The 108,160-nt window shown below is 37.8% G+C and overlaps 3 protein-coding genes across 6 annotated transcripts; 2 read left to right on the top strand and 1 right to left on the bottom strand.

Moving 5' to 3' along the window:
- The first annotated feature begins 3,803 nt into the window (after positions 1-3,803).
- lama4 (laminin, alpha 4) lies at positions 3,804-55,747 on the top strand. Its single transcript, XM_058756630.1, has 40 exons — positions 3,804-4,049; positions 15,843-15,944; positions 16,671-16,798; positions 19,152-19,232; positions 19,330-19,544; positions 21,569-21,669; positions 21,822-22,002; positions 26,110-26,193; positions 26,855-27,006; positions 27,102-27,212; positions 28,858-28,969; positions 29,813-29,977; positions 30,068-30,261; positions 30,706-30,822; positions 31,325-31,473; positions 31,612-31,753; positions 31,997-32,090; positions 32,318-32,434; positions 33,433-33,618; positions 34,135-34,274; positions 35,092-35,256; positions 35,782-35,927; positions 37,429-37,591; positions 38,532-38,665; positions 39,275-39,446; positions 39,883-40,014; positions 40,126-40,268; positions 40,371-40,500; positions 40,983-41,120; positions 41,468-41,601; positions 43,184-43,342; positions 44,452-44,605; positions 44,689-44,873; positions 46,871-47,060; positions 47,996-48,151; positions 49,799-49,958; positions 52,254-52,384; positions 53,364-53,457; positions 53,942-54,061; positions 55,310-55,747. Exons 1-40 carry the CDS (start codon positions 3,954-3,956, stop codon positions 55,453-55,455), a joined length of 5,619 nt encoding a protein of 1,872 aa, XP_058612613.1. The 5' UTR covers positions 3,804-3,953; the 3' UTR covers positions 55,456-55,747.
- A 3,910-nt stretch (positions 55,748-59,657) lies between these two features.
- Positions 59,658-80,391, top strand: tube1 (tubulin, epsilon 1). Of its 4 annotated transcripts, XM_058756654.1 has the most exons (12): positions 59,658-59,829; positions 60,808-60,881; positions 64,508-64,560; positions 64,702-64,747; positions 67,514-67,629; positions 74,567-74,688; positions 74,771-74,958; positions 75,403-75,575; positions 75,826-75,966; positions 77,316-77,456; positions 79,412-79,586; positions 79,765-80,391. In XM_058756654.1, the coding sequence occupies exons 1-12, from the start codon at positions 59,805-59,807 to the stop codon at positions 79,912-79,914; spliced, it is 1,404 nt and encodes a 467-aa protein (XP_058612637.1). In that variant the 5' UTR covers positions 59,658-59,804; the 3' UTR covers positions 79,915-80,391. The 4 variants fall into 4 exon arrangements, with proteins under 4 accessions (XP_058612637.1, XP_058612638.1, XP_058612639.1 ...); XM_058756655.1 differs by lacking the exons at positions 64,508-64,560; positions 64,702-64,747; XM_058756656.1 differs by lacking the exons at positions 60,808-60,881; positions 64,508-64,560; positions 64,702-64,747 and having other exon boundaries at positions 59,678-59,829.
- A 143-nt stretch (positions 80,392-80,534) lies between these two features.
- ccn6 (cellular communication network factor 6) lies at positions 80,535-97,054 on the bottom strand. Its single transcript, XM_058755944.1, has 5 exons — positions 97,007-97,054; positions 96,661-96,952; positions 94,262-94,501; positions 88,252-88,445; positions 80,535-82,842 (listed from the first exon to the last, which is right to left on the bottom strand). Exons 1-5 carry the CDS (start codon positions 97,052-97,054, stop codon positions 82,561-82,563), a joined length of 1,056 nt encoding a protein of 351 aa, XP_058611927.1. The 3' UTR covers positions 80,535-82,560.
- Positions 97,055-108,160: the final 11,106 nt, after the last annotated feature.

Below are 108,160 nucleotides of genomic sequence, written 5' to 3' on the forward strand. Positions count from 1 at the left end.
GACTGGTTAGAGAGACTGAACATACTGAAGTTTCAACTTTCCCAGTCGGCATGTGACTTACCTTAAGTGCCGAAATGTGCTTGAAATAATGTTAATGCTAAATAGTTGTAAAAAGGTACTTACAAACTTATATACTTTCATGTTTTACTGTTGTCACCCAAGCATTTATGACTCTGAGTAAAACATACACTATATGGACAAAATAATTGGAACATACCTCTTAATTCAGGTGTTTGTGCAGGTAAAATACTGCTGTGCCCCACCCCCTAAAGCCCCCCGCCCAGTAAAATATTACTGATAATTACTCTTTGATTAGTTTTTATGTCAATTGGAATGACGTATACTGACCTGAGAATCATTTTCTCTGTTCCAGCAATCAATTTGTATTTGTTTTCTGTCCGCTGTTTAGAATCAGAACTAGTGGTGCAAATTAATCACTCTTTTTAACTAATCGGTCAAACGTGTTTGCAAAAAGATCAAATATCTGGCTGCAGACACCTACACTTCCACAAGTGACTTGCAATCTTTTTTTTTTTAATTGAATCTCTCAAAATTTTACAACAGTAGCCAGGTGGTGTAGACAAGACAACAAAATTACAGTGTCACTTGCAATCGCCACCTGCACTCTCCGCTACCTGCGACCTCACTTGCAATCAACACAAATTGTATGCGTTGCCAATAGAGACAAGAGGCTGAGGTGGATACATGATTAAAGGTAATTTAGTACTATAATGTGCAGAGTCCTGCAAGTCAGGATAAAAAGACAAGACCTGCAAATCCGTGGCGGTATGGGAAGAAACACTTAAAGGAGACCTATGCCACTTTTTACACCAGGTGTCCCCAGAATGTGTCTGTGAAGCTTCAGCTCAAAATACCCCACAGATCATTTATTATATAATTTTGAAAATGCCTATTTTGAGTAGTAACAGAAACTCAATGTTTTTGTTCATGTATTTTTAAATGCAAATGAGTTGCCGCTCCCCACAACCATTTTCCAGAATAGTGATGAGCTTATACAGCTCTTACCTCAGATACTATGCTAAAAAAACATATGTTTGGTTTTGATTATCATGTCTATTGCGCTGAAATAAATTGAAACCACATTAGGTTAAACTTCTGATTTATGTTTTTGCGCAATTCTGTCACACGACATGTGAGTACTAAACTTCTCTTTCATGTCTTATTGCGCTTAAAATGTCGAATACACAGAAATGTATGTTAAAAACACAAGAGTTACAAACTAGTCAATAATGTCTGTGAAGGTAAACAGCTGGGAAAGAAATTGCAAGAAATCGAGAGACTTTGCACATTGCGTTCATATTCTGCTGTTCTGTGGCCAAAGATTTGTAGGTCTTGTCTTTTTTTTCCTACAGGTGACTTGTGACTTTTAATAGTTTAACCACCACAGAATCTTTTCTCCATTGGCTACACAAACTATTTGTGTTGATTGCAAGTGGCATTGTAATTTTGTATCTTTTTTCTTGTCTTCACAACCTGGCAACTGTTGTAAAATGTTGATAGATTCAATTTAAGAAAAAAAAATAAAATAAAAATAATAAATGCAAGTGATGTCACTTGCGGAAGCACAGGTGTCTGAAAGTGGACATTTGAGAGTGGTCTGAAATAGTTCGCTATTCAGTTTGATTCATTTGCTGGATGAGATATATATTTACCTACAACCCACTGTTGGAAACAAAGCTTGCAAATGTTTTCTTTGATTTGCCATCGATGAAGCAGCTTTTTATTGTGCGTGCAGCTTTTCTTGAAAGACTCTATGCCGAAGGTAAAGACCATAGACAGAGTGTGTTTAAAAGGCTGGCTAAGGTTAGCCTTCCTTTGGCCAGAAATTGAGTCAGAAATTAACAGGGGCTTGGGACAAACAATGCCCCTGAACAATTAAATTAAATCTATTCAGCTATTCAGCTGTCACAAATAAAATAAAAATAAATTGAGAAGTGCCGATTGCGGCATTAAATTTAGATCTGCTAATGTTGAATCACATTTCTTTTTACATGTCGTGCATTATAACCAAACACATGCAGTCTGGTGATCTTATAAATGCAATGGCCAATCAAAAGCATTCAGATTAGCCATTGCTGAAACGCCAGTTTTGTTCAGTGCACAGGCTCGCTGACTGAATTCTGCACTCTCGTGAATTCTCTCATCATTAACAACAAATTGCAAATGTACGTACGATGTAAGTGATTCATTCATCATACAGTGTAGACAGCTTCACTGATTATAATGGGAGTTTTTTGAGATTGTTTAAACTCGCACTAGACTGAAGTCAGTAATGTTCTCTGTTCTTTGCTTGCAAGTTAAATACAAATTCAGTCAAATTAAAAATATCTTATGGCATGACAAACATATCTGGTACTTGCCTAAAAAGATGGGTTTATGATGTGCGTAGTTACTAGATTGCACTAACATTAGGCGACTTTTACCCTAACCCTGGACTTGGTTCAGCTATATCCATTTATATCCAAAGCAGGATTAAAAAGGAGTATAAAAATATGGGCACACTTTTTTGATGGGGGGCCTGTGCCCCAGTACATGAGGAAAGGCTAGAAACACCCCTAGTTCTGACGAGCTCAGTGAATTGAATTGTGGTACTGTGATAAGATGTCAAATTTGCAATAAGTCAGTTCTTGAAATTTCATCCCTGCTAGATATTCTATGGTCAATTGTAAGTAGTAATTTTGGAAAGTAAATGCATTTAGGAACAGCAACAACTCAGCGGAAGCGGAAGACCTTGTAATGTCACAGAGTGGGTGATGATTCCAGAGCTGAAGAGATCCAAACTTCAACTGGCATTTATATCAGCACAAAAAGTACAATTCCAAGCATCGGTTGGAGCTGAGTAAAGCACACTGTCACTGGACTCTGGAGCAGTGGAAACCTGTTCTGTGGAGTGATGAATCACACTTCTCTGTTTGGCAGTCTGATGGGTAAGTCTGGGTTCAGTGAATGCCAGGAGAATAACTGCATTCTGCCACCTGTAAAGTTTAGTGAAGGAGGGATGATGTTATGGGGCTGTTTTTCAGGGATTGGGCTTGGCCCCTTATTTCCAGTGAAGGAAAATTTTAATCATTTTGGACAATGCTATGCTTCCAGCTTTGTGGGAACACTTTGGGGAAGCTCCTTTTTTATTTTAGCATGACTGCCTTAGCGCATAAAGCAAGGTCCACTTTCCATGAGTGACTACATCAATTCCAGTCATGGTGACCCACCGCTTTCCATTTTTGTATGTCTCTCTCTTATATAACTTACTTGATTCAGAACATCAGCTCACTAGGAGAGTGTCAGATAAGAGAGACATACAAAATATGCAGACAATTGAGTTGATAGGAATTGAGAACCACTGGACTACACAAAGTACAACCAACACATACAAGAGCATATGTGTATCTGAGCATATGGATATGTTGTCACGCTTTCACCTAAATGTGTGTGTGTTGTAGGAGATGGTGTTTCCAGTGGGTTAGAAAGGTTAAGAGACATTCACAGGGAGGGGGAGGGCCACAGCCAAGGTTAAAGGGTAGTGAAATGAGCAAAGAGCTGTCAGTTGCTCACTCTCTGCCAATCCGCCATTATACTCACATTTAGGGTAACAACGGCAGAAGTTACACAAGAAAGCACAAAGAGCTTTGATATTTCTTCCTTGGTTTGGATTTTTTAAATTTATGTTTTCTTAGCTGCATGTGATTTCTATTCAAGATCTTGTGAGGGAAATCTGTGAGCGAGGAAGAGGGGGGCCGGGGGTGATCGAGGGAGGAAGTCCAGCTTGGCAGGGCAGGGCGTAAGCGAGAGAAGAAGAGAACAGCACTGCAGACTACATAGGCTTGAGTAAGGACAAAAAATAGCAAAGGGAGAAGTAGATGTGAGAGAGACTACAGCAGGGAACACAACAACACACACTGCCTGGGCATTTAGAGTTGTTTGCGAGGGGAATCATGGCCTCTCTGCTGTTTGGATCTATCTGTGTTCTCTGCATCTTGTCAGCACTCACGCACACAGCTTCCTCGCAACATTTAAACACAGTCTACAGGGTAAGTCCTCTCTTTATGACTGAGAAAAGAGGAATATTTGAGTTAACATCATATGCCAAAGATTTTACAATAAACACAAATAATATGTTGATTTTAGTTCCTTTATTACTTGTTATACTTGTTTGCAGATGCTGCAGATATACTTATATCCAGAGCAGTTTCTTTTAAAGTGTTGCTTTCTTTTTAGAGCTGAAAGTGTTCATAATATTCATTATTATAAATAGAGATTTCAATATGCTCAAATTTAGCATTCTGATTATTTGAGCTAGGCTATGCTAGTACTTACTGAATGTCAGTGAGTGCCTCATTTGAGTTTTTATTTCTCCTGAGGAATTATAGGAAAAATGTCAGAAAAGAGTCACTTTAAAACAATGTGTATTATGAAAAGTACTAAACAGTATGTAAACAAATTTGACTTGAAGTTAAACATTTCAGAACTTCATGAGCAACTTTAAAGCAATAGCACTTATCTTTGGCCCGTTGTTACTGGAGACACTGAGATTTGTAAATAGTTGTTGATCAGAATGAAATGTTTTACATGGCTGTTTGGGTGTGGACGTCTTGTATGGAATCTAGTGTTCCAATAAACACAAGGTTTAGTGTTGAATATGCTATGAAAAAAAGCTGTTTATAAAGTTTTTTTTTTTACAAAGAGAGAGGCTTATGCGTCTCATTCTCTGTAAAAAACTGCCCACCCCAAAACTCTGTGCCCTCCCCACCCCCACCTACCCAACTAGCAGCTGTTGAGAGTCTAGAGGGTCTAATAATCACTCCTCACCGGAAATGCAACAGAGGCGAATGGAGGCCATCTGTTGGGGGGGACATACTGATCCAATGGGCAAAGTGGGAACACTTCTGTACTGATACATTCCCTGAGGATCAGAAGAGATACAAGTTGTGTTCCAAAGCCTGTAATAAGCTCTCTAACTTTTTTTTCTTTTTAGACATTCATAGACATGTTCCTCCTAATGCAAAGTCTGTTTCACAAATAACAAAATAATGCTGCCATCTGAGAATTTGGCAGAACAAGGTTTCTTACTTTATAATATATATTTCATAGTAATATATGAAATATATGAAAGCTGTCTTTTATTCGAAATTATCTTTAACGTCACCTTAATATTGTATGTAATTTAAACTCAAATTTATGTGTTAACTGACTTAAAGAAAAACAAAGTTGTAGTAACTTGAAATTATCTTGATATCTTTGAACATTGCATGGGCAGTGGGTTTCTAGTTCCCAGCATGCTTTGCATAGAACAGGAGAAGGAGAGCAGATGTTGAAATTAAGTGTTATTTTGTGTGTCTGTTTTAGTAAAGGCAAAGGCCTGTTAGTGTGATGCACATGCCATTCATTCCTCTGTGCATAATAGCACCAAAGAAAAAGATATGTGGTCCATTCTACAGAATTGGTGCAAACTGCTGTCCCACAACCAAAAAACACATTTAAAAAGCATTTAAGTATTCAAATCTTAGATGTTTATTAAGAACATTTTATTATCTATTGAAATCCACAATAATATTTAAAACATTAGTAAGCCTAATATATATATAAAGTCACCATTTATTGGGTACTTTCAACTGGGTACTTTTAAAATTTTATTATTTGTTGTTTTTAAAAGTATCTTTTTGATTATTTTAAAAAGTGAAGTTCAAAAAAAATATTTTTTAAATGTCCCGCATTTTTCATGTCACTACTGAAACTAAACCCATAAACCCATAAATTTATGATCAGGAAATATACCTGTGTCCCCCTCTCTCATAGCTACAAAGTGTGAATTGATAGGTCTCATCATTTTGAGGTAAATGTGTTCAAAAGTCTGAAAAATCTGTGTGTAACTTTAAGCAACATCACTACCGAGCACCTTTTTCTGCAATTAAGCACACTTTTTTGGGAGTTATTCCAGAACATTTAGTTTTTATATGTATATCACTGTTCAGAACTGTGCTAGCTAATCATATGCTGATTAGCATCTTTGAGCTAGGTTTTAAAAGCATCTAAAATTGTCACTATACCGAAACATTTAGTGGAGTTTCGGTAGTGACATCTTTGTTTTTGTTTTTTTTGGGGTGTTATCCCATAGAATTGTCACTACCGAAACAGTCACTACTGAAACATGTCATCATTGTTGTAGTGACAAAAGTGAACACATAATCCTCATATTTGGGGAAATAAACTAAATTTTAGTACAGTTATGCAATTTAGTATGTTTTAGTAGTGTTTTAGTTTGTGAGTTAAAATTCTGTAATGTGATGTGGTTGCTACCAAAACGTTCTACCGAGACATGGGATGTTTTGTCAAAAATAAAGTATACTGAATTATGAACTAAGATGTTATAATATTTTTTGGTTCAATATATATTCAAACTAATGAATCCAACTTTGAAATAAGTATGATCAACTTTTTGCCTTTTACAAAGAAAAATTGGATTCAAAATACAACACATCTCATACATTACACTTGAAATAGTGTTAAAATATAATTGTAATTGATTTACCTCTGAAAATATTTAAGAATAATAATAATAATAAAAAAAACTTAATACAACCCGAATTCTGGAAATGTTGGGACATTAAATTTGTATAAAATGAAAACATGAGCCAATATTTTATTCACAATAGAAAATAGAGAACATAACAAATATTACAACAGCATGGTTTTGTAGTAGAAGAGTCCGGGAGCTGAATTGGCCTGCCTGCAGTCCAGATCTTTCACCTATAGAGAACATTTGGCGCATCATTAAACGAAAAATACATCAAAGACAACAATGAACTCTTCAGCAGCTGGAAACCTACATCAGGCAAGAATGGGACCAAATTCCAACACCAAAACTCCAGAAACTCATAACCTCGATGCCCAGACGTCTTCAAACTGTTTTGAAAAGAAGAGGAGATGCTACACCATGGTAAACATGCCCCCGTCCCAACTATTTTGAGACCTGTAGCAGGTATCAAATTTGAAATGAGCTCATTTTGTGCACAAAATTGTAAAACTTCTCAGGTTAAACATTTGTCATGTTATCTATGTTCTATTGTGAATAAAATATTGGCTCATGTGATTTGAAAATATTTTAGTTTTCATTTTATTCTAATTTAAAAAACGTCCCAAAATGTTCGGAATTCAGGTTGTAGGTCAATATAACCCTTCTAATTAAATAATTATTACTGTGTTTCAGTAGTGACAAATTTGGGGAGAGGACAAATATTCCAAAACTTTCTAAAAATACAATATGAGAATTAACGTCTCAAGGTTATGTATGTAACCCTAGTTCCCCGAGGGAACAAGACCCTGCGTCGAACGCTTTGGGAATGCCTTCAGCGAGACCATGCTCTGAAACGTGTGTAATCAAACCAATGAATGGGCGTGATGTCACAGATGGGGTGACCAGGAAGCTATAAAAGCACGTGAGGTGGATATACCGGCAGCTTCTGGAGAATGAGGGAAGCGCTAGCAGGGATGCTGTCAACCCTGCAGATAATCTAGCCTGCAAGAACTCCAGCACTGAACCGACAGGGCAGTTAACTGGGTTAAGCTGGCGATCTCTACACCATGAAGTGAAAAGGTCTCAACAGCCTCAGTTGAGAGACCAGAAGCTACGAGTTGTGCCCCCTTAGGGTCCACACCCACAGCTTCCACAACTCCGGGTGGGGTGAAAGATGATGCCCCCCACCTGCGAGAGGAGATCCCTCCTGATGGGAATCTCCCATGGAGAGCCGTCAAGAAGGGAAATCAGGTCCGAGAACCATACTCAGCCCGGCCAGAACGGGGCTACTAGTAGCAAATGGACCCCGTCCTGGCGCACTCTCTCCAGAACTCCTGGGAGCAGAGCAATCGGGGGAAAAACGTACAGACGAAGCCTCGGCCAAGTCGGTACCATGGCATCCAGCCCCAGCAGAGCTGGATGAGTCAGAGAGTACCAGAGGGGACATTGCGATGTCTCTTGAGTCGCAAAGAGGTCCACTTGAACCTGGCCAAAAACTCTCCAAATCTGCTCCACTACCTCGGGGTGAAGCATCCATTCCCCAGGCCTCGGCCCCTGTCTCACGTTGGACGCAGCTGCCATCAGACTCTGAAACTGCTTTACAGTGAGTGACCGGCCTTCTTTGATTCTCACGACTGCAGTGAGGATCGACTCGATCTGAGCAGGAGACAACTGTGCCTGCATCGTGGTCGAATCCCACACCACGCTCAGATTAGTGGTCCTCTTTAATGGAGAAAGCACACTTTTCTTTGCGTTTAGTCTTAACCCCAACTCTTTCATATGGGCGAGAACAACATCTCGATGTCGAACCACCGTCTGCTCTGACTGAGCTAGAATCAACCAATCGTCTATATAATTTAGTATGCAGATGCCCTGGAGTCACAGTGGAGCCAGAGAAGCATCCACACACTTCGTGAAAGTTCAGGGTGAGAGTGCAAGGCCGAACGGAAGAACCCGATATTGGTAAGCCTTGCCCCCAAAAGCAAACCTCAGGAACTTCCTGTGCTGAGGAAGGATGGAGACATGGAAATATGCATCTTTTAGATCTATCGTGACAAACCAGTCCTTGGACCTGATCTGAGAAACGACCTGTTTGATCGTTAGCATCTTGAACTTCAGTCGCATGACTGAGCGGTTCAGCTGACGCAGATCTAAAATCGGATGCAACCCCCCATCCTTCTTCAGAACAATGAAGTACTGGCTGTAGAACCCGGATTCTCTTTCGAGAGGAGGGACCACCTCGATGGCCTCCTTCCTAGCAGAGTATTTACTTCTTGTTCTAACCCCAGAGCCTGCTCGGGACCCACCACAGTGGAAACGATCCCGTTGAAACGAGGCGGAGGAGAACCAAACTGAATTCTGTCACCTCTTTCTACAGTCTGCAGGACCCATTTTGAGATATTTGGCAGAAGCTTCCACGCTGCCAGAAAATCTACAAAGGGAATCAGTCTCTCGAGACTAACCTCCAGTGTAATAGGAGACCTCCTCAGAGGTAATGAGCCCCCTAGAGCCACTACGTTTCCGGGCGGACACTGGGTGCACTCGCTGGAGACCGCTGTGCCCTGAAGCACCGGCGGTGGCAGGGTTAACAGCTCGGTCTCCTGAGGGCACTGGGGAGAGACGGGCACCATATAATGAAGTGTACACCGCTCTTCGCCAGTGGGGGTTACCCTCAGAAGCCCTGGGACACAAACATCAGGGCTTCTTTGTCGAAGACTTCTTAGCCAGAAGGACGGTCCTCAGATCGACCTTCGGCTTCAAAGTCTTTGATCGTGAGTGTCGCTCCTTTGGCGTAGGGGCGTGCGAGTCGCAACGCTCACTTTCTGCGCCGGAAAGGAAAGAACCGCTGAAACGCCGCCACTTGTTGACGAGCCTCCTGAAACCTGTCGACAAAGGAGTCGACAAAGGAGTTGACGGTGTCGCCGAACAGGCCAGAAGGGGCAAGCAGGGCGTCGAGGAGGAAGACCCTGTCTTTCTCTTTTATATCTGACAGGGTCAACCAGAGATGCCTCTCCGCGGCCACTAGAGCTGCCATAGACCTCCCGATTGCTTTGGCAGTCTCCTTTGTGGCGCGGAGAGACAAATCAGCGGTTCTTCTGAGTTCTTGAATATCATCAGATTTTACTTCCTTGCCCTCATCCAGCTCTTTCAGCAGGTCTGCTTGGTAAGCTTGCAACACTGCCATTGTATGTAAGCAAGCACCAGCCTGACCTGCTGCCGTGTACACTTTGCCCACCAGCGCTGATGTAGTACGCAACGGCTTGGTGGGCAGCGCCGGGGCTTTAAGAGACAATGCCACACCGGGAGACAGATCTGTTCAACCTGGGGTATCACTCTATAACCATGCTCATTTAGTCCCGAGATATATATAATATTTTCTATCATACACACTGATGATACAAGATGAATGTAAATGCACCAGGGTTGGATAGAATTAAGTCTGAAATCAGAACAATACTGTGGGGGCGCTGGGAACAAGCTTGGATTCAGAGTTCGGCAAACATGCCCATTGTGAAAGCTCCCTAAATGTATTCCAAATGTAACATGTAAATCATGTTTTATTATAGGATTTTTAACTGACAACTCATTTTAGTTCTTAGTTTCTTTATTTTTACAACAGGAGATTTACATTTTGAATGATCCATGATCAGTACTGCATTTTTTGTAGCTACAAGTTTTGACCTTCAAACTTCTATGACCTTCCATCAAATATTGTTTGTTTGTTTGTTTGTTTATTTGTTTATGCCTATGTTGAGGGTTTGGGTGCTTCTTATGTAGGCAGCAGACAGCATATGGAGTAGTAGACTGATTTATTTCTTCTTTTCATCATGCAACACACAGAAAGGCAGTTTAGAATAGCATATATGAAAAAGCAGAGTGACAGATATTCCCCCTCCCCTGCGCACAGTTTTCCAGTTTTCTCAGAAAAACATGCTCTGAGCAATCATAGATATGATAAATTTGCTTCCATTCAGCACTGCATGCATAGTTTGGAATGCTTTGAACACTGAAATGTCTCAGTGTGCTATTATATTCTATACCAGAACTCTTGGAACACTGCTTGGCCAAGCAAATTTGAGGACCAAAACTTACTGTTACACTCCTAAACTATAGATTGTCCAATAGCATTTGAAGACAGTGTGTTGTTATGAACTGGTATGTGTTTCTTAGTTGGTGTGATTGTTCATTAAAACAATGTAAACAGTGTGAGAAACAAGGAGAGAGAGATGGGTTACAGGCATGTTGCCATTGCACAAAGTGGGAGCCCCTGAAATGGGACTTTTGTTTATTAACATTTACCCATAAGCAGACATTTTAACCAAAGCAACTATACATTTTATGAGCTCATGCATTCCTTGAGAATCAAACTGACCAGACTTCTGACTGTTTATTCTGGCCAAGAACTGGCCACTTAAGCCAAAAGAATACTTCCCTTGCTGGCATAACTTTTATACTTGCATCCCAATTTTTGTGTCCACATGGACAGCAGCGCATATATGAGTGATTTATGCACTCAAAAAACAAAGGTTCACTAAGTAGTATACACACACTGAATACATTCATGTGTGCATGCAGCCCATAGAATATACTTTGAAAGGCTTGTACGGTCAACTGCACACAAAATGTAAGAGCAAAGAAAATGAAGTATACCAAAGCTTTTAGCCAGAAAGAGTCCACAGACTGGCATTCCAAACCACTGCAGTAGACAAATGCATTGAGAAACAAAACACTCATACATATAAATGATAAAAAAAAAAAAAAAAAAAAATTAATTAAATTAAACCGACCATTCAGACAGATAAGTACCATTATTAGTGGAGTCACTCTTGGTTAAGGGTCCAGTCCATTTCGATAAGTCCAGTTGCTGTTCAAACAATAAAGATTCCCTTTGTATTATATTAAATTTTTTGGGTAAATTGTATTTTAGACATTTTGGATTTATAAATAATGATTGCCACCAACCTGTTATACTTTGGAATATATGGTCGTTGAGGTCTGTGTAGAAAACAGATTCATAATATAAAACAGCTTTGTCGTTCTAATATCTGATTTTCTGTCTTATAATTTGTAATTATAAAATTATGAATGTATGATCTAGTCAATCTGTTTTTCTGCAGAGCAGGAAACAGTTAAATTAGAAAAGAGATTGTTGTAATTATTTACTCCACTTTTAGTCGTACAATTCAGACAGTTCAGAAGTAAAAAAGTGAAAGAGTGTGATGCATGAAGCTCAGCTTTGTTCTGCCTTGCAGTGGGAGCTGATTGAATTAAACAATTCTCACTACACTACAGCATACTACTAACAACAAAGCTCCTTTCATGCCACTCAGTTGCATTTAAGGGATGCCTTCCTGTGGGCATTTGGATTGTTGGGTGGACAACTGATCTGACCATCATCCAGTCTGTCTGGAATGACAAGAAGAAACAGAACAAACTGAGACAGACTAAATCTTGCCGTTCATTCTTTTTCTATTTTGCTAACGGTTGCTATTCTCTGTTTTTATTTGAGCTTCATAAGATAAGGCATGCACCTAGAAACATTCTTTTGCTGTTGTTGTCAGGAAATGTGTATTGTGTGGTAACCGTTTTATAAAAGCAATAAGGTTTGTGAATAAGTCATGGCTGAAGAGGTTGCAAGAACACTAATTCAGGCCAGTAAAATTAAAACATCTTATAGTACAATAAATAAACAACGTAACAACAACATGGATCATAAACATCATGAATCATGACTATCAAATCTCATATATACAAGTACACATTCAAAGAGGATGTTTGGTTTCTCAGGCTACTCCTTTCAAGCAATAATGATGACTCACACAGGATGTTTCAACTTCCCACGGTCCTTTGCTCCAAGAGTCCACTGGGTGTCTATTTGCAAGATTTTATGTCATATCAAATTAGACACACAACAGTCTTGTATAGCTAACCCTAAAGGACTTTCACAGTACTGCAGAGCTTGCTGTGCAACTCAGTGACTCTTGTAGATAACCTTTACATAGAAGTGCCATGTGGTCATGTTCTAACATAAGGAGGCAAAATTATAACGCTGCTGGAGTTGTTTAATCCAATGTAAAATCATGGTCCAGATTCATTAGATGTTTAATCAGTTTCTGGGTGGGTAAGTAAACAATCAACAACCACCCTATACTATACTATTTTTGGTCACATATTATTTTAAGGTCCAATTTTCACAATTAACAAACCATTAACTATGACTTTTGCTTCAACTCCTAATTTGGGTGAGCGTGATTAATGTGACCCTGGACCACAAAACCAGTCTTAAGTCGCTGGGGTATATTTGTAGCAATAGCCCAATATACACTGTATGGGTCAAAATGATAGATTTTTCTTTTATGCCAAAAATCATTAGTATATTAAGTAAAGATCATTCCATGAAGATATTTTGTAAATTTACTACTGTAAATATATCAAAAGGTCGTTTTTGATTAGTAATATGCATTGCTAAGAATTAATTTGGACAACTTTAAAGGCAATTTTCTCAATATTTAGATTTTTTTTCACCCTCAGATTCCAGATTTTCAAATAATTGTATCTCGGCCAAATATTGTCCGATCCTAACAAACAGTTTAGTTATTCAGCTTTGAAAAATTTACACTTAACAATAGGCATCCTGGGCATCCTCTATCAATGGATAGAGAGTTGGACTTGTAACTCAAAGGTTGCGGGTTCGAGTCTCAGATCCAGCAGGAACTGTAGGTGGGAGGAGTGAATGTCCAGCGTTCTCTCCACCCTCAATACCACGACTGAGGTGAGACCCTTGAGCAAGGCACCGAACCCCCAACTGCTACCCGGGCGCTGCAGCATTGGCTGCCCACTGCTCTGGGTGTGTGTTTGTTCACTACTCACTGTGTGCACTTGGATGGGTTGAATGCAGAGCACAAATTCCAAGTATGGCTTACCATACTTGGCCACACATCACGTCCTTTCCTTTCCTAATAAGCAACTATTTTATAGTGAGAATTGGTCCCTATATTAAAGTGTTACCCTATTCTTTCACATTTCTTCAAAAATAGCTGCAATAATACAGTAACAGTCATATTCTGTGTGTATTTATTTTCAAGAACTGATGTTTGATGTTGATGTTGATGAGCTGTCAAATGCTTGCTAAACACTCTGTTTACGAAAATGCAACTCGGAGACCATCTTTTCAAGTAATTTCATATTTATTGGAGGCACTCTGACATTATCTTTTCTAGTCATTACTCTTCCAAGCTGACAACACTATTAGAAATCAATGGGCTGAAGGGAGGCGAGAGAGAGAGAGAGAGAGAGAGAGAGAGAGAGTAGCCCCAGAATGTAGTCTGGTTGACGGGATCCTTCATGCCTTGACATATGGAGATCTTTTTACTTTGACACATTAGTGGGCATTGTCAGACCTATAGGACTGTTTGTTGTGTTTTCTTCCCCCATGTGCTCTGTTTGACCTAGTTTCCCATTTTAGAGTGGCCTTTTATTGTGGCCAGCCTAAGGCACACCTGTGCAATAATCATGCTGTCTAATCAGCATCTTGATATGCCACACCTGTGAGGTGGATGGAGTATCTCGGCAAAGGAGAAGTGCTCACTAACACAGATTTAGACAGATTTGTGAACAATATTTGAGAGAAATAGGCCTTTTGTGTACATAGAAAAAGTCTTAGATCTTTGAGTTCAGCTCATGAAAAATGGGGGCAAAAACAAAAGTGTTGTATTTATAATTTTGTTCAGCGTATATAATATGACTCACCTAAGCAAAAGTTGTTAAAATATTTGTTTATTTTTTGGGTTTTGGATTGAAGGCTTTTTTGCTGATCTACCAATAAAGAATGTGTGCTAATGTAAAACAGCTATGTCTAGGAGAAGTCATAAGTGCTGTCACAAGCGTTGGTTTGAAAACAGTAACTTCGTCTATTCTGTGTCTTGAATTAGAACAAGTTCAATAAAACATTTGCCTAAAGATACTTACTGAAATCAGCCACAATTCAAGGGCTAGGACTTATATATATTTTTTTGTAATACAGCTCCAGGCGAATAGTCAAAGCACCGAAACAGTGCAAGTCATTCATATCATATACAAAGAACCGTTTATTCTCATATTTTGTACGAGATATGTTTTATTTTATTTTTGTTTTGGATAGGAAATTATTTGTTCTTGCACTTTCTTTTGAGGGAATTAAGCTAGTTCATCTGACTGAATCTGAAAAACTGTTTTTGTTTTTGCACTACATTTAGGGGTGAGTTTATCTGACAATAGTAATTCTGATTCTTTCACAGATATAAAGTATTATGAAGAAGTGTTTTCCTCCTTGTCTGAAATTTCTGCATATTTTCAGACTAACTTATCAGGACTTCAACTTAAACCTAAGAATTTGTTCCTTTTATGAACACTTTACGAACTTCTTTAGCTCATTAACATTTATAGGTTTTCAAGCATGAACTGTGCATTTTTTGGACTTGGACTATAAGCCATTCAGAAATGTAAATATTCTTATTTTTCAGCATTTGGGGTAAAGTTGGTATGTTTTGGATAATTGCCTTGACCTAACTGCACTTCAGTTTCAGCTTACAAACAGATGGCTAATTCTCCTGTACAATTCTTAGACACAAAGCCAGTTTGATCTTGATAGAGCCATGTAGACTGACCTTAGCCAAAGTGTGCAAAGAGATTGTTTAATCCTTGAAAATACTGTAAAAGTTCTTTAAAAATTTTGTAGAGTGTATAAAACCATTATAGTGTAAAAAGCCAAGTTGTGCAATTACTATCGAATACAACAGCATTTTCAAGGTTTTCAGTCAAGTAGCTCTCAAGAAGGATTTTAACACCTCCTCTACTTGTCCCATCCAGTCCTGTAGACTATCTGGTTCTGCCCAGCTCTGCGTCTCCTCCTCATACATATGAAAGCTAAAACTTCAAAATTGGTGATTGTGGTATAACAGCAATCACCAAATAAATAAATAAATAAAAATATTGAAATTATTTCAAAATGTAATATGATATAATATGATCATTTTTATGATGGATTTTTATATTTTAAGATTAAATGTCAATAAAAAAATATACATAAAATAAATTTTAAAAGTAGTAAAAATAAATTAAATGAACACACAGTAGAACAAAAAGTTTTTTTTTTAAATATTACTATTAAGCTATATAACAAAATAGAAAAAAGTTAAAATGTAATAGTTTTAATAAAAATCAACATCTGGGATATGAAGTGCCATAGTAAAAAAAAAAACTGATATGGTAGAGATATGGCAAATATCATGACTATGTTGATTGGTCATGCTTGGTTGTTTCTTTATTGCAGGTATGTGCACGAGGTTTCTTCCTGAGCGAGCAGGAAACATGTCTCCCCTGTAACTGTAAAGGCCATGCTGACAGCTGCGAGGACATTACTGGGATATGCATTGTAAGTTTCAAAACCCTTTAAACCATTTGTTTTTTTAAACATTATTCATTGACATCAATACCCATCTATTCTCAAAATGTAAACAATACCACGTGGAAGAAAGTTTTATGTACACCAAAGAGAAATAGAAGATGGTATTTGGATGAATAAGCTAATTAAACAATAAATGAAACACTTTACCACAAATTAATTTTCAGACAGTGTCTATTCACTAGTTTCTCACATTCTTTAATTACAAATTTCAAATAAAATTCTGATCCTGTATTGTGTGAGAAGGCAACATACAACCATAAAAATGTCCACAACAGATGCTATAATGCTAATTCTAGCATGCTTTACTTTGCCCCAAAAGGTCACAAATACTTAATTTAAAGGTTAGACAAGTTTACATTTTAAATGATAAATATTTGTAATAAATAAATGTAAACACCTCCACAAAAACACAAGCTTCAGAGGAGCTAAACAGAAATTCTTCTGTGTGGTTGTTGTATGCACATATGGAAGGGCTCTTCAACTCCAGTCCTGGACCTGCAGACTTTAGTTCCATCCATAACCAAACACCCTGGAACAAACTCACAGTGTTCAGTATTACTGGCAAATTAAAGGCAGATGTGTAGGACTGGAGTCGAAGAGCCCTGACATATGCTGTTGATAGAGATGAACATTTCTGTAACCTTGCCAGTTCGTTTAGAATGTTTTGCTGAAATGCACCTTTTTCTGTTTCAGGAATGTCAGCACCACACCATTGGAGATTTCTGTGAGCAATGTGAAGATAGATATTTACCTGTGTTTCTTCCTGATGGCACCTTAGTGTGTAGACCATGTGCCTGTCCGCTATCATTGGAATCTAACAAGTGAGTCCAGACTTGACCTCTGGCTAAGCAAAGCATGCTGACACAAACTATAACAGCAACATGAACAAAATAATAATAATAAAAAAACAAAACAACAAAACAAAGCTGATGACTTGGTTTCTGTTATTCAGGTTTAAATAGTACATGCATTAACAAAGGAAGTTATTTTCATTATTAGTGTTGTTACTTGTGCAACTGCATCTGGTTCACATTTTAAGCACGCATAACAACATGATTGGTTGCAGTCCAGAGACCTCCAAGTGGGAGGGCCTTATGCCACAAGCAGGTGGAGACCTTCCAGCAGTTAACTACATGGATGCAGTGATAGAAAGACACGAGAAGTAACAACTCTGAAGGGAAAAAACAGCTTTTAAACATAGTGTCAAGACTTTCCATTGAGGTTTAGATTTAATTTCTAACAGTCTCATTGTTTTTATTGCTTTTTTTGTCCAATGGCATGAAGTTCAGGCATTGAACTCATTTTTAAACACCATAAGGCATGCTGCCATAAGCCCTATTCAGACTGTAATTGTTTCTCAGGGAAACGTAAGTGATTTTCACCATTTACAGGGGGTAGTTGGTGATTTTAATTCCGTCCGAATCCAGGATGTCAGTGTTTTTCTCTCACCACCCCCGTAAAAATCCCCGGTTGAATTACCTACTGTTTTTTGACAAACACCAAGGTCGTGTGGTAATTTAATTGCCATCCGAATCCACATCTCTGAGTTTACCAGAAAAACACGATTAAAAATTCAGTGTTTAACCCCTTTTTGAGCACTCCCGAAAACCGTAATGTTGTACTTCAGTGTAATTTGCATACATATTTATTGCTGAAATGCTGGAAAGTATTTAAAAGAACAATACTTCATAACTGCTCCACCACAGCGATTGGAAAGAGAAGAAAAGCATGTAAACATTCGAAATGGGTCTTTTATTATGGCAGAAGCAGATATGCAATACAATTTTAAAATGTGTATTATAAACAGATATCGCATATAGTTATATACAACTATAGCGCGTCTATTTTCCTATTTCACCTAAACAGGAGATTTAAATAATCAAATAATAAATAGGATTATATATTATAAAATATGCCTGGAATAATAAGAATACATTTTACATAATAAGTAGGCCTATTTTACACAATAATAAGAATAAATTTGTAAATAAAATTCATTTTATTTACAGCAGACAATCATGCAACTGGCCACGTGAGCAAGGTTCGTAGGATCACAGAACTCGCTCCTCCACAGTGAATAAATCGCCATCCGAATCCATGTTTTATCACTGAGGTGATATGTAAATTTTATTTTTACAGACGTCCATATGACGTTTCATGAAAACAACAGCAATGACAGGTCAGATGGAAAATGTATATCGTGCAGAATAGTATAATTATCTTGGATTCCTTGCCATTAGAGTATGCTAGGAATACTGTCAGGGGCAATTTCCAACTCACAGGCGTCTTCCAGTAATAACAATATTGGTGGCTAATGCACAAAGTCACGCGTCTGGTTATAAGCAAAGGGCACAGGACCATGAATCTCGAAGCTGTCAGTTTGGACCTGGCATGTACAGTATGTGGCGGATGTCTGATACACAAAAAGTAAAGAGCTTGAAGAAAGTCTGCACACTCTCAAACATCAAAATAGTCACAAGCGAGATGAAAGCATATTGAGCAATTTACTGGATAAAACAGTTCTGTATTTACCTTTTTTATCTAGTAAATTGCTCAATATGCTTTCATCTCGCTTGTGACTTTTTTTTATGTTTGAGAGTGTGCAGACTTTCTTCAAGCTCTTTACTTTTTGGGAAACTTTTTTGGTCTACGCACCTCAGTTGGATTATTTTAAAGGCGCGGTGAGTCTCTGGCTGCTTGGATGTCTGATACAGACATTGATCTCTGGATGAAGTAGTAGGGTTCTTCGGCAGCTCCATCCGTGACTGATCAGTTCTTTTTAGGATCCATCCTACACTGTTAGACATTTCAAAGGGTTTTTACAGTAACTTACTGGCAACACTGTTGCCTATTATGTGAAGTGTAAGCAATTCAAGTTCAAGTAAATTGGAATTACTCTATATATAAATGCCCCTTTTTTCACATTTGGAACTCTCTGCACATCCCAAAAATTCATTCTTGAGGTCATCAATGCATGAACTGGCTTTTCTGCATCAGAAAGAGGTAACATGTTCTGCAGCTTGCCAATGTTTCAAATGTGGATGTTTACTAAAGTTTACCAAAATCATTAGATGATTGGAAAACTCAAGCAAAATGGTTGGTAATGATATGGAAATCCTGAAAGAGTATCCTGAAGGATGACTCTGATGTTTCTTTGTTTGTGTGTGTTCTCAGCTTTGCAACTCACTGTGAAAAGAGAGGTAATTTTCTGAGATGTGTGTGCCAGGAAGGGTATGCTGGACACTACTGCGAAAGGTTTGTTCTCCACCCACAAATAACATGTTATATATAGTTTTGAAGTTGGATTTTGTATTTTACCCCTTAATTGTATTTTCCTTCTCCCACCACCAAGATGTGCTCCAGGTTTCTATGGCAATCCAATGGAGTTGGGCAATTCCTGCAAAAAGTGTGACTGTAATGGCAACACTGACCCAAACCTTATCTTCAATGAGTGCAATAATGTGACGGGCCAGTGTCTGAACTGTTGGGGTAACACCACTGGTGACAACTGTGAAAGATGTGCACCAGGTTTCTATGGAGATGCCATCAGTGCCAAAGACTGTCGGGGTAGGTGCCAGCAACAGTACAATGCAATGCTGACCACGTGGAAAGTTATCTGGTAATATCTAGACAACAGGGACATCTACATACCACAATTTCTAAACCCTTTTATGCTTGCATACCCATGACTCTGACCAATTGTGGCTTAGTATTAACAGGACCCAGCAGTTACATTATATATTACATTATATTATTTATTTTGTTGAATAATATCGGTATTTAAATGCGAGATATTCAAGGTGTACCTAAAGTATACTTGCAATAGTTCCACTTTAGCACAATGAAACTTTTGTATATCTTAAGTTGGACTTCAGCACTACTTCCACACAATTAAAGTGCATTAAGCACAAAAAAAGTTTAATTAAGTATACCAGTTTAGTATGCTAAAAGTACAATTGCAGGGTATTTTTTATTAAGTACATAAACATGTAAAAGTATTTGTAGTATACTTAGCATGAAATAAATGTATTTCAAATGCATTGTAGTATAATTATATTTTTCACTACGGTAAAAGCAAAACATCTTGCTAACATTTTCATGTTTTTGTGTTAAAGGTCCCATGGCATGAAAATTTCACTTTATGAGGTTTTTAACATTAATATGAGTTCCCCTAGCCTGCCTATGGTCCCCCAGTGGCTAGAAATGGTGATAGGTGTAAACTGAGCCCTGGGTATCCTGCTTCGCCTTTGAGAAAATGAAAGCTCAGATGGCCCAATCTGGAATCTTCCATTTATGTCGTCATACGGGGAAAGGTTACCTCCCCTTTCTTTGCTTTGCCCGCCCATGAGAAAATTAGCTACTACCGTGCGAGGCGAGCGCAATATTTTTTTTTCCTCGAGAGACACCATGGCTTGCAAACGAGCGAAGCATGGCAGTTTGTCATTAAAAAAAATGATCCAGAGTACAGTCTTCTCTAAACTACAAAGATTACTGATATAGATGCTAATACAGCTTTAGAACGATAGCAAATCAGAGCAACATGAAAAGCCAACAACGTAGGCTAGCATTAGCTACATGATAATAACTGTAACAGCATACATAAACAAACCAACTAAAGTACCGTATCCAGGCACAATATTTTAAACTAACCATTTGATGTCCTGCTGTAGCCGCTGAGCTGCAACTTCTTCATCCGGTGCTTCTCCATCCGGATCAGATTCTGGGTCAAACTGAAAAGCTTGAGTGACTGCGTGTCTACGAGCCATTGCGATACATCCACTGTCAACATTAGCGCATGGTACCGTGGCCGCAAGCTGGTTAAGGCCACACACCCACCCTCCACCTTGCCCAGCCTTTTTCCTCCTCATTAGCATTTAAAGCTACAGACACAGAAATGGCACGTCCTAAGGAAAGCTCATTGTGGGACTGGCTCGTAGTGGCTGAAACTCTGCACCAAGGCTGAATTTCGGGAAAGAGACTTCAGATACAGTACTAGGGACCACTTTGGCCTATATAAAAGCATCCAAAAAGCAGCATGTCATGGGACCTTTAAGATATACAAATAAAGGTCTCTATCAGGTTGTTAAAAACTGTTTTGTCTGAGCATTTCTCATGATTTACAAGCTATCTGTTTTGTTCTCTTAGTTCAAGGAGTGCACTGAGTTCAAGTATGTGAGGCTTTTGACAGCCAGATGCATTGCAAGCTGATTTGCTAAAAGATTTGCTTGCTGATTTGCTTGTCAAACCAGGACTGGCCTATGTAAATATGGAGTATTATGGAGATTGTAGTTCTAGTGACATTTAATCCATAGTGGTAAGACTTAAAAAATGTGTGTAATTTTGATTCTGTAGCAGTATCAAACAGAACTGCAATATAATCATTTCAGACCGGTTTCTCCAAACTCTCCAGCATCAGCCATAGTCTCTTCCAAAACTAACATCAATGGTTTATTCAATGTTATTGTGTTCATTAGATTGTTCTAAATATGTTGCGTATATTTCATGAATGTATTATATTTATGGCTCAAGTGAATCAGTTTTATCTTGTATAGACTCGGTTGTTATAAAGTATCTCTCTCTTTCTTTTTCAGAGTGTCAGTGCGATAAGTGTGGTACTGCATCATGTGATGACAGGACAGGTGTTTGTCACTGTAAGCCTGGAGTCACAGGTCACCTATGTGACAGATGTGAGGTATGGACATTCGTGATACACTCAAGGAAATGTATGGCCAAGAAATTCTGTAATTGTTTCTTAGAATACATGTACTGTATGCTCAAATACATACATGTGCATACTGAGCACATTTAACCGGTTTTGAATTTTTTTTAATTTTGCATATATAGGAGGGTTATTCTGGATTTGGCAGCTGTACTGGTTGCCGTCGGTGTGAATGCGCCTCTGCTGCCCTCCGTGCCACCTGCCACCCTCTTACACACAGCTGCCAGTGCCGCCCGGGGGCTGGAGGCCGGTACTGCGAGCGCTGCCTGCCAGGATTCTGGGACTACAGCCCATTCGGCTGCAAGAGTGAGTCTGAGCGATCTCACTGCATATGGCATGATTCACTGCTGGAGCAGGTTCAGCCCATTTCAGTGTCTATTCTATTTTGCAAGAATTGCAATGTAGAGACTTTGTATTTATTATGAAATTGTATATATTAGGTTGTTTTTACACTGGATTTCAAACAAAACAAAACTAGACAATTCTAAAAGCTAAATTTTATTGTTTCAAAAGACTCAAACCAAACTCTTCAAGACTTCAAAAGAACCTATTTGTGACCCTGCAGCACAAAACCAGTCACAAGTAGCACGGGTATAAGTAAAGATTATGTTCCATGACGATATTTTGTAAATTTCCTACCATAAATATCTCAAAACTTTTTGATTACTAATATGCATTGCTAAGAAATTAATTTGGACAACTTTAAATGCTTTTTTCCTCAATATTTAGATTTTCAAATACAGTAGTTGTATCTCGGCCAAATATTGTCCTATCCTAACAAACCATACATCAATGGAAAGCTTATTTATTCAGCTTTTAGATTATGTATAAATTGACCCTTATACAGGTTTGTGGTCCAGGGTCACATATAATGAAATTGCCCAACAGATCAGCAATGAAAACTTCGCTTAGCAATGGTTAAGTAATTTAAACACTGTCGTGGCTGTTTTTCCGGTTCACTGCAATACCATTTACATCTGGCTTGTGAATTTGGTGGGAGAATGCAAAGGAGCACTATTCATTACCCTTGTCCCAAGCAGAACAATTCAACAGCTGTTCCCACAACCCATCATTCATAATTTCGTTAAGGGATCTACACACCCACACAGCCACCTGCACATAAGAACAGGGATTTACATTTATGATGCATTTCCCATGACATCATCATCTCCCTCTTAACATACCAGCCACATTTGTGGTCCAAGCTAGTTTTGAGTTTGGGGTGTTGAAAAAGGAAATAATAGAGAGATAACAATTGTAATAATTGTCTTCTCAGAAAATGCTTCAAATAGTTTAACCAGAGCTGCTTAGGGTGTTTTAGTGTCATGTCATTTCAGAAGGACTGGATGGTGAAATCAGATCTCTTTGTGGAGCACTGGCTGTTGTCAGACTCCTTGTGCATACAAAAATCTTACTACACTGAACTAAATTATAAACGCAACACGTTTGTTTTTGCCCCCATTTTTCATGAGCTGACCTCAAAGATCTAAGACTTTTTCTATGTACACAAAAGGCCTGTTTCTCAAATATTGTTCACAAATCTGTCTAAATCTCGGCAAAGGAGAAGTGCTCACTAACACCGATTTAGACAGATTTGTGAACAATATTTGAGAAACAGGCCTTTTGTGTACATAGAAAAAGTCTTAGATCTTTGAGGTCAGCTCATGAAAAATGGGGGCAAAAACAAGTGTTGCGTTTATAATTTTGTTCAGTGTAGATTACTACATTTAATGGCAAAAAGAAGGTTTTGAAATGTAAGGTGATATTTCCTACCGACACAACAGTAAAAGATAAAAATAACTGACTTTGTTGGTGAAAATGCTACTAGCGTAAGACTTTTGCACAGTAGTGTGAGTATCCTTATTTCATTCAAAACCTTCAAACAGTCAGTATTAAGTTAAGCTTCACATCGGTTTTCTAAATTCTCATTGTTAACAATTCATCCATGCATTGTTTTTTTTTTCCTGACCTCATAATGTCTAATCAAAGTGTCATAAGTGAATCTTTGTGTAAAAATGACAGTTCTCTCTGGTAATGTGCCTCCACTGTTAAGTGAAGTGCCTGCATCTTTTTTCTTTTTCAATAATCCACTACATCTTGAAAAGACCGGTCACTAGTTCTGTTTCAAAACAATTTTAACTGTCCTTTTGTTTGTCGTAAAGGTTGTGTATGTAACGGGGCTGATGAGACGTGAGATGTGCAGATCCATGTGCAAGCTTTTATTTAAAGGCATGGTCATGAATACAGGCAGGGTCGAGCAATGGCAAACAGGTCTATCATAAGTAAGGCAAAGAGTAATCCAAAACGGGCCTGGGTCGGTCGACAGCGAACAGTATCCAAAGGGGCTAGACGAGAGAGGTTATCTGAAAACGAAGCAATAGTCCAGGCAGGGGAAAACACAATCCAAAACAGGCAGGGCAAGACTAGGAAAACTATCAGGGGCTCTGTAGAGTAGCTACGGCTAGGGGAGCGGTAAACGCATACAATACTCGGCAGCGAGGGAAAGAAAGTCCAGGGTTTAAGTAGGGCATGTAATCAGTGTGTGCGTAGGATCAGGTGTGCTTGTGATAGTGCCATCAGCTGTGTGTGCGCAATCAGTTGTGTGTGCAATGGATGACGGGAAATTGAGTCCAGTGTGATGTGTGCTGTGAGAGTCAATGTGGTGAGTGAGTGACCTCTGGTGGAGGGTGAATGGAAGTTCACAGACCAGATTCGTGACAGACATGTACAGACACACGGACTGATGTAGGGAACATGGGAAGTCTCTCAACGTTTGCTCTGGTGGCAACTGAGCAGGCAGGCAGTTCACAATAAGCCACCATGGCTGGTTCAGAGCAGGGCAAATGTTCAAAGGCGGCCTCCGTGGCCGTGACAGAACATGACGAGGAATCACAGACAGCCTCCATAGCCATGACAGGGCAAAACGAGGATTCCCAGATGGCCTCCATAGCCGTGACAGGATGAGAGTTCATTGATGTATACCGCTGACACCTCTTGGGGTTCTGCAGCGGTTGCCGCCACCTCTGGAGAAGCTACAGCGGGCGCCACCACCTCGGGCAGTTCTGTGGTGGTGTACGCAACCCAAACGCAAAGCGATTCCCATCAGGGGAAGTGCCCCAAACAGGGGAATATGCATAAGAACTGGAGGGTTAGCGTGAGTTGGTTTGGGGATACCAGCCGTGCGTGCAGACACCAGCGGTACATCCCTTAAACTAGACATCAAACTGAGATAGTGGAAGACTGACCTTGATGATCTGGGTGTGTCAGCCCGGACGTGACGTGACTCTGGACGGACAGCTGTGACATGCTGCTGTGACTCTGGACGAACAGCCGTGATGTGACTCTTTAAGATCAACTGTGACTTGATTTAGCTCATGACTGACCGCAATGACAAGACGGGGTGTGGTTGTGGCCGCCATTTTGCGAACGGGCTCCGCTGTCGCCGCCACTTTGTGAGTCTGCTCCAGTGTGGCTGCGATCCAACGAGAGAGTGCGGTGTTGCGTTCCTCCACGACACCCACAGTGAAAGCTGAACCAACAGTCCACAGAACATAATCCAAAAACTTAGTGACGAACGCAGACCCTTATGAATCACTTTAGTTTTTAGAGGCTGATTAAGGTCGTCACAGAAAAAGTCTATCAACATATCGTTCGGTAATTCTGAGCCATTAGCCAAAGCCAAATATTCTGCAATGTAACCCTCGAGTGATCGTGTGCCCTGCTTGAGGGCTAGCAACAAGATCACCGTGTCCATACCTGGCAGATGTCCATTTGAAAAGCTGCTGGATCCTTGTGTGGCCGAGTATTCTGTAACGGGGCTGACGAGACGTGAGACGTGCAGATCCATGTGCAAGCTTTTATTTAAAGGCATGGTCATAAATACAGGCAGGGTCGAGCAATGGCAAACAGGTCTATCATAAGTAAGGCAAAGAGTAATCCAAAACTGGCCTGGGTCGGTCAACAGCGAACAGTATCCAAAGGGGCTTGACGAGAGAGGTTATCTGAAAACGAAGCAATAGTCCAGGCAGGGGAAGACTAAGAAAACTATCAGGGGCTCTGTAGAGTAGCTACAGCTAGGGGAGCGGTAAACACATACAATACTCAGCAGCAAGGGAAAGAAAGTCCAGGGTTTAAGTAGGGCATGTAATCAGTGTGTGCGTAGGATCAGGTGTGCTTGTGATAGTGCCATCAGCTGTGTCTGCAATCAGTTGTGTGTGCAATCAGTGCAATGGATGATGGGAAATTGAGTCCAGTGTGATGTGTGCTGTGAGAGTCAATGTGGTGAGCGAGTGATCTCTGGTGAAGGGTGAATGGAAGTTCACAGACCGGATTCATGACAGTGTAGTTGCCTGTGTTCTATTTTGTGTATATGTATAATAAACAAAATGTGTACTGTGTGTTTCTATTTCTCAGACTGTAATTGTCCAGAGGAGAATTGTGACATGCACACAGGAGAGTGTCTACCCGAGGCCTCGAAAGTCAGCGAGTGTAATATCGGTGAGTTCAATGACACAAGACAAAACTGCAAAATTAAGCAAATTTGTTAATATGTTCCTGACAGTTAGAAATGTTTTTGTAAAAACAAACAAATAAACAAACAAACAAACAAACAAATAAATAGAACATTGTAGAGAATTACCAGAACATTATAGAGTCATATTAACCTCTTAACTGTCACCCCCATTTTTGAACATAGACGTGAAAGTGCACTATCCAAACTTAAATTGTTATAATTTGTGAACGAATACATTTTGTAATATGATTTTGAAGTACCATTTTAAAATGTTTTTTACAGGATGAATTTTGAGGTTTTAAGCTTTCACTTGATATATAATTTATGATAATTACTGAAACATAATAGGGAAAAAGGCAACAAAAAATTATTTTATGTTATGAACTCCTGTTATGATGCAGATTTTTGAGGTGCATTCATGTCATTAATGAATCTATTACTGTTCCTACATAATTTATAACAAATTTCTATTTAGGGGTCTTAGACCTTTCCAACGATAGTTTGTCATGATTAGATTAGGATTTAATTGTAATGTAGTGAAGTCAATTTAGAAGTCCCTCTGAGGGAACGGTGAGAGTTAAGAGGTTAAAATATTTAAAAAAATATGATAACCCAATATGATTTATAAACCTCACCACTTCCCAGACTGTGATGCGTGTATCTGGAGTCTGATCGGAGATATTCGTCAGTCCAACAAAACTCTGGACCAAGTGAGAAACGGCGTGCTGAACATTTCTACAGGAGCTGCTGCCAACGACAGATTAAAGCACTACAACTACACTGCACACAGACTACAGGTAACACTCAAACCGCACACAGTTTACAGAAATGTACATCCAGAGGATGTTGTATTTAATAAATAGTGTATGTTGCTGTCACTGTGTTGTAACAGGACCAGTTTTTAGGCTGGAGAAATAAGTATGCAGTGATGAGAGCAGATACGGGGCGCCTGGAGAAAGAAACACAAAAACTGCTTATTGACATGGAACTGGTCGCAGAAGAGGTGCCTCTCATTCCAGCACTTCCTGATTTCATTTATTAACATATTCTGAAATTCCTTAAAGGTGAAGTGTGTAATTTCTGCACCACTTGCGTCACCAATCACTCCCACTTCAAACTCATGCCAACCTTGTCAATGATGAGGCCTGTATCACTAGTTGAACAAACTTAGGGTTACAGAATTGGTGTTGGTTTGACAAAAGCCAAGCAATTCCTAACCGTCTGGGTTTAAGCGGTACAATAACACGAACTTTCATGAACGTAGGGCATGAGCATGACATTTTTAAAAACAAGAAGTGTAAATACATAATTGTAGTATGGAAATAGGACCAAAAGCCACATCTTACAACTATTTATACTAATAAAACAACATATGGAACAATGGAAATGCAACAGCTATAAATACTCAAGGGCTAACAAGGGTAATAAGACATGGATGCAGACAATGAGGGACTAATTAGGGGAACAGGAAACTGTACAAGACAAAGGCACAAGGACATGGACTGCTTTACAGGTTGGTACCAAATCTATTTGTGATATGCAGATCTAGAAGATGGGTTAGCCATGCAGTCTATGTTACTGTAATGGGGGCTTTGAGGAAAAGATGGGAAGCCTCCAGACTCTTATGAGGAGAGTTAAAATAAAGCAAGCATACACAGGCAAAATGTTACTTTTTATTGTTGGATCCAACTTTCCTTTGACAAACACCAACATGAACTGCTGCGCTTCCCACTCTGCGCATGGGCCATAAAGCAAACATCACATTAAAATCAAAACTTAAGAATGAATTCAAACAAATTATCCAACATGAAATACCATAAAATAATCACACAAAAGTAATCGTACCACAAATCTAGGCTTGGCTCAACCTTGTGGTACAGGCCTCTAGACTTTGATAGTGCCTTTGATGGGTTTTTTAGGAAAATCACTCTTACTTAGTGTCTGCATATGAAGTTGGCATATTTCAACATGTAGAAAATTGTCTATCAATGGTTATGAGAACAGTGAAGTGGCATGTATATTATAACACATTTCAGTTGAACAGTATTCAGTATTTATTTCAGTATAACGATCAGGACAGTAGAACTGTGCTTTAGTAACAAGTTGAAGCCAGGTTTGATCACTTGTCAAACTAATCCTAATTTTGCAGCATCACTATAGAAAAAGAAACCATAATCATGTTAATCCATACAGAATATCATGATTTACCAACGTATCAGTACGGCCTAGTGGTGGAAAGTTGCTTAATGACACCCTTTACCTTTACATTGTGACCAAATTTCACATGAAAATAATATTTCTCTGGGTGTTTTACTGCTTTTTGTCTTTTTTCCTAACATTCATATTCTTCTCATTCTGTGTTCACGTCAGAATTATTGTATTTACAAAATGACAAGCTGAGCTGTTGTCTGTGTCTACGGCAATGCCATATAAAGCATGAGGAAAGACAACAAAAAATTCTACACATGGCATGAGTCTCTCAGTTTATGAATAATAAAAGCAATGGTATGGAAATGCTGATATGATTATATTCTCCTCGTACATCTATCCAGCTTCCCCTCTCTTTCATGCTGTTTTCATAAGGGTGAACAGGTGCGTTCTCACGTTCTTCCAGGTGAAATAAGGTGATGTTTGTTTTATTTTGTCAGGAGGAAACAGTGCAGTTATTGGGAGAACGGGTGGATCAAGACACACTTGATAGCTCCACGCTAGCAAATACGCTTATTGCTAACCTCTCATCACTCAATGATCTCATTGAAGGTAACATGAGACCTTCTGAACTCAGTATTTTTTGTTTTTGTTGTGCTGGGGAATATCTAGATGGTCAGTAGGCTACTACCTGGAGAAAGCTGTCCGTTATCTTTCTTAAGTAGTACTTGGAGCAGATTCCCCTCAGAGAGTTGCCAACCGTCCCACATTATTCTGGTCCAAATTGAGTCATCCTGACTGCAGTACAAATTAGATTATCAAAGTTGAATCCGGGTGCACTTTATAATGTGCTGGTAAATGTTTTGTTCAACCACTGTTTAACCACTACATATCTTGCACCAGTCAACCACTAAAGTATCTTATCAAACAAAATACTTTCTCTTATGCATGCACACTGACTGATGTAAAATGTTTGAATAGCATACTCAGCGCAAATTGCGATATGCAAGGGTCAGTCAAAAAAGACAGTATGTCTGTAACAAGCAATCGAAAGAGAATAATCTGTCATGCTTCCATCAACATGCACAAGAGAGCAATGCTGAATGTGCAAAGAATGTGACTAATCACTCAGGAACGACTGAGTAGCCACTGACTGGCTGATGGCATCACAACTACAGCACAATCCCAGGCCCTGACTATTCAGAGCTGTGTGAAGTGATAGGAAACAGGCAAGAATGAGGAAAAAAATGTAGATTTAGATAAACTTTATTAGTCCTCGAAGGGAAATTGAATTGTCATGGCAGCTCAGTACATTCAAAGAACATCCATAATACTGTGAATACAATACAATTAAGCTTTTTAAAAAGCTTCTTTTATTTTATTCTGTGTATAGTTATGTTCTTAGTCTAATCTTTATCTTGGCATAATAGATTTGTATGTGTGTGTGTATTTTAGATATGATCAGGGATTGGGAGTTATATGGCATCTATCAGGAGTTAGATCCTCAGGTAAAGCTGCAGAAAATAGCAGAAGCCGAGCGGATCTTGGGTTGGATGAGAAATCTGGACCTCTCTTCTAAAGAGCCACTTGCTACTGATGAGTCCTCCGAGGCCCATGAATGTGAGGTTTTTTAGTTTACTTCTAACCGAATTCTTGCTTGTGTGTGTTTGTGCTCTCATTCAACTTCTGCCCTTTTGTGTCTGATTGTAGTGTTCCGACGTGTGCGCCATTTTGAGAAAACTCTAATGACTACACAGGGGCGTCTGTCACCTATGCAGGAAGTGCTGGGTCGATTCAACTCCAGACTCTTTCAAGCTCAGGATCTCCTCAACAAAGCTGAAGACACACTGCAACAGGCACTCAACAAATACAAGACCAACCAGCTCAAACTACAGAGGAGAGAGGTATCTTCTTTTCAATTTCAGTTTCAACTGTGGTTGCCATCTCTAGTAGTTTTTGTTGTGATTTTGTTTTTGTGTAATTTTGAGTGGCAGGTTTGGTGTAATTGAGTGAGTACTGATCATCCTAAATATTCAAGATAAGAACAAGTGTGTACTGAATTGTAGCATTCAAAAGTTACCCAGATGGTCTACTATCTATTTCTGGTGGAAATAGAGATACTCTAATGACTAAAATTGCCCCCAACCCACTGCGCTTTGGAAGAGGATTTGGTTCAGAAGGATGAACACAAATAAAATGAGTTAAAAAAATGATAAATGTGCAAGATCAAAGGGGTTTGAGTAATTAATAATTAGTATCTCACTTGATGTTAGAATTAGTATCAACACTTTTTCATGTTGTTTTAATGTTTATATTGTGATCACAGAAACATTTCCTTCTTTTCTCAGGCACAGCAGCAGCGTCTGAAAGACACCTATGACAGTGTCAATCAAACTACTGTTACTGCTGGGGTAATCGTCTCTGAGGCAAACCAGACTGTCCTCGAGGTGGATGATATGATCACGGTAAATCTTCATTTGATCAACTTTCTGCACAGCATATACTGTAAACTCCTGTAGTCATGCAAATGAAAACTATCATAAGAGTTTATATTATACATTTGAACAGCTTTTTCCATATTTTCCATTAAATAATAAAAATACTGTTCACCAAAGATATTTAGATGATAGATATTAGAATATAGAAAGATATTGCTTTTTCTCTCTCTCTCTCTTTATTTTTTATTTTTTTGTCATTTTGGTAATCAAGTGCACCAATGATTGAGAAGCATGTATTAGTGGGAAAAAATGATCGTAAACTTAAACTTTTTCTAAATATTATGTTTTTTTTCATTTTTGATTTTTTTAAAGTAGATTTCTGTGTTGTAATAAAATTTATACAATGAAATGGCATACCAAAATTGAAATATATAAGCTGAAGAACATAAACGTACATTGCCAATAACCCCTTTAAACCTCTATGAATGTATTTATTGTTCCTTTTGTCTTATTCAATCTGTATGTATAGAATGTGAGAAAACAGCATGCAGAAATCGATGGGGCTCGTGTGTTACTGGAGAGAAAGACAGAGAAGTTGTCTCAGTCTGACAGAGATCTAGTTCTGAGAGCCGAGGATCATGCTGATGATCTGCAGAGACATGCTGAAGAACTTCAGTAGTGAGTTTCAAACCATAAATGACTAATGTTATTTCTCCACCTGTATGATAGACTCTCATCCATGAGTGTCACAAAATGGCTGTTGCATCATTCCAGCACTCAGATGACAATTGCTATGGTCTTATTTCATTTATTTAGTAATCTGAAAGGAAGTGATGCAAATGGACATGTACAGAAAGCCCTGAACGCCTTGAATGTGTATGACAATATTGTCAAAAACATAGATGATGCTAACATCACTGCCCTGACCGCTCTCAACATCTCCAGCAGTACTTATGACGTAAGCATATACTTTGATATTACTATTTCTGAATGTTTACCATTCATTTTTCATGGTATTTGCACAAGACTCCAAGGTACTTCAAAGAGGAGAGTGGAATTATTGTATATCTACAAAAATGGTGAAAAGAAGAATCAAAAATGTCTTAAATGTCTTACTGATTCCACACTTTTGAATGGCAATATATCTGTGTGCAAGGTGGTTAATGTGGTTACTTCAAATGTATTCTGATATTTCTCTCAGGCTACTGAAGTATTAAACTCTCAACTGAACCTCACACGCTCTCAGAGTAACGATATCTTCACAGAGGCCTCGTCCTTGAATTCTAAGCAGAGAGGTAAAGCAGAGAAAGTGCTTTTTTCATACTTTTTCTACTTGGATAAAACTTTCTCCACATTTCCATTTTTGACAATAGTACAGTATCTTGCAAATGAAGAACATCACAAACACTTAGTCATAACAGCCAATAATAGTACACATTGCCAAGTTTAAAATGTAAACAGTAGCTAGTTGTGGATAAGATGTTATTTTAATGCAGAATGTGTGTTGAATTTTGTTTTGCAGATGTTGAATCCACAGTCCTTGACAATAAGAAATACATTGAAGAGACCAATGAAATGATGGAAAGCTCCTCTAAAAAAATAGCTAGGATCATTAGTGACATCAGTGCAATTCATAAAGGCAAGAATAAATGGTTCCATGCCTGCTTATGTTGTATACCATCTCTGCCTGTCTTGACAGCTTTGCTTCTGAATTTGGCATTTCTGTTTTTATTTGATATTTCTGCTCTACTTTTATAAAGTCTTAGTATTCTAGTATTTTCACCAACAAAAACTGGTTTTAAGTCAGTTATTTCTATCTTTTGCTGTACTGTGTCACTATGAAATATCAGTTTATGTTTCCAAACATTCATTTAACCATTAATTGTAATAATCCAGTGATAATCCAGTACAAAATAATCCAGTTTTTTGTACTCCACACAGAGATCTGATCTGATCATCATCAGTCTGTCTGGAATGACATGAAGAAACAGAACAAACTGAGACAGACTAAATCCTTGAAGAACTGTGCCAACGTCCCCAAGATGCTTTAAGAAACCTACCTGCAAAGCTCCCTGAAAAACTATGTGCAAGTGCACCGAGGGCAAAAGCTGCTTTAAACACAAAGGATGGTCACACCAAATGTTGATTTAATTTAGTTAATAGAGGTTAATTGATTAAATAAAGTCTATTTATGACATTATTTTTGACAGCATCCTCATTTGACAGCATTTTTACACAAGTGCCTAAAACTTTTTACAGTACTGTAGCTTTGCAGGTAGGTTTTTTGAAGCATCTTGCCACAGTTCTTCTGGATTTAGTCGGTCTCAGTTTGTTCTGTTTCATCACGTCATTCCAGACAGACTGGAAATACTATTTGAACAAAATTGTTTCTTTTTAATTATTTTTTTTTTTCCATGGGGAGTGTTATTTGCCTTTAGTCTGAACAAAACAGGTTTAAAACATTCATGAAGAGTTCCAGTCAAGTTTAGATCTAGTACAGAGACTGCTCGCAATGACTTACTTGCCAACAGACCAGTTGTGTTTCTATGCTAGTACAGCATGTGCATTTTCAAATGTTTGCATTATAATACATATTTGTGAATAAATTTGTCTTTTTTGTTTGTGTTGTTACCTCAGATCGAACTCCGAAACGTCTGCAGTTCACTCAGGAAGTGGCCGAGGGCACTCTGAACCGCTCTGCTGAAGTGTTGCAGATGGTGACACCTATCTTAAAGAGAGTGGAGGAGTGGGATAGCAACATGAAAAAGGAGGCGTACTCCGCCGCCGCTTTTGATCGCACTGTTCTGTCTGCTGGTGAGGCAGGTATGGTAGCCCTGCTCACCTCCACTCAACTGAGTAGTAGTACCATTTAAATATCATTTAGGTAGCAACAGTAGCTTTTGAACGTTCTATATGTAGAAACTGTAGACACATTTACGGTGTTTGGACTACTACTCATTTTTAAAATACAAAATTCTATCACACTGATGAAACAAATGTTGATTATAAATGAGAAAAACAATTAATAAATAATGATAAAAATTGTTTAATTAAAAACGGACCATTTTACCCACAATTCGGGTTAGCCATGTACTGTATATTTATGCTCATTCCAGTATAATGTTCTCATTCTGATGTTCTAATTCATTTGGTATACTGAAGCATTTTGTGTGAGGAGTGCTATTTATATGCCACATAGATTTTCTTCCTATATCCACCTAATTTTAATGGACAAAGGGAGCAATTTGGCCTTTTTCACTGTTGAATTTGTGCAGGATTATGAAGAGTGTCGCAAATGTTTTCCTACTTAGTTTGCATGTTTTTTTTGTATGTGTTTAGTTGAAGACCTGTCAGAGATTGTGCCACAGCTACTCAGTAAGCTGCGTGTGGTTGAAGAGAAAAAACCTGTTAATAATATCTCCACAAACATCATGAAAATCAGAGAACTCATTGCACAGGCCCGCAGCGTCGCAAAGAAGGTACATCAGGCATTACAAATGAACATCATCTTGACTGATCCACATGTAAAACACAACACATTTAGTCAGTCACATTCGGAATCTCCATTGAGATTTCATTGTAATAATATGAACGCCTTTCAGCACAGACCTACCAAAAATTTAAATGAAGTGAAGAGTTGCACAAAATTCACAAAACGTGCATAGTCTTTGTGTCTTTGTCTTGTCTTGGAAAGGCTTAAAACATTGTATTGAATACATTTTTAAATGTTTTAAAGAGTAAGAAGTGTGAGCAGTCACTGTTGCATGCTACATATTTAGCAAGTCTGTAAAACCTGAGACCAAGAGGTATAATCATTGGGACATAAGTGAAAAGAGTAAGAGAAATATTTATTTTGTATTTCAGTTGTAAATAATAAAAAAAGAAGTAAAAAGTACTTTTTAAAGTATGCTAAAATGTACTTCTTTTTCACAAGTGTAAACTGCACACTATCCAGAACTTGATTTGAGCATAAGAACTTGACGATAACAGACTTGACGGACTTGACTTGAACATGAACATGAATAGGCTTGACAAAACTCACCAGCAATGGGTTACACAAGAAACTATGGAAATGTAAGGGCTATATTTACAGGACTATGGGGATCACAAAAAACAAACAAACATTGCACTAATATTGTTGAGTTTTATAGTTCCCTATGACTAAAGAAATTCCTTTTGAGTTGGAGCAATACAAGCTTGAAGAACATTGGCATTTTTGCCAGTTCCATATTATACTACAACAAGAGTTTGAATGCCTGTAAAGTGTAAAAATGAAACTCTTTTCTATAATTGCAGGTGCAAGTGTCCATGAAATTTAATGGCCAGTCTTCTGTAGAAGTTCATCCCCACTCCAACCTAGACGAGCTAAAGACAGTCACATCCATCAGTTTCTACATAAGAGTGGACCCAGACAAAGACCCCATAGAAGATCGCTTTCTACTCTACTTGGGAGACAAGCAAGTAAGCTCTAGTGAGAGAGAAAACACAGGTTTAGGAATGATTATTGTGTGTTGCTGGAGACATAAGACAATTGATCATATTTTCATTGGCAGAGCAAAAATAAACAAGAGTAACATGCAATACCATGTCTAGAAATATTACTTAATTTCTTGTTTATTTTACTGCTGTATAAAATAAATATGAATTATTGCAGGTGTCTGCATTGGTGATGTGATTCTGTACACTCCAGTAAAGTATTCCAGATTGTTGTAGTCTGCTGTATTTTCCACAGCCAAGCATTTAGAAACTGGCAGCAAATGAGAGTTATCTGATTTGCATAGTCCCTTTAGTGACTCTAGCTAAAGCAATGTAGACAAGCATGTGCAAATAAATGACACTAGCAGCTGGAATAAATGACATTTAGTGAACATCTGCATCATAAATGTGGTGAATTTATAAAGAAGGCTATAATTATTCAATATAGATTTATTTCATATGCAATGCGTTGTCCTGTTTAATGCCGATTCTACTTCTCTGTGTCTGTAGGGACATAAGGACTACATGGGACTGGCCATAAAGAACGATAATCTGGTGTATGTGTATAATCTGGGAGGAGAGGTTGTAGAGATTCCTCTCAGTTCAAAGCCAGTCAGCTCCTGGCCTCCTGTCTTCAATCTTGTTAAAGTGGAGAGGTAGAGCAACTGCTTTCATTATATGATCATGCATAATGTTTTTCTTAAGAAACTGTTCACAAAGTACAGCAGCCAAATATGGGGGTCAGTTTAAATACAATTACAGTACAAATTTTAGCACTGTTGCATCTGAAGTTTATAGAGCCTGTTGCTGTTTTTTTTTTTTTGAGATACATCCCTGTAATGGGGTCAACGAGACGCGAGGCTTGCGTATCCATTTGCAAGCTTTTATTTCTGAACATAGACATGGTCATAAGGTCATGTCAGGGTCAAACAACGGCAAACAGGTATATAGAGGGCAAGGCAAGAGAAGTATCCTAAACAGGCGTGTTCAATCGTGGGCTAACAATATCCAGAAGGATAAAACAAAAGAGGTAATCCGTAAACAAAGCAATGGTCCGGGCTGGGGCAAACAGTATCCACACGGCAAGGCAAGGGATAATCCAGGGAACACAGGCTAGAATAAGAACACGGAAAAAAACAGGCAAGGCAAGACTATGACAATAAACTGGGCTCCGTGAGTAGCTATCGCTGGGAGAGTGATAAACGCTATACAGTACTCGGCAGTGAGGGAGAGAAAGTCCATGGCTTAAGTAAGGCGTTCAGAAGGGAATCAGCTGTGTGTGTGTGGTCAGTGCAATGGATGATGGGAACTGTAGTCCAGAGGTGATTTGCAACAGTTTGGCTGTATCCCAAATCGCCCCCTATACCCTCAAATAGTACACTATTTGAGGGGACAGCCATTTTAAGTGGTGTTCGAAACCATAGTGAACGTTCTCGAGTGCACTGCAAAAACGAGTGTACAACCGATGTACACTCAACGGCTAGAGATAACCCATAATGCACTGTGAGAGTCGCGCGCTGAATGAATTCCCGCGTCTCGCCAGAAGATGGCGCCCGCAGCTGAATCATCCATTCATTTATTTTAGAAGCACTCGTCCACGGCGTAATACAACACAGGTACAAATTAATTGTAAATTGACTATTAGGGTTTATACATAATTTCCGTAAAAGAGTTCAAGATAAATCCTTCAATCTTACTACTGGAGCTGCCCGATTCAAATGATTATTAAACAGCAAGCAAACATGCAAAAGCGGCAGTCCTTCCGGTGCACTGAGTGTCCGCATTCACTCACTCATTTTCATTCACTCCTTCAAGTTAACTGTATGAGTGGACTAATGTAGGGAATAGTGAATGAGGGTGTAGGGGGCGATTTCGGATACAGCCTTAGTGTAGTGCAAGAGTCACTGTGGTGAGTGAGTGACCTCTGGTGGTGAGTGAATGGAAGTTCACAGACCGGATTCGTGACAATCCCATTTTGTTTCCCAAATTAAAACCACATTTAAAATTAAAACATGACCGTAATTCAAGATTTCACTAATGAACATGTTCCATAATTAAACCCGTTTATTAAATTATTTTGCGGCTGTTGTAATGAGACCATGCATGCAGATATTTGTATATAGTTCTAATCACTGGATTTACCCTTCTTTCTGGTAGGTTGGGTCGGCATGGTAAAGTGTTCCTGACGGTTCCAAGTCAAGACACCACCGCAGAGCAGAAGTTTATCCAGAAAGGAGAGGCAGATGGGACAGACTCCTTGTTTGATCTTGATCCTAAAGACAATGTTTTTATCGTGGGAGGAGTGCCTCCTGATGTAAAGGTGCAAAAATCAGTTTTTTCTAAGGATAATGTCTCAAATAGGGGTAAAGGCTCTGATATACTCACAGTGAAGTTCTTTTTCATGTTTTTGTTTAGGGGTAAAAAGTTGAATGAACAGATGAATATGTAAATATGTGCTGAGCTTCTTCTCTCAATAACAAATTGGTGAGAAAATAGCAGTTAAGAAAGCATCTGATCATAATGATGTGGATTTGTTGCACAAGGTCTGCAGTTCAGCACTTCAGTCAAGTAAAATAACGTTATATTTACTTATATAGCACTTTATGTGATAGTTTGCCAAGCGACTTTATAGTATTAAACACTTCAATTTCTACTATAAAGTAGCTCTCTAGTGTTTTTTAAAAAAAAATTCAAAAGACCGAACAAAAGAAATGAACCAGTAAAAAAAAAAAATCACATCAAAGAAGGTAGAGTACAATGGTAGTGTGAAGGTGTTTACCAGCCAAAATGAAATTTTCTAGAGATTTGCTTTGGCAAGCTGTTTCAAACTCCAAAACAAACTTTGTTTTGACCTGATTTTTTTTTTTCAAAATGAAGTCACACCAGTTCTTTTTAAGATTTCGCTTGAAGTATATCAGGGTCTTAACCCTTTATTTCGATAATCCACTTCAGACATTATACTAAACTTTAAGTAACTTTGCAACTACGTCAACTACAAGTCATTACAGTTTTAGTAGACTTAATATCTGCTAGCAATTTATTTTATGGTCTCCCAACAGACGTTCTGCTGACTATTAGCAGTAATTTAGCAAGTACAATTCAACTTTTTCAAATAACTCTAACCCTAACCCAACATAAAAGTCTATGAATACTCTAATGAGAGTGGATTATTGAAACAAAGTTTAACCCAGTTAAAGGGTAATTAAACATTTTTTTTGGTAACAAATTCATATGAATAAATGTCCATCATGTTGTTCCAGCTTCCTGCAGCTTTGACTTTGGCTCCTTTTGTTGGTTGCATTGAATTAGAGACTTTGAATAGTGATGTCGTCAGTTTGTACAACTTTAAGCAACTTCACAAAATGGATATTGTGGAATCGATGCCTTGTCCCAGGTAAAGAAACCCTTCCTTACATCCCTCCATGCTTTTAAACCGTAAACACTGTGTACTGTAGGTGAACACTGCCTAAAGCTGGGGCCAAACAGTTTCATATGGCCCTAAGTGTTAATAGTTTATCTAGCTCAATCAATATTCCCTTATTCCCTTTATGGGTTTTGGTTTGCCATTTAATGATTTATTGATATGTTTTAGTCTTTTTATGTTTAATTAATGTTACATCAAAACAAGATCGTGATGTTTGTGGTCTCTTAATACCTACTTGATTAGCAAGCAGAAAATTGCATGAATACAGTTTTAGGTCTCATTAGCCCAATAAGCATGCAAAACAATATTTTAGGTATGATGAGATGAGTTGCTCAACTATAAAAAGGTCTGTCCATGCATCAGTAGCTCTATGACTGTGCTTGATATCCTGAAAACATATAGTTATTATTGTATGGATTCATGCTTTCGCATTTTCTTATCTCTAAATGTTAAGATATTTTATTCAGATGTTTCTCACAAAAGGTGTCTTTTACGCTTGAATGACATCAAAGTTCATGCTGTAAGGCACTTTGTGCTGTATATGGTCTGTTTATACGTTGTGATCTGTGTGTTTTCCAGGCATAAGTTGGCTTTCTCTCAGAGTCGTGTGACAAGTTATTTGTTTGACGGCAGCGGCTTTGCTTTAGTCAACAACATTGAGAGAAGAGGCAAAATTGGCATTGTTACTCGGTTTGATATCGAAGTTCGAACTGTTGCCAACAATGGCATTCTATTCCTCATGGTTAATGAGGTAAATATGGTTCCATTTATAAATGTTCTTCTAAAATTGTTTTGCTCTGGGACAAAAATAGAAAGGTGGAAAAAACCCTTAATAGAAGGTTTTGCAAAAAATTAAAAAAACTAATCCTTTGTTGGACATAACAAGCAAAAGTATAACTATAATTCCATATTCCAAATTATTCATGAATAATCTTTAGAAATGTAAAACTAAAAAAACATTATCGATGCTGTTTATACCATGTCTTGCACTAATATTGGCACCCATTGTAAATATGGACTGTCAAAAATAGTTTTTGCTTTTCTCCTGTTCATTCACAATCTTCAGAAAATATATACAAAATTTTTGAGGCAATTCAGCTTACTCACTGAAACACCTTACCCCACTCTGCCACTACAGTATATAAAGTGAATGATTTTTATATTGCATTGTTGGATTTATGCCACAGGCAAATTTTTTCGTGCTGGAGCTGAAAAATGGGTTTCTCCGTCTGATGTACGACTTTGGTTTCACTAATGGTCCTGTCATCATGGAGAGTAACTTAGCCAAACTCCACATCAATGATGCTCGATATCATGAGGTAATGCTGTCTTGACACCACTTCCAGGGCATTCATCAAGTCATATCTTTAAACATAATATGGCCACACATTGTAGCTTTTAACACCCTATTATTGCTATTTTTTTCTCAGGTGTCTGTAATCTATCATCACTCTAAGAAGATAATTCTGTTAGTGGACAGAAGCCATGTTAAGTCCATGGAAAATGAGAAGAAACCCTTACCGTTCTCTGATATCTATATTGGAGGAGCTCCTTCTAGCATTCTGCTTTCTAGGTGAGAACCATTGTTGCATATTAATCCTCAGATCAGCAGTAGGCTACTCATTTCAAACACTCAACCTAGCAATATGAATGAGCCGTAGCCTATGTCTCACAGGCCAGAGCTGTCATCCCTGGTGGGACTGAAGGGTTGTGTAAAGGGCTTCCAGTTCCAGAAAAAGGACTTCAATCTCCTGGAGGAGCCGGGAACCATTGGCATCAGCAGTGGCTGTCCTGAGGAATCGTTTGTATGTAGCACACCTTCCTATAGTCATAGACTGTATCTGAAATTGTGTACTCGTACTTTGCGACCTCTAAAAAGGTATTCTCTGTATAGTATGTATGAGTGCAGTATGAATGTAATTAAGATGTTCTACCTTTGCCATGTTGTTATTGTCATGTTACCTACTAGCACCAGTTGCAATAACATTGCTGGATTTGTGCTGTTTTGCCTGATGCCGTGAATGAGACCACATCACTTTGATACTTGAATTTTGTTACTCCAACCATGGATAAAAAAGGAATTGGTTAAATGAACACAGTTAAATGATCACAGGCTCACGAATGTACACAAATGCCATTTCCGTCAATGCTGTATTTAACTTATTCAACAATTACCATTATGGATATCATTATGTCTGTGTAATGTAGTAATGTATGTTCTAAATTATATAATCACACAAATTTATTATGACGTTTTAAAAGTACTGTTGTGGTCTTTAACCTGCAGATGTCCCGTAAGGTGTATTTCACGGGTGATGGCTATCTGGGCTCTACAGCTAAAATCTCACCATTCCAGTCTTTTGAAGGAGGACTAAACTTCAGAACTCTGCAGTCCAATGGACTCCTGTTCTTCCACAGAGATGGGGTACAGGCTCTTTTATTATCCTCTTAGAGACAGAACAAGACTTGACTGGGTAAAACTGACCTAAAAGAAAGTGAAGCTAACCCTAAACCAACCAACAAATGAAGGAGACTCAAGGTTTTGTTACTTATGTCATTTGAAACATATGAAGTTACATACCTGTTTCAGTGGTTGCATCACATAGAGTACAACGCTTTTCTCCCATATGAACCTGCAGAGTCCTTGCTAGTGTAGAAACTGTTCTTGCTACTGTATATGATGAAAGGGGTTTGGGTGAATGTATGTTTGATGCAGAGGGTACATATTTTTTCCATGATGTTATAGATCAAGCCAGTCTTTCTCTGTTCTAGCTGGATGAGTTTTCTCTCTCACTGGAGAATGGTGCTGTGGTGCTCCAGTCCAAAGGAACCAGAGTCAGATCACATAAGAAGAATTATAATGATGGACGATCTCATTTCTTAGTTGCCTCAGTCACCAATCAGAAGTAAGTTGCTGACTTTCTTCAACATCTTTTCCAACTTGAAAACAACATTTGCGTTGAATTTAAAATTACAATTGTCTTGCATTTTAAATTTAACTCCTCCTATTCTATCTAGTCATGTTCACATACACGAGACACTGCACAGCATTTTTTCAGAGCACTCTTTGAGACTACACTGCACAAGCATTTTTATGGATTTGACTACTGCTATGTTTTTTTTTTTTTTTACCGTGTCCTTTTTGAAATGGCTTGGTTGTTCTGGAAATGAAATCCATTTCCCTGTTTTGACAATTTTTTATTTATTTTTTTTATCAGAGGTGCAACAGCATGTTCATATACTGTATATGTTTTCGATGCAGAGTGCAAATGGCTGTGCATTTATTTGTGTTTTTATCTCGATGGGAGCGAAATGAAACTGTCTGAACCCGAAGTTGTCTGTGTTGTCCGTCTCCCCTCTTCCCCCTCCGCTCCGCTGCGCACCACACCCACATTTTTAGCATTTTTTAAAACTGTGGTGAGAATTAACCAGTGCAGAAACAGGGGGGTTCATGACCCTTTAAGCTTTAATTCAAGGGGTTGAACAAACACATAACATAAAAAGCTTAGGAACCATTTTTATACACAGTCCCCCCAATTTCAGGGGCTCAAATATAATTGGACAAATAAATACAATCATAAATAAAATGTAAATTTTTTAATATTTTGTTGAGAATCCTTTGCAGGCAATGACTGCCTTAAGTCTGGAACTCATGGACATCACCAGAGACTGGGTTTCCTCCTTTGTGATGCTTTGCCAGGCCTTTACCTCAGCTGACTTCAGTTGTTGTTGTTTGTTTGTGGGTCTTTCTGCCTTTAGTTTTGTCTTCAGCGAGTGAAATGCTGCTTAACCGGGTTGAGATCAGGAGATTGACTTGGCCATTGCAAAATATTCCACTTTTTTACTCTCAGAAACTCATGGGTTACTTTTGCTCTATGTCTTTGCAAAGCACTCTTTGGGACTACACGGTCACAAGCATTTTTATGGTTTTGACTACTGCTATGTTTTTTTTTTACAGTGTCCTTTTTGAAATGGCTTGTTCTGGAAATGAAATCCATTTCCCTGCTCTGACACTTTTTTTTTTTTTAAACAAAGATTTGCAAAGTTATCACAATTCTACTTTCTTTTTTTTTGTTTTATTATGTTTTATGAAATATAAAGTTTTTATCATATCCATAAGTGGCAACAGCCGTTCAGATTACCAGTGTTCATCTATTTGTCAATGTTCAGCCTCAGCAGGGGAATCTCCAACATACTTTTATATAAATTATATTAATGGTCTTTCTATATTTATCTTCTTTAAAAAAAAATTTAGTACAGTTTGAATACAGTTATTTCTCATATTTTTGTGAACAGTAGTTTTAATTTAAATTATTTATTTTTATTATGCATCTCATCGTCACTGTTGTTGATGAGAAAACAATGGTAATTTTGTTGATCCTATATCAACATTCCACACTTCCCTAATGAATACAGTTCTGAATCTTTTGAATTGTCCTTATATGTGTACACTTGTTACATCAACCATTTGTTATTCGTGATCTCTAGGTATGAACTTGTCATTGATGACAAAGACAAGCAGGATAAGAAGAAGCCGTCTTCCTCATCTCAGTCAGATAATGTTCCAAAGACTTTCTACTATGGAGGCTCTCCTACGAGTTCCATACAGAATTTCACTGGGTGCATCAGTTACGCATACCTTAGCAGGTAACAAATACAACCTACACTCACCAAAGCCCTTTACGAACAAGACTATGTTGAACAGAGTTGACAAACACCTAATTGATCTAATCCCAGTTCTGATAGCAATGGCTGTGATTGTGTGATATTATGTTGTTGTAGTTTTTTTGACCTTCACTGAATACTAAATTTCTTGTAGAGCTCTCTGCACCGTCATCATGGATTTAGATCTTTTTTTCTCCTGTCTGGCTGGTTGTTCAAGTATTGATGGTCATAAAATACAGCCTTAATGTTGTCTAAGTCCACCCAAAAATGAAAATTTGCTGAAAATGTACTCACCCTCAGGCCATGTATAGATGTGTTTGTTACTTCATATGAATAGATTTGTAAACATTTAGCATTATTTCACTAGATCACCAATGGTTCCTCTGCAACGAATGGGTGCCGTCCAAACAGCTGATAAAAACATCACAATAATCCACAAGTAATCCACACCACTCCAGCCCATCCAAGTTTTGTGAAGCGAAAAACTGCATGTTTTTATGAAACAAATCCATCATTAAGGCATCTAATTTTAAACCATTGATTTTGGTCAAAATACGAGTTCATAATCCATAATAATGCTTTCTCCAGTGAAAAAGTCCATCCCTTGTTGTCCTCTCTTATCAAATTCCACATATGTATTTTCTGATTCAGATTTCACTGGTGAGAGCAATATTATGGATAGAGGACTCTGAAGCAACGGTTTGAATTTAAAAACATCTTGATGAATTTATTTATCAAAAAAACACAGCTTTTTGCTTCACAAGACTTGGATGGACTAGAGTGGTGTGGATTACTTGTGGATCATTGTGGTGTTTTTGTCAGCTGTTTGGACTCTCATTCTGACGGCACCCATTCACTGCAGAGAATCTACTGGGGAGCAAGTGATTCTGATGCAGAAACAAACTCATCTACTCATCTTGGATGGCCTGAGGGTGAGTACATTTTAGGCAAATTTCATTTTTGGGTGAACTGTTCATTTAAAACAGCTCTTAACACATATTAACAGTAACAAACCTTGGTCATGTGTGATTCCAAAATGTTATATTCTATAGTGACGTATTTATGCAACTGTGATGTGATGTGTGATGCAGGCAGGATAGAGATATAGAGCCAGAAGACTTCCAACGTTACAGTGAGAGCGTGCAGGTGTCGCTTCAGGACTGCCCACTAGAGAGACCCCCTGCTGCTTTGAACAATAAAGACCGCAGAGAATCATCTAGAAGAAGTCCAGGACCCTCCCGCAAGGTGCAACATAACAACACACACAGATGCACGAATACAGTGTGTAATTACACTGTTATACACTTAAACATACTGTTGTTTCTCAGGTGGGCAGAGATGAGTCTAGCACGCCACATGGCTTAAAGAACAATCCTTTGGATGTTCCGGAGACAGAGGCTGCTTCCTGTTACCTATCCTCTCGCCCCCGTGTTACCCGCCACGCCCATCACTATGGCGGTTTTGCCCACAGCCGACATGAGTACACAGGAATTGCCAGTGTTATCAGAGATGAGTGAGTATTGTTGGGTATAAAGAAGGATGACTGAAGTGGAATTAGTATTTAGTATTTCCAACATGGGCTCCTTGGTGACATTTCTTGTTTGATATTTCATGACACTTATAGTATAGCCACTGGATAGCTCAAAAAATGTTCAGTTTATCTGAAACAGATAAACAAGTAAGGGATAATCAACGGCTAGCTGTGCATTAAACAATTTGAATGCACGACGTGGAGGCAAAGAACCTCCGTGCCTCCATGAAGTGCATGCAAATCGTTTAATGCACAGCTAGCCGTTGATTATCCCGTTTATGCCATGGTCATTTGCCAGCATTCACATATTAAAGATGTTAATAATATTTGCGCTGCAATATTTGACCGGAACGATAAAAATTACGGTTATTTTCATCTGTATCACTATTTAACTGTAACTGTATGTTACTATGGTTACCAATGTTTATAGGAAGCGCATTAATATAGAACGTGATTAAACTGACCTGGAACTACCTGTGCAGTTCAACGAATTTAATCAACACCTGCCAGCCAATCAGAATCGAGTATTCAGACAGACCATGGCATAACATTTTATGTTAGCTGTTCAGTGAGTGGCACTACAAAGATAAAGGTAGAGTAGGTGATTTTGGAGAGGCTAGCAATAGCAAGCTAGCTTTGAAAGCATAAGATCCCACCCTTCCTGCAAATCACTCTCCAAAGCCACGCTTCCTCAAAAACAAATGACCGGGCTCAGGCAGACCAGAGAGTATCCAGCAACACAATGAGGCATCGCTGGTGGAGGGATGAATGCAACACTGTCATATTACCTCACGTCTCATTCACCAGTGAGAAAACAGTACAATGCACATACTATTACAATAATAATATGCATATGCTGTATAGTTACACAGGCTATATAGTTGACATAGTCCTGACAGTGAAGAGTGTGACTGTAATGATATGGGACTGCATGACTTCAGAAATGCTGAGGAAATTATATTTATACAGCGGGTATTGAACACGTCACCATTTTTCTCAGGAAATATATTTCTAAAGGTGCTGTTGACTTGAAATTTTCACCAGATGTCAGTAACAACTCAAGTATTCCATACATACAAAGACAACAAAATAAACAAGTTCAGAAATGAAGTTATGTGTAATAAATCAGAAATTAGAAAGCAATCCTGCCCCTAGTCAGTGGAAATTAATATTAGCTTCAGTCCCAACACCTGCAGTACTAGGATGATGAAGATGAAACGAGGGTGGACATTTCAGCAAAACAATGATCCCAAACACAGCCAAGGAAACTCTCAACTGGTTTCAGAAAAAGAAAATAAAGCTGCTAGAATGGCCAGCCAATCACCTGACCTGACAACCCGATCTCATGAAAGTGTGTATAAATAGTATGCCAAATAAAAATGAAAACTTGTGGTATTGATACGCAAAAATAGACTTTGGCGTGTATATGCTACTACGCGATGGGTAGGATTAGGGTTGTGGCGTAGATGTGTATCATATGTACGCGAAAACTGCATTTTATATGCACGCCAAACACGTTCGTATCATATATATACACCAAAGTCCATTTTTGCATATAAATACCACGTTTTCGTTTTTTATTTGGCGTACTATTTATACGCATTTTCATGAGACCGGGCTCGACCTGAATCCAACAGAAAATAAAAACTAAAGATCAGAGTTCATAGAAGAGGCTCACAGAACCTTCAAGATTTGAACACTGTGGAAGTATGGGCCAAAATCACTGAATCACGTTGTTACCGACATCTGGTGAAAATTTCATGTCCTTTAGAAATATATTTACTGGGAAAAATGGTGACGTGTTCAATATTTATTTTACCCGCTGTAAATGTCACCACCTGACTTGAATCCAACAGAATACCCTTTTTTATTTTTAAAGAGCAAAATGAATAAATAAATGATAGATAGATAGACAGATAGATAGATGGATGGACCTGGCGAAACCATAACAGTGTTCTCTGTTTTTCCATCTTTTTTAGATCTCACTTTTCTCTATCGTTGAAAACTCAATCAGCATTCGGACTCATCTTCTACCTGGCTGACGAGTCTGAGGAGAACTTCATGGCTCTGTTCCTCACTCATGGAAGGCTGGTATTCACATTCAGCTCGGGCCAGAACCAAGTCAGAATCAGAACCAAGGAGAAATACAGTGATGGACAGTGGCATGATGTAAGTTAAATCTGATTTCAGTTTGTCCTAGCAAATACGTAACACTCCCCATAGAGAGAGAGAGAAAAAAACAAAAAACTGCAGATCACATACTGGCTAGTTTTACTGACTGCATAAATTATTGTGGATTTTATTTTATTTTATTATGTATGTTAAAAAGATATCACAAATATATAAATAAATATAAAGTCTTTCAAAGTTCTCTTTAATTATAGTAGGAACACTAAATGAAACATCGAATAAAACAATTATGTTATAGCTAATTTAGCTTTATGGTGTAAATCCAAAAAATTATACTGACCTACATGAAGTAACAGTTTGGCTTATGTCTAAAGAAAATATATTGATTGAGTGTATGCTCTTTATAATAAATAATATATTTTTTATTTCATATGAATGTTTGTGTCTTTGAAAAAAATAAAAATTTAATCATAATAAAATAAAATAAAAAATGTGAAAAACTAATAATGTTGGCTGTAACAAATTGAGTATTTTCTTTCAAGTTGCTCCTAAGTGTATTTTTTTTCAGTGCAGATAATGATTGTTTCCAAACATATAGAGTTCTACAGAGGCCAAATTACTCACCTTTACATTGACATCCCACTGGAATTTTTAGTATAGTAAGCTTAATTTACATCACTTGCAGCATAAGACAGTTATTGTCAGTGTAAGCGTAAGCAAAAGAGGGTGAGATTTCATCAAAAGCAGTCAGTGTAAGATCCTTGACTAAAATAGAGTTGTTTAGAATTGAGAACACAGCCTTCGAATGCTGAGATGTTCAGTTCAGTTGTTTGATTTGTCAGTCTTGCAAGTAACAGAATCCTCTTCCCAAATAAGCATGTAATTATTGAATAGTTTGCCTATTACAGGAGTGGTTATTTTTGTGACACTTTATCTCTCTCTCTCTCTCTCTCTCTCTCTCTTTCCTTCTGTAGATAATCTTTATCAGAAGTGGAAATAATGGCAGACTGATGATTGACGGTCTTACGGTATTAGAGGACAGAGCTCCAGGCGGAAACATCTCACTGCTTGTCCAAGACCCTCTCTATGTAGGCGGGGTGCCACCTGATCAGGCCAAGAAAAACATTCAGGTATTGTGATCCCTCATTAACTGCCCTATTCCCTCAGGTGCTTCAAATCATTCAAATCTATCTGAGAATGAATAATCCAAGTAATTATCATCACAAAATTAACTGAAACTAGTAAGTAAACAAGTGCAGTAGCGCACTAAATATCTTGGCATTAACAGTCTGTCACTGTAAATATCCTGTGTTGTTACAGTTTAAAATAGTGTTAATTAGGCGCAATTTTTCACGAAAGCTTCAGAGCTTATATTAACTTATATAGAGCTGATATATTTTATTGTCTGTGGAGCGGCTGCCTGTCTGGAATGCAAGCAGCTGCATCAGAATACATTACTAGTGTTTCTATCCTCACTGTCAAGCACTGTAGCACACTCTTGACTGTTCATAGTAATAGAGTATGCATACTTACCTGCAAATTGAATATAATGGCATTTATGGTGAACTAAAATATACTTTAATGTCATTTGTTTCTGAGTTATGTGTGTTAAGAAACAAGATCATGAAAGTGTACTCTCTTTAAGTACATTTAAGTGGCCTTTTATTTCTTTCAAATGATATCATCTGCAGATACAGGACTTCTTTTTCACAAGGGTAGCTAAATCTTGCGCAAAAGTATAATGTTTTAAAATAGATGGTTTTAGTTGACAATCCCGAGATGAAGTCACATGTTTTACCAGCTGAGATAGCCAGGTTTCTGCGCTCCTCAGATTAGTGTTTTATTATACCATGTCACGTTTTAGTCACAAGATTAGTTTACTTAAAAGATCCAGTAGCACAGTTGTTAACATAACTTTCTTCAAATATTGTTGAACAATATTTGCAGCATTTATTAATCTTATAAATTTATCAATTTCACCTATGCATTTTATCATTAAAACTTATATGCGTTAACAATTCTGCATTATTATAAGAAATAATTGCTGATGAAGTTGTTGATGTTTATTGAAGTGTATCAGTAACATAGTACAGCTTCAGGATTTGATCACTCCAAATGGTGCAGAAATAGTGAAAGTGTTGTCTTTTTTTCTTCACCATGATAAATCAAGCTCAAGGGTTGATGCAGTTATCCCAATTAGATTAGAAGTCAAATTAACATAGAATTCATATATTATTGGAGGACATTGGAGGACATCATACACAATATTGTGAAATTAATTAATGCTGTAACAAAGATCTGTTCAACCACTGCAGAGCAACAGTTTAAGGAACAATTTGCTGAGAAATTATGATCTATGAAGGATAGTTGACAAGGAATTGTTTTGGGAGGTTGACATGTCATGTGGTGTGACATGCTATGCTAAATCCTAAATAGCATATTAACAGCATTATTATGTATCTTTTTACATGCCTGTCTGGAATACCTCATTTGGATTGCATTCTGCAGTCAAATATTTTTTGTATAATGACTGCTAAAATCAATATTTTTAGACAGTGTCTCCTACACTGTTATAGTTTTGTGTCATAGGACATAACACTTTCTTTTCTTCTCACATCATAAAAAAACTCAATATTTTAATAACGTGTCCTTTTATTTGTTTTAGTGTTATATGCTTAGTGTTGGGTCCTGATCACCATGTTTGAGTTTATTTTGTGATGATGTTAATGAAATGTATTTAAGTTTCTGAAGTTCTCATTCTTCTCTTACTTCTGTAGAAGACGTCTGTGTCTGGCTTCTCTGGCTGTGTGCGGAGTCTCCAGCTGAATGGCCGCTGGCTCACCTCTGCCTCCCACAGTTTTGGGGTCACACCCTGTTATGAGGGCCCCTCTGAACCAGGGACATACTTCACTGAGGAGGGAGGATATGTGCTGCTGGGTAACATACAATATATCACTACTATTCTCTTTCAAATTCACTTAATTAAATGTTTTAGTGTCGAGAAAGAGGAGACGGTATTCCCACCATGGCTGACTGACCCCCCTGGGTATTTATTTACATTCTTGATTTATTGTTCAGCAACATTAACGGAACAGAGTTTCATCATTTCAGTGAATAATTTACTCATTAAAAAAGGTATTACGCTATTATTAAAAGCTGTTATGTCTTGTGGACTAAGCGTAAGTTATGTGAAATAGCTTATTCATGCAGGGTTATTATCGGTAATTAAAACTAAAATGATAAAAAAGTTACTTGAAGTAAAATACGTTTAAATATAAAAAATAAACCCACATACATTTATATTTTAGCTAGGTGCCAACATTTCCAACATTTTTGCTCAGTTTAACTTAAAACACTAAAATAGCATCTGAACATAACTGCCATTCTATTTGTTATTTCAGTTTGAATGATTTTACTATTTTAACCTGTTAACTGTCAGCATCCTGCATCCAGCATAATTCGAAATATACTACAATATTTTACAGTTAAAATCTTTGATAATCTTGACAAAACACGTCGTTGGAAAGGTCTGAGTCTCAAGGTTCCATATTTGGTGGTTATTTTGTGATGGAAGTAATTTTGTGACAAATATCAAATTTGTAATAGGAAAATGCATCAAAAAAGTTCAATGAAGTTTGGGTGTCTCCCAGTGGCTATTATTGGTATAGCTCCTGAACAAAATCTCACAGGAACCACAATTTTTGTGATATAAATTTCAAATTTGACACATAACTTATTTAGACAAGGATTTAAGTTTATTTAAATTTAGATTACAAAATATTTTGTGAAATATTTATTTTATATAAAAATTTCACATTTTCTTTACAATAAATTTGAGGCAGCGGCTATTTGCACTTAGCGCACATAGCAATGGATTCTATTTACTCCAAGTGAAAATAGCAGTATTTTCTGCTATTTATACTACTTTTTGCAAATAGTGGCAAATATCTGCACCTCAGTATTGTGGTACATTATAAAACAGTATGCAATAACATTGAGTGTAAATGATCATTTTTGTTAGAATTATTAAATGGATGCCACCTTATTGTGACAATAAAGCCTCCCTACCCTACCCAATACTTTTTTTTAAACGTTTCGATTATTTCCTTCATTTTTATTGAAAATAAATGCCTTTCCGATGTGATAAGAGATGTGAAAATGGAGAAGAACGAGTTCGGCAAAAGGCGGATTTGAACTCGGGTCGCTCGCGTCATAAAGAATGCGTCAAGTGTTTATCATCTACGTCACTAAAGTTGCAAATTGATAGATGTCTTTTGTAATGTTGTCCAACCCAACCACATGTTGGTGGGCGGAGTTAGTGCAAATAGCCTCTGCCAACAAAGCAGGCTTTTTGCGCTTAGTGTAAATATATACACTCTGAGAACATAAACATATCTTAATAAACAAACTTAAACATGAACTTTTTTTAAGCTTTCATTTTTTAAAAATGCTTTCACTTCAGCAATAATCTGCTGATTGTCTTCTTTTTTCTTTTTTTTTTTTTTAAAGAGACAAACCTAAGGTCTGTATTCCAAAGTGTTTAAGAATTACAACCATTTGGTTGTAATTTGAGTTTGGATAGTGCATTTTCACATCTATAATCAAAGTGGAGGGGGTAACGGTTAAGAGGTTAAAATGTGGAAAATAGTACTGGCAAAGAACGAGTAGATAAACATTTGACTGTTTTACCCATTACACTAACCCTAATTGCTAATTTATCAAGACAAAGCATGTTTTGCTTGTGAGGGACATTATGGTGAGAGCCAAACTCACACTAACCAGCTTGAATTCTCATGGTGGTCTTGTGCAAGAATACCACTAAAAGAATAACCCAACAAGCAGCCCAACACATAAGTGAGAGCCACAGACAGACAGAGGCTCCTGTGAGAGAAGTGGAATGTGATCTGCCGCTTGTTCAGCCATCTGATTGGTTGGTGCAGAGGTTGGGGAAGATTTAAGCAGTCCTCAAGGTCTTGGGAAATGGAGTTGCAGCTGTTAAATGTGCATAGAGACATTTCACGCCCTAGTGTGGTGGTCACAGGGTTACACATGCACATAACTCTACTTGGCTCAAGAGAACACAATCCCAGCATGCACAGCTAAACAGCTGAATACACTGCAGTGATCAAGAATCAGATGTCTCCTTTGTCTAAATGCATTAGCTGTTTGCGGTTATAAGCTAATCCAAGGATAATATGCTGACATAAAGTATGTTCTTCTCCTGACATTCAGATGACTCCTTTAATTTTGGCTCAAGATTTAAGATGGTGATAGAGGTGCGCCCTCGTGTGACATCAGGAGTGCTACTGCATGTCTTCACCGGAGAGAAGGAATATCTCACCCTGTACATCTATCAAAACCAGGTCTGAAGATGCTATCAAAGATTTATTATAAATCCCATGATGTGTGATTCAGTTTGTGTTCATGAAAATATTACTGACTTATGTTTTAGTATACATTTAGTAGTCAACACATCAAATATTGTACTTCTTCAAAGCATAACAAAGATTATAAATCAATTATTTAAAATGTACTTTAAAGTAAAACATTCAATTCCACATTATTACAAAGTATTAAATGTAGAAGAAATATAGTCATGAAAGTGTACTATATTCGAAAAAAGTACAATTAAGAGCATTTTTTTCTTTCATTAATATTATAGTATCTGCAAGTACAGCTCTTTAAAAATATACTTTTAAAACTGTAAGTAACTGTGCACATTCAATACAATAAAGTGGACATCTTTTTGTCTTTTCCAACCCTCATTCCTAAAGGTCAGTCATAATAAGGAAGGACACCTATTGTACATTTGTTTTTTCCCCCCCAAAGTTAATTAATGTTATTCATTTCAATGTTAACAATACATTTTTATATAGATATCATAGCTATTAACTAACTACCATTTACAGTAACATAGTGATGTAACTTGCATGTTTGTGTTCATTCATCATTATCAGTTATAATTGTTTTGAAATGAGGCTTTTCTCTTTTCACTTGACTGCGATAATTTTTGCCTAAATCTGAAATCATTCACCACAGTCTGTTCTTATGTTACTGCACAACTGAACTATTTCTTCTTTTTTAAGCATAATATAAAAATTAATATAATTCATTAGCACATTTTACTAAATCTTGCAGTGTTCATAGAAATCTCAGAATGATTCCTGTGCTGTAATACTTGTTTGAGCAAGCAGCAGTAACCAAAAATACAGAGTTTAGGGAATGCAATGCAAAAGTTTCATAATGTTTTCCTGTGCATGTATTTTTCTTCTTGCTTATTTTCATGAGAGATATTTAATAGGAACAGTGAAGTCATGTGTTTGATTTGATGGGGTTTTGTAGGTGGTCGTTGTGGTGAATAATGGTATCCGTGAGTTCTCCACCTACGTGTCTCCCAGACAAGAAATCTGTGATGGAAACTGGCACAAGATCACAGGTAGAGACTTAAAACCTATACAAGTTTTTTATTGTTAAATCTAGTAATAACATATGACGTGCAGGATGCAGTGATAATTGACATAACATTTGTTGCAGTATATAAACTTTTCTGCTTTATTATGCGTTTGTACAAACCAATCATTAATTACCAATTGTTATTAGGAAAAAATATTATAGAATACAAATTATAGGTTATTGTTTAGCAGTGTATTTGATTTCTTAGCCAATTAAAAGATATACGAAAAAATAAAGCCTGTCAATTAGACAAAAGTCAGTAAAAAAAAAATTATTTATTGTTTACATTTCTGTCCCCCTCACTTCTGAAATGATGGCTACACACCTGTATAGGACTTGAATTTGTTATAGATAATTATTACACGATGTTATGGAATCCTGTTAGGTTAGGTGACTAACTGGGCAGTGAGGCAGCGAAGGCCCTTCATCAGTGCGGTGCTATCATTAAGCTTTGCTGTGTTTTGCAGTGATCAGAGATGGTAACGTGGTGCAGCTGGATGTGGATTCAGAGGTGAATCATGTTGTGGGGCCTGTTCGTGAAACCGCACAGAACAGCAGCTCTCCAGTGTTTATTGGAGGAGCCCCAGGTCAGTCACCACCTGTCTATGTCTGTCTGTTATCTATGTTATTAGAATTTACATGTGTATATACACAATAAGTGGAATGTATCAAATGATGCATTTAAATTTAAACGAATATAAAGTGGATCAATTTTGGCTCATCCAGTCAGACTTCAGAGTGTTAACTATCAAAATAAAAACTGCTGATTGTTCTTGGCCATTGTGCTGTGCTTTGCCTAATAGGTGCTCCTGATCTAAAATGACAGTAAATTTACAGTAAACCTGTATGTATTATTTTTACTATTACCATTTTTACTAGGAAGACCACATGTGTAACAAGGTCGGGGGAAATCCCAAAAAAGTACAAAAGTTATCAAAATGTTTTTGGAAAGTTGTTATACCAAAGTCAGCGAGTTTTAGTCCAATGCAAGAACATTCTAGCATTTTTTGGGGGGAAAATCTTTTCTGGTTTAAAGGGGTCATGAACTGCCTTTTTTAAAATAATTTTGTACTGTTCTCTGAGGTCCTCTTATAATGTTATCAAGATTTTTACATCAAAAACATCATAATTTAGAAGTAATAAGCTATTTTCTGTCCTGTTATAACCCCCCTCATCAGAACGCTCTGTTTAAATAGACCCTTTTTGCGCCGACGTCACGATTACGTCACCGCGCTAGCTGGAGGCAATACAAAGGGAGAACTGAGGTGGCTAATTCAAAGCAACGCAGATTCGGCTACATAAGGAGCTTAAAATATCATCTTGTTGTGATGTTGGATGCAAGAATCAATGTAGTACAGGCTCCAATTTTAAATTTTAACGCATACCTGCTGCCACTCCCAGACAAAAAACTGACGACAGCTGTGGTTAAACGAGATAAAACGAGCGGACTGGACAGAAACGATCGTCAAAAATGCTCGCATTTGCAGCACACACTTCTTATCAGAAAAGTATAAATAAAGTATTGTCTTTTGTTGCTATGGATTATGGTTTGTTACGTGTTACTGAAACTTACAGGACGTTTTTATAGTAAAATGACCTCTTATGTCTCAAAAGATCAAGGGAATTTTGATTTCTCAGTTCATGACCCCTTTAAAATGACTGGAATACAACATGAGGTTTGATCTAAGCACAATGCTGTTTCTTTCTGTTTCTTGTTGTCTTTGTGACTGTATGAGTGAATGTTGTATTTATTCCTACACTAAAGTCAATAATTGTAGCTCATAAATCTCAGAGAGAGCTTATTCCAATCTTTTTGATCCTTTACTCTCTTCCAGACTCCATGCTGCCTCACAGTCTCCACAGCAGGAGAGGCTACACGGGTTGCATGAGAAACCTGTCTGTGAACGAGTCTCCTGTGAGCCTCAGTAAAGCGGCTTTGGTCAGCGGTGCAGTCGGTGTGGGTGCCTGTCCTGCTGCTTGAGCGACGGCAACAGAAATCAACCTGTGTCATTGCTTGTGTTTCAGTAAAGAATGAAGCACCACTGTCACTGTCTATTCAGCATCATTTATAGCTACAGTATTCTATCACTATGAAATATTTAATTAATCACTAATGTATTGTAAACCAGAGCACTACAAGCATTGTGTTAAACTGATACAAAAAGATCTTAAACTGAGGTATGTAATTTCTAAAATACTGATACTTTAAACGAATATGCACAAAATATTAACAAAGCCATACAATCCACCTTAATAAAGCTGATGTTTTCTGATATTTGTTTTATATCTGTATTTCTATATGAATTCCTGTGAAATGTCAACTTCCTGCAGGAAGTACAGCCTGAATTCCAGAAATGTTGGGACATTTTTTAAATTTGAATAAAATGAAAACTAAAAGACTTTCAAATCACATGAGCCAATATTGTATTCACAATAGAACATAGAGAACATAAATGTTTAAACTGAGAAATTTTACAATTTTATGCACAACGTGAGCTCATTTAAAATTTGATGCCTGCTACAGGTCTCAAAATAGTTAGGATGGGGGCATGTTTACCATGGTGTAGCATCTCCTCTTCTTTTCAAAACAGTTTGAAGATGTCTGGGAATCAAGGTTATGAGTTTTGGTGTTGGAATTTGGTCCCATTCTTACTTGATATAGGTTTGTTGAAGAGTTTGTGGTCGTCTTTGACGTATTTTCCGTTTAATGATGCGCCAAATGTTCTCTATAGGTGAAAGATCTGGGCTGCAGGCAGGCCAATTCAGCACCCAGACTCTTCTACTACGAAGCCATGCTGTTGTAATAGCTGCAGTATGTGGTGTAAACCTTTATATAACTTTCAGCATTCATAGTGCCTTCCAAAACATGCAAGCTGCCCATACCGTATGCACTTATGCACCCCCATACCATCAGAGATGCTGGCTTTTAAACTGAACGCTGATAACACGCTGGAAGGTCTCCCTCCTCTTTAGCCCGGAGGACAAGGCGTCCGTGATTTCCAACAACAATGTCAAATTTGGACTCGTCTGACCACAGAACACTTTTCCACTTTGAAACAGTCCATTTTAAATGAGCCTTGGCCCACAGGACACGACGGCGCTTCTGGACCATGTTCACATATGGCTTCCTTTTTGCATGATAGAGTTTCATTTGGCATCTGCAGATGGCACGGCGGTTTGTGTTTATCAACAGTGGTTTCTGGAAGTATTCCTGGGCCCATTTAGTAATGTCAATGACAGAATCATGTCGATGAGTGATGCAGTGTCGTCTGAGGGCCCGAAGACCACGGGCATCCAACAAAGGTCTTCGACCTTGTCACTTACGCAGAGAGATTTCTCCAGTTTCTCTGAATCTTTTGATGATGTTATGCACTGTAGATGATGAGATTTGCAAAGCCTTTGCAATATGACATTGAGGAACGTCATTTTTAAAGTATTCCACAATCTTTTTACGCACTCTTTCACAGATTGGAGAGCCTCTGCCCATCTTTACTTCTGAGAGACTCTGCCTCTCTAAGACATCCCTTTTATAGCTAATTATCTTACAGACCTGATGTCAATTAACTTAATTAGTTGCTAGATGTTCTCCCAGCTGAATCTTTTCAAAATGTCATGCTTTTTCAGCGCTTTGTTGCCCCCATGCCAAATTTTTTTGAGACATGTAGCAGGCATCAAATTTGAAATGAGCTCATTTAGTGGATAAAAGTGTAAAATTTCTGTTTAAACATTTGTTATGTTCTCTATGTTCTATTGTGAATAAAATATTGGCTCATGTGATTTGAAAGTCTTTTAGGGGCTTTTTACACCTGGTCACTTCAGGCGTTTTGTCTGATCGGATAGGTATCTGATCGTGAAAATACCAGGTGTAAATACCCTCCAAAAAAGCATTCGAGACGGATATAAATAGTATGGGGCTGTCACATGATGATCGAACGACTCGGAAAATCCGAAAACTCGAAACAGGTGATTCAGTGCAGAACCTATGGGATATTGCGCATGCACGACTGAACGAATCACTCCCCGAGACGACTTGTTGTTCCAGAGTCACATTAAAGATTCGTTCAAAATGAACGAATCGTTCAAGAACGACCCATCACTACTTAACACACAATCATCTTCATTAAAAGTAGTAAGACAAACTTATTTTTCCAGTGCTGATGCTGCGCGCTATCCTATTGCGGTCTTTGAACTTGAAATGAGCTGATAATTAATAAAATGCAGCTTATATTTTGATTTCGTTGACGTGAACTCCGTTAAATTTAAATATAGCGCGGGAATTGAAGATCGGATTTATATCCTTTTTGCGACGACACATTTATGTGGCCAAATGTAAATGTAAATGTTTTAACAAATCAGATAGATATCCGATCAGCGAAAACGCATGAAATGACCAGGTTTAAACAGGCCCTAGTTTTCATCTTATTCCAATTTAAAACACACCCCAACATTTCCGGAATTCGGGTTGTAAGAATATAATAATAACAAAACTGAAGATAAACATAAATTTATATAAATTATATATTAATTTACATTATTGTAAATATTACATTAATATACTCACAACAATATACTTTTTATAAAACATTTCTATGGAAGTTGTAGTTCTACATGCAAATGAACACTTCCATATTTAATATGTAATACCTGCAAAAGACGAAAAAATAAGTTCAATAAAGCTACCTCTTCTCATTTAACCAATTCTGCAATGTATCCCAAAAGACAAGAATTTTCATATGAAAAAATGTGTTCTCTGTTGGTAGAGGAGTTACAAAGTCTACATACAGTAGTGCACTTTTGATATAGCCTAAATTTAACACTTAGGAACTTACTGGATAAAAATTTAAAGCGAGTCTCTTTAATTTTGGGATGAATATGAATTTTTAAATGAGGTTCTAATATATTTAGAATGTTAAAAGTTGGGTAAAAATGGGTAGGAGCTTGTCTGATTGAACTATTAGAACATTTCTCACTTAAGAACTCAGACATCCCCAGGTATGATGATGGTAAAATCTGAGTAGGAAAAAATACTTTCAATAATATTTTATTAAAATGGATGTCTGATACCATTAATAATGTTAGAAAATGTAAAAGCAGTGAAATCCAATAATTTAACAGGATGATCAAGTAAACAGGGGTTTCATACAAAAAAGCTGGAACTGTAAACCATTTGCGTAAGAAACATTTCATTCATCTGTTGAAAAATATATTTAAAATATATTTCTTATTCCAAGAAAAATTACATGTGTTAATTTAGGGCTAATGCAATCACCAGAGATAACAACAACAATAACAAAAAGATTAATTTGTAACCATTTATTTTTAATTATTTAGGTATTTTTTAAACTGATCTACAAAATTACCTTCAGTGTGTCTCTCTGCATTTCTCAGAATTGTAATACCTAAGTATTTAATTGTATCCTCAACAGGTATTCCATAGATTAATGTTGTCACATTGGTGAATGGACATGATCTTTCGATTTGACAAATTTAAGTGAAGAGAGTGTGCATGGATCTGCACTACGATAATCCATCAATATCAAGCCAGAAGTGCTGAATTTAAACCAGATTTAGCCCAGACTCTGTTCCCATCTGGGTAGTAGACCATCTGGACCGGGTATCTTTAGGATTTCAGCATACTATGACCTGGGACACACTAATTCTAATCTTGGATACTGTTTAGGGTGGATAGTATGTGGTTTGGGATGCAGGGATTTGTTCTCTGAAATAGTTATTTATAAAGGATGTGTAAAACTTTTATTTTCTTTTTTTTTTAAAGTAAATTAAAGTAAAATATCTTTCAACAGCACATGACTGAACATGACAAAATTAAAAAAAGCTACAAGCTTTAAAAAATAAATAAATAAAATCAAGAAGTAGGCTATTACAAAGAACAAGATGACATTCAAATAACAATCAAAGTGCTTAATTAGACACATAAATATAAAAGGGTAAATTAATCATTAAATCAGCTGCACCAGCTCAAAAAACAGGTAGCCTACAAAATATTAAAGTCAAATACAGTTAAATACAACAAAATACAAGCTTTTTTATTATTATTTATTAATTCTTGAAGAGTACAAACAGGTGGAGTCGTGAAAATCTACATTTGTGGATAAAATGCTTAGAGGAAAATACTAAAAGGAAAAACTACAAACAGAACTTCCTTGCGCACTGTGGTACGTCATCAACCAACGACGCTTTGACTTCAAATTGTCGCGCGAAACGCCCACTGTTTCTATAGCAAACAACAACCGCCAAATAACAAGCGATGAGTCCACAGATGGATGTTAGATGCATATAAAAGTAGATAAACAGGAATAAACTAAAAAGATGACACAGTCCATAGTAGTCCAAGGTAAGAGAGTTAATTTTTAATGGTCATAACTAGAGTTAACCGCGTTACTCCCTGTGCTACAGGGGCTCAAACATCCTAATGTAGAATTTAGAGTCATGTTTGTATAGTAACCATGGCAATTTCAGGAAATAGAACTAAATCTTATTTTAAGAAACATGATTTCAGGAAGTTTCTGTATTACTGTGCCAGTCTGTTCATGTCAGCTGCTAACGTTAGGTCTGTATTCAAACCGCAGTTTTCTTCTTGTTTAGCTTCTCTCAGCTAACTTATGTCGGTAATAAAGCAGACTTTCCGTCATCATAAACATTCTGTCATGCATAAGATCCATTCAACCCAACCGTGTGCCCTTCAGATTTTAAGCAACTGGATTTTGAGTTCTTCTACATACAGAAATACTAACAAACATGCATACATAAATGTGGGTGATCTTTTAGAAATGATTTATCAACACAAGAAGACCACTGATATGCAGGACTGCCATGTTAAAATAAAATGTAGAAATCAGTTAATTAAAAATGCAAATAAATACATCAGTTTTAAAATTGACAAATACATACTGGTATTTAAAAGTTTATTTAATTTATGTTCAAAAGCAGGGGTGCCCAGCCCTGTTCCTGGAGATCTACCTTCCTGCAGAGTTCAGTTCCAACCCTGATCAAACACACCTGTCTGTAATTATCAAGTGCTCCTTCAGATCCTAATTAGATCATGGTTGGAGCTGAACTCTGCAGGAAGGTATATCTCCAGGAACAGGGTTGGGCACCCCTGTTCAAAAGTATGCAAGATCCTCTTCCATACTAAACCAAAAATACTCCACCAGACAATAATGTCTCGCATGGGAAAAAAAAATAAAAAATTATTAAAGCACAAGCTGTCATTGGTTCCCAAATAAACAACAACAAAAAACGTGCATGACACCCCTGACCTCTTGTTGCCTCATGTCATTGTTGTGTGTGTGTGTGTGTGTGTGTGTTTTAGTTGGTCAGTGTGGGAATCAGGTGGGCTGCCGCTTCTGGGACCTCGCACTCAGAGAACACGCACACGTCAATCAAGTGAGAAATAATGACACCATAGAGATGTTTTTCAAATACTTGGTTATTTTTTCTAATAATTTAAGACTTGCATGAAACTATCTATTTTACAGGTAGACTGAGTATGTAATATTTGTATCCTTTTTATGTAAATTAGAAGTTTATTTATCATTTTTAGTGATATTCCATTCACAGTAAGATTTAGATTTAATATGTGAATCTCACTAAGCCTGTCAAGAACACATCTGTGTCACATTTCACCCTAAAATCAAAAGACAAAAAAGGAAATTATATTTGGCATTAAATATAAATACATATACAAATGTTTAAATGTTATATGATGATGATAAATTCAGTTTCATTACATTTTAAAATTGAAACCAGCATAAAGACAGTACAACAAGTGCCTCTATCATGTCTAAATTCTACTTTACAGTTATATGAATTGGGGGTTAGCATTATTTTCATGAGATTCACCTTAAAAGGTATTTTCTAACATTGTTACTGCTGTGCTGTGAGGGAATGTCTGGATCTGTTGACACTTCAGTCTGGTCACTGGCCCAAGTGAATAATTATTTTTTTTTTAATTATTTGTTTTATATCTATGAGCAAGAGATTATTTAAAGTGAAAATTGTTATCATTTACTCATCCATCCTCATGTCATCCATAAGACTTCAGTTAATCTTTGAAACACAGGCATCGAAAGTCCAGGTAACCAAAATGTAGAAGATACAAAAAGGTCATAAAGGATTATTCTGTTGTGCTGACCCCTGATGAAACGGAGAGAGAGACAGACAGGGACAAACCTGTTTTCCTATACTTTTGCCATATGATTATATGATCAACTCCTGAACCCAAGTCTTGTGAAGAGATATAGTCACTTTATATACGATGAAGAGAATTAATTTGGGCTTTTATTCACATTTAAACACACATAGTGAACATCACACTGGTTAACAAGCATCTTGTGGTAGGACAAACCTCACTGGTTCTTGCGCATCATGCACACATGAGCTTCTGTGTTTACCATATATGATGTGCTTTATGTATGTGTGTTAGTCATTGTTTAGATGTAATTAAAAGCTTAAATTAAAGCTGTTCATTTGTGTAATGCAGTCATATCTCTTCACAAGTCTTGGGTTAAACTGCTTGATTCATATGAATTCATTGTTATCTTTTTGGGTCTTAAGATTACAGAGTTTCATTTGTGTTTTGAAGATTAAATGAAGTCTTATGTGTTTGGAAGGGAATGAAGGTGAGTAAATGGTAACAGAATTTTTATTTTTGGTTGAACTAACTCTGGATGTCAGTTTGAAAAAAGGTAGCTTTTTTAATTTTTTTGCATCGTAAACAGGCAGGGACAAAAAGTTGAAAAGTGAAAAGATCGGATCTGTGCCTTTTAAGCCTTGCTTTGTAAACAGCCCAAAAATAAATACTATATATATATATATATATATATATATATATATATATATGGACACACAAACACAGTATCTCACAGAAGTGAGTACACCCCTCACATTTTTGTAAATATTTTATTATATTTTTTCATGTGACGACACTGAAGAAATGACACTTGTTACAATGCAAAGTAGTGAGTGTACAGCTTGTATAACAGTGCAAATTTGTTGTCCTCTCAAAATAACTCAACACACAGCCATTAATGTCTAAACCGCTGGCCGCAAAAGTGAAAATGTCCAAATTGGGCCCAAAGTGTCAATATTTTGTGTGGCCACCATTATTTTCTAGGACTGCCTTAACCCTCTTGGGTGTGGAGTTCACCAGAGCTTCACAGGTTGCCACTGGAGTCCTCTTCCACTCCTCCATGACGGCATCACGGAGCTGGTGGATGTTAGAGACCTTGCTCTCCTCCACCTTCCGTTTGAGGATGCCCCGCATATGCTCAATAGGGTTTAGGTCTGGAGACATGCTTGGCCAGTCCATCACCTTTACCCTCAGCTTCTTTAGCAAGGCAGTGGTCGTCTTGGAGGTGTGTTTGGGGTCGTTATCATGTTGGAATACTGCCCTGCGGCCCAGTCTCCGAAGGGAGGGGATCATGCTCTGCTTCAGTATGTCACAGTACATGTTGGCATTCATGGTTCCCTAAATGAACTGTAGCTCCCCAGTGCCGGCAGCACTCATGCAGCCCCAGACCATGACACTCCCACCACCATGCTTGACTGTAGGCAAGACACACTTGTCTTTGTACTCCTCACCTGGTTGCCGCCACACACGCTTGACACCATCTGAACCAAATAAGTTTATCTTGGTCTCATCAGACCACAGGACATGGTTCAAGTAATCCATGTCCTTAGTCTGCTTGTCTTTAGCAAACTGTTTGCGGGTTTTCTTGTGCATCATCTTTAGAAGAGGCTTCCTTCTGGGACGACAGCCATGCAGACCAATTTGATGCGGTGTATGGTCTGAGCACTGACAGGCTGACCCCCCACCCCTTCAACCTCTGCAGCAATGCTGGCAGCAGTCATACGTCAATTTCCCAAACACAACCTCTGGATATGACGCTGAGCACGTGCACTCAACTTCTTTGGTCGACCATGGCGAGGCCTGTTCTGAGTGGAACCTGTCCTGTTAAACCGCTGTATAGTCTTGGCCACCGTGCTGCAGCTCAGTTTCAGGGTCTTGGCAATCTTCTTATAGCCTACGCCATCTTTATGTAGAGCAACAATTCTTTTTTTCAGATCCTCAGAGAGTTCTTTGCCATGAGGTGCCATGTTGAACGACCAGTATGAGAGAGTGAGAGCAATAACACCAAATTTAACACACCCGCTCCCCATTCACACCTGAGACCTTGTAACACTAACAAGTCACATGACACTGGGGAGAGAAAATGGCTAATTGTGCCCAATTTGGACATTTTCACTTAGGGGTGTACTCGCTTTTGTGGCCAGCGGTTTAGACATTAATGGCTGTGTGTGGAGTTATTTTGAGGGGACAGCAAATTTACACTGTTATACAAGCTGTACACTCACTACTTTACATTGTAACAAGTGTTATTTCTTCAGTGTTGTCACATGAAAAGATATAATAAAATATTTACAAAAATGTGAGGTGAGTGTACTCACTTCTGTGAGATACTGTATATACAAGTGCATCTCAAAAAATTAGAATATCGTGATAAAGTTCATTTTTTTTCTTGTGAAACCTTTCAGTAATGAACCTCTGTGACTTACCCTCTTTGTGGAGGGTGTCAATGATTGTCTTCTGGACCATTACCAAGTCAGCAGTCTTCCCCATTATTGTGGTTTCAAAGAACAAGAGATACCCGGAATTTATACTGTAGGGATGGTCATTTATTGAAACTCAAATGTAAATATTCTAATATTTTGAGATACTGGATTTTTGACTTTCATGAGCTGTAAGCTCTAATCATCAAAATTAAAACAAAAAGACTTTTGAAAAGTTTTACTTTACATGTAATAAATCTAAAATATATGAAAGTTTCACTTTTTGAAACAAGTTAAGAAAAAATGAATTTTTTTAGATGCGTATGTAATGTATGTGTATATAGCTGACATTTGAAAAAAAAAAAATGTCATCCATGTTGGGGTAAATCTGGCAAAGTTTTATGCTGCTGTCAGTCTGATCTTAAAAAGCCATTAACTGAGTCTTGCTTTTGTCTCTGCAGATGGGAATTTATGATGAGGCGCTGAGCAGCTTCTTTAGAAATGTTGACCAAAGGTTGCCTCTCTTTCTTTTTCTTATACTCCCTTCTACTCCGTTCGTGTTACTTTGTTTGTCCACATGTCCTCAACTCCTTGCTGATCCGCTGATTTATTGTGGAATCTTATGTGTGTACTTGTGTGTGTGGTGTATTTGTAGAGGAGCAGACTCTACAGGGGGCAAGATCAACACTCTAAAGGCCAGGGTGAGCACCATGTTAGGTGATGTATTGAAGATGGGGCATGGAGACCCATTAGATTTTGGCTGCTAACGTGTGTGTGTGTGTGTGTGTGTGTGTGTGTGTGTGTGTGTCCTGGTAAACCCTAGGTTATGGGGACAAAATGTCCCCACAAAGATAGCAATATCCAAAATCCTTGTCCTTGTGGAGACATATTTTGGTCCCCACGAGGGAACAAGCTTATAAATCAAAATGGACTTTTTTTGAAAATCTAAAAATATAAGGGGTTCAGGTGTAGGGCCATAGAAAATCCAGTTTGGACAGTATAAAAACATTACGCATATGGAATGTCCCCACTAAACATGGAAACCCAACGTGTGTGTGTGTGAGAGAATGTAGATATATAGATAGATCTAGTGTTGTCAAAAGACCCGGTACTTCGGTACCAAGTCGGTACTAAAAAAGTGAAAACGTCACGGTACCAGGTTTTCTTAAGTACCGGTGGTACCGAGAACCCGGTCAACCCGGTTCTTGACGCGTACGGACCGATGATTTCCGCGATGCAGAAAACGCGGACGGAATCTCGGAATCCAGTTATAAAAACGGAATTTACAGTTTAGCACGGAATGCCACGGAATTTGTCAAAGTTTAATCAAAAGTAGGTCATTGCACTTAAATCAAATCGCGACGTGGACTAGTATCTGTAAATATTAAGCTGCAAAAGTCGATTCAGATTCAGATATGAATCCTGCATGTTCTGCTAGTCTCTGTGTGAGTGAATGAATGGCAGAGACGCGCGGTTTTTTCATTTTTTTTACTACATACACTGAAGCGCGCGTGACGCTCGCGGTGATTCATCATCTGCCGTCTCAATGAGGACATAAATACATAAACAATATCTACAGAACTGCTCTGAGAGTCCCCTCGCGAGCATTTTACCGTTTCATTGAGTAAAACCAGCGTCATATCATATAGCTACACAGAAATGTAAAGGTATTCACGGCAACCCGTCAAAATAAAAGTTCATCTTACAGACATTGTGCCAGAAATATAATTTTATATATATTTATAATTTTTTTTAAATTTTTTTTTTTAAAGAAGTCACAATATTTCTTCCATATTTAAATGTTAATAGTAAATCCCCTTTATTTACCAAAACAATACAATGTGTTTAAATTTAATTAATTAAAAGACAAATTAAATTTGGGTGAAACTTGTTTACTGTTTTTCATACTTTTATTACTTGCGGAAAAACTTGAAACACAATTTAAATAAAGTATAAAGAATGGCATTGATTTTTGTACATTTTTATTTTTGTTTGACTTTATTAAAAATAGTGTGTTTTTTTTAATTAGCATGTGGTACCGAAATTGGTACCGAGAACCGTGGATTTTGACTGGTATCGGTACCGAATACTGAAATTTTGGTACCGTGACAACACTAGATCGATCTATAGTGACCATAGAATGTAACTCTCATGGGGAAAAATACATTCACAGACCAACAATTAAAAAATAGTACAACCTTTCCTCCCAAGTACTAGATTGATTAAAGGGGACCTATTATGCCCCTTTTTACAAGATGTAAAATAAGTCTCTGATGTCCCCACAGATAAATCTTTATATCTTGTTAAAATTGCTACTTTTAGGGTATGAGCCCAAATGCGCTGATTTTGAGTATGTTGCTTTAAATGCAAATGAGCTGTTGCTCCTGGAGAAGAGGGCAGAGCTTCAAGAGCTCAAGCTCCGGCATTAGCAGTGCTAGCCTTTGCAAATAAACATTCCACTATTAGTACAAGCTGTTATCTTTACCGAAAACATACTCTGTTTCAAAGTCAGTCATCTGAATATACAGTGCATAATAAATTTGTTTTTATGAATTACACTAGACGGACGGGGAGCACGGCAGGATAAAAATAACAACATAGCTGGTCTCATGCTATCACAAACTTTATAAGTCCCACTTCTGATTATGAGCTCGACAATTTCAAACGATCGACTCGCATTGCTTTCATATGCAACTTTTAACTACCACATTCCTATTTAAGATCATTCTGATAGCACTTGAAGGCAGTATCAGTGAAAACAGGCAGAGACTATGATAGCTTTAGCAATTAGCCTTACAGAGTGCTAAGAAGCTCTTACAGAAAGGCAATTTGGAAAACAAACACGTGATACTTACTTTGTCTGGAGCTGATGTTCGCGCATGAAGCGTTGGTATTGATTCATAAACATTTAGGGGACGTTACGAATTTCGAAGGATATTTCCTTCTAAAATTAAATTTAACCACAGTGTCCTCGGCTCAGATGAGGGGAGATTAATCATTATGGCAACTCCTATGTTCATTAGTGCATCCCAAAACACAACACTTGTAATACCTCTTTGGTGCTGACATTGTATATATCTCCAGTAATGGCGGACCGCAGCTTCTCACTCAGGGCTGTGTTTATGCTAATAGAGCAGAGAGCGTCACAAATGGGCAGGACTTTTCCCCCTCAGTGACATGAACAGAGGGAGAATCTGAAACAGCTCTTTTGGAGAGACTGTTCATGATTTATTGGTTTTTATAAAAAAATGAGTTGGTGGATTTTTTACATTATAGGCTGGTTGTTTTTACACACTGCAGCCATAGAACTGTGTTCAAACACCTTATAAAAGTGATTTTTGCATAATAGGTTCCCTTTAATATCCAGTACTTGAGTAGATAAAATGACAATTCCTAATAAAAACAGATGTCAATGGTAAGTCCCCAACATAACAGAAAATCAATTGTATCTGTGTGTGTGTCTGCAGGCCGTGTTAGTGGACATGGAGGAGGGAGTCCTAGGAGAGATTCTGCAGGGGCCGTTACGTTCTCTCTTCAGCGGCACACAACTCATAAGTGATGTCTCTGGTTCAGGGAACAACTGGTAAGAGTCTGTCTTGGCAGGGACTCTCACACTGCTTCTACATGCATACTCTGTTCAGTGTGTGAATGTGCAATGATTGGTTTTAAAATAGATACAGTCCTACTAGTGATGGACGATATGATGTTATATACTTTGCAAAGACAGAAATTTGTCAACAGGTAGAGATTATTTTATACATTTAATACCACAGTACATCACGTGCATAATTTTTAAAAGTCCAATGCCAAGAAAAAAACTTGGGCATGTAAAAAAAAAAAAAACAATCACAGCATGAAAATAGTCTTTGGTTCTAATGTGGCATAAAAAATGTCAATTATGAGTGCAGGTTGCTGTCAAAACCTATTGGGCATTACTGCAGTGTTGTAGTACTTAAAGGGTTAGTTCACCCCAAGATGAAAATTCTGTCATTAATTACTCGCCCTCATGTCGTTCCAAACCCATCAGACCTTCGTTCCTCATCGGAACACAAAATAAAATATTTTTGATTAAATCCAAGAGCTCTCTGACCCTCCCATAGACAGCAACACAACTGTAATGTTCCCAGGTCCAGAAACGTAGTAAGGACATCTGTAAAACAGTCCATGTGACATCAGCTCAACTTACGAGAACACTTTTTGTGCGCAAAGAAAACAAAAATAACAACTTTATTCAACAATTCTTCTCCCCCGAGTTACTGTCTTCCGCCATTTTGGAGAGTATCAAAAATATCTTAATTTGTGTTCCGATGATGAACGAAGGTCTTTCGGGTTTGGAACGACATAAGGGTGAGTAATGAATTTTCATTTTGGGGTGAACTAACCCTTTATGTCTGTACAAACCCGGGATGTGGACTTCATCTCAAGTCAAAGTCCATATTTTCTGTGATTAGTCAAGACTAGCTCATTCGAGTCTGAGTCCTGGCTGAGTGCAAATGCTCTTGAAAATGTGATCTTGTCCCAAGTAGTTTGCAGTGCAGACATATTCTACATGTACTCTCTACCACACACACTGTGTTCTTAATTGCGAAAGGCACAACATCCTTTCCATGCATACATGCTAACCCAGTGGCTAAAGCCTAAAGTATACTACTTTTTTTTTTTTTTTTTTTTTTTTACACACATAGTATGCTTGGGTATGCATACATTGTATGTGACATAAATTTCATTATCAGCACAGTACATGCACTCTATACATGCACAGCAGCTTGCACATAATTTATCTTGCACTAATTAGTTTGGCCCACAAGGTGGCAACATTGTCCCAGGCTATTGTTCCATAGTCAAAAAAGAAATGGAAGAGATGGAACAACAACAAAAACTCTCATTCATATCATTAACACATCCCTTCACACTGGTGTCTTTCACTCAGCATTTAAACAGGCTCGGGTAACCCCACTACATAGGAAACCCACTCTTTACCCAGCACTTTTAGAAAACTACAGACTGGTATCCCTTCTTCCATTCATAGCAAAACCACTTGAAAGAGTTGTTCGACCAAGTCTCTGCCTTTCTCACACAGAAAAACCTGCTAGACAGCAACCAGTCTGTCTTCAGAAGTGGATATTCAACCGACACTGCCCTTCTCTCAGTTGTTGAAACCCTAAGACTGGCAAGAGCGGCTTTCAAATCTTCATTTCTTATCTTGCTGGATCTTTCCACTGCTTTCCACCAGTTCCTCCTGTCAACCCTCATGGCAAAGGGCATTTCAGGAACCACACTACAGTGGTTCGGGTCTTACCTCTCAGATAGGTCCTTCAAAGTATCTTGGAAGGGTGAGATGTCTAAGTCACAACATCTAACTACTGGGGTGCCTCAGGTCTCAGTTCTTAGTCCACTTTTCTTTATCTACATGGCATCACTACGTTCTGTCATTCAGAAACATGACTTTTCATATCACTGCTATGCTGATGACACTCAACTCTACCTCTCATTCCTGTTTGATGATCCGACGATAGCTGCTCATATCTCAGCATGTCTAACAGACATTTCTTGCTGGATAAAGAACCATCACCTTTAACTCAAACTTGCCAAGACAGAACTGCTTGTGGTTTCAGCCAACCCATCACTTCACAATTTCTCCATCCAACTAGGCTCATCAACCATAACTCTTTTAAAAACAGCCAGAAACATTGATGTATGCCTACAAAACAACCACTTACTCTGCTCCCTTTTACTTAAATTCACTACTTCAGACTTCTGTGCCCTCCAGAAGCTTGCATTCTGCAAGTGAACATTGCATTATTGTGCCATCCCAAAGAGGCCATCCCATCTTCAAGAAACTGCTAAAGACACATCTCTTCTATCTACACTTGATGCAGCATCTCATTCTTTATAGAACCAGGGTTACATACATAACAGAAACTTTCCTTTTTATAGGTTAATTTAGTGCTATGTCAGTAGCTTACACTGTGGGAACACCTCACCACAACACCATACTACAATGTTACTGACAGTTTATCAGCCTGTGAGTACTATGTACTGAAACAGAATATACCCCTGAACAGATGAATGTCAACATCCAGATTCTAAAATCTAAGAGACCCATTCAACCACTACACCAATCTTCCAAAGATGGACCACTAGATAACACGCAAGTAAGAACAACTCTTCTAGTAGAGTGAGCTCAAATGCCAACAGGCGAACTTAACCCATGTACTTTATAAACAAGAATAATCACTTCATCCAATCCAATGCAGATTCATTATTTCTTAGCAGTAACAGCCTTGTTGCAGCTTCCAGAACAAGCAGATCAGATTTAAGCCACTGGCTCATGTGGTCATTGTAAATCTGTAACGAAGCCTGTGAAACCTCTTGCTACTCAAAGGTTGGAGGAAAAAACATCTGCAGCACCACAACTTGACATCAAATTGAAAAGAAAGCTATGTTTGCAACAAAACCTTTACCTGACCAGAGCAAAATTTATATAGGACAGAACACAACTTGCTAGAACACCTCGCAACTTCTCATGTGCAAACTCTACCTGAGAAGGGGTGTTGCAGTTTGGAATTGGGACTGAGTACAGGAGGGGAGAACTATTGGGGGACCCACAACTTGCCCCCAAAGGATGGTTCACGATTTTGACTGAGGGGGCCCAATGAAATGCACTATACTGAGGGCCCAGAGAACCTAACAGTGTCACTGCTCACTCTCATAGCCTCAAGCTCAACTCGGATTTTCCTCTGTGAGCCTCGAAAGAAGCACTTTCATTTTAGAGTTATTGCAGTGTGAGAAGTTTAATGAGCCGTGAAACACCCAAGCATTAAATGCACTTACTCTGCACATCTGCTTATAATAACACCGTCCACTTTCTAGTCCGCATGTCTATCAAATAGAGTATACTTGGACAGTGGACCTGGTTTCTTATAGAATTTTACCTCACGCCTGTATGCGTCAGTCTCATGTCTGCTAGTCAGACATGCCTCAATCAGTAATTACTACTGTACCTCATTAAAGATGCACCAAGTAATTTTTGCACCCAAAGAGATGAAGACTTTGGTCATATTAATGGCCTAAAAAGCAATTTAGTACACGCAAGTGAGGTTTTTATGCTTAGGTCAGGCTTGCCATGTAAAAATTCAGTTCAATAATGGGGTCATGAATTGAGAATTAGAATTTTGACACTCATTTTTATAAATCTTTTGACACATAAGAGTTCATTGTATTGAAACCAAGCTGCCAAAATGGTGCTAGGAAGAAAAAAAAAAGGTTTTATTGTTAAACCTTTGACAAAACATATCTACAGTTATTGCAGGCATGAAAGAAAGAAGCAATCTACATTTGGGATTTTACAAGTATTGTTTTGACAAAAAAAAAAAAGATTTGAAAGATGTGAAAACATTTAAATGAATTAAAATGCATTTGTATAAAATAGCTGATTTGTGATAGTTATTGTCATATTGTTGGTCACGAACACCCTCATTAATATCTCTAATAGCACCCAGCCATATTAATATACATAATATGCTCTTAAATCCCCCACTATTTGGGCAATTCTTTGAGTTGGTCTTTGCTCCTAATAATCAAAGTAATTAAATGCAGACCAGAAATAGCATTATTATGGCTTAATTGATATGAAACAATCTCATTATCAATTCATAACCCAACCCATAACACACAGATGTATTCGGGACACAGATAAAACCAAACCTGTAAGTTCATATGACAGGCTGGCAGGTTTTTGACAGATGTTTATTCTTCAGCCAGATGAAAATCATTTGTCAAGAACACAAGAATGCTTTGTCAAGGAAAATCTTAATTTCCTCTTTTATGAGATGGCTATGGCCCCCGTTTAGTGTAAACGAGGACCAAAATGTTTTAGCTCGTTTACTTTCGACTATATTGGGTCAAAACATGTGATCAAATTGCATTTGTAAATTTGTAGCATAATAGCTCAATTAGTCAATGTGACTTCTCAAGTCAGCTGTTGTGATAAAACAAGGGTCAAAACTTTTATCTCCACACTTTTTGTTGCTTTTGACATGATGTATGCAGTCATGAGGATTTTCTTTCATTGCCACCCTTGTTACAAACCTCCCAGTTGGTCTAGGGGTAAGTGAGGTCATAACAAAAAAAAAACATGGTCACATCAATCCCCTGATCCAGAAAAGCACAAACACAAAACACAAAAATTCAGCAAGTAGTTATTTTATTAATAGCAAAGGAAGCAAATCTTCAGGAGAGGGCAAGGCCACTATAACAAATAAAACTCTCTAACTATCAACAAAAGTTTTAAATAACCTAACCAAAAGAAAAATAAATAAATGCTCCAGATAATAAATGACCAGAGTACCTTACCTTACTCCCTGACTAACATAGGCAAAATTTCAAGTTCAAAAAAAATTGCACCCTCTCCCTAGCGCTTCCAAAAAGGCAAACAAAGGTATTTACACACAAATTGAAAGTAAAACAAAATAATCATTAAAGGTCCCATGGTATGAAAATTTCACTTTATGAGGTTTTTAACATTAATACGAGTTCCCCTAGCCTGCCTATGGTCCCCCAGTGGCTAGAAATGTTGATAGGTGTAAACCGAGCCCTGGGTATCCTGCTTCGCCTTTGAGAAAATGGAAGCTCAGATGGCCCAATCTGGAATCTTCCCTTTATGTCGTCATACGGGGAAAGGTCCCCTTTCTCTGCTTTGCCCGCCCATGAGAAAATGAGCTACTACCATGCGAGGCGAGCGTTTTTTTTTTTTTCAGACATCATGGCTTGCAAACGAGCGAAGCGTGGAGTTGCTCAGTGTTTGGATGTACAAATGAACACCGAAGTATGTGTACAGTGTTTCTCACAGACTTGGATTCTATTTGTTGCGGCTTATATGCAAATTCATTCTCTGCCAGCAGGAGGTGCTTTTAGAGCTCAGAGATAGCGGTTTCCGTGGTAACGCTGTACACAAAGCAGAGCTCCGCTCACAAACGCTGCTTTATCAGACATTGCATGCAAAATGAAATGAAAATGACATCCCAAATTTTCTGAAAACAGTCGGTTTCCTTCAGAAATACAGTGATATAAAAACATTTTGAAAAGCTGGTTAAGGCCACACACCCACCCTCCACCTTGCCCCGCCTCTCTCCTCCTCATTAGCATTTAAAGCTACAGACACAGAATGGCACGTCCTAAGGAAAGCTCATTGTGGGACTGGCTCGTTGTGGCTGAAATTTTGCACTAAGGCTGAATTTCGGGAAAGAGACTTCAGATACAGTACTAGGGACCACTTAGGCCTATATAAAAGCATCCAAAAAGCAGCATGTCATGGGACCTTTAACATATGGAAAATACGACATAGCGTTCACACGCACTCTCATAGTTTGCGATTGAGCAATTAATTCACAAAGTTAAGAGGTAAAGACCGCACCCGGTCACACTGGGCTACACAAGAAAACATTTCTGGATCAGGACAAAGAGTGAACGCGTCGCTGTCAGCACTCCGGCATTGTTTCTTTGCTGTCTTATACTTCTTGGGTTTCTGCGGCGTTCACTCAGTACTGATGGATCATGAGCATCAGCTGGAACCCAATTAGCGGTCTGCGACAGGGAGAGAGAGCAAGAGCGAGAGAAGTACAAACATGCAACGCGTAACATGCCCAATAGGTGACATCACTCTCCCAAGATCGCACGTTTTACAAATACGTCCACAGGACGTAACACCCTCATCTCGAAATCCGATCACACGCATGTAAGTGCAACTTGTAAAAAACATGTCTCTGACCGCTTGTCACTGATCACCTGAGATGGATCTCCATACCAGATGTAAACCAGGCCTATGTTACTATTCCTCATGTGGTTGACACACCCATGTGCTTTTATACTTCAGAAGCTCCTGACAGCCTCCAGGCATGTTACTGAACAGTCACACTTTATAGTTCTTGACTGGTTAAGTGGTTCTTCATGTATCAGTGCTCAAGGTCAATTGCTTGTCATTCTAGACAGATATTCAGAAACTTTGATTTTGATTGAAATGACACCAGCCAGTCATAACCTAAGGCCAAAAATGAGTCAGAGTCACGTTTTTTCAGAGTCATTTTCACGTTGACTTGCAGTTTTAGTGTTAAAAAACAAACAGTTCACCAAAATTATTACAAGTTTTCATGCTAAAATTGGTTATTAACTAAAGCAAATACATGCTAAACCTAGCTATTAAACCACAGTTGTTTTAAGCATAAATTTGTTTATACTTTAAAACATTTGTAGTCCTTCATAATATGATGCTGTTTTGATAGCCCTGTTCCAAAAACTGGTGAGCAGTCTACTGAGGCAACATTTTAAGGCATGTAGACGGGTGTACAATTTTATCATAACAAATTATTAGAATTTTAGAATGCGTACAAGGATTAGTTCCAGATTGGACAAACAGTATTCCAAGTGTGCTGACTTTTAATGACAGGATTTTTAGTTATGCATTGTTTTTTTTTGTTACTGTTAATCATTGACTGATACTATTATTGGTCTGTGACTCTTAGGGCGGTCGGGTATCACACATATGGCTTGGCCTACAGAGAGCAGATTGTGGATCAGGTCCGCAAGGCTGCAGAACACTGTGATTGCCTTCAGTGCTTCTTCCTCATTCACTCTATGGGAGGAGGTAAGCTTCTGACGTCTGGCATGTTACCCGTGCTGGTGGTTGAGAAACATGGGCTGACTTAAGTGTACATTTGTGTGTTTAGGTACTGGTTCGGGGTTAGGCACGTTTGTGTTGAAGCTTCTAGAAGACGAGTTCCCAGAGGTATGTCGGATAGTGACCTCTGTCTACCCGACAGCAGAAGATGATGTCATCACCTCTCCTTACAACAGCGTCCTAGCCATGAAAGAACTCACAGAACACGCAGACTGTGTCTTGCCGGTTGATAACCAGGTATCCCTCTCCTGGCATCATAGCTCTCAAACCCTTTTTGCGGTCATGTATATTCTAATAAAGCATGTGAAGACACTTTGCACCATATTTGACGTCAATGATGCTAAACAACTTTGCTCACGTCTCATTACCAAACTAGATTGGACTGGATGGAAATATTTGAATAATGACTTAAATATCAGTCTGTTCCTCATACAAAGCTGTGGATTCGTGCCTTTGGAAAAGTTGGAATACAGTTTTTAAGTCACACAGACTACATTTTATTGTATTTTTTTTTTTTTTTAGCCCGTTTATAACTTGACAGACCTTGTCACTGCTGCTTTTCCCAAAATTGTTCCTGTTGTGTTACACATATGAAGGGACGTCATAAAGTTTTGGAACAGCGTGAAGGTCGGTATATCATGATGATCTAAATTTTTTTTTTCTTTTGACCTTTTATTGTAGTCTCTGGTTGATATTGTTGGTAAGATACAACACATGTCCAACACTGGCAAACCAAGCTGTACCATCAAGAAGGACTGTACCATCATCTCAGGACGAGGAGGGGTGGTGAAGGTCGAGAAACCTTTTGATGCCATGAACAACATTGTGGCCAATCTACTTCTTAATATTACCAGGTACTAAATGCTTTGTGACAATGGACATTATCTGCTGAGCTATTTTGTTCTGGTTTATAGTCTCAGATTGGTGGATAATTTTTAAAATTGGCACTTAAATATTTTTTTAATTAACTGGAAAACATTCTAAAAATAAAAAGCTTATAGAAGGCAATGTAGCTGACCTTGTCTTTTGACTCTTTAAAAAAAAAAAAAAAAAGTGAGACATTTTCTCACTAATTTAATTGTTTTGAATTAATTTCTCTTGCAGTTCAGCACGGTTTGAGGGCTCTCTCAACATGGATCTGAATGAGATAGCCATGAACCTTGTTCCGTTCCCACGGTTACACTACCTTTTGCCCAGTCTAACTCCTCTATACACACTTGCTGATGTCAACATACCAACACGCAGGTTTGTCATTATATATCTACAGTAATTTTTACCCATTTTCTCATTGAATGCTCTTATACAGTACCTGCCTCAATTGCAATATATATAAAACAAATGACTGTTTTGTAGTTTTTAATTTAATTTAATTTTTGTAGCTATGCTGAAAATCACTCCCTGTTCTCTATATCAGTGGGCTTAAAATGATATAAATTTTACTTTTACTTTATACTATTAATTTTCATTCTTTTCAAAGTTGTGTAAATTATTATAATATGAAAATGCCATAGACATTAATAAATAAATAAATACACTGATCAGCCACAATATTAAAACCACTGACCGGTGAAGTGAATAGCATTGAATATATTATTACAGTGGCACATTTAAAAGGTTGGGATGTGTTAGACAGCAAGTGAACAGTCAGTTCTTGAATTTATTGTTTACAATTGTACTTAAGCAGTCTTTAAGTGTTTTTTTTATTTTATTATTATTATTATTATTATTATTATTATTATTATTATAATGACCGAATTTCAGAAACTTCCCCAGCTCAATATTTTTCTGAAGGAAGATTAATATGTATAGTGATGAACGCCAAAATATTAAATGTCATAGATGTATATTTACTGAGCAATCCACTGTTTTGTAAAGGGGGGTCAAAATGACATTTTCACCTGAGATTTAGAGCCAAATTCCAGGAGGGTAAAAATGACTTAAACGTAATGATGCTGCCATCCTTCTGTTATTACACAGAGATTGCTTGGTCTATTAGTAACATCAGTTGACTTCAACAATCTTTGTTGCATTGCATGCCAATAGTGACCTTCTTGTTTTTATCAAGACAATTGCATAGAACAGGGGTTCTCAACTCTGGCCCTCAAGGTCCACTTTCCTGCAGAGTTTAGCTCCAACCTTGATCAAACTCGCCTGCCAGTAAATTTGAAGACCTTGATTAGCTTGTCCAGATGTGTTTGATTAGGGTTGGAGCTAAACTTTGCAGGAAAGTGGACCTCGAGGGCCAGAGTTAAGAACCCCTGGCATAGAGCATACATGTAAAAAATATAGTTTCATGCAGCACATTTCTGGTCTCCCACATTTGCATGCATACGAAAGTAAGTCAATAAAACGAAAAGTGTAGTGTGATAAACCCTTTAGAGCTAAACTCTGCAGGACAGTGACCTTTCAAACTGAAGTTTAATATCTCTGCCACAGAGAACCTTATTAGGCGCCTGCTCATTACAGGTCATTGGATAATATTCCAGATGTCCCCCATGCCAACAACACTGCATGGAAGGGAGAGACTTTATATGGAAAAACCTCTTCATGTGTGTTTTGTCATCACCAAATGGATGCTGTGCTGTGTTCTGTAGGCTGGATCAGATGTTCTCAGATGCATTTAGTAAGGAGCATCAGCTAATCAGAGCCGACCCCAAACACAACCTGTATCTGGCCTGTGCTCTTATGCTGCGTGGAAATGTTCAGTTGTCAGATCTGCGCCGGAATATTGAGCGGTTTGTTTCTTTTTTTACTCTAATATACATTTTTCTCACTTTATGACTCTGTCCAAATCCTAGTAAGCTGCCTCGTATACTGTCTACATAAAGCTGATTTCTATTCAGAAGTGATGTATAGTGCAGGGACTGAAGTTCTTTGTTGCTAGGATGGATTAACATCAACTGGATGCATGGCATAGATACACCATGTATCAGATTATTGAGGAGCAATTTCAGCACAATTAAACTAAATCGTGACTCACAATTAAAGTGAAATGTGAAAATGAATAAAAAGTATCAATCTAAATGTAATATTTAGAGCTGCTCACATGGCTTCAAATATTTCATTTTGCGTGTTTTTCAGCTTTTAGCTTTACATCCAATCACACGTATATCTTTTGAGGACATGAACGTACTTGCCAATAAAAGGCATTTAAATAAGTCACCGGTGAAGAAGAAATCTGCTAAAAATGCCATAGGGTGCATGCTCATTTAATGGATTCTCATAAATAAATTGCAGATACGATGTAAAAGATTTTGCAATGCAGACAGCTTCTTTGGTTATAAAGGTAGTTTTTTATTTTATTTTATTTATTTTTTTTTGCAAGTGTGTAGATCTCGAGCCGAACTAAAATTATTAGTCATTGGCCGCTTCAGTGATGGGGGGAATGCTGGCTTTTTATATGTATTTCTATACAAGTCTAGGTTTTGCAAATCGACTTAAAAATTGTTTGGTGTTACAAGATAAATAAAAACATATGCACTGACAGGTTACTTATTGTAAGATGGTTGAATGACTTTAAAAATAAAACTAATGTTTTTGCAATACATGGTCTCTATGCACTTTTTTGAGACGGATAGCTTTGAAATTACACAAACATACTTCTGTAATAGAAAAGCTTCTAAATAATAATAAAAAAAGTTAACAGGAAAGTTTATAAATAGACTTGGGTAATAGAAAACACATCTTCTCAAGTATTTAAAGGATTATGACTTTTCATCAGTTGTAAAAAAAGCTCAGTCAGATTATTATTTTTTTTTTCAATCCCTAAATGTGAGACAAAATAAGTAGGGAGTGTCTTGATGAAATCCAAACATGGGAGATTTGAACAAACATGTCCTTGAAGTACAGGTTAAAGGTTAGTTCGCCCAAAAACAAAATTCTGTTATCAGTTGCCCTCACAGATCATCTTAATATTTGAGTGAACTCCCTTGCAGGTGTAAATGATAACATGTCTCGGCTGACCATTTGGGATCGGTTCAATAAAGACTTCATACCAGGTGTAAATGGTCATAGAGTACTCAGTACATCGCAGTACTTCTTATTAGCACAAACTATAAGTAACTTTGTAACTACATGTAAACTAATTCTCATTCATTTGCAACTACATGTCTACTTACTCTCAGACTAGACTGTTGGGTCAGGTTTAGGGTTAGTAGAATAAGTTGACATGTACTTGCAAAGTTTCTCATAGTATGTTGTGGACCCATCAAAATAAAGTGTTAGAAGATATTAAACAGACAGTCTACTAATACTCTAATGACTGCTAGTTGACATGTGGTTGCAAAGTTACTTACTGTTAGTAGAATGTCTAAAGTGGACTATCAAAATAAAGTGTTACTCAAATTAGGGTGGAATTAGCATTAGTAAAACTATATAGATAATTTTTTTACTGCTAATTTTTTTTACTTTTTTTTTTTTTTTTTTTTGTCTTGCATTGGTTTAGACTCAGTCCACCGTTTTACAATATTTGTTATAATATTACAACTTTTGTAAATTGTATATTTACCCATGAATGGCTACTATTTGACACAGACTTTGCATTAGGAGCACTCCTGTGATACTATAAAATGCTAAGTAGGCAGCTTTCAAGGTTTTGTAACACAGCTTATCTCCATGATGATGTACTTGAGTACTTCATTACAGAATAATCTGTTCTTTTTTTAATTAATTAATTTATTTTCCCCCTTAGGCTAAAGCCCACACTTCCGTTTGTCCCATGGAATCAGGAAGGATGGAAGACTAGTCTGTGTTCAGTCCCTCCTGTGTGTCACTCACATTCTCTGCTGGCTTTAGCCAACAACACTTGCGTGAAATCCACCTTCTTTGAACTAAGGGAGCGTTTTCTGAAGCTGTACCGTAGGAAGGTGTGTCTAGCATAGCATATCAATAGCAAAATGACGTTACATTTGGATCATTTTGTAATGCCGCGGCATGCACTGGTTCTCTCAACAGTAACAGGTTTTACTTGTGTGTGTGTGTGTATATATATATATATATATATGCACAAACTCACAAACTTTTGAAATGTCATGCTTCTCACAGGCTCACTTGCATCACTATCTAGCAGTTGACGGCATGGAATTGGCTGGATTCAGTGAGGCCTTGTCATCTATCTCGGCTCTAATTGAAGAATACACACACCTGGAAAGTCCTCTCATGCCCAGCGCTCCCAGACTCACCATCGCCACCTGACTTGTGTGTATAATAGACAAACTGATCAAACATTTCTGCATGCACATAAAATAAATCTTTCATATTTTTGGACCAATTATTTATTGATGAAAATGTCTCTGTTTTAGAGGCATAGAAACATTGGCTCAGCCAGTGGTGTGAATTTAGAGTAGATCTGTTATTGCTACCTACAGCATAACAGACAATATTGAGTCAAACAGAGTTGAGCTCTATCCCCAATCAAACATGCCTGTCTGCAATTTTCAAGTAAGCCCAAAGACTATTTTCTTTTTATTCATTTATTTTAAGTTATTAAGTTATAATAATAACTTAAAATGGAGTTGTGTCTGATTAGGCCCGGACCTTAACTCTGCAAGACAATGGTCCTGAATTGCCTATCTGCGTACTAGATGCACAGAAATGGCACCCTTCACCTGTAAAATGTTATCACTTTTTCTTTGATATAAAAAATGAATAAAATAGTCATATCAAACAGTGCCTGGATAATGTATTTTTAATAGAAGAAGAATCACAGATTCATTTGTCATCAATACACATCAGTAAAACACAAGAAATGTCACTTTATCTGAAACTAGATTACACACTCAATTCTATATTCTTGGCATTGGCACAAAGCCTAAACTCGTATCTTCATTTAATATGGCTCTACATTGGATAATATAAAATATTTTTGGCAATATTTTTGGGGAGCCTGCAAATTGTTGTCGTAATCACAAGCGTGCACACTATTTTTGTTGCAACTGACTTGACGGGAGTTCAGTACTCAAGAGTAAAAAAATTCACCTTGTATTTTGAATCATTAATTTTAAAGAGCCTGTCTTAGATGGAGCTGTCTATTGCATTCATTTGTACTCCATTTTTGTACTCTTTGTATAGTGAATGTGTCTTGTATTGTGTGCGTGCTGGTAGGGTGAAGGTGTCTTGTGTATGGGCTGAGTTCGAAAGCAAAAAGATTCAATCCAAATCACTGCCACTTCAGAGTGCACATCCCTAGTAGTAGTAGTAATAATATTTTTAAAATGTATCTAGTGTTACGTTGTAATGCTTACAAAACAAAACAAAAAAAATCAGAAACAACCCAATAAATTCAATAAACATCTTGCAACTTGTAATAAATCCCAAAATGTAAGTCATTCATTTTCAATGAGCTGATGATTTGTTGTTCAGGAGAGTGCAGCTTTATGCAAATGCACAGTAATGTGCCAGCTACTAGTGGGAGTTCAGACTTCAGGTTTATATGACTCCTGATATAGTTTTTTCCTGGATATTATTTATACTATTATATTATTATTATTATTATTATTATTATTATTACCTTTCCTGTACTGAACCACATTACTGCTCTCTTTTGCTGATTACTTCTACAGTTGAGGAAAATATATTCATCATTCATGAATATTCCTGTTTCTGTAGTGACCTCTAGTTGGTTGAGCTTTGCTCCAAAATAATGGCTAGCATACACATACTTTTTTTTTGTAAACAAGGTTGAAATGTATTTATTTGTTCGTTTTACTTTTTCAGAAGTATATGCCAATGCTTAACCTCAGAGCTGATTGTAGCTGATGGTCTTAAATGTCTGTTTTCCCACAAGTTCAAAATCTCTACAGGTTCTTCACATCCAGGTGAATACCTGTGACCTGAGAATTTGCTATACATGATATGAGGAATGTGAGACATGTATTAACATGACTTTGCTTCATTTAAAGGTGAACTAAGCGAATTTTGACAAACGATGTTGATATTTGAAAGCACCAAAACAAACACTGTACCCCAACAGAACCTTGCCCCTATTTTGATATATCCGCCCCACACATACGTACACAACCCTGGCAATGAAGGTGGCGGAATATATCTCCCAGTTCTCTTTACTTGCTGTATTCTAAACAGAGTAAAACACTGGTTTTAATGTGTTTATACAGTTGTGCGTTTAGGCCCGAATCATACTCTACTCAAATATGTGAACGCAGACACATTGATGCATGGATGATTTCACAGGTGCATTCTCTGCATTGACCCAAGGGATGCTTTCGGTGCGTCCCAGTTCACATACTAATATGGTAGTATAAACCGCGAACACTGAAAATTCAAAATAAAAAAATAAGAAAGAAAGAAAATGGTGTAGTTTAAATACTTGCATGATGCAGTTGACCAAGAAAAAAAATGTGTGTAATGTTGGACACTTTAATTACATCGCAGAGGAGGGGCTATCGGACTCTGATTATGAATGACAAAATAACCTTCATACACTGAAATTCATAGGCTACACGGTTGAGTACATAGTGTATAAGTGCACAGTAATTAATTTGTCATTCAGGACGCAACTTTTGTCTGTCCCTTTTGAAATCAACTACTCATTTGTAAAACAACAGTTTGAACCTTGCCATTAGATTTTATAAAAGCATAAAGCTACCTGAATAACAACACCTTCAGATTAAAGGAATAGTTGAATATAACAGTCTCATTCAAGTTCTGTGGTTTATTAGCGCAATAGCGCCTGGACAAACATTAAGTAATTACCACATGTCCGTAAAATTGAAGTTTGTTGACAAGTTACTTGTCTTTGTTCATATATTTGCATAGAGTATTTCTGGCCATATGCTATTGCTTACAGTACATTAAGCATTGTGTACTTCCTCTTTGTCTGTTTTATATTAAGTGCAGCTCTGAAAACATGTCATTAGCATCATTGCACTTTCTCTGACACACGCAGGAAGTGATCCACTGCATCTTCCAGCGTAAGTTAGATCCCCCTTTGCATTGGAACTCTATGTTGACCATTTTGGACTTATTGGGAACGCAGCAGCGCTTGTCTGTGCAGATGCCGCAGTATGTCGGGCGGTGCTTCTTAACGCTGGTACAACCAGACAGCGAGAGCTTCTCTGCTTTACTGGCCTGGAATTTCGGTCTGCAGGTTTTACCTCTTGGCATCTAAGCATGAATGAGGGGGAAAAAAATTAAATAAATCAGTCCCTTTCTTGGTTATGATTAGGGGTTCAAAAGAGAACTTTGGAAAGGTTCCAGCTTCATTAATTTCATTCTAATATACCTGCATATATTTTTTTTTTTTTTTTTTTAACATGAAATATTTAAACCTGGGTCAGTCTAAACCCTGGGTTGACAGTTATTACTGGGTATTCGGTATTCATAAGCTGATGCTTCACACTGTGCGTTCCTAAACAGTCAATTTAATACAACATGCAGTGTTTCTGTGACTGTCCAAAGCACATGAATGACTAGGTTAAGCACATGAATGTGATAGGTTATGTTTATCTGTATTTAACCTAACATTCTTACACTGCACAAGTTTGGCACACAAAAGTGGTGCAAACCTTAATTTGGTGCAAGGTTCACCTTGCTTCTAATTTACAAGTGTGAAATGTTTCTTTAACCAGGCTTAAAAGCATTTAGAAAGTTGATAACCCATGGTTAAGCACAGTCGCTGTGTTTTCATCCACCTATTTTTATGAGCATTTAGAGATATCGCATAAAAAAACTGCGTTCAACTGAGTTGGATAATTTTTTTTTACCGGATAAGAAAACGTGCATAAACTGATGGAAACAAATTTACTGAATAAATTCCTCAATGCATCAAAAAAGCCATGTGACTTTGCGCAATTGGATGGCATAACTGGACTAACAAGCGGACCGATCTCACTGCAGAGCATCTGAAATGTTGTGTTAGTCATTATATATGAAAAAAGACCCACAGAGGCTTGTCCAACTGCAGCAAATGACCTTTTTCTTGCCCTTTCTTGATTTTCTTTTATTTTTGGCACCAGTTTATCATGAAGTGATGATTTTGTTCTCTTCGTCTCACTGGATGGAAATGGTGCTTTATTCACAAATGTTTTATGCAATATTCCGATTATATATATCTCTTTCAGTTTTTCTTACACTGATTTCGGTAATATGGCTGAATGTTTTACCCTGCTTGTGTAAAGTGCTTATTAACATCAGGATATGACGGTTTTCTTTTCAGTTGAGGCTTTTGTGTTCGTGTCAGGCCCACACATGCCTGTTCTTGACTAATTGTTTCAATGAAGTCTCACTACAAGATCCTAAGGTAAGTAATTTTCCTGTAAGCTCCTTAGGAATGCTGTAATAAAGTACTGTGACTCATCTTACATCAGTATTGACACCTCTCTCTCTCTCTCTCGCTCTCTTTTCAGAGTAGTCGGTCTTTCTTTTTCCCTCACTCACTGTACCACAGCGTCAGATTTCACTTTCTGGCAAATCCACCTTCAGATAAAGCTGATGAGATTGTATTACTCTGAGAGCTTGTACTTTTGATATTTAACTACGAACACAATTAGAAGCAGCCAGTTTAAGTATGCAGATTCAACTTTATAATACAATGATAGATACCATTGTACAAAAAGTATTTGGATAGTAAAGTGACTCTTAGAACGTCCTTATATCACAGTAAGTAGCACCACAATTGATGCTAGAGTTCTCAGAACTCAAATGGAGTAAATCTGCAATCTTATTAATCAAAACATTTGATTGATTTATTAATTGAAATGTCAGCAATTTTTTGGTTAAACTCATCTTCATTTCCACCGGTTAGAACTGACATAATTTTTCAAAGCCAGATTTTCAGTGACTTTCAGCTGGTGTCAAAGATATTTTTAGTAGATGTTCACTCATGTGAAAACGGTAATGACAAGTGTAGATCACCACGTTAACTAACATTTCACCACCAGAAAATGTCCAAATACTTAATTACAACACTAATTCATTGTCTAAATTTACAACACCATATATAATGTATATTATCTAAATAATCCAAAAATAATAATAATGTAATCATTTACTCACCCTCATACATTTTTCCATCTGACGCGTAAATTGAATGTGCAGACCATAAATATTACTTGAGCAAACTTATTTCCAGAAACCTTGACATCAGTGTATATTATCAGTTCATGATTTTTCTAATTTGTGTTAGACAATCAGTTGATGAACAGACGGAACTTTATTGACTTTCAAATCAAATCGTTGATCGACTTGTATATACAGAGCTCGGATCCAATGTTGCGATATGTCAATAGCATCAAACCTCACTGGTTCTTCTGTCACGACATTAGGTCAATCGCCACAAGAACCAACACTGTTAAGAAAAAAACCTACAGAAAACTCAAAAACTTGAGGCAACCAGCTTCAGGACTTTTTTGAGTTTGTGCAACATATGGAAAAATTGTTAACTTAATTTACAATTTGTCTGTGCTTTCATTAAAAACAATACAGTACGTTTCATGAACTACTGTTTCTTGTAGATCCACATTCAATCAATATTTTAAGTTTGCATTTTAAGTTAATATGAGCGCTGATATTACATAATAGTGATGTAGAATTTTTCTAGTTTGTCTATGAAAAGATATCTATAATCGCTCTAATAGTAACAACTTTTACAACAAAATATTATCAAAAACACTATAGATTTTAAACATAAATTTTCTGATTATTTCTGATTAACAAATATTTGTCATTATAAGTCCCCATGTTTTGCCCAAAAACAAAAATTATTAAAGTGTGTGAGTGACCAAACCACCCTCACCACCAAACTTGACATTATAAGTTCTTGCTGTTTAATATTTTAAATTGCTCAAACTAAATGGCCAAAAAATTACTTTAATTTTGGTCTCCAATCTAAATATTAAATAGAGAAGTCTACAAATACTTTTTTTTTTAATCTTCATTGCTCAAAACTTAAAGGAATATTAGCTGTATAGGTATACCACTGTTCTGCTAACATGTTTGACAAAATAACCAGTGTTGGGGGTAACGCAAGTTACGTAATATTACTTTTTTCAAGTAACTAGTAAAGTAACACACTACTTTTTATTTTACAAGAAAATATCTGAGTTACTTTTTCAAAAAAGTAAAGCCAGTTACTTTTTTCACATTTATTGACTGACATTGCGCTGTGTGAACATGATGTTACTGTAGTTCTAGACTAAATGTGAATGTGCATTAATTCATCCCACTCGCAAAAAACTGATTTAGTATTCATCAAAATGAATTAAAACAGTGAAGTGCAAACTCAGAATATGATACAAACCTGCAATAATTAAATGTTAAACAACACTAATGTATCTAATCCCATTTTATTAACCAATGCCTTTGCTGCCGACCTTTGATGATCCAGTTCAGCCATACTAAGCAAAAATGACTTTAGATAAACTAACAATTCTGCTTCATTGTTTTTTTTTTTTTATTATTGCTGAAGAGTGTTGAACCTTCTTCTCCTGTGTTCTACTGTACAGATGTGAATTTACTTTTCCTTCAGCCTGAGGTTTATTCATTAGACTTTTTGGTGTGAAAGGGCTTTTACATTTGCTATAAATATAACTTTTTGTATTAAAAACAATCAAGCCCTGCTCATATTTAAAAAGTAACGCAAAAGTAACGTAACACTTTACTTTCCATAAAAAGTAGCTAAGTAATGTAATTTGTTACTTTTTTAGGGAGTAGCGCAATATTGTAATGCATTACTTTTAAAAGTAACTTTCCCCAACAATGAAAATAACCAAGGCATTTCAACAACAACAAAAAAACTTTATTTTGTGGAAAACACTGTGATCAAAATTAGAGAACAGTAATCGCTTTAGCATCTAAATAAGATAACAACTGAAGTTTTGGAGGGTTACAGCTGTCAGAAATTAGTTGGAAGAGTAGAGGCCCTTGCTTTGAATGACTTTAGCACATCTGCGGCCGCAGGACTTCACTAGTTTCTCACACTGCGCTGGTGTGATCTTGGTCCACTCTTCTTCTATACTCTCTTCCGTAGTTCGGTAACTGTATTGGGTTTCTTAGCCATAACTTTGTTGCAAAGAATTTTCCAGAGATTTTCATTCGGGATTAGATCAGGACTCTGGCCTGGCCATTTCATTTTTTTAAATGTTCTTAGCTTCAAGGAGCTGCTTTGCCTGTTTTGCAGTGTGAAGGGAGCATTGTCTTGCATGAAAATTGCAGACTGATTGGGAGATGCTTAACAGGGAAGGTACTTCATGTTGCTTAAGGAAGTTCTGATAAACATTTGCATTCATCTTCCATGTAGCTGTATAAGAGGCCCAACTCCTGCTGCACAAAACATCCCCCAAACCATGGCACTTCCTCCTCCACCTTTCACTGACTCCTTTACACACTTGGACTTCAGTTTTTCCCCAGTTTGACACCGGACATAATGTTTCCCATCTGACCCAAATACATTAAACTTGCTCTCATCACTAAAGTAACCTTTGGACCAGTTCTCTCCACACAATATGCTCCTCAGCAAAGGTGAGCTTAGCCTTTTGATTCTTTCTGCTGATGAGAGGCTTGGTCACTGCAGAGTGTGCTTTCAGTCCGACTTCTCTTAAACATGCCGAGACGGATCCTTACCCTGTTCAGCGAGGAACTGGCAAAGCAATTCCAGCTGCAGTGTTGAACCGATTCCCCAATGAGAGTCTCTGCATTATCCTGTCATTTCGTGCATTTGTCTTAAGTGGACGACCAGCCTTTCTGAGGGACTTGAATGAATTAGTGTCACTGTAAATCTGCAATGTTCGAGAAATCACAGACTTGAAATGACTTGCTTCTCTTGCAATGGCTGAAAGGGTCATTCTTTTGGCCTTAATCTGGACAACCTCCTGTTGCAGGGGTTAGTCACTTTAGAGCAACCCGCCATCTTGCAATCTCAGTGAAAATTGGAGGAATGCTTCCAGTTAAATAGGGTTTGTCATACTGTATAATTAAGGAAATTGGCATCAGGTGCCAGATTATCACAAATAACTTGGAGGTATATGTAAGCGTTCTCTCATTTTGATCAGAGTTCTTTTTCAAATTCATTCATTTAAGTTTTTTATACTGTGCCTCGGAATACAATTAATTCATGAAATATGCTTAAAAACTGCGCTTCTACTCCTGTTAGGATAACTTTAAATAGGTCTAAGCAGTGACCTTGAAATATACCTTGAAAGGACATTATAGGTTGTTCTCTAATTTTGATCTCCACTGTATATATTAATATATAATGTAGTTGAAATGATTTACAGTGAATAAAGTTTGATATTATTAACGTGTCACAATAAATGATTTGGACAATGATTGTTCAACAAAACAATTAGATTTACTTGAATTTTTGATCTGTTCATCATGCATACAGTATGATCATTTTGTCCTCTGAAGATTTGGATTAAATCAATGGAGGTGTATGGATTACATGTAGGCTAACTTTTTGTCATTTTTGGCGATTGAATACAAGTTTGGAATGGCATGAAGGATGAGTAGATGAAGACAGAATTTCTAGTTTAACCTTGCCCAGCATGTGAACTTCCAGCAGGACGGATCTCTTACCTTAAGTCCCTTTAGAGCCTTTTTATCACATGGTCGAAGCAGACAGAGTCGGCGCTCTTTTCTCATCTCGCACTTGCTGTTGTCGTTGTTGACTCGTACAGAGATGCCGATGCCGCAGGTCCGTGAACAGGGTGACCAGGGTGTGGTCTGGACCAAACAGTTCTTCTTCCAGGCTAAGGGAGGATCCCTGTAAGCTTTCAGTGTTACAGTCACAAAGCACTACGTCATCCCACAGCACACATTCAAACATCTGCCCTCACCCCAGGCTTCACATTCTGATAGAAACAATGAATCTGTGAATACTGTATAGTTATTGATCTGTCACAGCTACTTAGGAGCTGTTTAGTTATGACGTCAATTCATAGAACAACCCAGAAGGCATATTCACCATGGGTTCTCTCTGGAGTTTTTAAGATTTGACCGTTTTCTAGTTATAAATAATGTTAGTACAAGGTTAATATCACTCTACATGTTGCTCTTAGATAGCTAGCAAATTGGAAGTAGTTTATTTTTAGTATGGATGTTTGAAAACAGTGCCAACTACACTTTATGTAAACCACAAGTTTATGTGCTTGACGAATGACTTTTACTTGCAGTAAGTGAACAAAAATCTGTCCTCTTATGGCAACTTACATTTGAGCCATAAGTGCATGTAATTTATTTCATGAAAATCTCTTCAGACTTTTAACTGCTGTTCTAAAAGTCCCTAAGAAATTCTAGAGTGAACCCATGACTGCAAAATGTAAAATGTTTCTTTAGTTTGGGACCCATTCTCACAAATGTTGCCTCAATAAACTTAATTTGCTGCTTATTAATAGTTAGTAAGATAGATGTAAAATATGGTCATACAGTATAGAGCACATATTACTGCCTTATTCTGCAAGTACTAATAAACAGTCAATATGCTAGTAATATGGATGCTAATAAGCAACTAGTTATTAGAGAGAACTGGGGCCTGTTCCATAAAAGACGCTAAGAAAAGCGGGGATTAAAGTCCAAAACCTGACTTGAAATAACCTAACAAATCAGTCGGGACTAAAGCGGTTTCATAAAGGACCATTTAAGTTCACGCAATCTCACTACGAGCCAGGTTTAGTGAGTCGGGATAATTTGATGTGCACGCTTATTCTTAAGCAGCCCTTAATGTCGATCATGGATCAAATCGATCCACCATGGCAAACAGCGAATATTTGTGTTTAATGCATTTGAGACGTTATGTTTTCCTCAGTGTATAACTGACACGTCACAGGTATATTTTTCATCTGTAAATGTTAGAAAGTCATGCAAATATATCCATGTTGCTGTCAGGAGTGGGCGAGGCTTACGTGAGTGAACGAGCGCTGCTGCGCGCATGCGCGCTACACAGACGGAGCAGAATAGAATTCAGTGATTTTAACTTTTGATTTAGTGTTTTTAATGCTTTAAAGAGCCATTTTAGATTGCAATGTTTTAATGTCCTAATAACCATAAAAGGTGCAGCTGTCATAAATTCAGAGAGAAAGGCTGCATGGCTAGAAACTGCTGATCAATTAAACGCGCAAGTAGCAACTATGTTAAAATGTCATTGGCCTATTTTGGGCACAATACATTAAATACGGTTGGTTGTAGCCTATTTTTTATTTATTTGATTATGTAAGGTGTATTTTCTGTATACTTTTATTTTTGTATTAATAATAAAGTCAACTAATTGTATGTGAGAGAGTCAGTGGTAATATCAATGCGTTCCTGGTCAGTGTTAGAGGAGCTCAGCTTAGCCGGACAGTTAGCCTGCTCCTGACCAGGTTAGTTTGCCAGCATAAGTTGCCACAGTGACTGAGCTTGAGCTATGGTAATTTTGCTTTCAGAAACCAAATCAAGTGAAAATAAGTCAGAATTACTGAAATAAGCCTGGCTTATTTGGTAAACTTGTTTTATGGAACAGGCCCCTGGTCCTTATACTAGTTTATACAAACTAGTGTATTAGTGTTCCCACATTTCCTTATGGCTTCAAGGACAGCAACATGAACTGCTCCGTTGGTTAAAAGTACATCTCTACTCTATCATATCCCATTCTCCTCATCTGAGTAACTTCAACATGCTTATAAAGGAATGCTTGTTCCAAATTAGTAATGCTCTATTAACAACATTTGTGACATGCTGTCAGTTTAATTACCATAAATAATTATAAAATAAATAAATAAAAATAAAAATGCTTACAGCGAAGCACTTACAATGAAAGAAAATTGGACCAGGCAGTAAATTTTAGAAGTATAGGCACAAGGTTTACACATTACAGTTTACAGCTGTATTTTGCACAGAATCTACTGTCATGCAAGGTTTTAAATTAAAAAATGTGACGGATCTAATGGCATATTATTTCACTCCATGGCTGCAACTGCACCCCTACACCTAGCCCTAACACTAACCAAATTGAGCCTGCTGATCAGTAAAGGTGTCCTCCAAGGTCCAGGATAGGAACCTTGGTTTTGAGCACGAGTAACAATATGAGCTGCACCAGCACCTCAAAAGGGAGTGGCATCATTCCTCAGATTTCTTCTGTTCAGAAAGTGATTCGTCTTAGCCCATGGTTATGAGTTGTCTTTTTGCACCAGGATAGGATTTCATGTTCTGCAACCTCTCTGAGTGCATAATACTCCTTGTGGGCAACACAATGTTATTTCAGGAGTGTGTTCCATGCTGTCTTCATTTTATGAGTGAGGACTTGCATGGTAAGTGTGTCAATTGTTTGGCCATTCGTCAAGCTCATGCTGCACTTAATGGCTCTGCTAGTTGCATGCACTGTGAGATTTTTAATAGTACTTTAGAAGTATTTAAAAATACTTAGTTCTCTGCCCATCTTCTTTTCAAGGAAAAGACTGGTTTCACCCCATCACTCGCACTAAATCCCTTTGGGTCCTTTTCTCTCTCTCTCACTGGAGCATGTTAACCCTATTTCACTGGTTGAATTTGCTCATAATGATGTTGTTGTTATGTCCGGGCCCAGAAGCATGGGATGTGGTCTCTGGATGACATTCTTATGACCACTGCCGTCGAGGCTCTGAGTACAGCAGCGGTTTAGCTGCTCTCTAGAGGTCAGGAGGCGCTGCATTTATCAGCTTATATTGAGCTGCTTGAAGTTGTCTCGTGTGCTGTGGAGATGCTTCACATACAAGTCATGCAGAACAACTTTGGAGCTGATTGGTAAATCTTATTTGGTTGCCATACCATGGCAGTCCTGCAGGCCTACCAAGCAGATATCCTTAAGGACATGGCTGATCCTGACCCACAGAAGGAGGGAAAGCCTCCTTCCTCTCCCTTTTGCAGAAAAGAACCATGGAGAAAGTGCCTCTTTCTAGAACAGAGTTGGCGGACTTAGGTCAAGAAGTATGCTTGTAGAAGTATGTTGACAGTATGCTGACACTGAAGCACATCTCGATGAAGATTCGGCCGGTGGACTGGTTTGTCATGATAGATCTGAAGGATGCTTATTTCCACATTCAGATCATTCAGAGACAAGATGTTTCTCAGGTTCACTTTTGGGGGCAAAGGATTTCAATTTTGAGTACTTCCTTGGCTTAGAATTGCGCTTTGCATGTTTAGGAAGTGCATGGATACAACTTTGGTGCCTCAGGGAGGGAGGCAACAGCACGAGCAGATATTAAATTGGTCTGTTTCTATATGGGGTTCAGACGGTCATCACATCAGGGGGTGTTGTCATAGCATCAGCTGGCGATGCATTGTTCCCTATTCAGGGAACCAAGGTTACATATGTAACCGAGATGTTTCTTTTGTAATTCTGTCTGGCTCAACCAGACAATGGTGGGCGGTATTAGAGTAAATAGCCTTTGCCGTCAAGATGGGCTATGTTCACTTGTGTAAAAAGTGTACATAGACACTCTATATTTTTTCTATGATAACAGACATTATGCTACAAATACTATTCAACTTTAATTGCATCTAACCTGGAGTATTCCTTTTAAGTCAACGTGAAATCAAAATCGTACCTACAGTAGTTACATTCTTAATGTCCTCGCTCTTGTTGAGAGTGAATTTGTTCTCATTTAGCCTGTCTGTTTTTTTTGTAGTTTTATGTAGCACAATTTCATAAATGCTAAATTTCAACATAAGAGATATTTCAGTTTCACAAAGAAATGTGCAGTATTTTGTCTGAGAAATAATAAAAAGACACTTTTTCATTCATAAATCTCATTTTGTTAAATAAAAAAAAAGTGAGAAAATCATATTGTGAAACCAGTATCGTGAATCATATTGTTTTTGGGTTAAGTTGAGTTGAGTGAATTGTTACATCCCTAGTAATAACCCTCTTCATCTCTAAAATAATTTTTGTTTCTGCTGATGTAACAACTTGTGTGGGAGATGAAAAATAAAATAAAATCACATGCTAACATGTTTCTATCTAATCAAACCCTAATGGAGAGAATCATTTTCTCAGAATATTCAAATTACAGGTGTATCTCAATACATTAGAATGTCGTGGAAAAGTTCATTTATTGTAAACTTGTGTATTAAATAAATTCAATGCACACAGACTGAAGTAGTTTAAGTCTTTGGTTCTTTTAATTGTGATTGATTTTGGCTCACATTTAACAAAAACCCACCAATTCACTATCTCAACAAATTAGAATATGGTGACATGCTAATCAGCTAATCAACTCAAAACACCTGCAAAGGTTTCCTGAGCCTTCAAAATGGTCTCTCAGTTTGGTTCTCTAGGCTACACAATCATGGGGAAGACTGCTGATCTGACAGTTGTCCAGAAGACAATCATTGATACCCTTCACAAGGAGGGTAAGCCACAAACATTCATTGCCAAAGAAGCCGGCTATTCACAGAGTGCTGTATCCAAGCATGTTAACAGAAAGTTGAGTGGAAGGAAAAAGTGTGGAAGAAAAAGATGCACAACCAACCGAGAGAACCGCAGCCTTATGAGGATTGTCAAGCAAAATCGATTCAAGAATTTGGGTGAACTTCATAAGGAATGGACTGAGGCTGGGGTCAAGGCATCAAGAGCCACCACACACAGACGTGTCAAGGAATTTGGCTACAGTTGTCGTATTCCTCTTGTTAAGCCACTCCTGAACCACAGACAACGTCAGAGGCGTCTTACCTGGGCTAAGGAGAAGAAGAACCGGACTGTTGCCCAGTGGTCCAAAGTCCGCTTTTCAGATGAGAGCAAGTTTTGTATTTCATTTGGAAAAAAAAGGTCCTAAAGTCTGGAGGAAGGGTGGAGAACCTCATAGCCCAAGTTGCTTGAAGTACAGTGTTAAGTTTCCACAGTCTGTGATGATTTGGGCAATTTCATCTGCTGGTGTTGGTCCATTGTGTTTTTTGAAAACCAAAGTCACTGCACCCGTTTACCAAGAAATTTACCAAAGATGCTGATTTCATTTTCCACACTGCCAAAAGCACCAAAAGTTGGTTAAATGACCATGGTGTTGGTGTGCTTGACTGGCCAGCAAACTCACCAGACCTATGGGGTATTGTCAAGAGGAAAATGAGAACCAAGAGACCAAAAAAATGCAGATGAGCTGAAGGCCACTGTCAAAGAAACCTGGGCTTCCATACCACCTCAGCAGTGCCACAAACTGATCACCTCCATGCCACGCCGAATTGAGGCAGTAATTAAAGCAAAAGGAGCCCCTACCATGTATTGAGTACATATACAGTAAATGAACATACAGTACTTTCCAGAAGACCAACAATTCACTAAATTGTTAGTGAAGTGTTAGTGATTTTTTTTTTTTTTTTTTTTTGTTGGTCTTATGAAGTATTCTAATTTGTTGAGTATTCTAATTTGGTGAGCCAAAATCATCACAATTAAAAGAGCCAAAGACTTAAACTACTTCAATCTGTGTGTGTTGAATTTATTTAGCAAACGAGTTTCACAATTTGAGTTGAATTACTGAAATAAATGAACTTTTCCACGACATTCTAATTTGAGATGCACCTGTATGTAATGTATTATGCTTTTTTTTTTTCTTTTTGATGTCTCACACTGGGTGATATTCACCTGACATGGTCCTGTAGGTGGTGTCCTGCTGGTGTTTGGGGCTTTGATTGCTCTTGAGTCCTGCTGGTAAGCTGCCCTGGAGAGCAGCGGGACTTAACATTCCAGCCGGCTTTTGGATGAAGGCAGGAGTACAGCCGATGGCTCCAGCAATGCAAGTGCACTTGTAGAGTAGGCTGGGTTGGAAGGCCTGTCCGTTATCATAGTGAGCCCCATTCAGGTCACAACCAACCCCCATCATGTCTACAAAAATATGCAGGATTGACTATTACGTACAAAAAATTTAACTTAATTTAAGAGATCCAGTTGTGGTCATGAGGTTAAATAAAATCCTAAAACTACTTTAAAACGAGGCAGTTACTTTAGTACAATGTAGCCACAATTTACCTAAAACTAGGGAACAAATGATTCAAATGTGGCCACAAAATAAACGTTGTGGGAATGGATTCTTAATTTGTGGTCACAATATTTACATACAGTGGGGGAAAAAAATTAGTTGATCCCCTGCTGATTTTGTATGTTTGCCCACTGACAAAGAAATGATCAGTCTATAATTTTAATGGTAGGTTTATTTTAACAATGAGAGACAGAATAACAACAACAAAAATCCAGAAAAACGCATTTCAAAAAAGTTATAAATTGATTTGCATTTTAATGAGTGAAATAAGTATTTGATCCCCTATCAATCAGCAAGATTTCTGGCTCCCAATTGTCTTTTACACAGGTAAGGAGCTGAGATTAGGAGCACTCTCTTAAAGGGAGTGCTCCTAATCTCAGTTTGTTACCTGTATTAAAGACACCTGTCCTCAGAAGCAATCAATCAATCAGATTCCAAACTCTCCACCATGGCCAAGACCAAAGAGCTGTCCAAGGATGTCAGGGACAAGATTGTAGACCTACACAAGGAATGGGCTACGAGACCATCGCCAAGCAGCTTGGTGAGAAGGTTACAACAGTTGGTGCGATTATTCGCAAATGGAATAAACACAAAATAACTGTCAATCTCCCTCGGACTGGGGCTCCATGAAAGATCTCACCTCGTGGAGTTCCAGAACTACACGGGAGGATCTTGTCAATGATCTCAAGGCAGCTGGGACCATAGTCACCAAGAAAACAATTGGTAACACACTACGCCGTGAAGAACTGAAATCCTGCAAAATCCTGCAGTGCCCGCAAGGTCCCCCTGCTCAAGAAAGCACATGTACAGCCCGTCTGAAGTTTGCCAATGATTCAGAGGAGAACTGGGTGAAATCAAGCTCTTTGGCATCAACTCAACTCGTCGTGTTTGGAGGAGGAATGCTGCCTACGACCCCAAGAACACCATCCCCACCGTCAAACATGGAGGTGGAAACATTATGCTTCGGGGGTGTTTTTCTGTTGGTCAAAGGGGACAGGACAACTGCACCGCATCAAAGGGACGATGGACAGGGCCATGTATCGTCAGGCACTGAAACCAGCCAGGGCATTGAAAATGGGTTGTGGATGGGTGATGACATGACAATGACCTAAAACACACGGCCAAGGCAACAAAGGAGTGGCTCAAGAAGAAGAACATTAAGGTGCTGGAGTGGCCTAGCCAGTCTCCAGACCATAATCCCATAGAAAATCTGTGGAGGGAGCTGAAGGTTCGAGTTGCCAAACGTCAGCTTCAAAACCTTCATGACTTGGAGAGGATCTGCAAAGAGGAGTGGGACAAAATCCCTCCTGAGATGTTTGCAAACCTGGTGGCCAACTACAAGAAACGTCTGACCTCTGTGATTGCCAACAAGGGTTTTGCCACCAAGTAGTAAGTCAATGTTTTGCGAAGGGGTCAAATACTTATTTGACTCATTAAAATGCAAATCAATTTATAACTTTTTTGAAATGCGTTTTTCTGTATTTTTTAATTTTTTTTTGTTGTTCTGTCTCTCACTGTTCAAATAAATCTACCATTAAAGTTATTGACTGATCATTTCTTTGTCAGTGGGAAAATGTACAAAATCAGCAGGGGATCAAATAATTTGGTAACACTTTATTTTGATGGTCCCTTTTGAACATTCTGTTGACAATGTAAGTAATGTTGCAACTACATGTCAACTTATTCCAACCCTAACCCTACCAGTCTACTAATACACTACTAACACTCTAATGAGAGTTGGTAGAAATGTAGGTGCAATGTTATTTATAGTCAACAGAATGTGTTAAAGGGACCATCAAAATAAAGTGAAACCAATAATTTTTTCCCCCACCATATATGTATGTTTTATTTTCTCCCTGCATATCATATCATGTGCGAGGATTCTCATTACACTGCTGTATTATCAAAAAACAATTTAGCTTCTAAACTAAATATCCTAATTTTTAAGAAGTTGTAATGTTGATTGTAAGAACCACATAGGGTTTTTCATAAAACGCTCACTCACAAGCACAGACGCCAACTTCATAACGTGGCTGGTCTTTGGAAAAGTCACAGTACATGCTTTTGTGAGGGTCACAGACATCCCTCTCGTTGCATGATTCCCCAATCTGACGTGCACAGGTTTTGCAGCAGCCACAGCCATCCAAGATGGAGCTGACACCAGGGGCACACAGCGGCCGGACGCCACATTTACACGGCCAGCTACAGAACTGCCTCCTCTCAACCAGGCCCGTCACTTCCCGCTGCTTCTGCCTGCTATCAGCACCCTGCAATACATGCAAAAAGAAAATAAGACCCTGGAATCAAAGCTATCATAGAGAGAGAGAGAGATACTCTGATGATTTTATCACCTCTGTGGGCTCATTTGTAGTTATTTGTGAAAGAATCACTAATGTCATGCTCTTATTCTTTGGTTTTAATTTCCTTGCCATGCACCCTTAATGTGTTTAGAGCATAGTTATTTGATTAATGTGGGTTTTTGAATGAACAATCCAAATTAGGATGACAACATAAAACTTAAAGATGAATATATACTGAATACATATTATACTATACATTTATATACATACAGTATAATACATTTATACTAAATATATATTATAAAAAGATAAAACACTAGCTAATTTTTATAACAGGGTTAGATAAAGGCCTACTGACACACACAAAAAAGAAAGGTATATGCACTTGAAACTTGAATATTTTTGGAATCTCTTCATTTACAAGAACTGCCCAAACAAACCAATTCACCAGAATAAATCTAGCTTTCCAAAGCTACATATGAGAGAGGATATATAGAGAGAAAGAGTTTTTTTTTTAGGATGAACCGATACACTAGAATGAATCAAATTTTTCAAACGTTAGAGAGAGAGAGTCTGAACTGAATTACCAAATTGATTCACTAAAATGAATTGGACTTGCCAGCGCTACAAATGAGCCAGGGCTGACAGTGTGGTTGTTCACATCCACTTGCAGTAAAATAACACAAATGTGACCAGCGCTACCGGCGTCGACCCCAGGAGGTTAAAACAACAGCAATCTTTGCGCTGCACCACTAGCTGTTGGAAACTATAGCTTGCTACTAAAACAGCTGACCTTCTCTCCAAGTTATATTTGGAGTGTCACCATCACAGTGCTTTCGTTGTATTGTATGCCACGCACTGAATCTTGCAGAAACTATTTACTGATTCTCAATAATATGTTATCATTGTAGAAGAAACTATCACTCTAAATGAGAGACAAATCCGAACAATGTGGACAAATTATCTGCAGGAATCAGCAACTGTGCCACATACTGCATAAAAGCAGTCAAGACCCTCTAGATCCAAGCGAGTACTGTCACAAAAATATTGCAAAAATACACTTGTAAAATTATATATGCACAACAACTGTTAATTTTACAGCTTCGTTTTATCTCCACATATAGCCTACATTGTGGCAGCTTTGATGGGGTTGACCAGTCATCTGTGTGGGCCAGTGCCACCCTGCCCGTTATGTGGCCTTGTCACTGCTTTCAGGGTAGGTTCTACATTTGATAAAGTATGTTTAAGCCGTTTCATTGTTCTCGTTCAACAATCAAAGTTGAGCCAATATCAAAATTTGAGGTCTTTTGAGGTATCCATTTTAGATGCACATAATTCATCTACTCTGTTGCTTTAAACATGAACTGGCACCATCTGTTCAGACATATTCCATTGCATCTTCTTCAAACTAAAAATATGCAAATGATGGCATTAGTGGTAGGCCTACATCTGATCATGAACATGATGACACAACGCATTACTCAGAAGACTAGACTATAGATTCACAGAAAAGTCATACATGTTTAGAACAAAATGAGGTTGAGTAAATGATGACAAAATTTACATTTTTGGTAGAACCATCCTTTTAAACTGCTCCTAAAGGGATGAAGATATGGATTGAATTTTAAATGTGCTTCCTCAGTTTTCGTAATTAAGTAATTTCGTAAGTATGATATAATGGTCATACTTTAGTTTGGGGACCAATTCTTACAATTAACTAAATATTAACTGCGAATTTTGCCACAATAAACTCTTATTAATGCTTATTAATAGTTAGTAAGGTAGTTGTATGTTTAGGTACATAAAATATGTGCAGAATAAGACATTAATATGTGCTTTATAAGTACTAATAAACAGCCATTATGCTAGTAATATGCTTGCTAATAAGCAACTAGTTAATAGTGAGAATTGCTCCCTAAAATTATAACTAATTAGATTTGTTTATAATAGTTGTTAATATTGTGTGATAAAGACCCCCTCCTGTATTCCCACCTTTCATGACACTTTAAGCACTGTGTTACTGTAATTCTCTGGCTGTTTCAAATTCTCTGAGTTTAGCAGCAAATCCACACGCAAAGCTTGGCAGAGGAAAAATCCAACCCTGATGTCAACAAGCGGCCCCTTCACACAGCTCTGCTGACTGCGCTTCTGTTAAAGCGTCCTATGGAAGAAAAACATCAACCATCCCAGCTGCATTTATAGTGTTGACACTCTGCAGGCAGCAAATAAATAGCCCATATATGCACCCCCGTCTTTCATTTTCTTACTTTTAAGTACCACATGAGCATATCAGTTTATCTTTTTTTACTTTCACTTGGGTAAATTAAAGCCTTGCCAGAGTGTAAGGGTGATTCAGTATTAAATATTACAAACCAGATGAGAAAACGTCTCAATTTAAACACAGTCAGTCATCAGTGCAAATGACAATATGTCCACAGACTGTAGGAACTGTAATTTAATTAACCAGATAGTATGTGGAAGCATAATATGTGTACTAACATATTGTTATTACTATTTTGTAGTAATTATAGTAATAGTTTAAAAGCTGTATTTTGAATATTAAAGGACATGATCTATTTGGTATCAAAAATTGTAAAAATGTTATATAAATTTAATAAATAGTATACACTATTATAAAAACATTTATATAATAAATATAACAATCATATGAATTATTTCAGTCTGTTCCTCAAAGCTTGATTCCATTTCAATCAATTATATTGATCCTTTATTTTATAATGTAAATCATATAATAATTAAAATTACATAGCATGACCCAGATATCAGAGATTTGAACAAATGTGACATTTTAAATCCATAAGAGCCTTTGTAAGCTTAGTTCTGCGGGTTTTAGTTTAGTTAGTTAGGTTGGTTGTGTTTATTATATGAGCTATATCATTTCTGTATCGTAGGGTCACTGCAGGCCCCTCTCTTTCACACAAGTACTTCCAGGGTCGCCAGAGGTCAAAACAAAAAATCTGAAGTCTTTCTGTCAAGGTTTACAGAATGAGCTCATTTTGTGAAACCCGAAATAACAATAGGAACTTACATGCCAATGCAAACTCATTAACATCTCATAAACATCTCTGAGGAGGTTTCGCTTTAAAGAGACGCTATATTAAAATGCCATTTCTCAGGCCATATCATCTCAAGGTTTTAAACAGCAGAAAACTTGCATTACATCACTCGGAACCTGACCTGTCACAAGCACTTTGACAACTTCTAAAAAGTTCTTCTAAAAGACAAGAACACAATTTTATGGGGGGGTTTTTATGTGCTAATGTTAATAAGCAATCAACTACAATTACAGATGCATGCCAACAATGTACAGTTAACCTAAAAGCCAAGCTATAACTTTCATTAGCATGAAAGTATGAGTGTATATTTAAGGCCAGCTAGGCCAGTCATTATGGGTTATGGGCAGACAATGATGCTATTGGTTCTATTGCTGCTATTGGTATCAAGCTTTGACTGTTAAGAGAGAATGGAATTGGTGGCTCTTACCTGACTCAGAAAGAGCAGCAGAACACAGCACAGTAGTGATAGCATCATATACGGCCTGCAAAGGAGCTCCGTGCACCCAGAATGAAAGAACGGGGGAAAGAAGGAAGGCTGGGAGAGAGAGAGGGAGAGAGAGCTGACCTGTCTGAGAGAGGTACACAAAGCTCCCCTCTGTCTGTTCTCCAAACACACCTTTCCCCTACAGAACTCACACAGAACTCTATCTGAAATATTTCACCCTCCCTTTGCTCTCACTCTTTCCTTCAGCTGTTCCTTTCTCTTCTCACACCTTGTAGTATCAAAGACAGCAAAAATCATTTTCTTTATCAATATCAAATCATGCTTAAAACAAGATAAATTTATCAATTATTTTTAGATGTCTTGAATAAAGTTTATTTTTCTTACCCCATTGGCAATTTCTTTAAGCATAAACACAAAAGGTTTATAATACCCAGAGAAAAAAGTCAATTAACCTTTCCATTAATCTCAATGGCTTGCATTCAAAGGACGCAATTTTTGCAATACGCAAATTTTAACATCCTGTATATTAACATCTGTATTTGCAAGCACATGTGTTGTCAAACTGAAGAAGAGTTTTTCCTTATTTGCTGGTGCTTTTTCAATTTGCATGTGATTTCTTCAGTTGCAGCGTGTTGAGCTCTCTTGGCCACCATAGTTATGACTGTCACAATCGCACCAGTGTAAAGTAGATGCATGAAGCAGATAATTCACCAGAAACACTTTTAATGCACTAAAAAAAGATACACAAGTAACCCCCACCCAAAAATAAATAAATAAAAAAATAACTAAAAATCAAAAGTGAGATCTCTTTAACATCTCAAATATTTCTCCTAGATATAAATGAGGGTACTTTAAGATCAAATTGAGACTTATTGAGTCTCCTGCTTCTCACACTTGTCTCCTGGGACACTCTCACAATTTTGGAAGAGAGTTTGGAAGAGATCTCAACAACAGCACACACTGTGCTCAGATTTTTCTCCTTAGCTAGAGACTCTGGTGGTCTCATATTTGTCTCCTTTAAAGTGTCCTTTTGTCATGTGCTGTGCTGTTTTCAAACCACACAGGAATACAGCAAGTTAGCACACTCTCCACAATGCATCTGTAAAAGTTTTGTCTATATGAGAAGTAAATGTGGCTTGTGTCCTTTTGAGTTTTGTTCTTTCAAGGTAGTCTGGCAAGACCAGCCTCCACAAGAGCACAGGTCCAATTTTTACATTCTGGGAATTGAGAAACAGCCCTATAACTGTTCAAATTTGACTCGCACAAATGTCCCGCTCTGTGCTATTTCGCCTCCGGAACAAACTGGCGTGTGCTGCGTTCAGGGCCGGCGTTACGAAGGGCTGTGGGGGGCAACAAACCATTACCCAAACTATTCCTCCACCTCAGTCAAGATGAATGTGAACAAGGATATTAAATATGAAATAGACCTTTTTTGCTCTCAAACATTATGTAACTTACAACTAACATTTTTTATAGAGACTGATGCAGTTATCCGAAATATTGCGATGGAGCTGTCAACATATGCAGAAAGCCCAGGTGCTGTGCCTTCAGTTGGCAGATGCAGCCTTTACCATCAGATAACGATTGTACAATTCTTTTAGAGCTCCTTGGATTCAACTCACTTTCTTTTTGTTGGAAGATTTGGATGTATCCTGCAATGCATCTAATTCAGGTTTTGCTACACTTGTGCTGACATTGGTCCCCAAAGGCTAAATCTGTACATGCAAATACAGTGGGGCAAAAAAGTATTTAGTCAGCCACCAATTGTGCAAGTTCTCCCACTTAAAAAGATGAGAGAGGCTTGCAATTTTCATCATAGGTATACCTCAACTATGAGAAAAATGAGAAAAAAAAAGACAAAATGAGAAAAAAAAATCCAGAAAATCACATTGTAGGATTTTTAAAGAATTAATTGGTAAATTCCTCGGTAAAATAAGTATCACCTACAAACAAGCAAGATTTCTAGCTCTCACAGACCTGTAACTTCTTCTTTAAGAGGCTCCTCTGTCCTCCACTCGTTACCTATATTAATGGCATCTGTTTGAACTCGTTATCAGTATAAAAGACACCTGTCCACAACCTCAAACAGTCCAACTCCAAACTCCACCATGGCCAAGACCAAAGAGCTGTCAAAGGACACCAGAAACAAAATTGTAGACCTGCACCAGGCTGGGAAGACTGAATCTGCAATAGGTAAGCAGCTTGGTGTGAAGAAATCAACTGTGGGAGCAATTATTAGAAAATGGAAGACATACAAGACCACTGATAATCTCCCTGGATCTGGGGCTCCACGCAAGATCTCACCCGTGGGGTCAAAATGATCACAAGAACTGTGAGCAAAATCCCAGAACCACACGGGGGACCTAGTGAATGACCTGCAGAGAGCTGGGACCAAAGTAACAAAGGCTACCATCAGTAACACACTGCGCCGCCAGGGACTCAAATCCTGCAGTGCCAGACGTGTCCCCTGCTTAAGCCAGTACATGTCCGGCCCGTCTGAAGTTTGCTAGAGAGCATTTGGATGATCCAGAAGAGGATCGGGAGAATGTCATATGGTCAGATGAAACCAAAATAGAACTTTTTGGTAAAAACTCAACTTGTTGTGTTTGGAGGAGAAAGAATGCTGAGTTGCATCCAAAGAACAGCATACCTACTGTGAAGCATGGGGTGGAAACATCATGCTTTGGGGCTGTTTTTCTGCAAAGGGACCAGGACGACTGATCCGTAAACGAAAGAATGAATGGGGCCATGTATCGTGAGATTTTGAGTGAAAACCTCCTTCCATCAGCAAGGGCATTGAAGATGAAACGTGGCTGGGTCTTTCAGCATGACAATGATCCCAAACACACCGCCCGGCAACGAAGGAGTGGCTTCAGAAGAAGCATTTCAAGGTCCTGGAGTGGCCTAGCCAGTCTCCAGATCTCAACCCCATCGAAAATCTTTGGAGGGAGTTGAAAGTCCGTGTTGCCCAGCGACAGCCCCAAAACATTACTGCTCTAGAGGAGATCTGCATGGAGGAATGGGCCAAAATACCAGCAACAGTGTGTGAAAACCTTGTGAAGACTTACAGAAAACGTTTGACCTCTGTCATTGCCAACAAAGGGTATTGAGATGAAATTTTGTTATTGACCAAATACTTATTTTCCACCATAATTTGCAAATAAATTCTTTAAAAATCCTACAATGTGATTTTCTGGATTTTTTTTTCTCATTTTGTCTCTCATAGTTGAGGTATACCTATGATGAAAATTACAGGCCTCTCTCATCTTTTTAAGTGGGAGAACTTGCACAATTGGTGGCTGACTAATTACTTTTTTGCCCCACTGTATGTTTACTTAGCTATCTATAGGGGACATTACATAGTCTTTTATTGCTTTTACATACAGTTGATTATAAACACTTTACACACACCCTTGACACCAACAGAAAGCGTTCTGTATTTTATTTATATACTGCTTTGTTTATAGATTGTTTTTACAATCTATAATTTGTAATTTGTCCCCAAGGTCCACAAAATATGTTCGAGTAGGTCTACACACACATACACCGTTTTCCACTTTCTAAGAATCAACATCTTTTTTTTTCTTTTGGTTAATGCTCTTTCCCTGAGGGTTGTTTTGCTGGACCTCTGTGTATTTGATTTTACATTCCTGTAATGTTTGCACAGAGGAGAGACCTCAGAACTCAGTTTGGGCATTCAGATTAGCTGGTAATGTCTGCACAACTCTGGTTATAACCCTTCCAAACACATTAACAAGTCTATGAGAGCTCCAGGAATTCTTAATATTTAGAAAGAGTATGTACAATCATCAGTCATTTTTAAGTTTTTCTTCAATTTTGAGTCACTTTTAGTGTCATCAGTATCATGTATGACTTTATTTTGTGGCTATTTGGGAAGTTGGAAGGTTTGACGTTACTGTAGTTGATGTTTTCACAGTTGCCAGTCAAGTTGTCAATGCGTTGACAGTTGTCGTGATTTATCTTCCTCCAAGGTCAAAGCTGCAAGACAGCATATCTCTTTGAATTTGCTGATTTCACATAATTCTGTGAATTTTGTCATCATAACAGTGAGCACTGGTGTTTGTCTAACATGAAAGTTTTGAATTTATGGTCTCTGTTGTCCCACATGTTGCTTACCTCGTAGGCAGAGACTCAATATAATCCAACACACCTCTATGCTTTAAAATGATCTACCAGCATACCCACTATTTAAAATTGTCAGCAGTTGTCAACAGTTGTGCTATTTTAGGGAATCCTGCAGCTGGAGTAGAGGCAGAATGTGGGCTTTTTTTTGCCATTTGAGGTTGGTTATTTTTGGCATATGTTTTTGCAGACACTATTTAAACTATGCTATTATAATAGTTCCTACTATTTTATTTTATTAACAGTGGCACATAACTCCCACTTGCAAGTCATGTAATTTAACATTCTACAAATTCCCCTGTTTGTGCCTTTTTGTTTCATAAATTTGCTCATAGGCATTCCATTAGTTCATTAGTGCATTCTTCTGAAAACAGTTTTATACCAGAGTAAACAGGTAACACTTTACAATACGGGTGCACAAATATGCATTAAATAATGCTTAACTAATGCACAGATAATCTTGAGTTAATGTATAACCCATGATGAACTAAACCATTTATTAATGATTACTGCATCAGCAACTAATGAACATTCGATATGATTCAAAGATTAAGTAACCAATAAATTGTTATCAGTTAAATGTGTCATAATGTATTAATTACCTAATAAATTATTTTATTAACTAATGAAGTAAATTCATGTTAATTACCACATTGGGTCGAAGCCATGCCTTTAAACTTCCAGTTGTCTGCTTTAATGAATCATTAGCTAATGATTTGCTAAGGTATCATTATGTTATGACTTTACTTGTTGAGGCACATAATTATTCACTAATTGTTAAGTAATATGTCATTGTGGTTATAGATTTTGAATTAGTTAGTCATGTGCCTCAAAAAGTAAAGTCACACCATGATGATACCCATGCAAATCGTTAGCTAATGATTAATTAAAGCAGACAACTGGAACATGCTTGAACCCATTGTGGTAATTAACATATGAATTTACACTATTAGTTAATATAATATGTCATTAGGGAATTAATACTTTATGACACATTTAACCAAAAACTATTTATTGATTACTTAATCTATGAATCATATAGAATGTTCATTTGTTGCTGATGCAGTATTTGTTAATAAAATGGTTTAGTTCTTCATGAGTTATACATTAACTCATGATTATCTGTGCATTTGTTAAGCATGAATTAATGCATATTAGTGTCACCGCATTGTAAAAGTTACCAGTAAACACACACAATCCACTTCATCTTGTTTAAATGTTCTTTATTTTTATTGTTATATGTACTTATCTGTTAGGGTTGTATTGCATGTTGTCCTGCTGGCACTTGTCTTCCATCTTCCTTGTATACATTCTTCCGGATTAAAGAGATACCACCAAAATAAATGTTGCTTTGTTATTTTCTATTATTTATTAAATGTGATTTTAGTTCATCAAAAGGAAGGATGATAAGTTGACCCCAATCCAGACTTGTGACTGCAGCACCTAAGACAGATCTACTGTTGCTTGTGAGACATTTCTTGAAGACCCAAGAGCAGAGGCATGAAGGTTTTCTCCAAGAGCTCAGGGGCCTGCAGGAGTACATGCAGGAAGCTCCAATGACAGTAGAGATGACAATTCGTACACCCGAGCCAGCCACTGCCAGAACCACAGAAAGTTCAAGAATTGACCTTGCAACCCCAATTCATCAAGCCACCCCCATGACTATCAGACCTGCACCTTGTAACCCAACAACAATGTCTACATTGGACCACCTGTCTCTGTCCAACAGTCAAGAGACTAACAAGAGCAAGCAGCCAGTTCTTGCTCAGATGGTGTTCTGTAAGATGCCCCATACCAATCAGGGTAGTACATTGAGAACTTCTCCTGAACTTGGTAGTGGCCTAAGGAAAAGAAGGTATGTCTGCTGGTGCCCTTGCTGTCCAGCGCAGGATGAGAAGAAGGTAGACTGCTATGACGAACTGACATCTCACCTGAGACTTCAATAGGGGATTTTGCACCACGTAGTTATAGGAACTTAGTTCTAGGAACTAGCCAGCAGGATCATTCCTAGAGAACCAATTTCTTCCTCGGGCCATTTTCCTGGTTGCATTCTCACCAGCAGCATGAACTGTGAAGCGGACGACAGTGACATCTTTATGCGTGGCATTTACAAACGTCAACAACTGGTGAATGCAGGATGCCGTGATCGGAGCTGTTTTTGTTGCAAAACACAAATGTTCTAATCTACTGTATGTGTACAAGGAGATAACACATTATATTCTACTGCAGAGGTTACTGTATTGATCCAAGTACATTTTTGGTCCTCCAAGTATACTAATGTGTTGTTGTTCCTGTCCCACCTGTCAGTGCCTTTCACAGATCAGATAGTCTGCATCTACACCCCCTTCCAAGGAATTGCTATTGACATTGTCAGTCCCCTGAAAAAAAGTAGAGCTGGCTGCACGTACATCCTTGTCATTGCCATGCCGATACTGTAGGCTTTCCCCATATTTTCCAGCGATATCATCGACTTGATTGCACAGATACTTTTTAAACTGAACTGAGCTGGACGATAACATCACTGAATTCAATGATGAACTGCCTTTAACCAAAAGTTGAGTGTTTACTATTGTCCTTTTGCATTATCGACACACTATTTTCCTATTTAATACTGTAAAGCTGCTTTGACACAATCGGTATTGTTAAAAGCTCTGTATAAATAAAGGTGACTTGACTGTTCTCAGTAATCACCCTAAAGTCATTAGTGCCCTAGTACACCTTTTTTTTTTTTTCTGAGTAAATAATCATAGATCAAGGAACCAGTTTCACCTCCCGCTTAATGAAGCAGTTTAATTCGGTGGAAGTTGGTATCATGTTGTGTCATGAACAGCCAGCAAATGGAGCACCCCAATTGTACTCCCAAAGAGAGATGGAACACATTGGGTATATATGAACTTTGGCAGGCTCAATTTGATGCCTACTACATGCCACATAGATGAACTTGTGGAGCAGATTGGACAAGCTGCTTACATTACCACATTAAACCTGTGTAAGGGGTAGTTCCTCCTATTTGTGCCTTAAAAAATGTAGCTTATGAACCCTATGAACAGTTAATACGGTCCAGTTAGCCTCTGCTGCAATATACTGTATCTACACCATTTTGGGGCCAAGATGCATCTTTTCCTTTTTTCATTGATGACTATTTAAATGGGGTCATAGATGACGATTTCACCTTTTTAACTTTAGTTAGTGTTTAGTGTGGCTGTTTGAGCATAAACATCTGCAAAGTTACGACGCTCAAAGTTCAGTGCAAAGGGAGAAATTGTCTTTTACAGAATTCACTTTTTAAGGCCTACAACAAGCGGCTGGTAGGGACTACAATGAGCCATTCACACCATTCTAAAACATCCTGTATGAGTTGTGCTTGGATAGGTTCTACTCGATCCTCTTCAATAATATTCTCTGGGACTTGGGCTCAAATTGATAAGGCAATAATTATGCCATGTGTTACAGGGCGAACGAGATGTGAGACGTGCAGATCCATGTGCAAGGCTTTATTTACAAAGGCGTAGTCAAGAAACAGGCAAGGATCAGATAACA

The sequence above is a fragment of the Onychostoma macrolepis genome, chromosome 20 (assembly GCF_012432095.1).
Source record: "Onychostoma macrolepis isolate SWU-2019 chromosome 20, ASM1243209v1, whole genome shotgun sequence".
NCBI lineage: Eukaryota > Metazoa > Chordata > Actinopteri > Cypriniformes > Cyprinidae > Onychostoma > Onychostoma macrolepis.

Bases quoted from the DNA above. Each gene is read 5' to 3' on its own strand.
- lama4 (XM_058756630.1), top strand. From the start codon at position 3,954: ATGGCCTCTCTGCTGTTTGGATCTATCTGTGTTCTCTGCATCTTGTCA. The intron at 29,978-30,067 runs GTGAGGTTTTTT...GTCTGATTGTAG, and splicing joins GTCCTCCGAGGCCCATGAAT to TGTTCCGACGTGTGCGCCAT. The intron at 32,091-32,317 runs GTAAAGCAGAGA...TTTGTTTTGCAG, and splicing joins CTTGAATTCTAAGCAGAGAG to ATGTTGAATCCACAGTCCTT.
- tube1 (XM_058756654.1), top strand. From the start codon at position 59,805: ATGACACAGTCCATAGTAGTCCAAG. The intron at 74,689-74,770 runs GTAAGCTTCTGA...TTGTGTGTTTAG, and splicing joins CATTCACTCTATGGGAGGAG to GTACTGGTTCGGGGTTAGGC. The intron at 77,457-79,411 runs GTTTGTTTCTTT...TTTCCCCCTTAG, and splicing joins CTGCGCCGGAATATTGAGCG to GCTAAAGCCCACACTTCCGT.
- ccn6 (XM_058755944.1), bottom strand. From the start codon at position 97,054: ATGACATTAGTGATTCTTTCACAAATAACTACAAATGAGCCCACAGAG. The intron at 96,953-97,006 runs GTGATAAAATCA...CTTTGATTCCAG, and splicing joins CTACAAATGAGCCCACAGAG to GGTCTTATTTTCTTTTTGCA. The intron at 82,843-88,251 runs GTAAGAGATCCG...ATTCATGCTTAG, and splicing joins AGGCTCTAAAGGGACTTAAG to ATGCCAAGAGGTAAAACCTG.